General features: G+C 38.8%; 2 protein-coding genes across 2 annotated transcripts; one reads left to right on the top strand and one right to left on the bottom strand.

Moving 5' to 3' along the window:
• Positions 1 to 41607: 41607 nt before the first annotated feature.
• ARHGEF37 (Rho guanine nucleotide exchange factor 37) lies at positions 41608 to 89351 on the bottom strand. The gene is given in 14 exon segments (XM_026696358.2): positions 41608 to 45626; positions 50479 to 50565; positions 50567 to 50652; positions 54859 to 55054; positions 56274 to 56402; positions 57275 to 57604; positions 58013 to 58123; positions 65430 to 65534; positions 69141 to 69271; positions 71880 to 72079; positions 74533 to 74680; positions 76165 to 76288; positions 76912 to 77135; positions 89263 to 89351. Coding segments are annotated over 13 exon segments (2088 nt in total). The 5' UTR covers positions 77128 to 77135; positions 89263 to 89351; the 3' UTR covers positions 41608 to 45401.
• Positions 89352 to 105172: 15821 nt separating this feature from the next.
• Positions 105173 to 109626, top strand: LOC113433487 (uncharacterized). The gene has a single exon (XM_087924543.1). It carries the CDS (start codon positions 105199 to 105201, stop codon positions 108061 to 108063), a length of 2865 nt encoding a protein of 954 aa, XP_087780669.1. The 5' UTR covers positions 105173 to 105198; the 3' UTR covers positions 108064 to 109626.
• The last annotated feature ends 9329 nt before the right edge of the window (positions 109627 to 118955 follow it).

The following is a 118955-nucleotide window of genomic DNA, read 5'->3' as shown; positions in this document are numbered from 1 at the left end:
AAAAGGGGATCACGTGCCCCTGGGATCCTGCAGCTATCATAAATATAAGCCATTTGCTAAGCATCTGAATTTTGATCATGTGGCCATGTGGATACTACAATAGTCGTAAGTGTGAAAAACATTATACATCACTTTTTTCAATATTGTTGTAACTTTGAACGGTCACTAAATGAATTGTTGAAGGTCGAGAACTACCTGTACCATGTCATCTCCATAATATTTAACTGTGTATTGTTCTCCAGGGACTTTGAAGGCAGTTATTTGTTGGTCACCATACACTTTTTTTTGCCAGTATTTCTGTGGCCAAACTAATACAGGTGAGAATGAGTACCTTTGCTGAGAAAATCTGCAAAAAAAGTGCCCCATTGGCCATAATTCTAGCCAATTCGTAACAGAAGCTTGACCAAATTTAACCCTATTTGCAGAATTTTAAGAGAAGGGATATGCAAACAATTATCTTCCTCTAGAAATATTTCTTCTTCTGCCCCTTTTCTTTCCACAAAAAGCAATCCTATGCAGAAGAGAGAGAAAATAGGGTAGTTATATAACGTTTTTGGCTCAGTGTCTTGTCCACTTGGGATACTTCTAGGATAGGCAAGAAATGGGAGCAAGCAGACTAGGTCACAAAGTTGGATGTCCAGGGATTGGCTTTCATTTTACGGTAGATTTTAGAGATCCAGCTGACAACTCCTAGTCCAATTTGCACACTCCTAAGGAAACAATGGGGTAGCATCCTCCCAGTTCTGTAGATTATAGATGCGGATGGGGAATCGTGTTCCATAGTACCTTTTTAAAATTTTCTATAAAGAACTTTTCAACAGAAAGTTAAAGTCAACAATGCTACCTAATCTTCTCACTGTGATGTACCAGACACTTAAATGAAAAAGTAGAAATCTTCACGTATTTGGCATGTTTAACTGGGGTCAACTGATGCTTGTACAAAGAACAGTAACAGATTCAAGATCTTGAGCCTGGGAATATCCAGTGCTGTAGCTTTTTTAGATGATACAAAAATACCTAGTACACTGCGCAAGTACTTTTAAAATATTTATTTACAGCTGATGTCTTTTTTAAACCAACTCTGAGCTGCTATTTTTTTTAAAAAAAAATATGGGGTACATGTTTTAAAAGGAGGAAATGTCTAAATATTCAAACATGTTCCATCATGGGGACTCCTATAATTATAGGTGCACTCAACTGTAAAAGACAATCAGATTATTAGGAAAAAGGCAGATGTTTCTTTTAAATATACATTAACCATTCCTCATCAATAATGTATTATAAAGTCATTCTAGGTATGTGTATTAGAATCATAGAACTGGAAAGGATCTTTGCAGTCCTCTAAGCTAGGGGTGGGGCACAATGGTCCCTATATGACTTGTGGACTTCAACTCCCAGAATTCCTGAGCCAACCGGCTCAGAATACTGGGAGTTGAAGTCCACAAGTCATAAGGGGACTGTCGTTTCCCACCTCTTCAGTACAGGATCTCCAACAGATTATCTAACATGTGACCATCCAGTCTCTGCTTGAAAACCTCTATCAACAGAAAAATTGGTATTTCTTGTGTCACGTTATTTGGGAATGAAAGAAGATGATGGGCTCTTGCAAAAGCATACTGTAATGGAAGCTAAGTGCTTAGATTTATCTCTGGTGAGCCAGTCTATCTAGAAATTTTCTTACATAGTTCCCAAATAAGAGACATAAGTTATGATTTACAATACAAAGTAATATAACTATCTGTACTGTTCTTCCCACTGTCCTCCTCTCTCATTTATATGTTTCTTTGCTTACTTGAAGAAGCAAAGTATACAACTGTGACTACCTTCGAATAAGGACATCATGTTCCCTTCCAGAGTAACACTTTGAAGGACTTCTTGCAGAGAAGTGTTTAAGTGGGAAAATTTGCCTCATTAATGAGCCCTCAGCTGGAGCTCATGCTATCCTGCTCATAGATCCTTCCTTAAAAGGCCACATCATTTTTTTTTCATTCAGGTAGAGCCCTGCCCCCCGCCACTACTTAGAGAACCAGAATGGGTAGGAGTGTCTGCCCATTTTATAGCAGGTGATAGAGGTGGACCTTGAGGCAGAAAGCATCAACATTCAAGAATAAAAGAAAAGAGTAGTGGTGGCACAGTGGTTAGAATGCAATATTGCAGGCTAACTCTGCTCACAGCCAGGAGTTCGATCCTGATGGACTCAAGGTTGATTCAGCCTTCCAGCCTTCTGAGGTTGGTAAAATAAGGACCCAGATTATTGGAGGGCAATATCCTAACTCTGTAAACAGTATATAAGTTTAAGTTATTGATTTTGGTATAAAAACAGGTATTATTGCTATTGATATAAAAAGAGTGAGAAAAGAAATTTGGGTAGATTTGGAAAGTGTACTCTTCCATTGCAGATGGATGAATGGATGGATAAACAGACAACTGTGATAGATTGAAAAAATGCAGGCTCCCTTCCATTAAGTTTCTGGAAGATATCTGTTTATCTGTGTAAAAAAATCACAATTGTTCTAGAAAAAACTAGAACATCTCTTCTTCGTCTCTCTGCCACCTCTTAACTCAGGGGTCCCCAACTTTAAGACTTGTGGACTTCAACTCCCAGAATTCGCCAGCCGGCATACAAGCTACAAGTCTGAAAGTTGCCAAGTTTGGGGACTTCTGTCTTAACTGATAAATAGAGCTCAGACAAAGGCCAGGTTGGTTTGCTGATGGCCAGATTACTAAATGGCCGATGGTGCTGAAGTCTATAGTGTGCTGGAGAAGGAGCTCGCATATTTGAGACTAGAGTTTAGAAAACCTTAATCAGTTTTCTAAACAACACAAAATACAGTACATAAATTTGGGAAGAGAACAACGTGAGACAGACAGACAATGTGAGAGTAGAATTGTTGGGGAACTGACAAAAGAAAAGCAGAGTTAAAGATGGAGTTTACTTCCAGTGACTCAACCATCTGGAATCTTCAAGAGAGAACACAAGGGATCGTAGACAGATTGATCAAGAAGGCTAAGAAAAGATTGCATCAAGAGACCATGAAAGTGAAAGCAGTTTAGAGAGAAGTTTTTAAAAATATCTACAGCACTTTAAGGAGCAGAGGCAGAAATGAAAGTGAAGGCTACATGTTATTTGGACAGTGTCTACCAAGATAAAAGAAAACCTGCAAACTCTATAAATAAATGCAGGCATATAAGGAAACTAAGGGATAGATCATTAAGTATAAAAGTGGCATTAAGACTTAACGACTACTTACATTATACAACCATTATAACTACTTATAAAGAAACCATTATAACTCTACAAGAGTGATATTACTACTTGCCTCTTGCCCCGGTTGAACCCAGAAAAATCCTGCCCTTTATGTGAGAGAGGAAAGCAACACACCCAGAAGGAAAAAGGGCTTTAAAACAGCATTCTCTCTATTATAGTAGCATCTGTATGTGGTGAATTTGCTACCACTTCAGTGCTGCTGCTATTAAACATAATCCACACCAGCATTTGTCACGGGAAATGTCACAATCAAGAAACAGGCTTTGAAGCTTCATCTCTTGGTTGTGGGAACTCAAAAAAGGGACACTTTTTATCATAAAAATCAGCTGTGGGGGCCTTGACGCTGAAACATGGGAAGTGTAGTTATTTAACTCATTATTCCCCAGGTCTGTAGAGATTCTTAGTCATCCAGGTCATGGTTGTCCCAAAGGTGCTTTTCCAGGAGGCAACTGGACTTTCTTGAATTTTCTTTTAAAGATGTTTTGCTTCTCACCCAAGAAGCTTCTTCAGCTCTGACATTATTCCCCAGGGTTTTTTGTTCGTTTTGTTTTGTTTTGTCTACTGATCATCAGTTTCTGTCACTACAGCAAAGATACTGGTTTCCTTTTTTATCTCACAGAGAAAAGCAGTTATGTGTGATTGGAAGCAGGCTAAAATAGCTGAGAAGATAGCACTGGACAGGTTCTTACCATTCAGTTTTTACTACAATCTTTGCTTTCTTTCTTGTGAGAAAGAAAGGCATGAGGAAGAAAAAGGTAGGGAACAATCTGAAAGATATAATTTTATTCTAATCCAGGGATGGGGTGAGAAGATGGCTAAAGCAATAGTTTCATCAAATGGACTAGGCTGGAAAGAAACTTATGATCTTAGGGTTTGGGGCAGAGGTTGGCAAACTTACATACTCAAAGAGCCATAAAGGTCCTAACCAGAAGCCCCCATTCAATTCTGGAGCCAACCAGACTCTATGGCAATTCCCCCGCCATAGAGTCTCCTCCTAGCGTGGCATCCTTTTTTCCTCTACCTGTCCTAATCAAAAGCCTTTTCAATTGTGGAGCCGACTGGCTACAGGGAGCCGCAGCAGAGGGATGAAAGAGCCACATGTGGCTCCAGAGCCGCAGGTTGCTGACCCTTGGTTTGGGGGATTGTCCCATCCAGATTTAAATACACATTTTCAGTCCCTATCCATTGATCAGCTGCAGTCATCCTACTTGTTTCTCAACACAACTGAGCAGTGTGACCTGAGGACTCCGAAGTTCACAGCATGAGAGCTGAAGTCTGCAAGTTTTGCTTAGCCCTGCCCTTTGCTTTGAATCTTTATGCTGCCAAGAGGTGGTGGAGATAAGAACAGATTTTTATGTTCCTTCAAGTGTTGTATAGTTACAAGAATGCTAAACTAGGGCCAGGACTACTACTTACAGGAGAGTGCTGAGGAAGAGTCCAAATGGGACAGATACTCAGAGTAGCAGGGAGAATAGTGCTAAAGCCCTGACTTTAGTCATTCTGATACCTGCTTGCTTCCCCTTGTATCCTTAGACCTGTCCCTGGGAGAAGACCTGGCAATTGCCCCAAAGAATTTCTATCTGGGACCCTCTGATCTGATGGAAATGGAGGCTTCCCATCTTCTGTGTCTTTCTAGAGAGAGCATGATCAAGAGGTAGTATTAGCCAGCATCTCCTGCCTACGCAAACGTGCTCAGTGATGCAGCACTAACAGCTTTGTCATTCTAACCCCTCTAAAGCTTGGTGAACTTTTTTTCTTTTAATATTAACTGTGTGTTGGTATGCAGCCTGATATATAATCTCTCGGGGCACAATGACAATAACAAAAGGGGAGCTCTTCCTTCCTAAGCATTTGGGCAAATGGGAGAGGATTTAATGTCGATTTTTAGCCTTTAACCGGATCAAAGGTTTAATGTGCTGAAGAGCTGGAAAAACATAAAGCCACTCCTTGAGAGCAAAGGGTATTTAATAAGCCATTTTGATTCTTCCAATGCCTTACAAAGCCAAATCAGCACTAGCCATGCCACAGACCAAGTCACAAGAGCATGTATGTATGTATGTATGTATGTATGTATGTATGTATGTATATGTGCATGCATGTGTGTTTGTGTGTGTGCGCATGCACACACACACACACACACACACACACAGAGTGTTGAGGAACAGGAAGGAACACTGTATTAAATAAGAATTCACTATTTTGTTGCTCACCAACTTGTGTATGATGTCTTCCCACTCTAATTTACCTCTATCTCACCACCTACTACTAAGCATTTTGTTGCAGTCCTCTATTTTCCTCTCCCCATGCAGTGTGGACATCTGAAATAGTATATTTTTTTGGCAAAAATAATCTTTTCCCAGTTAAAGACTTTGAAGCTCAACATTTAATGCTAAGTCACCTCAAGGAAGAAGTCTTTTAAAATCTCTGGGATAAGATGGTTAAGAAAAATGTATGTTTCAAAATGTTTGTTGGAGTGGCAAGGCCCTCTGGGAAGCTTCGGGATGAATGAAACAAGCACAGTAGACAGCTTGCCAGGACCATGAAGCTTGACTATCCCATGGCTCAAAATTTGAGATGCCCAACCAGGTGGTACTTGAAATAACTGCCATCAGAGCTATGTTCCAAAAGTTCATTGAACTGACTTCACGGAGGCAACTGGAAAACACTTGCTTTGTTTTCTGGTCCCCTTGAGAAGCATTGAGCTACCAGTCCAATTCATACATTAGCTGAGGATTATCGTTGCACAGAAACAGGATTGAGCCAATCCATGCTCTTTATAGGAATGAGTGGTTTTATATGAATGAGCTTGAGCCATGTAGGTCAGTTACTGGACAGCTGCATCAGCCTTACAAGAGATGCTTAGCAGCTAGCTTGCTTATAGCACTGCATGTTTCAGTTTTAACTTCTAATCTCTGCCATAACTTGGATCTCACAACCAGCTAATCACTTTCCTTTTTTTTTTCATCCTGTTTGTGACTGAAGTTGCCCTGGAATGAAAACATTGCCTGATCTTTGCCCAAGATATAGCAGTGAAGCCAGGCAAGGAATGGAAGATCCTCAAATGGCCTGTCTGCTCGAAGTTACTTTTGGCTACCTTTCAACACTGTGATTTGGCTTCAAATAAATGTTGTTATCATGAAGTCCATTGCACTAGGCTACACTCTGGAAAATCAAAACAACCAAATTGATTCAGGAGCATTTGTTTCCGATCCAAAGTTCAAAATACATGGTTTGAACTAACCTAAAAAAAAAAAAAAACCACCCAGCCATTGGGGAATTCTAGTAGAATTGAATTTGCTGATTGAGGCTTCTTACTGTGAAGACTGCAAAATAGTGGCATGAAATTGGCCACCTAAGCTACTCACGTAGTTTAAAGAATAAAGTGACAGGCTAAGAACCAAGCTAAGAGAGTGGTGCTTTCGGTTTTGTTGCTGTCTCAATGTAAACCTTGGGATGAGTTGCCTCCCTCTTATTATAGGTCTCTGCTGATTTCCTGATATGATTTAAGACTGTTTCCAAATATAGGGTTTGGAGATGGGGGTCATCAATGCTAGTGCTGTGGGGCCCTGGGGCATTATAACCCTTATGTGCCATCTATAGTGTCTTCCCCTGTCTTCTCTCTTTGGCTTCTATCTGCCCTACAATCATCTATTTCATCTATTCATAGGTGCTTAGAAAGGACAGATGAAGAAAGAAGTGAGGGAGGAAGAGGGTATGGTTATGAGCTTCCCAATGGGATATGGACCTCAGCAAGTATTTTGTTCTAGCAAATTCTGATCCTGTTTCTTGAGATCATCTTTAGAAGATCATTTCCAGGCCTACTTTGACATGGCTGAAGATTAGAAAAAGATTTAGGGAACATTTCTGGGGGTTTTGGTACCAGGGTGGAAAAAAATGTACTTTTTCAGGCTGTTGTATTGTTTTCTATTGTATCTTGAGTTTTGTATTTTACCCTTGCTTATCCCTGAAATATTCTAATGAGCAAAATGAAAGCTGCAACATCAACTGAGCTGCCACATATTAAAAATCAGCTATGGGTGCCTCTTCCTTGAGAAATTATATATTATAAATTATACTCTAATACTAATTCCAACTATGGAAGAAATTGTCACAGAAGAATATCCAGAGCAGGCATGTCTGACCCCTGACCTCTGGGCCACATACTGTCCCGGACAACTAATTTTGTTTGTTATTTATATACATTAACTTTATATATTTTATATGTGGCCCAAGATAATTCTTCTTCATTCAATGTGGCCCGGGCAAGCCAAAATTTTGGACAACCATAATCTAGATCAGTGTTTCTCAACCTTGGCAACTTTTAGATGTGTGGACTTCAACTCCCAGAATTCCACAGCCAGCATAAGGAGTTGAAGTCTACACATCTTAAAGTTGGCAAGGTTGAGAAACACTGACCTAGAGCCTTGCTGCTAAACACCCTCTTTAGGGGACTTTTGAAGCCTTTTGAAAACAGGAGATAATTGAACTGTACTATTGCTGCTAATCATCATTGTGTTAACTATCATGTTAAAATGGCCGCCTCATTTTTAAGGATTTTTATTTTCTCATTTGGTTACTATCACTGGGAATCCTGCACATGGAGTTTAATCTCCTAAAGTTCAAGAAGGATCTTAAAATGCTTCTTTCTGCAGAATTGTTATGAAAGCAAAAGGAATATTTTATATATTTTATATTTTAACATATATATATATATGTTCTGTCTCACTTGTAGCCACAAGTGAGAGTCCAAATGTCCCAAAGAAATAAACATGAACAAATAATACCAGAAACCACAGAGTTAACTTTTCTCTGTAATCGTCGTTGGCAGCTTTCCCAGAAACTGTCTTCAAGCTGAGATGACGAGCCACAAGATAAATCAGGAACAGAGGGCTTCTTCAAAGCTGCACAGTAACTAACAAAGTTTGATCCGGACAAGGATCGTTAACTAACACGCCTTCTTATATTCCTTGAAGGGGCATGTCAGCCTCTCTAATTAATCTCTAACTTGACGTTTCTTTTCAAATTGTGCTTGACGTTTCAACCTGCATCTAGTCCTTGCATCAACCCAACATTCATCATCACTCAAGGACTCTGGTATGTTCTGTGGATCAGCTGCTGACACCTGAGGCATGATTGAAGTGGAAGGTTCTGGAGAGGATGGTGTCTCCGACACTCCCTCATCCTTCTGGCTCACGTCTGCATCTCTCATTAGAGCAGGCTCCAATTCCAATGCCAAACCTTCCTCATCACTCGAACCTGTGTCTTCTGATACATCAGACTCAAAGCTCACAGCAGGCTCAAACCTTCCAGTCACAACATATCTATCTATCTATCTATCTATCTATAAAATGGTTCACTCATATTAAGAAATGTCTTATAATGGTTGTTTTATGCTTTTATTGCTAGTATTAGTTTACAATGTGTTCCTTTTTATTGCTTTGCCTGTAGTGCATTTATGTATCAACTGACACTAAATAAAAATTATGATTATGATTACTACAGTTAACAATAAATAACTAGGGAGAATGGGCAGTCTCTCAGATTGTTCTTTGATCAGACTAGGTTCTCCTAAGATTGAAGAAGGAAGTGATAAGAATAAAATATAGTTTTGATTAAGAATTCTAATAGAAGTCCATGATAATTTCCTGATTAAAGTACTGCCATGCCCTATCCTCAGCCCCATGGAGCCTGGTAACTGATTAATATATCTCGTGTGTTGAAAATTATTGTCCTGGGATCATCTGTGCATGAAATGCTCCTTAGAATCTTCTTCCAACAGGAGGGAAGGTTTTGAAAACCTTGCTAGAAGTGAGTCTGGATGCGATATGTACCCACCGTAGAAATGTGCAAAGCTCCCATCTATCTCTTCAAAATGAATAGAGGACCATAGGGGTGAAAAGACCTCTTCTGAACAAGGTCCCACTTGGTCCATGTCTCCAAACAGAATTCTGCTCTGAATTACATGGCATTGGCCTTCTGCACATTGCAACCGCTACATGGAGTTCTAAGCCAAAGAGTGGCAATATATATGCAGGAAACTGGTGCTGCATTCTGGATGGTTGAGCGTCTGGGTATGTCTCCCTCCCTCCCTCCCCCTCTCCCTCTCTCCCTCTCTCTCTCTCTCTCTCTCACACACACACACACACACACATTCTACTATTGCCAATGTGATTTTCTGAACCACTGTGGAACCAAGGGTTGAACAAGTTCAATATATGGACTACTGTTAAAGGTAGGGAACATGTAATTGTTCTTAAAATTCTTTTCCATGCTGAGGTCTGATCTCTATTTCTGTTTGGAAATGCAACCAGGTAGTTTTAGGCCTTTTATTTGTTTATCGTTTGGCTTGATTTGGTTTGATTTGATTTGATTTGGTTTGATTTGGTTTGTATAACCCATCTTCTTGAATGGCAAAGTGCCTAGCCAAGCTTTCTCTCCTCTCTCACAATCCCTTCTATATGCTTCTATATTCCAGAGGCATTGCAGAAAACAAAAACTATTTGCCAATCCTAATGAAGTCCCAATAATTGAAAACTATTCTGAGCATGTGCCATTTTATCTTTTAAAACTCTCATAAATCACGGAAGCATCTAGATTGTAAGAATAAAAAAAGAGTTTGCTTCTACAGCCTTGCGGCTAAACATGTCTACTTTTGTTGTAGAAAAAGATTTCCTACTTTGAAAGCAAAGCTAATAACACAAGCAAGCTGGGACTGTGGGAATTGAGGCCAATCTATCTGAAAGGCACCACTTGGGGAAGGCTGATTTGTCAAATATGCCTGGGAACTCCAGCCTGCATCAGACAAGAAATAGTAATGATGTATAATTTTGTTGGGGAAACTATTTGTAAGGTGGAGATATAAATCTCTTAATAAAAAAAAAATCAGGAAATATGCATATCTTGGATCAGTGCCAGATGAAAAGGTACACATAAAAATGAAACAATATGAGGAAAAGAAATAAGCTATGAACCTGAAAAAGAATTGTAATCACAAATAAGGACTTCTCTTGCCTTTTGTGAATTGGATATGCTGTCTGCCTCCAGTTTAATGGATGTGAACATAAAACTTCCTTTAAGAAGCTGCATACTGGGTCTTTCCAAAGGGGGGAGTCATTCTGTTGACTCTTTTAACCTAATTGCAAAAAACTTCAAATTTTGAATTAAATTGCTGGAAAAGAACTCATTTTCCCACTTACATGTTTCCTTGATCTTCCTTGAAAAGTTCAGAGATTTCGGAGCCCAAGAGATAAATTGCACCATGGGGAATTAGTCTTTATTAAAAGCAAAGGACTTAAGGAAGAGTCCCATGCAGCTTGTATCCACTATGTCTAAAAATTGAATGTTTCTCATTTCGACCATATTTTAAGAAGATCAATGTTGTTGTTTTAATTAATTGCCGCTGTATTTCTAACATTATCTCCACTTGTATCACATCCATTCACCCAGGAAATCAATACTCTTCACAGATTCAATATATGGAAATACACTGCTTAAAGACAGCCCCTGTCACATAGTTGACGTGACGTGATTACTACTTGACCCCCAAGCTCACATATAAAGGCATTAGGGGAAAAATCCCAGCTGTTGACTTATCTGTTTCTCTGTATGTATCTCTATGAAAACCTCTGCTGAAAGAATACTCCCATGTGACATCACTGAGGTCAGGATTTCCGCTCTTACTCAAACAGCAACTAGTGAGCAGGCATGGCAAGACTGAAGGGGTGATAAAAAAGGTTTATTTTTTCCCACTATTATTGTGTAGTGATATAATAAGGCTTAAGTCTACAAGTAGTCCTGAACTTACGATCACAACTGGAATCAGAATTCCTATTGCGAAGCAAGCAAGGCGGCATTTAATGAGCCACGGCCACTTTTACGAACTTTTTGCCATGGTTGTTGAACAAGCCACTGCAATTAAGTTAAATGAGTCACACAGCCATTAAGTGAACCCAGCTTTGCCCACTGGCTTTGCTTGTCAGAAGTCAACTGGGAAGGTCCCAAATGGTTATCGCGCAACCACAAGATGCTACAACCAGTGTAAAATATTGGTTATACAATACAACATAAACAGATACGCAGTTGCCAAGTGCCCAAATTTTGATTACATGACACCATGGAGATCAGCAGTGGGATCCTACCTGTTCCACTACTGGTTTGGTGATTGCACGTGTGTGCACGTGCACCTAACCACACTCACCTAATGCGCATGCTCAGCTTTCCCCACACCAGCTGAGAGGATAAAGAAGAGAGCCAATCAGCTGAGAGGATAAAGAAGAGAAAAGTGAAGGGGCAGATGGGAGGGCCAATCCTGAGCTTTTCTCTTCTTTCTCTTCTCAGCTGATGGTCAGAGGCCTTTTTTTTAAACTACTGGTTCAGTTGAACTGGTCCAAACTGGTAGCATACCACCACTGATGGAGATGCTAAAACACTTGTAAGTGTGAGGTCTGGTTGTGAGTCATTTTTTTCCAATGCCATTGTAACTTCGAGGTGTCACTAAATAAATGGTTGTAAGTTGGGGACTCCCTGCATGGGGTCATATATTTACATAAGATAGACAACTAGATTGGCTTCCCCTGATTCAGTAATCTTAGGCATCTATGATAATAACAAAACGATAAAACGTGCAACATGACACAAGCCCCTCCTTTTTTCATATCTGCACTGCAATATTGCACACAAGCACGTAAGGGGAAGAGCTGCAACCCTGCAGCACTCATATTGTCACTTGTCCATCGCTGTCATCCCCCTCCTGGTGATACCACTACTTTAGGCAGAAATGATATCTGGTGGTTTCATATAACCTATGAACCCAAAAGAAAATGTGATTCATTTGGTTTAGCCTTGCAAAATATATGAACCAAGGACTGATGCTTTCCACAGCATGATTTAGGATTTGACATGATGTATGAGCCCAGCTATTCCCTTAATCAGTCAACTATGGTTTATTTACAGTAATCATGATGTGTGACTCCAATCAGTACAGGTAGTCCTTGACTTACAACAATTCATTTAATGACTGTTCAACTTTACAATGGCACTAAACAAAAGTGATTTGTGACCATTTTTCACACTTACAACCGTAGCAGCATCCCCATGAGATCAAAATTCAGATGCTTGGCAAATGACTCATATTTATGATGTTTGCAGTGTCCTGTGGTCATGTGACCACTTTTTGTAACCATCAGGCAAGCAAAGTCAACAGGGAAGCCTAACTTAACTTAAGAGACGGTGGCACAGTGGTTAGAGTGCAGTACTGCAGGCTACTTCTGTTGACTGCCTGCAATTTGGCTGTTTGATTCTCATCTCAAGGTTGACTCAGCCTTCCATCCTTCTGAGGGAGGTAAAATGAGGGCCCAGATTGTTTGGGGCAATAGGCTGACTCTGTAAACTGCTCGGACAGGGCTGTAAAGCACTGTGAAGCACTGTGATATATAAATCTAAGTGGTATTGCTATTGCTATTAACTTAAGAGCTGTGTTGGTGCAGTGGTTAGAATGCTGCAGGCTACTTCTGTTGCCAGCTGCCTGCAATTCGGCAGTTTGATTCTCACCAGGTTCAAGTTTGACTCAGCCTTCCATCCTTCTGAGGTGGGTAAAATGAGGACCCAGATTGTTGGGGGAAATACACTGACTCTCCACTTAGAGAGGGTTGTAAAGCACTGTAAAGCAGATATATAGGTCTAAGTGCTATTGCAAGTGATTCACTTTAACAACTGTGGCAAGAAAGGTTGCAAAATTGGGCAAAACTCACTTAATAAATGTCTCACTTGACAGAAACTTTGGGCTCAGTTGCGGTAGTAAGTCGAGGACTACTTATATAATTTTTTATTTGCTTCTAGAGAGGTCTTCTTTACCTATTGTTGTTTTCTGAATTAATTCGATTAAAGCAATAACATTGGTATGAGCAGCAAAACTGACATATGTTGGAAAGAGAGAGTCACTAGAAGTAACGGTTTGTTCTCTTTTGCCCGGCCAGCTACCAGCTGCCTCATTCAGTATGAGGTGTAGCCATCCATACAGTTTTCAGGGAGAGTTTAAAATATGCAAAGTCTTGTTCAAATGACGAATGTCCTGCTCTAGCAGTTGGAGTCTGGGAAGACACTGAAGGTCATTCCAATGCCTTAAAAGAACTACCTGTCTTTTCATGTGCTTTCACTCTGACTCAGACACCATCTGCTGCTCTGCTTCAGGGCACACAATGTCTTGGGGCAGCTCTGCCTTCCAAAGCAAGCAGAAAAAGCACCATCTTGAGTCCAGTAGAAATAAAGGGAAAGTTGAAAATTATTGCCAAAAAAATAAAATAAATAAAACTCCTTCCTTTACGAGAGAATAATTAGGATGGAGTACAAGCAATAACATGCAGACTACTGTAATCTCTACCTCATTTCTTTTTTTCTATTTCCTTTCTTTTCTTTTTTTTAACAAAACCCCTGATTATATTTTCAAATGGCTGCAGAATAACAAAGTCATTTTACATTCTAATATTGTATCTTCCCTTCATGGATCAGATGACACTCTTTTTTCTGGTAAATTAACACTCCAAACATATGTTTAATATGTTGCCTATTTCCTTTTATCATCAACACAGTGATTTTTCTTAAAAGGAAAAGAAAAATGGAGACAGTTATAACCTGACTGCTTGTTCTGCCATCCAAAATATGGATGGGCTACAACGTGCCAGCTTTTGCCCTCATTCTTCAGAAGCTAAACCTATATATTTCTGTGGATATGTCAGCATTAACACTTCCTGATAATAATAATCCACAATCATCACCTCAAGCTCAACATCTGCTTGAAGAGAGAGACCCCCTGCTGCTAATAGCTAATATGTGTAGAAATGAATAAAAAAATGTGGAATAGGCCTTTCTACGATTATTTTTGATATACCATCACATTCTTTGCCTTGTTTGCAGTGAAAACATTCATTGGATTGGATACAATGTTGTGTTATTTTGCCCAAGTTGGGGTGCTCCAGATGGGGTGGACCTCCACAACAGGAATTCTTAACAGTAGTCAGTACTGTACTCTAAAACCCTGAGGGTTGATGTCCACTCATCTGAACAACACAGCTTAACGGGAAAAAAAGGTTCTAATTATGTTGCTCTAAATGTATAATAGCAATAACAATGGCACTCAGGCTTATATGCCTCTTTACAGTGCTTTTACAGCCCTCTCTAAGTGGTTTTGCAGAGTCAGCATATTGCCCCCAACAATTTGGGTCCACCTTTTACCAACCTTGGAATACTGAGTCAATCCTGATGAAATTTGAACTGCCAAATTGCAGTCAGCTGGCAGTCAGCAGAAGTAGTATGCAGTATTGCATTCTTACCACTGTGCCACAGTGGCTCATAAAAGCACGTTGTAGGGTGTGCCAACATTTCCTGTAGGATCCATGCCTCTCAATCTTTTGCCTTTGCTATAGGAGTATTCTGTTTGACAGCTGATATAATCCACAGTTGAATGCAGTATGTTGCCAGGAGCAATCTCCTTTTGGAGATCTGCAAACAAACCTCAGCAATCACATGAGTTCTGGAAAATGCCACAGCATGGTGACCTCCCATGCCCAGAATTCTTCTCTTATCTATCCTGTAATAAGGCCAGCTTGATAAATGAGGGTTAAAAAAAACTCCCTCTACTTTTCCTTCAGTCTGGACCTTGAAACTCTTTTAATATTGTATTTTAATGCTTGGTTGATTATTGTCTTCAAAATAATCCTTTTTGCACAAAATGTTTTTCCAATGGTTTATTTTCCCTGTTTCCTAGAAAAATCAAGCATATCTATTTGGAAACGAATGAATGACTGCTGGGGGAGATCCTATTCACCTCCTGGCATGTTTTTTTTTTTTTTAAGACAAAAGCAACTGACCTATTCATCTGGCAAGATTTAATAGTAGGAAAGATCTGGGAAGCATCTGGAGAGATGGGGGAGCATTATTATGGCAGCATGTCTCCAGGAGGGTAGCAGAGCATAAAACCAATTTCACACTTTATTAACCAATTCAGGTGCCAATTGCTCAAATCCTGAAAACAGTAATATCTTCCTTCCATCCCACATCTCTCCTCATTGTGGTCAGCTTTTAAAAGAACCTTTCTCTGAGCAAGATCACTATGCACACATTCTCAGATCATCACCCAAACTTGGTCACAAGGATTCCGCTCACCAACTGGCAGCCCGATATAGTCCTCATATCTCATCCAACTTTCAAGAGATAAAATTGGCAGATGAGGGAAAGGAACATTATCTTGTCTTTTTTCCCCCTCTTACCTATATATAGCTTAGGTCAGGGGTGTCAGACTCAAAGCCCGGGGGCCGGGTGCTTAGATCTGGCCCTTGGGGCCACCCTGGAAACAGTGAAGGACCATCCCATGGTGCCTCTGTCAGCAAAAATGGAGCTCCGTTTTTGCTAGCAAAGGGCTGAAGGAGGCCATTGTGGTCACAAACAGGGCCTGAAGGGCACATGTGCTCCGTTTTCACTGGCAGAGCGCTCGGGCCTCCATAAGCACCCCCGACATGAGTGACATCAAACTGGCCATGCCCACTCTGGCCACACCAACCCTAGCCCCCAAGGTCAAACACAACCCTCATCTGCCCTCAATGAAATTGAGTTTGACACCCCTGGCTTAGGTGATCAAAATACTGTCCTGACTCCAATTCCCATTTTTAAAGAAAGTACCCAGAATTCAGTTTTTAGTGGAATGAGATGCTGAAATTTGTTTATCTCCCAGTACAAAAGTTGTTTTTTTTAAGTATTCTTAAGAGAATTTGGAGGCCACAGAATTTGTTTTCTGAAAGAAATGTCTTAATGCGGAAGAAATTACTACCTTCAAATCTGCTTTACATCCTTTCTTGTCAGTCACAAAGTATCAGTATATATGTTAAGTTATAGTACAGAAAATTTATTCAAACCTATACCTAATCAACTAATGATCAACACTAAATTGATACTAGATAAAGGAATTCAAGGGGGCGGGGGGCTGGACTCGGATCGTTTGTGACAAGAAAAGATTCTAAACTGATGACATGTTTAACTCCACACACACAAACACACAGAGAGCTCTGTCTGCTCTTCTCCTGCGTCCTTAGTGATATTGTCTCCAATCTAAACAAAGACATCCTTAGGTTCACTATGGTTCAGAAACTATTCCTTGGGCCTTTGACAACCTTCCACTGGCATTTCTAGAGAAGCAATGCCTGAAGCTGAAGCAGCTCAGTGATGTAGCTTGATGCTTTGCACGTAGTCTCTGAGACAACACTCTTCATTCGTTGGAATTAAGGTGCTTCTTTGAATCAGTCGCCCCTTTTACCTGATTCAAGGGAGTTCTCTGAAACTAAGAGGTGCTGTTTGTGCAGGGCTACGATTGGCCATTTCATGTGTCATGCAAAAATAACCGATATTAGTAAAAAAAAAAGCCACCGTTTTATTCTCCATCAAATGTCACGGTGAGAAGTAGAGCAAGGGAGTAACAGTGGGTTTGAGACAAACGGTTCACCTGGGGTTCCACAGCTATGGAAAACGTTTTTGGGAAGAGGTGTTACATTATCCTTATTCTTTTCCTTTTGCAAGACCATGAAAACATGGTTTTGACAATGAAGTTGGGGACTTGCCAGAAGCCAGTGCAGTGGCTATGCTCAGTCTTTTGATGAATTATTTCATCTGTGAGAGTTTATTTATTTGTTTATTTTTGTACTTTATGATGGCTTTTTTTATGTGTGTTGCATTGGTTCTTCCTTGTTTTTAAATTGTTGTACTGGATTTTTTCCCTTGTTTTTATATGCATTTTAACTGTTTATAAGATGTTTAGAATCATATTTGTATAATAAATAAATGTGAAAAAGTGGTCTTATTTTGTCCAAACATATTCATCATCATCATCATCATCATCATCATCATCATCATCATCATCAAATAGGTAATTCCTTTAAAAATCAGCAAGTTCATATCTTCAACATCTTGGACCACAATGCTGAGACTGGACAAGCTACTTACCAGTGATAGTTCTATAGCATCTATAATTTGCATAACATTGTCTACTTTCCCTAAGCATTGGACCAGGATGTTTAGCAAGGCTGTTTTCAGGAGATTGTAGGTGTCAATATTTCTGTTTCCCTCTCCTATGGAACGTTATTTGGGGGGGATATGTCAATGTTTTTAGTCTTAATTTGTACTTGTTTCTCATCAAGAGTCATACATTGAATGGATGGCTATCTAATTCAAAATAAATAAATACGACACCATGGAATAGATAAAATGAATGTACAATTTTCTACCACCTCCAAAGCCTGTAAAGGCTTTCTATATCACAAATCTCTCAAATATACCTTTTTTATGTTGTATAGATTTGATCCTAGCAGAAAGAACAATTGTGCCTGAGATTCCCACCTACTCCTGTGCCTGAACAAACACTTCATACTATTCCTTCCTACACAATGAATTATTGGAAAGAAATTGTAATGGCTGTCCATCAGCATAACTACAGTAACTGTTAACGCAACAAAATGGAGCCAAAATTGCTATGGTTCCGAAGTCAGTCAATGAAAGATAATAGTTAGAAAAGAGGATGAATCTGACAAGGAACTAGGGACAAGAAAAATTATAATCTCCCATGTCCTAAAGGGAGAAATAGTGGGCCGCTGCTTGTAATGCCTCAGACTAAGTTAACATTTCTCAACCTTGGCAGTTTTCAGCTCCTGCTGACTGGGGAATTCTGGGAATTGAAGTTCACACATTTGAAAGCACCAAGATTGACAAATGTGATCTAAGCCTTCCTCTTGTCTTCTTCCTAGTCTTGTGACTCAGACAGATGTATATACAGCCTGCCTGTGCTTCCCAGTACACAGATGTGCAAAACTATAGAGCAGTGCCCCCCCCCAACCTTTTGGGCATCAGGGACCAGTTCTGTGGAGACAGGTTTTTCTGCAGACCAGAGGGGGTGTAGTTTTGCATGCTGACTGCATCCTGTGGGTGGGGCTTCACCTGTTTGTGCTGCTCAGTTTCTGGCATGCCGCAGACCGGTGCCAATCCACGGACCAGTGGTTGGGCACCTCTGCTATAGAGAGTTGCAACAGAATCAACAGAAGCACAGACAGCACTCATATGCCTCTGCCCTATTGGCCCTGCACTTCCCTCTCACCCACACCCACAAACATAGAGGCAACATACACAGCACAGGTATGCAAATATCCAGATTAGTCCCTCAAAAGAAACAGGAACATACCCAAACCAGAAGGCAGATTAAAGGCAAGCCATGAAGGCCCCGTGTGCTGCCTAGGAGGTCAGGAGTGACTGGGCGGGGCGAGCATTGGGTGGGCGGGACAAGCAAGTGAGCGATGACTGGGTGACCGGGTTGGGGTCGTGGCCAGCCAGAAATCACTACCGGTTTGGTGACCCATGTCAAATTGTCACTACCGGTTTGCCCAAACCAGTGTGAACTGGCTGAACACCACCACTTGTCATAATGCATTATTCTGCTACTTAGAAGAGGGATACCTGCTATGATCACAACAGCTGGCAAGAGGTTAGGAAGCCATCCATGCCCTGCATGCTTTTCCGACTTCATTTTGAAACCACAATTCAGAGTTCTCTCACAATGGGAAGGCTTCATCTACTCAGCCAGTAGCCAGACTGCCTCCCAGCTATTAGCTGTGTTTTATTCTGATTACCTCAGCTCTGTTTTCCAATGCTATAAATCATGGAAAACAGATGTGAAAACCTAGTGTATACATCAGCAATGCCTAGAAATACTCAGAGTCTGGAGAATAGACCACTTTTTATTTGGAAAAAAAATAAAATAAGGAAGAGCCCGGTGGCATTTTTTTGCCTAACAAATTTTATTCAAAGGCTTAAGTTTTTATGACCTGCAGCAACCCAAATCCTTCTGAAGTTTTGCTATCTTAGACTAACATAGCTTGCCTCCTACCAGGTCTATTCAAAAGATCCCTTGACTTAGATCAAAGCTTCAGTGATGTTTCCCTTTAATGTGGTTCTATAAAATAGCTGCCTGCTTCTAGGTGTTCGGTAAAGAAGATACAGATGGCAAAAGGCATTTCCATCAAGCAAAGTGTCTGGCCAAAGACAGTGACTTAGCTTGACACTGAGGCCAAATATGTTTCTTTTTCATATCAAGACGTTGCTTTGAAGCACAGAATGTTCATGTGGCTCCATGAAGCTACGGACTAGCCAAGCTTAATGCAGAGGACAGAAACCTTCCTTGTGGGATGGACTGCTTTCTCGTCTCCCCTTAGTTCAAATCCCCCCAAATCTCATTAAATTAACAATGCTCACAGGATTTTATGCTTTCATTCCTAAATCATCTGAGTGAAAATACCCCGTGTGTTATTTTATGAAATACCCAATGTGTTATTTTATTGAATTGGGAATATAGAAAAAGTACAGAGGTATCACTCTATGATCTACAAAGTTAGAAAATTCATTGATCAACCTTCTTCCTGTGGATTGTGTGTGTGTGTGTGTGTGTATGTGTGTCTATATCTATCATCTATCAGAAGAAGGGGAATGGGGAGGGGAAGAACAGTGGCAATATGGGCAACTCATAGTAGCCCTGTTTATATATTGTAAAAGAATATTTTGGACTGAGTCCTACCTGAGACCATCCTTATACTTAGCATGGAAATTAAGGAGCTTTCTTCAGGCCTGAGAAAACAAAACAGTATTTATCACCTTGGAAAAAAGATGCGGTCCAATAGGTACTAGCAATGGTTTCTGCTTCCTTGAATGTACTTGAGATTTCTACTTGTTGACTGAATTGCATAGGACAATATTCTTTCTCCTCCCTCCAGTGATTCTGCAAACGGAGCCTTCTTCCAATCTAGCTGCTGTGTAAATAGGCACAAACAATTCAATGGAAAAAGAGAGAGAGAAGTTTGCTCAGTGTGGTGATATTTAGTCACATCTGTGTACATACGTTTATAGAAGAATTCGTATTTGCTGTGGCTCTTGAAAAAGATAACGTTTCACACTTCTGAGTCCCCTCTCATTACTTCCTTACTTTTTGTCAGCATGGAAATATGTCCTCACCATGCATTCCATTGATGGATGTCCTGTCACCCAACTAAGCCGGACCTGATTACTTATTCATCAGATGGCTTACAGCCCACTTGAGAACCTGTTTGTTCACTTTTCTGATGATCACCCTAGACTAGAGTTAGACAGTTAATCCAAATGGTGTTCATTTACCTTTTCTTACTTCTCTTCTAAAGGTTACATTTATCTATACTTTCAAGCTTTCTACATAATTTAGAAAAAGTTCCTCATTTTGCTTGGATCATACATTCAACTATTTGAATTTTCCCAGCAGTGCTTTTGTATTCTATTCACCACCAAGAGGAATCCATTACTTTTACACATCCTAGTCCCATGATGTCGAACCTATAGCACATGTGCCACAAGTGGCATGCAGAGCCATTTGTGCCAGCACGCAAGCCATAGGAAAATGTACCTCATTGCACATGTGCGTGCCTCACAGCTGATTTTTTTGGCTGGCTTGAGGCCTTTTTTGGCGTCCCAGAGGCTTGAAAAAAGCCTCTGCAAGACTTTTCAGGATGAATAATAGGCCCATTTTGTCAAAACGGGCCTATTATTCATCCTCAAAAGCCTTGCAGAGACTTTTTTTAAGCCTCTGGGAAGCCGAAAAAGGCCTCAAGCCAGCCAAAAAATCAGCTGTGAGGTGCAGTGCAGGTAAGGGGGTGGGGGTGGGGAATTGTGCACGCATGCAAAGGGGGCATGGGGGTGCACATTACTTTCTGGGTGCTGGCATGTGAATGCATGCATGTGTGCACATGCACAATTTTTGGCACAGGAGCCCAAAAAGTTTAGCCACCACTGCCCTAGTCCTTTTCTTAGTCTATAATATCATGAGCCTGGAGAAAAATTCACATGTGTAGATGTAAATGTGTGACCTTTTTCCGGACCAGAGCAAAGAAGTTCTTGAGCAGTATAGAGCAAAGAAGCTAGCACAGGTATGTGAATGTGTCCAGCCTCAATATATCATTGGCACAAAGTATTGCTACTGTTAAAATTCTGCATTAAATGCTACTTGAGTATTTATCTCTAGGGAGTAATTCCCAAATAGAATACAAGATAAATTGGCTACGGCATATAAAGTGATTGGAAGCAGAGGAGAAAAAGTTCTTCGTAAATGTATCAGCCTACTTAGAAGGTTCATCAAAAATAAATTGGACTACATTCTTTCTAAAGGGCCTTCTTCAGTGCCAGATTAGTCTTCCTTACTTCTGTTGATTTCAATAGCTGCAAGTACTTCTGTGGTGCCAATGCATCTCCATGTTACATGGGTTGATGGGTCTCCAAAGGTTCGTGTGAAAGGGAAAAAAACATACCTCCCTTTATAGGGGTAACTTTAAAAAAAAAAAACTTTATTGATTACAAAACCAAAATATCAAACAAACACAACACACAGAAGAAGAAAGAAAAGAAATAGAAAAAAAAAGAAAATGATTAAAAAACTAACAATTTTGCTATCGACAGTCTATGGTTCCTTGTTTGTTATCAATATTGGTGATACATTTACAAATACATCTTATTGCGAATATATAATTATGATTTACATTTTACGTTATTTATTAATATATTTTCTATTTTTGTTCTATCCAGTCATACCAGCATTCCCAGCTTCTATAATATTCTGATGTTTCTTTTTCCTTAAGTGCTAAGGTTAACTTGTCCATCTCTGCACAGGCTGTTATCTTCTGTATAACCATCTCCTCTGTTGGAATATCTGCTTGTTTCCAACACTGTGCAAAGGTTATTCTGGCTGCAGTAAGAATATGCAGTATTATATATTTGACATTTTTAAGAATTTGTCTATTAAATATCCCCAATAGGAAGAATTCTGGTTTTAATTCAATTTGCTCCGCCGTTATTTCCTCTAACCATTTTTTTTATTCTATGCCAGTATCTTTGGGCTTCAGTGCAGGACCACCACATATGAAAAAATGTTCCCTGTTTCTTTTTACATTTCCAGCAATTCGGATTCATGTTAGGAGACATTTTCGCTATTCTCAAGGGTGAGAGATGCCATCCATAAAACATTTTATAGGCATTTTCTTTATATGCTGCTGATCTTGTAATTTTATTATTCCTTATCCAAACCTTTTCCCATTCTAACAATGTAATGCTACGTCCTATGTTTCTGCTCCAAGCTATCATGTTGCCTTTGACTACTTCCTCTTCTAATTCTGTCTCTAGTAAATAATTATAAAATTTAGTTATATATTTTTTTATCTGGACCTAATAAAATTTTATCTATTTGTTGTGCCTTAGTATAAATTCCAAAATTTTTCTTGTCCTGGCTATATCTATTTTGAATTTGCAAGTAAGCCCACCGGTCTACTTGTAGCCCCTGTTCTTGGAGATCTTGCCATGATTTTAAAGTTCCTTGCGCATCAAGAAGGTCTTTGTATTTTATCATTTTATTAAGACCTAGATTATTTGGATGTATCATCGCCTCCATCGTTGAGATCCAAATTGGGATTTTTAAATAATGTTTTTATTTTTATTTTGTACAATTAGCCAATAAGGAATCTCTAATTATATTTCTGTGGAAATGCTTCTGCTTATTTTTCCCAATGTCCCATAAAAAATGCATTGCCATCCGCTCTGTAAATCATGACCTTCTAAAAATAAGATCCTTTTATTCGACAGATTTACCCACTCTTTCAACCAGAGTAAGGAGGCTGCACTATAGTATAATTCCCAATTTGGAAGTGCCATACCTCCCCTGCTCTTCATATCTTGCATTGCCTTTAGGTTTATCCTCAGATTTTTCCCTTGCCAGATAAATTTGGTAATTATCTTGTTAAGTTCCACGAAGTAATTTTTATGTATTTTTATTGGTATTGTTTGGAATAAGTAAATAAATCTGGGCAGAATATTTGTTTTTATAGTGACAATCCTCCCTAATAAGGAGATTTGCAATTTAACCCATATCTCTAAATCTTTTTTTAACTTGCTGTAATAATTTATTATAATTATTTTCCATTAGAGTTTTGCATTGAGCCATCAACCAAATTCCTAGGTATTTAACTTTTTTTACTATTTGTAATCCCATTATCCTTTCCAATTTTAGTTTTTGTTTTTCCATTAAATTTTTAGTCATTAATTTCATTTTTTCCCTATTAATTTTAAGTCCTGCAACTTCCCCAAATTGATCTAACTCTTTCAGTAATTCTTGACCTGTTTCAATTGGTTCCTCTATGAAAAATACCATATCATCCGCAAATGACTGGAGTTTATATTCTTCTTTTTTGATTTTTAGTCCTTTTATTCCTAGGTTCTGTCTAATTCGTGTAAGCAATGTTTCCAAAGATAATATGAAGAGCAGGGGGGGATAATGGACATCCCTGCCTGACTCCTTTCTCTAATTTTATTGAGCGTGTGTACTCTCCATTAATTATAATATTTGCCTTTTGTGAATCATAAATTGTAGTCACGATGTTTTCAGACTTAGTGCCTAGATTCATATTGTAAATTTGTTGAATTAGGAATTGCCAATTTAAATTGTCAAAGGCCTTCTGTGCATCCAAGAATACAAGGGCTATTTGTTTTTCCGGGTGGGCTTTGTAGTATTCCAAAACATTTAATACTATCTTTAAATTATTCCTGATTTGTCTATTAGGAAGAAATCTGTTTTGATCTTTATGTATATATTCATTCAATATTTTTTCAACCTATTTGCTATAATTGTAGTAAATATTTTATAATCAGTATTTAACAGGGAAATTGGTCGATAGTTTTGTATATGTTGTGAATCTGAATCTTCTTTCGGAATCAACGGTATCAATGTCTCTTTCCATGAATCCAGCATTCTTGCTGCTAGTAGGACCTCATTATATACTTCCACCATGAGAGGTCCTATTTGTTCTGCTATTTTCTTATAAAGTTCCCCTGGTATCCCGTCGGGTCCTGAGGTTTTGTTGTTCTTTTGGTTTTCTATTGCTGCTTTTAACTCGGGCCACGTAATATCTCTAATTAACATTTCCTTCATCTCCTCCTTAATTATTTTATCTTTAGTAATATCCAAATAGTTTCTTATAATATCCTCATTTACCTCCTTCTTTTTATAAAGATCTTCAAAAAATTTACATGCAATTTCTTTTTTCTGTTCTATCCCTTGTTGGGCATTCCTGTTCTCATCTATTAATTCATAGATCAATCTTTTTTGTTTTTCTTTTTTAAGTTTATAGGCCAACCACCTTCCTGGTTTATTGGCCTGTTCAAAAAATATCTGTCTGGCTGTATTTAACTTTGAGACCATTCCTTCTTGTTCGATTAAATTTAATTTATGTTTAGTTATTATCATCTGTTTTTTCAATTTGCAATCTTTTGGGGTGTTTTGCAGCTGAATTTCTAATTATTTGATTCTTTGTTCTAATTTATTTTGTTGGGCATATTTTTCTTTATTTCTTTAAGCAGTGTATGATATCGTTATGCCTCTTATTATTGCCTTCATTGCATCCCAAATATTCTGCTTTGTAGTTGCCTCATTATTATTTTCTTTTAAAAAATATTCTAATTCCTCATCAAGTTTATTCATAAATTCTTTCTCTTTAATAAACTGTGTATTTAAGGTCCACCTTTTCCTTGGTTTCTTCCTGCCTTTCCACAGTATCTGAATCAGGTTGTGATCTGCCCATTTGTTTGGTCAGATTTCAATCTCTTTTAATTCATTTACTAATTCACCATTCATCCACACCATATCAATTCATGTCCATGATTGGTGAGGGTTGGAGTAAAATGTAAATTGCTTTTTCTCAGGGTTTAATTTCCTCCACATGTCTATCAAATTTAGTTCAATCATCATTTCTTCACATGTTTTTGGTAGTTCTCTTTTTTTCTTCTCCCCCCCCTCACCCACCACTACTATGATCTTTCTGGTGGTCCACAATAGCATTGAAATCTTATAAGGGTAACTTTTTAAATGCCTATGAGGGTGGCAAAACAATTTGTGCACGGTACATCATCCATCCATCCATCCACCCATTCATTCATTTATTCAAATTTATTCCTTGAGGACAATTTCCTTTATATCAGATAGCATCTCACCCATACACAGATATATGCACAAATACATTTTGTGACATTCATTTTTTTTTTTCTCCCCAAGGACTTGGAACAACATGGAAGGGGCGTTATCAATTTTTAATTTACAATAACCCTTCAGGACTGGTTATAGAAGAGATAACCCATATTCTCCTGATACTGTTGGACTACAAATCCTGTTGCTCCATCCAGCACAGCAATAATCAGGAATGATAAAAGCTGGAGTCCAACAACCTAAAAGCCTCTGATAAGATGATTGATCTGAAGTCACTACAAAGATACATCTTGAACAATGATCGTTCTTGGATGGATACATAAAAAAAATGTAAGGTTGACTTATAAGAATAGAATATGTGCTTCCATGATTAACCTTTCATGTAGTGAATTTCCCTGCCAAGACTTAACCCAGTTTCCGCTCTCAGTTCCGCAACCAAAATACTGCACCAGACTGACTCTGCTACTTGCTGTTCTGAAGTTCAGGAAAGATGACTGTGACTGGACAAGAATATACACCCAATCACAAGCAGAGGAAGGAGGTTGAAAAGGGAAGTGGTTTACAAACCAGTGAGCAATGCTGAGTTAATGTGTTGCCTGGCCAAGGGCCAGAACATCAGTATTTGTTGACTGTACTCAGTGTGCAGGGCTTCTCGTGCACCCCAAATGTCATTTTTAGGGCAGCCTACATGAAACAGAAAGCACTCCATTGCAGTATTTTCTATGACCTGATCTAGCATGGGACTGGGGTTGCCAGGTCATCAGATCATCCCACCATCCCTATGTTGGAGTGCCCTGACCATCGTAGGAAGCCCATCTGCCTTCAGCCTTTCTCTTCACTGCTCTCAGCTTGACGTCTTGCTTGCCAGAGAGAAGGAGGTAAAGGATGGATTAACTGGGAGGGGAGAGGAAAAGGAGCAAAGGCCTTGGGATAAAGTAATAGATCTAGACAATTCTCCCTTTATGGACAATCTGAAGGGCTGACTGGGGTCTCCAAGATAAATCCTCGCTTGGTACATAATTATCATGATTACCTTAATTTTCAGTTACATATCCTGTTTAATCGGTCATTTATCCCATCCATCCCAAATGTTTATGTCTGTCTTCGGATTTAAACTAAGTTTTTAAAGAAAGCTTTTGTCCCTGATCATACAGCCCTTCTCATTGATGTGGGACCATTTTGAAAAGGCACCAACAGTGTTCTTTCTGCTTTTTTAAAATCTTGTGTGTGCCACCCAGAAGCTTGAAATACAGCGATCTGGGATTTCCCAGGCCTCTATCATCAAATAAAGCAACAGCATTTCCCCCAGCCAGTCTCTTGACCTTTTCTCTCTCTTGAAGGACAAATCTATTGCTCCCCATAGCCTACTCCACAGCCTCCAATCGAGTCTACTCTTTACAAATGAGATGGATATCCACGTTGCCACCAGAGTCACTCAATTATCCCTACAAAGCATTCTGAAGCCCAGCAGCTATCATCTTTGCATTTGTTAGCTTTGAAACTCTGGAAGGGCTGAGAACATTGAACCATTCCCTCTGAAATGGTATGTGGGAATAACCTTGAGGGAGGAGGGGGAAAGGTGCTGCCCGGGGAATGATCAGATAAAAGAGAGAAAATGCCACGAGAGAGAGAGAGAGAGAGAGAGAGAGAGAGAGAGAGAGAGAGAGAGAGAGAGAACTATAAAAGGATCTGCCTTATAATAGACTGTTAAATGTGAGAGTGACAGATTTGTATTTTCAGACTGAGGCAAAGTTCTATTAATGTAGCCTTACAATAAAGTAGACTTAACTCATCTAACGGTTGCACTTCCTGTCAAGTTTCCCTGGAAGAGTTGACATGCTTTAAATTAGCAATACATTTTACAAAGGCAATTGATTTCTGGCCTGCCTTGAATGATCATCCAACCCCTCCCCCCACTTGTTTCTCTTCACAAAACAGGACAGATAGTGCAAGAAGGGCCATCAAAGTTGCCAGAGCGTGATCCTTCTTTTGCACCTTAAAAAAAAAAAAAGTAACATTTCAGGAAGATACCTCAGCAGTTGAACCTCTCTAAGGATAAGGGAAGAGGCTGGCTTGAGATCAGGAATAGGGAGTGAACATTAATCAAAGGTACCCACCAAAGAGAAAAGGGACCTCCCACAAAAGAATGAGCCATAGCATTGCAAAGTAAACACCAGCTTTGCTTCTGTTTCAGATAAACTGCAGCAAGAACTGAAGGAGGAAATAATCCTCATCCTTTAAAACCAGCTAGCATCAGTGCTGATGTAAACTTCTCAGTTTGTATCTATGGAATGGAAAAAATACTGCTTTATCTTTTTCTATCCTATAACAAAATCTTTTGCTCAGACCTAAAGTTTTAGTGTATCTTCCTATTTTACATTATAGGGCCAGTCAGTCTCAGTTCATACTGTCAGAGTGATTGCTTTTCCTTCTCTGTGCAATTTCTTCCAGCCATCGGTAAAAGTCAAAAGATGAATACCGTGTAGACATAAGAGTCACTAGTAGGACACTCAGTTCCAACTCATTTCTCAGCTTCAGCAGGTGTGGGATTTAGTGCTGCCCTCTGCTGGTAGACTTTGAGTATGGCATAGTTCATAATGGGAAGGAAAGCAGAAGAAATAATTGCAATATCAAGTATAACTTAGATGGGGAATCAGAGTTAGAATACAGCTTAAAGGGACCTTAGAGGTCTTCTAGTCAAGCCCCCTGATCAATCAGGAGATCCTATACCATTTCAGACAAGTGACTTTTCAGTCTTTTCTTAAAAACCTCCAGTGATAAAGCCCTGAAGGCAAGCTGTTCTACTGGTTAATTGTCCTTGCTGTTTGGAAGTTTCTCCTTCGTTCCAGGTTGTTTCTCATCTTGATTAGTTTCCATCCATTGTTTCTTGTCCTGCCCTCCAGTGCTTTGGAAAATAAGTCGACCCCCTCTTCTTATAGCGGCCATTCAAAATACTGGAATACTGATATGTCTCCCCCTAGTCCTTCTTGAAAACAGTTTCAAGAGCAGACATACAGTTGGAATTACTGCTATTTCTGTTTCTTGGGAAGGGCTTTGATTGTAGATGGTCAGAAGGAATCTGATAGCACTTTTTCCAACAACACATTTTATTAAAAAGCAGTTTTTGTGAGCTGCGCTTCACTCCATCAGAGGCATCCACAGTACTATGCGTGGCTCTCCTGCTACAACGATTTGTAGATGATATAAAACGTGGAAGGTGATTCTTTGGTGTGAAATGAGCATAGAGTGGACCCAGCACGAGAATTACATCCAGCTTATTATTGATAGCAAAACTTTGTAAATATTTATAACACCTCTTTGTTGGCAGACGTGAACTTTCACATAATTGTTTTAAACTAAAAAATAGCTCAGAGCCCATCACATTAACAATAGAATTAAAACTATTCGACTGATCCCTAAAATAGAGTTTAATAAAAAACAGTTTAATGGACCTTGAAGCCATCTTTTGCAAAAGCTGCTGATGGTTTTGAAAATTTCAATAGGCATCCTGTCCAAAACATTCCAACTTCTTATAACTTTGGGGAAGGACTGGAAGAGCTGAACATGGAAAGTGCCAAATGTCTCATCTCCATGAGCATCACATAGTTCTTCCTTGCAGAGTTAACTCAAATGTATAAGAAGAGAGAGAAAAAAGGAAGAGATGCAGCACAATATGGCCTGGATGTGGGTTGAACGGCCCCCCTATGGCCTATGAATAAAACATTGAATGGAGAAAAGAAGACTTGGTTTTATCCTGATCCTGATTACGCCTTTTCAAGTTTCCAGAGAGAAAGTGCTGCATTATAACAGTCATGACAAGCTGGTTCAGTTTGCATACCCTGGAGAAGCAGTGGAATTAACATCTGAATTAATCTCTCTTTTGTCTCATTAACTTTAACTAAACATGGCCACCCCAGTTTAGTAAAGAAAATCCACCAGGGAAAACAGGCATTCTGCTGAAACTAGTGTATGCGGTAGGATGTAAACATACAGGCACTCTGGAAGATGTTCACATTTTGAATTCTGAATACATACAGGATTCTGATTATGGACTACAAGAGAACATGCACACCAGTCCTATTCAACCCACCCGGCCTCCTGCCTCTATAGTATTGCTCCAGCAGGCATGGATTGAGCTCAGCTGTGTGTAGGAGAAAAACATTTGTACTGTATGCATGCTGGCTTTCATGTGAGCTGGGCCCTAATAGTACAGGAGAAAAACCTTGTTGAACAATGTTGGAAGAAGTGAGGCATATCCAGAGATGCCGTGGGGTTAGTACACTTGATATTATAATGCCAGAATACGACATAATGAGCATCGGTAGGATGCAAAGATGAATCCTTATAGTATAACAACCAGCCAGAGCAAATTATTCCTTTACGGACTGCACTATCTACATATATTTAGCAGCATTGATTTGAGCTCACTATACCTGAGGTTATTACCTATTACCTGGCTTGACTCCTGATAATTGGATAGACAAACACTATCTCGACCGATCTCTGGCAGGAACCAATAGGCCTAACATGGCCAGTTTGTAATTTCTTTGTCTAACCCCCACTTCTCATCTGCTTCTATCACCCACTGAAAATATGTAAATTTCTACTTGGTGAATGTTTCCTGTAATCATTATTTATTTGGGCCAGGATTAATAGCTTGGATCTTGCAGCCTATAATACACTTGGTCACTTTCTCCAGACCTACTTTGCAAAGTTATTTGTTTTCTTTCTTCATTCTTTTTTCAGCTTTTAGTTCTCACATTGGAAGACCAGGATGGTCAAGGAAGGCAAGGTCAAGAAATAGAAATAGTTGGCATTTCAGAATTTGTTCAAGGTATAATAATATAATCTTGAAAGCCTGTTTCTGTTTACCACACTTATACCAAATGAAATCAGAATGGGTGAGGTAATTTAAATTTATTTCTCATGTTTTCTTCATTTCTAGGGCTGAGTAACCTTTCCTGAAATTGCTTCTGAACAATTCATTCATCCATTCCCCCTTTCCAGGGCCAGGATTAAACCACATCACCATGGTTTCAGCTTCTGTGATGATGTTATTGCTTTTGAAATATCATAGCCTTCATCATTTTGTCTAAATCTGATTTAAAATTATGATTGCTCCTCTCCTCGGAGTTAATTAATTGATTTTATTAACTATTTGTTATCAGATTTATACCCTGCCTTGATGGTTCAGCAGTTAAAGATGCTGAGCTTGTCTGCTGGAAAGCTGATAGACCTGAGCACTGTGTCACGGGATAAGCTCCCATTCCTTGCCAACCTAGCAATTCAAAAGTATGCAAATGCAAGTAGATAAATAGGTACCATTTTAGTTGGAAGGTAACAGTGTTCTATGCTCCTTGGTGTATAAACATAATGGCCGCATGACTACAGAAAGCGTCTTCAGACAATGCTGGCTGCCTTGGCTAAGAAATGGAGATGAGCACTTCCCTCTAGAGTTGGAAACCTTTACCGTTATCTTTACCTTTTTGTATCCATCAAGGATTCCCATTTCTTTAGCATATTTCCTATCTTTATCTAGTCTATTGTTTTTACCTATTTCATGTTATCTGAAAGCTCATTGAGGATTGTTTCCTGACAGTACCTTTGACTTCATAATTCACAATATTAACCAGAGTGTGCACTTTCCATTTTTATTTTCATAATATGTTTTTTTTTAACTTTTCTGATTTTGACTAGTGAAATGGCACTGTCTCCATATCTCAAACTGTTAATATTTTAGCCTTCTATTTTGATTCCAACTGTGTCTGCCATTTTGATAATATAGTCATGGTATAAGTTAACAATATGACAATACGTTAACAGTAATTATCTTGGTTTCACTGTGGGTTCTGAATCAATCTGTTTCTCCCGATTCAGTTCGTGCTTACAATACCTTCTTATCATTGTAAAGGATCCTCCATAGAATAATCAAATGTTTTGAAACATCCATTAGCTTAACAAATTCCACATTCTGCCTTTGCTATAATCCATAAATGATATTCTCTTGCTCTTTCCATTTTATGTTAGCTATCTGCTCTTATGTTCCTTTGCCTCTGTCTGCTCATTTGGCACTCCTTTCTCCATCCATAGCTCTGTTTTTGTTTGTAAGATCCTAAGCAACATTTGCTTGTATGAAGAATTAGTGGCATGGGCTAAATTTTGTAAACACTAAATTTTGTGTTCTCTCTTCTTTAGTAGCTTATTCTATAGAGAATTTTTTCCTCAGTTAATCTTGTTCCTTATTTGTTCAATTAGAACTGTTATCCATTTTGCTGCCTCTTTCCCCCCAACTTCCAGTGAATATTTCATCTATACAAAGTACTTTAGTTTTTGAAAGTTGATCTATTGCCTTTTATATCTTACTTCCTAATGGAATCATTTTTAGAACATATTCTGTCTCAGCAAATGCTTCTGTTTTCTCAAATTTTCTTTGCAAAAGATTTCAGTATATTCAGCAGAGTTTTCTTGTAATCTTATTTGCCTTATTAGACTGTTAGAATTAAGTACTTCTACCTTAACTGGAAAATTTCCCATGATATTTCTGATCTTCTACAAATACCTTTCATTTTCCCTTCTATTTTCAATTATTGTTTCCACGTCTGAAATCAGGAATCTGTATTCAGTCTTCTTCATGTCCAAGGATTTCAACTTCTGACCATCAAAATTTCTGAGCTTACTACATGAGCCTGACAAAAAAGATGTTACTGATGTAAGAGTCAAATTACAAACTCACTGCTTTAATTATTCAACATCTTTTTTTCCATGACAAAAGACAGAAGCCTGAAAAAAGGGTATGTGCTATGAAGAACTAAAGAGGTTTGGCTCATTCAAGGTCTTAAAAACTTATTCTGGATCATTTTCATTGTATTTGCAGTTCTAATAATTGCTCCTGACCTCTGGTTTATGTTTTTGTTTTAAGGTGCTTTTCCTTTCTACATTTTCCAATTCTCATTGATTCCATCCCTGACCTGAAATAGAATACTTTTAGAGGCAGTCCACTGAGAAGGGCATCTAAGCACATTCGTCAAAATAGATAAAAGCAAAAATGAACCAAAGGCCAGGACATATATTGTTATTTGCTATAGGACAGGTGAAGAAAATGGCTTCCCTGTAATTTCCCTTCATTCTGTAGTGTAACTCAGGTTGAACTAAGAAGCATTTCCCAGCAATTTGCCCACCATGAAGGTTGCCTTTATTATTGAAAACATTCAGGAGGGGCAACATATTATTGGTAGGAAGAGAACTGGAACAGCGATTACTGTGCTCTTCCCCGCAAAACCCTATTACAAAATTCTTCAATGTAGGAAAACGCAGAATGGTTGCCACTGTTACAGTCACTATGGGACAAAAATGGCCTTGCCTCTGGAGAAGTCTTCTAATGCAGCAAGAGAAGTGTCAGAAGACTTCCTTAGGATCAAAGTGTTCTTTCAGAACCACATTTTAAGGGAAAAGCAGATAAAACATTCAAAAAGCATCTTCTACAGTCTTATTTGGGGTGGAATCAGGCTTTACGCTACATCCCTATACATGTCTAGTCATGTGAATTGTGGGTGATTGAGCAATGGGATTTACTTCCAAGAACCAAGCTGAAGAAATCACAGCATGAGTCAGAGCAGCAGCAGCAGCAGCACAGAAGGAAGGAGCAGTGCAGCCATTTTATGAAACCGTTTCTATTCAAACTGCATGAACCTTCCTGGCTCTTCGGAGTTACTATTGTATGTCTTGCTAGCTTGTGTCCATCTCCGCACTCAGCTACAGAGCCTGAGTTCCGGCAATCGGAGAAGAACAATATGTAGGCCAGCATTTTTGTCGTATCTGTAGCAGCAGTTTCCTTGTCCATCGCTTGCAGTGTAATGAAGGATCTGTTGCCGAAGGGCCCATTCAACCATGAAATGCTGCTTGCCTTCCCCTAAGAGGCTGAAAAGGCCTGGCTGCCAAGCCGTGAGGGAAGACTGAGAATCTGTCTTGGAGGGCATGTTGTTTTGACCCCTCAGCCTTTTTTCTCTTGCAAAAGTGACAGCTTTACTCCTGATTTCATGTTTCTCAAAAAAATATTCCACCATGAAACACCTCCGCTGGATTGTATGTGAAGGCTTTTGGCTCGGGGCTATTTTCTGCTCCTACCTGATCAAGGCAGCAATTTGATTTCCCTTTAATGCACCACATTCCATTTCAGTCCAGTGATCTAGCTTAGATTTAGGGAATCTGCTTAAAAGCCCAGTTGGATGGAGCTTATTGGTAGAACCACCAGAACAACTCTCTGGTTGTTTATTTCATATTGTTTTAACCAGCAGAAATTAAAAAAAAAACCCTAAAGTATGTATCAGAAACTAATCCCTTCCCACATCCTTGTCTCTAATGAACCTTGTGGCTGTATTGTTGTGCGTTGCTCTGAGCAACAGTTCAGCTCATCAGGAAGCCCTTACCCTCCTCTGCTTCCAAGAGGTGCTATTGCTCACAAACCCTCTGTCTTATTTTCCTTACTAAATTCACAAGTGTCCCTAAACATGTGCAGGAAAAGTCAAGAAATAAAAGCTGCCTCTTAAGATAGCTAGCAGCCCAGTGAAGGCTGTGAGAAGCAGTTAAATTGGTTGTTCTTGCAGTTGTCAGTTTCCATATGCACAAACCACCACTCTGTTGTCTTTGCTACAATAAACTAATTAACTTCAAAGGTGCTGTCCTCTTAAAGCTCACACTGAACGTGAATTCTTGACAACTAAATCTTGGTGTTTGAGTTGGAAAAGAAACAGCTAGGGGTGATCAAAGCTGACCAAAGCAGCTTTGAAAAGCAAAGCAGCTCGTTCGCTTCCTCTAGGTATTTCCTTATTTTATCCTCACTAACTTCTTCCTTTTTATATAATTTCCCAAAGTATTTATGGGTGATCTCTTTTTTCTTCTCTATCTCATCTTGCAAATTGCCCCTCTCGTCCATTAATTGGTGTATCAGTTTTTTTTCCTTCGTTTTTTTGAGTTTGTGGGCTAACCATCTCCCTGGCTTGTTTGCATGCTCAAAGTAGATTTGCTTGGTCATTTTCAGACTTATCTCCAATTTTTCTTGTTCCAGTAAATTCAGTTTGTGTTTAGTTGTCATTAACTGATTTTGTATTTTTTGGTTTTGGGGGTTCTTTTGTAGTTGGGTTTCTAATTCTTTAATTTCTTGTTGTGGGTTACTTTGTTGGACATACTTTCTTTTATTTCTCATAGCATTGTAAGAAATTGTTGTTCCTCTTATAATTGCCTTCATTGTGTCCCATATATTTTGTTTCGAAGTTAACTCATTATTGTTTCCCTTTAAAAAAAAGTTGAGTTCTTCTTTCAATTTGTTAGTATATTCTTCTTCTTTTATTAAGTGGGTGTTAAGTGTTCATCTTTTCTTTGGTTTTCTTCTACCTCTCCAAGTTATTTGAATTGGGTTGTGGTCAGCCCAGTCATTTGGTAAGATTTCGCTATCTTTGACTTCGTTTACTAGTTCACCATTTATCCAAGCCATATCTATTCTTGTCCAGATTTTATGTGGGTTAGAATAATAAGTAAACTGTTCTTTTGGGGGGGGGGGGGTTAGTTTTTTCCAGATATCTACCAGATTCAGTTCATTCATCATATCCTTACATGGCTTCGAAAATTCTCTTTTTCCTTTTTTAATCTTACTCGTGTTACTACGATCTTTCTGATAGTCAGCAATAGAGTTAAAATCGCCAATCAGACAAATATTGCCTTTTTCGAAGCCTATTATTTTTTGGAGGAGATGTTTGAAAAATTTACTTTGATCATCATTTGGGGCGTAGAATCTTCCATTTCTCTGTTTATGTTTTTAAAGTCTTCCTCAGTCCTTTCTAGGTTCTTCTCCGCTCGTTCCGTCCTCTTCTCTATTTCTTTTATTTTTATTTTAGTTCTTTCCATGGCCAATTGCATTGTCCCAATCTTTTCTTCAACTTTCTGTATGTCTGCTCTCATCTCTGCTTTTAGTTTACCCATTTCTTCCTTCAGTTCACTAATATCGGCTCTAGTCTCACTGTGGTTCTTGATCATAATCTCCTGCATTCTGGACATTGATTCTTGCAGGGATAATAATGTTGCTTGTAAGTTAGCATTGGTAACGGTCGGTTGTTTTTCTCCTGTCAGGGTCTCTTCTATAGTTTTCTGTGTTGTTGGGGAGGCTGATGCCAAAGTTGTCGTCAAGGTCTGGGTGTTCTTCCTTCCCGTTTTCAGGGCCATGGTTGTTGTGGAAGTCACCTCTAATAAGATTTGTTTTTGCAATTGGACTATGTTAAGTATATTGTCCCAGATCACCATTCGGTGTTATAGCCCCTTGAATGTGATTACAGGTCTGTTTACTAAAATTACACCACTACGTTGTTTTAATCTCTTTCTACAGCCCAATTTGTCATTTGGGCAGTTTAAATTCCAATATTATAAAATGTCATCAAATACTATATATTATTCTCTATAATAAGTTTATATACCAAAGTCAATTATACTTTACAACTACTAAATCAATACCATGTCAGGTCAAACTTATTTAAAGCTTACAAACAACTCTAAGATATCTCACTCTATATATACCTTTATCCTATATTGTGTATTGATGTTGAGAGTTCCAGTTAATCTAAATCAACCATATTTAACAGTCCTTAGAATTATTATATATTCAAGACACTCTAATCAGTTAATACTTATATCTATAAAAAGCAATTTACCTTTATACCTAAATTTATAAATATTGTAGAGAGAAAGGAAAGACTAAGAGAGAAAGGGAGAAAGAGGGTGCGGAAGGAAAAGGGTATTTTAGATTTCGAGAGGTTGCTAGACACGTGTCTGTGGAATTGGTACCAAAGGAAAACAAATCTGAGTTGAGGCTGGTGTTTCTGCCTTATAGTCTTTCTTCCTGGGCAAGCCAGAGGAGCTAAGGGAGGAAGTGCTGACTAATTTCTGTCAGCGCTCCGCGATCAGTCTTTACCAGGCTTCCATCTGTCCCTTTCGTTCTTCTTCTTTCCTCTTCTTCTTCCCTTCTGCCAGCAATTATCAGTCCACTGTCACTTAGAGTGTCCGCTCCAAATCAGTCACGTTAGAAATCAGTTTTGTAAGCAACGTTGCTAACAGGCAGAGAACCTTTCACATAAGAGTCAGCGGATTGCTATCCCACTCTCTGCGCCCCGGTCTTCCCTCCTTCGCAGCTATAATCCTTTTCTAATCTTCTGGTCTTCTCAGGAACCGGTCTCAGATGGCAGCCCCCTCACAAGCCTCTTGAATTCCCCGCAGCCTTCTTCTCTCCCCAGCAATCTCCTTCCGAACGCTCCAATCCGCACTTTCACTTTAAGTTATGAGCCTCTCCGCCCGCTTTTGTCCCCCCTTTCACTTTTCAGACCGCTTTTCTAGCCACTTGTCTCTAGCTTCCGACAACTGTTACTCACATCAAAACAGGGAGGATCAGACACCGATCTCTGTCATGGCTTTTATAGTCCTTCCTCCCTTTTTTGCTTGGATCTTTCAGGCTATCACTTTTCTCTTCGTCAGTTCAGTGACAGGCCAGACTTTGGAGCCACCATTTGCTGGCTCGTTCGCGCTGGTCTCAGAGGCTCTTCCTTCATTGCTGGGGGATTGCCTTTCCCCAAACAGCAACCTGGGAGTCCTCTATGCTGACACGAAGCTCTACGGGTTTCGTGTATCCACGAGGGATCACTCCAAATGCGAAAAGAGGTGTTTGAAAGCCACAGCTGGGCTTCTCCACCTCTGGACGTCCCTGTCCTGTCACCAGAAGTCCCTCCTGTCACCGGAAGTCCTCCTGTCACCGGAAGTGACCAGTTCCAGAGAACCAGATTCTGACCAGTTCTGGAGAACCAGTAGCAGAAATTTTGAATAGTTCCAAGAACTGGCAAATACCACCTCTGACTGGAGATTTTGCAATGTCCTTCACCTGCCAGGCCCACCAAGCCACGCCCATAGAACCGGTAGTAAAAAAAAAAAAGAATTCCACCACTGATGTGCAGAAGCCTTTTCTGGTTCCCAGCTTGGCAGAGAAAGCTCCAGAAGCAATACAATCACCTCAACACAGAGACCGGCAAGAGAGTGCAGAGCATTTTATTACAGAACATGGCCGCACTCCAAAATACCCCAGTTCTGACAAGGGATTCTTGAAGCAAAAAGGAAAGCTGTAGAAGCTGTAGAAGTTTGTGTAATTTTTATGTTGTGGATTCTTCCTGTTAAGAAAAGGGATGCTAGTAGCATAAAGGAAAAGACGTTATTCAGATGGAAAAGACAAATTCTGAGAAACATGGTATAATTACTTTCCAAGTTTTTTTAAAAAAATTATCCATCAACCATTGTTTAGTCATGATCTAATTTGAGTATTTCTATATTTAAAGGAACCCCGCCTCCTCCTTTTTTAATATACAGTATTAGTAAAAACTAATGTAAACTAAACCAGAAGAAATAATAATAATAAACAGTTCAGAAGGTGCAGAAAAATGTACAAGGGATAATAAAAAGGCAATAATGACAATAATAAATGGCTTCCAACTTTCATCACAGTGAACATATCTAATATAATTATACAATAATATAATACATTGTCCAACTCTTCTCCCTATAGCCTAACTTTTATCCATATACAAGCCATCTTTTCAATCCTAGGTCAACGGAAAGTCCATTAGGAGTCACAAAAATGTCAACCAAATAATTTATATTCCTTCTTTTTATAGTATTACATCTTCATTTATTTTTTCTCTTTCCCATAAAACTCACATTTAAAAAAATATTTTGCCAGAAAAGGTATATTTCTGTATAGAATTCATTCTAAAATGTGATTCTTTGTTGATTTTTTAAAGGTGAGAACAGCATCACAATTTACAGATACACACATGCGAGGAATAGCTTGATCTGATCAGAATTTTAGTTCAGAAAAAGAGAAATTTGAATCAACTTAACCATTTGAATCTTCTTAACAATGTTGCTTGGGCAAAAATGTTCCCTATCTTTTGCATCTCTTTAGCTGACTCTCTTGTTTTTCTCTAGGCCTATGGAAACATCTCTCAATTAGTATCAAGTTCAAGTAAATTCCCTGGCTGTTTCTTTGGAGGAAATAGAGCTTCCCAGCTGACTAACAGAGAGAGCGGCTGACAACTGCAAATATCCATGGAGCATTTCTAGCCTGAAATAAGTCTAGAGTGCTGGAAACAGAGCAATGAGAGGTTACCTATCTTAGCTCTGACCTTGGGCCTAGTAGGAGGGAATGGGACACAAGGAAGGTTCCCTGTAATGAAAGCCACATCAGATGCTAAGTGTGAAGCCAGAGATTTTCATCCGTGTCCTAACATCCATGACTTACAGAAACCAGCTGGGTCAGGCTCTATCCAAGCACTGTTCATTGGCTCCAAAATACAAACGCAACACGTTCCATTAAGACCGCCAGAGCATTCCTGACTGAAGGGTATGTCCTTGCCATGCTATTTAAAGGCATGCATGCTACCCTTTATTTGTCCATATATGTTGGTTGAAAGAGACTTGATCTTTGTACTTCACTCAGAGAAGACAAGAATTGGCTACTCAGAGGGGAAGCTTCTATCCTTGACCATATCTTTATCTTCCCTCCTATTGCCATTTTCAAACTGCTGAGAAATATACAGCATTGCACAGCTGAATTAGCATCATACTCATAGATTAAGCCACTAAAATGTACGGACTGCCATACTTTGAGTCCTAGTGCCATGCCACTTAAAATACTGTGAATTCTACTGCTGCCCTCCTAAATTATCTTCAGTCCATTCCCAACTCCCACTGTGTCTTCTCTCGGTCTTCCAGGTTGGAGTCAAGACAGCTGCTAGCTGATGAAGTAGCTTGAACTTTTCCAGATGGCTTTCCCTCTCTTTCAGCAGCCTTCTTCCAGTTGGTGCTTCAACCTACTGCTCAATACTGAAGAAGGGAAATCAAACCTAATCTGGCTGAGGAGTGACATTTTTCAAAGTCAAGATTGGCGGTTCCCTGCCTGAGAAAATAGTTCTGAAAGAGTGGGTTAGATTAGATGATTGCTAGTTTGTTCCCTGGCTTCTCATCAAAAGGTTTCCCGTCAGTCCCACTATCAGTATGATTTGTTCTTTCAAAAGCATCCGTATTTTTCCTAGCATGTAGCTTCTGATTGATCTGGTTTCCCATAACTATCTTGAGACTTGGTGGTTTAGTGAGATAATAAACCGGTGCTTGGTCTATACCACCTCAGTCCAGAGGATGGTATTTACATGGCTGCACAATTCTCACACCAAAATGAATAATCTTGTGGTAGAAAAATGCAACCAGCGGGAAGAAAATCAGACTATGCAACCACTTTCTTCCTAACATGCTGGCTTTCTGGTGTAACTGCTTTGTTTTTTTAGGGTGGAATATTCTGCCACACGCTTTCCCACTTGCAATTTATAAAATGGTATGGCCCAGACACAAATGAGCTACTCCCCCAATGTGAGCATATTCATGGCTTACACCAGGGGTTCCTAACCTGGGGTGCTCGCACCCCCTGGGGGTGCGAGACGATATTCCAGGGGGTGCGAGAAAAGTCCAGGTAAATAATAGGATATTGGCTCTATGTTGGCATTTTTATTTATTATTTATTTCAGGGGGTGCGAGGTTTGAGTGAAATGTCTTTAGGGGTGCGGGGCGAAAAAAATGTTGGGAACCACTGGCTTACACGGATGCAATTCATGGATATTTATCATTTGATCATTCTATTTACTTTGTACTTAATATTGGTACTCAAAAAGTATTAAATCCCCAAAGTGTTGACTAGACATTCTTGAATCTGTGGTTCAAAGCTTCGGAAGGGCACTAGCTTGGGGATGACTGCTTATGTAGCCCTAGGTAGAGACCAAGCCAACTTCAACTGAAACATGTAATGTGGTGTGACAGTAGAAAAAGCAGGTGTGTGTGTGTGCGCGCGCGCATGTGCAAACAGATGCATGCAAGAAATCTGAATGCAAATGGTCCGTAATGACAAATGGACACAATAACTTAAACCCTTTCTTAGCTGCCCTTGTACTGAAACAAATATGAGATTCTGGTGTCACTTACACTTTGGCAGATCTGCCGTTGCCTGCTGCAGGCCTCAGAATTGCACATGCCTATCAAACCATGGCCCAAGTATCTTTTTGACATTGGAAGCAGTAGACTTATCCTTGAAACTGGCATATAATATCAAGTATGTCACAAATGGCAACTCATCATTCAGGTTGACAGTTGATATGGTCAGACTGTCCTCCTAGATTGGCATTTGCATCTCAAAAGGGAACTCGACCCTTCCTTATTATGATACTGTCTAAAGGCAGCTCAGGACAATCCATTTCTGATATGTAGATCCAGCATGGTCTATGCAGTGAAACACAATTTTGGCAGATACAGTATATGGCCTTTGGTGATGAAATTCCCTACAGGTGGAAGAGAATGGGGTATGCAACCAACTCTACACTCACCTGTGCCTAATCATCTTTATGTGAAAATACCCACATATGCACTTTCTGTGCTTCCCAACCCTCCCACCTCACCCGTCCCAAAATACTAGTTTCTCTGCCACTATCCTGAAACTTGGTACCACAACTCCAAGAGCCATGCTATCTGAGGATGATGGGAACTAGATAAGATGATATGAGAAAATGAAAAAAGAGAAGATGAGATGAAGGGAAGGGAAGAGGGGAGAAAAGAAGAGAAGAGTTATTGTCACTTTTCTCTGTACATCATGGCACACATTAAAATAAAATTCTGATGCCCACTCTCAAAGGAATACACATACACACACATCCATTACATGTGCATACACACATACATACACTGTAGAAGTACAGAGAGAGAGAGAGAGAGAGAGAGAGAGAAACACACACAGTGTCTGTCTGTCTGTCTGTCTGTCTGTCTGTCTGTCTCTCTCTCTGTGTGTGTGAATGAACTGTAGTCCAATTCATGTAGAGGGCATGAAATCGTGAAAGGTATGATTGTATCTTCAGTCTTCCAGTGTAAACAAGTAAGATACCATTGCCAACTGTTCAAACTATTCTGAAAACAATGTACTAGAACGATTCGTCATAAAGTCCAGCATTGGGAAACAAGACAGTAAATATTAACTGTTGCTTAAGGTAAAGGGATAGATTGCCACTTCCAATCTTGCCTGGTATGCTTAAGAGACAAATGGGGGAAGTAAGCCACCTGGTGGTAAATGAGCTGCATAACAACGAAAAGTAAGAAGACACATATTCAGACAAGAAACATGCATTGACATCTGAACAGTTTGAAAAGCATATTTAAGCCGAGAATCAATACTGTTTGTTTATTTCTTTCACAGTCAATGGAATGCAAATACACCATGGTTATAAATATAACGAGCCTGAAATAGGAATTTCTGGTCTCATTCTTTTTGATGTTCAATTTTTGGACCCTAAGACAAGTTCACAGCAGTTCAGACAATTGGTTTTGGTAGTAAATGAATCTAGCAATACCGTAGGAAGTTTCCACCAATTATAAGATGTGTGCAAGGCCATTTCTCACCCGTGTAAGCACATCAACTCTAATGTACAAGTTATATTGCCACAATAATTCAGGTTATTAACTCTAAAGTTGAGAATTGGCCCAAACAACCTTACTTGTTGCATAGTTGACAAACAAAGCAGCAGCTATTTAGAAAATTTAAATACTACAGTTTTTAAAAAAAAAAAAAAACAAGGAAAGGGGATTTGGGGTTACAAGATCTTTTCTTGGCCTTTATACTACAAACCTCTCACATTACGAAGCGTCTACTGCATCTGCATTGGGATGTACAACGACAAAATCCAGCGATGTGTTAAGTCAGTTAAAACATAATGTTACCCATTCATTTTATTCTCCATCTCACATAAAACGTATGTCAAAGAGCAAACCCATGCATTTTTCAGGAGCTACACTTGAAGAGATCTAGTTACATTTTGAAACACTGCAAGCTGTCTTATCCGTCGCACCCAGAAGCATTAAAACTTGAATATTTCACATCATCCTGAGCCTTCAGATCAGTTTATGAGCTGATTCCAAAAGTAGTTTGATGTGATTACAGGTACATGGATATGGGAGGATAAGCATAGTCTCTGATGGAGGGCAGTGAAAAATTGCACTATGCCTCAAGTTAATCTCACAGACGCAACTCCCCTTTATTGTACATTCTGATTTCACTGGAGATCAATCCCTGGAGCTGCAATTCTTCCCCTTATTTTTAGTGTATAGTTTTTGAAGGGGGGGGAATATTTTAATCAGAAAGTATTCATTGATAATAAGTTTGTATATATTAATTAGGGCATGTCCAATTTTTCAACTTTCAATTTCCAAACATTAGGAGTGCTCAATGGTTGTGACGTGCCTTGGGGATTTTAAAGATATTTTCATTACTTTAATATAATTTAGATGCGCTCGGTAAATAACCACATCAATATCATCACTTTTCAGGCCAGCAATTCCCCAGCAAACAATTCAGACCAGCAATTCCCCAGTACCATCAAAGAAGAACATTAGTCTGTGTGCATTGAGCCAGGTGGAAGATATCTTTATCATTTCACTCCAGAGAAAGGCTCAAAAACAGGAAAACCTGCTCAAGCGATTGCAGATAATCTGGTGTATGTCATGAAGAAGAAAGGCGTTGACAAAAGCTTGAAGGCCATTGGAGGAGATTCTACAAATGTTCATACTGGCTGTGAAGGTGGTGCCATGCACTGGGTCAGAGGTCAAGCCAGAGCATCCACTCTGCTGGAGCTGATTGACTGGTCTGAAGGGGTACATGAGCCACCTTTGATGGGCAAACTGTCTACAGTGGAAATAAATAAGTCCATTGACAAATGCATGCAAGTATCACAGTGGCCCTTTCATGCTCAATCAGTAGAGAGAGATGTGAAAAAGGTCACAGAGGCAGCAAGCGGATCGTATAAACATGAGGAAATGAGGGTTATATCAGAGGCCAAGAAGCAGGTTGGTGGCTGATGTTGAAGAACAAATCAACACAGGACTTGATGAAACTCGCTTAAGCATTTTTGTAACTCAGACAATTGCTTTCTGATGTTATGATTGCATAGATTATTTTTTGCTTAGCAAGATAAGATTCAAGCAGAATTTTTTTTTTATTTTTGTAGCAAAAGGTATAATTTTGAGAAAATAAAGGTAACAGTATTTGTGGGGTATATGATCAGATATGGATTTAGCATATCAAGCTAAACATTGTGCAATTGCAAAAATAACCGCAGATTTGAACTCTTGGTGTAAAAACACATAGTTTTTGAATCTCTCACTGAAAAAAAATTGCAAAAATTAATTTTCACCCCATAAAATGATATGCCCTACAGTGTATACCATCTTTTTCATTATCTTTAGAAGGGCCTCAGATTATTTTTGATATGCAAATTTTCTTCCTTTTTTTTGGAGAAAAGACAAACCATATTGTTTATGCATACAAATGTAGTTTTCTGTGTACTTATCAATTTAATTTTTTCACAATTGTAGCAATATTTTGCCACTCCATATTTCTAACTGAAAGTTGGTAACAACCACTTCATGCCAAAACATAATCTTTCCATTTTTCTTTGCTCTCCAATATTATTTTAGTTGAACATGCTTCCAAATTTTTCATAATACATGTTAGAGCAATGCTGAATATTTCACATGCTAGAATCTCCACTAATCAGATATACTGTCTTCTAGTGTTTGCTATCCATTACTAGACTGATACAGCAATAGCTTATATTACCCCATAATTTACGGTACTCTTTGGGCAGTTTACAAGGTAGAAACATTATTTGCATATTGCCCCCAACAATCTGAGTCCTCATTTTACTGACCTTGCAAGGCTGAGTCAACCTTTAGCCCCATCAGGATCGAACTCCAGGCTGTGGACAGAGTTTGCCTGCAATATTGCACTTTAAGCACTATGGCACTAGGACTCATTCTCTTCAATAATGAGAATAGGCATTGCATCACCTCAATGAAGGCCACTTAAAGCAAATATTTATTTTATATTTTTGTACTACCATTTTTGTAGGAACTAAATATGGCTTACATAGCACTGTCCTTATTTTTCCCGATAGTGTAAATCCTGTGAGCTGGATACAAGAGAGTAACTGGCTGAAAATCAGCCACTGAATTTCCATGGTTGAGAGTAGATTCAAAACCAGTTTCTCCTTGTTCTCAGTCCAACACTTTAGCCACCTCAGCCATTTTGTTCAGATTATTAATATATTACTGAAGAGAACAACTGGGTTTACTGTAGTAATCTGGTAGCTGTACCATAGACCATTGGAAAATGCTGAGCTGGTTCTTTTAACTGTTTCTTCATCAAAAGGACATTATATCAGTGAAAGAAGAATGGGGTTTCAACTAGCCTCTGGCTCAGAAGTTCTTTGTCGTGATGAGTTGCTAACTGATTGAGATGAGTATTCTGGAATGAGTTAGGAAAAGCCGCATTCCCCTTTTAAACCCTTATTGCACTAAGCACAGTTACACTTAGGTGTCCTACAGAAATCTTTGGTTTGAGACCATGCATTGATCAAATACAGATAGTCCTCATTTAGTGACTGTCTCATTTAGCAACAATTCATAATTACGACGGCAATATAAAAGTAGCTTTGCAACATTTACAGGTTTGTAAAGCAAAAGAAAGCTGAAATAAGGTTGTAAGCACAGTTGTGGGTTCCCTTAGCAACCACTTCGCTTAATGACTGAGTTGTGGGTCCCAAATGAGATCACTGAATGAGGACTATTTGTAATGCCAATGGTGCAGAAATTATTCTAGATTACTACAAGAACCCTTATTTTCCAATATTTGGAAAATCCCTTGTTAGCCTTAGATCAAGAAATACTATCACAATTATAAGTAGCTTATGAATCTAGGTTCCTTCATATATTTTTTTCAATAAATATGGCACAAATTCATTCTGAATTTCTGAAACTGAAACTCACAATATCCCAGAGGCCTCCTGGCCTCATTATCAGCCTCTTTGTCCATTGAATGTCATGAAAGAAAGGGGAAAGAGAGAGGCAATGAAAATAGAGCTGCGTTCTAGACCAAGCATCTCTTAACAGTGGCATTTACTGAGCCGGAAAGGGCCAAATGGGCGAAACCCATCCAGGTGGTTGTGGGGGTAACACAACCAGGTAGTTGGAAGGCACGTAGCCCTTCTGTCCATTCACTTCCACTAAGAACCATTCCTTGCTTCCCTTTTTATCATGGGGTTCCAGCACAGTCACTGATTGGCCTGCTTGCAGACTGACTTCCTGGTTACTCCTGGCTGTGAAGGGATAAGCAGCTCTTACCTAAGAAAAACGGAAATGCAGTTATAATACCGGATATGATTTTGATCATTACAATACAGGATAAGATACTGCAGAAAGTTAACAATGATCCCCTCCTAGAAGAATCAAATATTTTGAGGAATATTTTTAAAAAGCAGGATAAAATATTTTCCCTAAAAGAGAAATAAAAAAATCTTAAGGAAGACAGAAACTCAGAACCCCAGCTCCCTGCCCTCAAGCAGTTACTAAGTTGAGGCCATCTTTTAGAAATGCAGATTTGGTAATCCATTACTCCCTGCAGTAAGGTCTGAACAAAGGTAGGGTTAGCCCTCAGCCACAATAGGAATTGCCCAACAAGGCCCTTCATTGCATCAGCCCAAACTTCAACCAAACTTAGCTCAGGCAAACTCCTAGGATTTGTACATGGCCCCATGGGAGTCTGACAACAGCCAATAGAATACATATTCTGGAACAGGAAGCTCAAGTACAAAGCCCAAGAGAGGGTTTAAATACCCACTCTCAACTCCATGTGGTCAGCTGTACCAGAGCTACACACACGTGGTTCTGCTTCATCAATAAATTGACCCTCTTTCCAATCAGCCTCCAGCCTCCATTTTGTCTCCAGTGCCTTTCTCCCAGCTTGGAACTGGACCTGGATATTTCTTCTAACAATATCAAAAAATTAAATAAACATGTCCAGCTCAGTCCTATCCAGATGGGCAAATCAACTTTCTGGGGTGCCTTTCTGCAAATATCTTGAAGAAGTAGAAATTAATTCTGAAATTTATGGCAAGTAGCTATGCCCAGAGACAGAGCAGGTGTCTAAATTTATGGAGTTATACAGGATACAGATGAGCTCCCGGACCAAAGAAATGAGAATGTTTGATTGTCAATTGCCAGCCTGCAGAAAGTGGTAAGTTTGAAGCTGGTAAGGCAGAAATCTCTCATTTTTACACCAGAGAAAGCCATATTATAAACAAGAGAGAAGAAGCAGAATCTTTAAGCCAAGAGAAAAATAGTGAAACAAAAAGGGGAGAGAAAGAGCCAGGATTTAAACCTTGAGGCTAACATATATAAAGAGCCCAGTTCCTCCTGGGTGTTCGATGAATTTTCTTGCCTGTATGGCTTCCTAATGCTCTGCAGTATGTGGACTTATGTAACCTTGTTGAATTTGCGTGGTGAATGCTAAGCAGAAAGAGGCATGAATGAAAATAAAATAAATGGAAATAGTGACAGGCATATAGAACTGTGAATTATTCAGCTCAGTTCTGGGCACAAGGCAAGCTCACAGCAAACCTAAAGTAAATGTCCAGAGTGTTTTGAGCCTTGAAATGCAGTTTGCAGTGGTCTTCTCGCACCATCCCAGGAGAAAGGGCAACACAAATCTCTCGTCCCCGCTAAAGAAGTCTTTCCAGATCCAGACAATACAAAGAAAGATCTTCAGGGTGGAAGATCTAGCTTGGTTCTGCCCACATTCCCTTTGGGAACTTTCAGATTGGGCGTGGCCCATATTGGAAGGCACAAGTCTGGGAGGCTGGTGGGAAAAAGGGAAGGGAAATCTGGGACTCTGAGATTTTTCCTAGGACTGCACCCAAAATGTGTTTTGCTAATGAGGGACACTTTCTATGTCGCATGGCATTGAATAAGAAGAAAGAGGAAATTGGCATTCCCCCAGGCTAGCAGAAATACTACGGAACAAGGTGCAGATTCAGGAGATAATCCGGCTTTGGTTATACTTCGTCTGTTTCAGGAAACTATGGAATTTGGTTTCAGACAAAGAATTGGGAACCGAGTGAACTGTTATTTTGAGTTCTTTTGCTTAACAATGCATCTCTGGTAACTGCACTTTTCCTCCTTGTCTTCCTGATGTTGTCTTCATCTTATCCTCAGCTGGGCTGCAGGGAAGAGCCAAGATCTGCCTTCAGCAGAGTCCTTTGTCTGTGCTACTCCTGACTGGTACTTTCCGGGCCTTATCCAGATTCCTTATTAGCATGGCTTTATTGCTCTTCTAAAGAATATTTCACCTGCTGTTCTTGAGGAAAAGCCCTCGGTCTGTGCTGTGAAGATCGATTTAAATGGGGAAGGAAAGCCAGATACTACATATTATTCAGTGTTGTGGGTTCTGTCCCCATTGGGTGCCTTACAGGTTTTCTGTTGCTTTTACCAGTAAAGAGTTTCATATTGCTGCATCATTTACTATTATCACTTTGGGAAGTGGGTGAAAAACAATTTTGTTCACTCTTTTGAATTCAGCGGCGTTAGAGGACGATATTATGCACAGACCAATCTCACTTTCATGCTTAGGGCTGCCTACTAACTTCATCTTGGTGCTGCTAATCACAACATTAGAAGCTGGATTTCTTGCTCATGCGTGGCCCCTTTGGCTGCTCATTCTCCTGCTCTACCCTGTGTTCCACTTCTGGGCTTCTTGCCTGTTAAATGGTCTATTTGTAATGATGGACTTAGTACTTTATCGGAAGACCCCTAGACTAAAATTCAAAAGCAGCTGATCTGAGGAGGGACATTCATAAGGTGGGAGTGAGCTTCTCCCAATACAATAGGTTTAACTTTTAGGAAAAGAACCTTATTCTGATGACTCATTACTGTTACAAAATTGTAAAATCGTCTCCTTCACTGCTCAATGTTCCCAGAACCGGTGTCCTGAAGATGCAGTTCCTACAGCAGTTTCTGCAATGCACTATCATTATTTATGATGTCTGAGGGAGTGCCAATTTGCCTACAAATACTCTAGCTTTAATAGCACTAGCTGCCAGGATGACTACTATTGCTCTAGGCTCATATGCATGGACCAATTATAGTAGTATAATGGCAGAAGTCCACTGCAGTAAGTGTGTTCTCCATGGAGGTTGCTAGTGCACAGATTGCTGAGCTGTTCTGAAAGTTCTTGGATCTCATCTTGGCATCTTGTGGCTGGTACTGGAATTCTTGATAGTCTTGGATGACTTTGATCTTCATACATTGGAAAAGGTGTAGCTCTTTTTCTCATGGTCTTAATGGCTAACATCGACTACATCACATGTAGTTGCATCCCTAACTTTTGTGAGAGGACACAAGCTAGATCTGCTCTTTATTTTGGAGCAGATGAGATGTGATCTGAAGATGGAAAGTATAAGTATCTGTTCTTTGGGACGCTTGGATCTCAAATATGGAGGGTTGGTTAAAGCCATCCATCCCATCCCACAAGGCAAGAGGGCATTTAGGGCTGTACCCCACAATTTGGCAGACTGTTACATCTCAGTGTAGCCAATCCTTAAAACACAGAGGTGGCAAGAGATGATGGGATTACTCCCATGAGGCTTTCCCACAATTATTGATTCAAGGAGTTTCTTAATTTACTAGAGAACTAATATAAGTGGAGTGATGGAAAAAGCAATAAAGGTATAAAACCAGAAGCAGATAACACCAAACATTAATGAAAGTTCATGTTTCAGCCTACACAATGATGATAAAAATTGCAATGTGGCAGTTCTCTGCACTTATTTCATCTGCAGATTCATGTTTGTGCTAAATTATAATATTTTAGGAAACAATGAACAGGACAAAGTGACTGCACATATACTGGATGAATCTGCAGATTTCTGGAAAATAATTTCACTTGATAAGACTTTCTGTAATTTGAATTTTGCCAACTGTGATTTGAATTCAGGTCCTTCTTTGCTCTTTCAAATAGCTAGGCAGGACATAGATAGCTGGATCCAGGAAGTGTTCAATGTTTCTCCAAGGAAGAAAGTACTGCCACCTTATTTTGAAAGAAGCAGTTGACATTCCTGGGTCTGGCTATATTTAATCAATTTTGCCTGGGGTTCAATGTCCTTGTTTTAAAGAATATAGTTGAAAGATATTAGGGAATCAGAGGAACATCATACAAAAGAGGAAAGAAGTTTTCTAAATCTTTTCCAGTTCCAGATTCTAGTTATGAGACAGAAATGGTATTAGTCATGGTGGTGAATAGTTTTCATTCGGAGTTCACACAGACTAAACTTTTCAGGGTCCTATTAGAGCTTTGACTTTTAGCTCCTATACAAGCAGCAAATGAATGCCCAATTCTAGCTGAGGTGCCTCTTGTGATCTTATGTATTGTTAGACGTAATCATATAAACTAATCCTTCATGTGGCCGCTACTTCTTATCTATCTTGAGGGGCTGCCTTGAGGGGCTGCCACAGGGAGGAAGGGGTCAAGCTATTTTCTAAAGCATCTGTAGGCCAGAGAAGGAATAATAGATGGAAACTGAACAAGGAGAGATTTAACCTGGAAATAAGGAGAAACTTTCTGACAGTGAGAACAATCAACCAGTGGAACAGCTTGCCCTCGGAAGTTGTGGGAGCGTCATCACTTGAAACTTTCAAGAAGAGAATGGACTGCCATTTGTCAGAAATGGTGTAGGGTCTCCTGCTTGGGTGGGGGGTTGGGCTACATGACCTAGAACTCCTAGAACCTTCCAACTCTGATTATCTGTTATCTGTTACCTTTGTTTTGATTTTCATTGCTCGTTACATGTATATTTTTTATTTGACCAACACCTTGCCAGTTCTCAAATTTTACCCACTCTCATGTTTCACTTTATAAATGTCTCAAGGGTGAGTCAACGTCCGGGCTATTCCATATTTAAATCCATCTGAGATCCTGTTTCTAACAAACTACCTGGAGAAAAAAATATCACTTGAGAGGTATGCCCAATTTTGAAATGGCCCTGTTAAAATATAAATCAGCATAGCAGGACAGGGAATGCCATCATCTGCCAGTCTCCAGTCATAAATTCACTGCATGTACACAACCCGTACTATTGTCCTTGAAAATCAAAGCAAAAAGACAGACAGATAGGAGTGGCTGAAAAACTGCCACTTTACTCACCTGTAAAACTGGAGTGTTGAAGTATGCTGGGGGATTGGGAGTTTGAGGAAAGTTACAAGTAGGATATGTTTTCCCAGTAGTATCATCCCTGGGGCAACGTTGTTGTCCTGGGCCTTGAGTTAGGGACGTAATGGTACTGTTGGAGCTTTCCAGGTGAAACGTAGCCTCTTGGACCTGCAAGATACACAAGACAGGTAGGGTCAGCTAGCAGATGGCCCTACTGCAACTCCAATGAAAGCGGCATGAACTTGACATAGTTGGAAAATAATGGTGTAGAAAGTAACAATTGATATAAAAAGGAATGGGCAAAAAGGCAGCATTTACTGTAGGAAAGAAGAGAGGATGTGTGGGATGTACTAATGAAAGGATGTGATTTTTACAAGAGTTTTTGGCAGGATGTAATCTGTCCTATTTTAAAATCAAGGCCAGGAGGAGCTATTTCTGAATACATTAAAATTTTATATTCATATAAAAATCCTAACGTTACAGCAACAAATGGCTAAACTTTTAACTATGGCTATAAAATAAAGTTTTTTACTGATTTATTAATGTATGTGTTTTAAAATGCTTAGTATAATATTTATCAACTTATTTATCTCAAAGCGTTTTATTTTATACTAACCCTTTTTATTATACTGTATCTGTACTTTCTAGGCGCCACAGTGGCGCAATGATTAGAATGCAGTACTGCAGGCTACTTCTGCTGACTGCCGGCTGCCTGCAATTCGGCAGATCGAATCTCACCAGGCTAGAGGTTGACTCAGCCTTCCATCCTCCTGAGGTCAGTAAAGTGAGGACCCAGATTGTTGGGGGCCATATGCTGACTCTGTAAACCATTAGAGAGGGTGGGAAAGCACTGTGAAGTGGTATACAAGTTTAAGTGCTATTGCTTTCTTTATGTCTTTCAACTTAATAATAGCCCTTAGCAATAGCAGTAGCACTTAGTCTTGTATACCACTTCACAGTGCTTTACAGACCTCTCTAAGCAATTCACAAAGTGAGCATATTGCTTCCAACAACCTGAGTCCTCATTTTACCAACCTCTGAATGATGGAAGGCTGAGTCAACCTTGAGCTACTCAGAATCGAACTGCTGGCAGTTGGCAGAAGTAGCCCGCAATACTGCATTCTAACCACTGCACCACCATGGCTTTTGAACTATAATATTTTGGTTACGTTATGCTATGTTACATTATGTTATTATTACACTGTGTTATTGTTACTTTATGTTATTTTTACATTATGTTATGTGATAGAAAGGGAACAAGATGAGTGGGAAAGATGACCAAAATTAGCACAAATATGATGAATGGAGACAAGAAGGGGAGATATGAAGCTATAAAATTAGAATAAGGCCTGGAAAAAAAATACACTGCAGGGAAAATATAAAGGAAGGGGTGTTTAATACAGGGAAAGAAAGGACAAGAAAAAGAGAGGAAAGGAACGGGTTGCAATATGAAAGCAGAGAGAGGTAGAAAAGTCAGTATAAAAGAAAGGGAGAGAGGAAAGAAAGGACAATTTGGACTCGTGCTCCTACTTTAGGCAAAGTTCAGTCATGCGACAGGCAACTTTATAGTTCAGTTACTGATCTTATGGCTGCTGAAAAGAATTCTCTTCATTCACTCTTCTCTGTAGCTACTCCCCACCTCCTGCTGTTTGGACAATGGCCATTTCTCATTTCTGCCTAATAGGACTACAATACAATTGTTGCAGTGAGGCACCTCTCCTAGGCAATGAAGCAATTATCTAATCCATGCAAAATCTGGTAGGGGAATTTAAAACTCCTGGGATACTTGAGTCTAACTATTGGGCAATGGCTCTAGTTTTTCACCTGACATTTGATTTTCACTGTTCAGAGAGCAAGTAATTCTCTCTTTCATTACAATCATTTAGCAAATATACAAAGATATATATATATATATATATATATATATATATATATATATTTCCTACCACCCACTTGCTCAGACAAATCAGAGAAAACTGTCCCAAGGGGTGGGGGGAATCTACTTCTCATTAATAAAATGCAACTGGCTAGGAATTATATTCTCAATGGGAATAAATAAAATGTGACTGGCTAAAATAATCTATCTGAATCAAATTAAAAGTCCATTTAACCCAATATCCTGGTTTCCACAGTGGTCAATTCTTGATTGCTAAGAAGCTCAGTGACTAGTATTTCAATTCACTCAAATATTGAAAGGCATATAAAATGAACAGCTCAGTGGTAAGCACTCTCCATTAAACTAGAATGACAAAACACTGGATGTGTCTTAATCTCTTTTTTAAATATGAATAGTTTTACAACACAAATAAAAACTATACTGAAAAGTTTAAAAAATCTGCCAAAGGAAGGATTTCAAATTCCATTTTTCCTTCCACATTAGCTAATCAGATTATCAGATCACATGTTACAGAAATAATAGCACTCTATAATAATCTTCCTCAAATTGCTGAACTCCAGATCTGATGGACTATAATTCCCCTGATAACCAGCCAGAGATTTGGGAGTTGTAATCCAACACATCTGGAGCCCACCAGATTAGGCTCAATGAAATCTTCTGTGGTTATGGTTTAAGCTTCTTATCTGATGCAGTAGGGATGCAAGAGATATCAGACACAGATTTATTTTACATCAAAAGGCTGCACTTCATCAAAGGCCGTTCTGTAGCCAGATCAATTTACCTACCCCTTTTTTCCTGCTAAAAAAGTTCTCAGCGCCAGTGTTTATTTTGTGAAATAGTCCTTTTCTGATCATTTGAATTTATAGGTGCACCCTTCCTCGATACCAGTCTCCATAGCTTAAGGATTTGTTGCAATTAAAACGTATATAATTCAAAAAATATAAACCAGGTAGGTAGACTAGATTGTATATGAAAAGCATATATCACAATACAGCTGTATTGTACAGCCATCATGGGATTTTGATGCATAAGCCGAATACAAAAATATTCAGACTATAAACAAATTCCTTCAACTTGAGTTTTACTTTTACTGATTTCAGGGGCATAGCCACATACATACAGTCATGTGAAAAAGAAAATGCATCCTCTTTGTGCTCTATGGTTTTACGTATCAGGACATAGTAAAAACCATCTGATCCTTAGCAGTTTTTAAAAGTAGGTAAATCCAGATGAACAACAACACATGACATATACCATGATATCATTTATTGTATAAGCCCTGAGGATTCCTGATAATCTCCCATCTAAATATTACAGATCCTACTTAGGTTTTTGAGATAAATATTTCAAAGAACCATGTTTTTTTTTTAAAGGCAAGTAAGAAGGAAAAAAAAACATTTCTTTTCAAATTTCACAAAACAAAACAATGTACGACATTCATACAGACCGGGTTTAGATGGATCAGACCATCCCAATTTACCACTCTTAGTAACAAAGAAAAGGGGTCCTTGGTGCTCCCTGAGCTGGCTTGTTTTCTTGTAGAGGCTTAATTATGCAAACTAGCTAACATAATCAGCACTGATGATGATCACCTAGTTTAGGTAATGAAACATCTGCAAAGAAACCACCAAGCTCAGGAAGCACCAAGGATCCAGGGATGGGATTAAAAAAATATTTACTACCAATTCTGTGGGCGTGGCTTGGTGTGCGTAGTGTGACTTGGTGGGTGTGGCTTGGTGGACATGGGAGGGGAAGGATACTGTAAAATTTCCATTCCCACCAGTGATGGTATGCTACCGGTTCGGCCCGGTTCAGCCAAGCAGCAGCGATGAGCAGAGAATACCAAACCAGTTCTCTCTGCCGCTTTCCTGTTGGGCCCACCCACTTGCCCAGGCTCCCATACTCACATTTATCTTCTGCTTTTGAAGCGCAGCTGCTTTGTGCGGCACAGAATAGTGCTGCGCGGCAGCTGCTAAAGCAACCGGGAGAGTTCAAGCTTGTAGGAGGTGAGTTGAAACGCCTCTGCACCTGCACAAAGTGCCTGTTTGGCATGTGCGTGCATGCACGCAAAGCACGCCCACCAAGCCACGCCCACCAAACCGGTGCTAAAAGTTTTTGAATCCCACCACTGATTCCCAGCCCACTCAAGGGGAAGGTTACTGTAAAATCTCCATTCCTCCCCCCAACCCCACTAACCTGCTTTCCAGCTACGTTCTCCTATGCAGGGCAAGAAAAGAAAACCCAGCCGATCATCTGGGACTTGGGAGGCAGAGAATAGATGGGGGTGGGGCCAGTCAGAGGTGGTATTTGCCGATTCTCCGAACTACTCAAAATTTCAGCTATCAGTTCTCCAGAACTGGTCAGAACCTGCTGAATACCACCTCTGCAAGGATCCCTCATATCAGCCCTGAACTACAAATATTCTCCTTTATCGATACGAAGAAAAGGGTTTGGGGTGGTTGCAACATTAACAGTACCTCCTGAATCAACCAGCCATCGGTTTGTGTTGCCCTTGGTGTCCATGCCATGCAAAAAAGCCACTATCTGCCCTCTCTGCAGAGTCAAGTCCATGTCTTTGCAGCCCCCGGTATCCCTTGTCACCTGGTACAACTTATCTGGGCCATGTTTGTTCAGAAGCAAAAGGACCTTCTTCTCCTCTGCAGAGGTAAGAGGCTATTGAAAAGGTAGAAGGAGAAATGAGTCAGAAAAATATCCCCGTTGAAGAAATATGCTGCTGTGTTTTATGCACTTATGCATGAATCATAATGAAACAAAGTGCTAATGCAGCTAACCAAAAATATCCTAGAACAAGGTGTGACAAATCCTGAAAGTCAAACATATTTTGCACGCTCAGTTTCAGAAAACAAGGAAAAGGGGCAATTCGGCAAAGGAGGCAGAGTAGGACTGCAAGAAATTGGGCACTGGGAAAAGGAGAGGGAAAATTATTTTCATCTGCTTCTAATACTACCAGTTCTATTTCTTCTACAGGGCCAAGAGCAATACATTTGCTCGAGACCGCTACTGCTGAATCTCCCTGCTACAGCCTTTCAAACAATCATACTCAACTACTCTGAAAATTGTCAGTAGGCTAAATAAAACATGCCTAAATTAAATTTTAAAAAATGCAAAGCATAATAATAGTCTACTTGTTACCCTTCCATTGCTGGGAATGCAAATATCTAGAATCCATCCAGATGTTTTATGTGTACAATTTTCAAATTATAAAGTTTAAGCAACATGGCCAGTAATTTCTTTAATGGCAAGTCAATTAATGGTACTGCAAAATCAACTGACTAAGATTATCTGCTTTATCCTTCCTAATGCTTCTACTGGCCCTGAGATTGTTTTGGGATGGCTAGTAACTAAATTTGTTTAGTCAGAAGTCATTACAAAACCATCCATTGGCCTACTACAATTTATACTAAAACCATCATCCGCTGCAGAAATAAACATCTATATACACTACGGCATGTATGGGTCAGTGACTCAAGATCTTAAAAGGGTTCATACACTTTTCTCCTAAAATGCATACAATGCACAAATAGGTTGCTTAGTAAAGATATCCAAGTGCCTTAATGAAAAATGTGACATCACAAACTAAAACTTGTCCTGAGTACTTCACAAAAGGGTAAAGCAAACTCTCCAAAGACAAGCAAGCCAGCCTTTGAATTATTCACTCCCCTCGCACTCAAATTCCAAGTTTATACACAAGACAATCCAAGCATCCAAGTATCACAGAATATCCCTGGATAAGGCCTAGAATTCACCTGGAATTAGCATCTGCTTCTTCCATGCCCCTGCCAGATATTTATGAGTTAACTAGCCATCGGTCAACCAAGGAAATTGTGCACCAGTAAATGCATACCCTCTTGCTTTTCCAGTAGCATCATACCTGCACAACGGGGCTTGGCAAAACAGTATCAAACTTCTTCTGGAAAAAGTACAGCTGATCTTCAGCCTGTTTTAAAGTATCCATTACCATTTTCCAAAATTCAGTTGCAGAGAGATGTCTATGGGGCAGCTGTAAGAGCAAGCCTAGAATTAAATGACTGAAAAAGAGTATGTGTAAAACAATTACTGTCCTAATTTTTTGAGGACCTGTTTACTGCATAAGTCAAAAAGAGGGCAGCTGTGAAAATGTTTCCAACCCCTCGCATCCTGGACATAAACTGGTTCAACTCCTACCTTCAAAATGATGCTATAGGGCAGTGGTGGCTAACCTTTTGGGGCTCCTGTGCCAAAAATTGTGCACGTGTTAGCACGTGCACACTCATGTGCCAGCACCCAGAATGCAATGTGCCCCCTGTGCATGTGCACGCAATCCCCCCATGCCACCCCCACTACCCCCTTACCTGCACTGCACCTCACAGCTGATTTTTCGGCAACATTGTCCAACTATTTACTAAGTCTGCATTACTATTACTATTAATCTTCTCATCGTTCCTGTCACCCATCTCCTCCCACTTATGACTGTATGACTGTATCTTTGTTGCATGTATCCTTATGATTTATATTGATTGGCTCCTAGTATGATTTGGTTGCTTGTTTGTACCCTATGACTCTCATTAAGTATTGTACCTTATGATTCTTGATGAATGTATCTTTTCTTTTTATGTACACTGAGAGCATATGCACCAAAGACAAATTCCTTGTGTGTCCAATCATCGTTGGCCAATAAAGAATTCTATATTTATATATTTTCTCTTTCTTAAACTTGGTATTGGGTCTCCTGCTATTTATACCATCCATAACAGGCTGCACAGCAGCACAAAAATATTTTAGGCTATGGACTGCAATTTCTGTGTTTTCAGGGAAATGCTACAGTTTCTTCTTCAAGTATATGCCTATTGGTTGCATGCAGGGGGAAACAATCAAATAGAAATCGCCTCTTACCTGGACAATCTCCCCTTCTGCCTCGTGCAGGATTTGCTTGGCCAGATCCCTCTGAAGAGTCATGAAAGAACAGAGGATGCAGGCCAGCCACTTCAGGGCCACCTGATTGAATGTAGGAAGTTCAGACACAAGCAAGGAGTTAATGCCAAGATAGGCATTCATGATAGCCTCCTCCTCATAGGTCACGCTGCCCGTCTCATTCCTCTTCTCCTCATATTCCTCATAGTCAAGCAGCTTATCTGATCGCTTCTTGATCAGTTTCTGGGGGCCTCTAAGAGTCTCTGATAAGTTGCACAGTGGCTTATATACCAGGTGCTCCAGCCTCTGCTTCTGTAAAGGAAGAGATGCAGACTTTTTCTCAAATCTTGACCTCCTTTGCTCTGTGGAAGATCAAAGCCTTTGGACTGAGGGTCTCTGGTCCTTCTCCTTGCTACGTGCCTAATAGTTAGAGAAATCTTAGATAATCTAGAAAAATCTCAAAGAACTTGCTTTGAAATTTTGGAATGTATATATCACATTATGCTCCACTTCTCAGACATTGGCTCGTTAGGTAAGATGAAGATTTTTCCTTGGAAAAAAACCCTGTTATCTCACAATGGTTTATCATCATTATCATCTTCAGATATGCCGAGACTACAACTCCCAAAATTCCAGTTTGCCTGCAAATGTGAGAAGGCAAGGCTATAATGAATCAATCCGATCCTTCCCTCCTCCCAAATTTGGCAAACTGATACTTACATAGACAGGAAAGATGGTGCTGTGAAGCTTTTTTGCAAGGGAACAATACGGTTGGGTAATGTACGTTTCCATATCCAGTTCATCCTCATGTGGTTTGAAACTAAGGAACATCTAAAAGATAAGGAAAGCAACTTTCATTATTAGGCAGGATTGCAATGATTAAAATGTCTATTCTTCCAAAATTTCTTTATATATTTCAGACGATACCAATTAAAGTACACAAAAAGTATTTTGAAGAACTTAATAAAATAATCGCAAAATTCATTTGGCAAAGGAAAAAAATGAGGCAATGCAAGATATGAAGAGCAGGGGAGGGATGGCCCTTCCAAATTGGGAGTTGTACTATAGTGCGGCCTTCTTAGTATGGTTGAAGGAATGGGTGAACTTAACAAACAAGAGAATATTAGTTTTAAAAGGTCACGACCTACAGAGGGGGTGGCATGCTTTTCTATGGGATATCGGGAAAACCTCCCAGAAATACTTTCACAGACACTTTATTAGAGATGCATTATTGACTAACTGGAAGAAAATAAGGAGAAAACATTATTTAAAAATACCAATCTGGATTTCAACAATGGAAGCGATGATCCACCCAAATAATTTGGATATTACTAAGATGATTAAATACAAGGACTTATTGGATGTGCAAGGAAATTTGAAATTGTGGCGAGATCTTCAGGACCAGGGAGTACAAATCGATAGATGGGCATATCTTCAAGTCCAGAGTAGATACAAACAGGATAAGAAAGAATTTAGAATCAATAATAAACTTCAGCAACTAGAAAAAATTCTATTAGGCCCAGATAAAAAAAATATAACAAAATTTTATAATTACCTTCTAGAGGCAGAATTAGAGGAAGAAATTGTCAAAGGGAATATGATAGCCTAGAGTAGGAATATAGGACGTGGTATCACTTTAATAGAGTGGGAGAAGGTCTGGAGTAGAAATAATAAAATCACAAAATCGGCAGCCTACAAGGAAAATGCCTATAAGATGTTTTACAGATGGCACCTTCCCCTCTTGAGATTAGTGAAAATGCACCCCAACATGAGTCTGAATTGCTGGAAATGTAAAAAAAAAGGAGGGAACTTTCTTCCATATGAGGTGGTCTTATACAGAGGCACAAAAATATTGGCAGAATATTAGAAAATTGTTGGAGGAAATGACAATAGAACAGATCGAATTTAAACCAGAACTCTTTCTATTAGGGATCTTTAATAATCAAATCTCAAAAATATAATAGTAATAGTAGTGCAGACTTTGTAATAGTTGGTCAGTGTTGAGGGAATTATTTGTTTAGCAGAGTGATGGTGTTTGGGAAAAAACTGTCCTTGTGTCTGTTCTGGTGTACAATGCTCTACAGCATCGTTTTGAGGGTAGGAGTTGAAACAGTTTATGTCCGGGATGTGAGGGGTCCGTAAATATTTTCACAGCCCTCTTTTTGACTTGTGCAGTATACAGGTCCTTGATTGAAGGCAGGTGGGTAGCAATTGTTTTTTCTGCAGTTTTTAATTACTCTCTGAAGTCTGTGTCTGTCTTGTTGGGTTGCAGAACCAAACTAGACAGTTATAGAGGTGCAGATGATAGATTCAATAAGTGGTGAATTGTGACCACAGGTTAACATTTAGCACTGTCCAGCTTTTATTATAGAAATAATAAAGGAAAGACACAAATCAAATAAATAAAGATACAGTCCAGGTGTGGTTTGGATTTCTACTTCAAAATTGCAGCTTACACAAAGAGTCAGTGAAAATGCAACACACAAGTATCATTAATAGGTGGTGGCAATTATGCTATGGATATTGCTGTGAAGTCTCATTCTGGGAGGGTCCTGGTATCTGTGTACTGAGGTCAGAGTAAAAGTTTTGGTTTGGTGTGACCAAAAATCAATGCACATGTTTCATGATACTTCTCCAAAACTTTGCTTTAGTGAATCATTTTCCGAATTCATAAGCACATTTACATAGATGTTTCCATTGATCAGAGTCTACTTCCAATTAAACATTCATAAACATGTTAGTTTTCTATTGAGGAATGTAGTTCACAAGAGAACACCTTGAGAAGCGGGTGGGAAATGATTACTCAGCCTTGGAAAAGTAAAAAGCATGAGAATCAGAATGAGATAACCTCTCCCCTGACCTTGCATGGGTGGGATGCTACCGCTTCTTCCCAGCTCTATAGAACCAATAGCTCTGAAGAGCAGCAGACACCGAACCAGTTCTGTGTCTGCTGCTGTTTGGCCCACCTGCCCACCTGACCTGACCTTTATTTCCTGCTTTTTCAACCTCAACTGCTTTGCGCGGCATGTAATCACCAAACCGGTAGTAACACCGGTTGAATCCCACCCCTGCGACTTTGTCCTTAAAAAGGGAGGAGGTTCTCTACAGGCTTTCAAGATTCTGTGAATGAATAAGGAATTCTAGCAAGTAGCATTTCTAGAATTCCTGCAGTGTCGGTTTCTTGGCCTGACCTCCCTTGGAAATCTAACACCTCCCCATCATCTCCCACCCACCCACCCAAACAAATTCACTTTAGGTGTCTTTTAAGCTCTATTTAAACTATTTAAAATTTAAATGTTTAAAATGTGCCTTGTGGTTACACATTTTGAAACAGGGTCTAAGAGGAATTGTTGCATCAGATTTGAAATCTCTTGTAGGTTCCTGATGAAGAAAGGCTTTCTCTGGGAAAACATGCTTACCAATTGAGTCTGACATCCTATTCTGAGGAGCATCTGTAGCTGGTGAACATATATTTTCTTTACTTTGGTGGATGCTTTGATTTCAAAGAAGACATCATGTGTGCTGCAACCACCCCTTCCTTTTCCTCTTTCCCCTCCTCATATTTTTTTTAATATTCCTCCTGGGTCCTCACATTTAATGGCCTATGGTAGAAGTTTACTCACTGCAAATTCAGTGACCAAATTCCAATTCAGAACCAAGGGGATATTTATATTATATTCCCAATATCCTACCTGCCATATGGTATGCCAGAAATTTTGGATTTTTTTCTTCCTTTTGTCTTCTTACATAATTCCATTGCTAGAATTATGATTGTTCCTGGACATTTAATTTAAATGTTCCCCAAATACTAAACTGAAGCACGTTCACCATTAATTATTTCAACCAAAAATGCTATTAACAATTTTGAACGTATTATTTCCAGTTTTAGTTCTGGAGAGTCAGACAACACATAATCTATTCTTCTGGTGCTGCTTGGTTGGTTCCACTGTTTTTGTGATGACCCGGGGCATGGCACAAAGGCAATACAGTCAAATAATAAGTAGCAGTTCCTTTATTAGCTACAACTTTGCCCCCAATGTCCTGGTTACCTTCTGGTCTAGAAAAAAAGTCTTCCAGGAACAGCTTTTGGCTGCAGAGATTCAAGTCCAAAATGTTGTCAACAAAAACATTAACTATTAGTCTGATCAAGGCAAGGTGAGGTAATTAATCCAGCAGGGCAAGAGAAGGAATTCCAGACGTGAGGGAAATCAACCCAGTTGGAAGGATTCCAACCACGGTCAACACAAAATAAACTCACATTTGTTCCCAGAAAATACCACTCTCAGCTTGCATCTTGTTTAAACTCTCTTCCCAGGTGTGCCTAATGAAGGGAATCAGGGCCCTTTCCTCCCCACTAAGCCATGCAAGCATTCCTCCCAAGGTGTTCTAGGATGAAGAGGGTTTGGGTCTGGATTTTCTTCTGAACTCCCTTTCCCTTTTTCTCCCTCTCCTGCTCTGCCCAGCCGGTCTTTGCCCTTCCCCAGTTTCCTCCACAGCTAATGGAGCCACACTCCCACTTCCTGTCTTCCTCCTCGGATTCAAACTCTGACAGGGGCATGATAGTTTGTGACATAAAAAGGAAGCAATAGACAGTCTGGTGTTCAGCCAAGCTTGAATATCTGCTATGTCCCCTTTCTAAGATTTGCTTCCACATTAAAACTCTTAATGGATAGGGCTTGCTTAATTCTTACAAAAATATATCCCTTTTCTCTCTGTCTATGGCAATTCTCAATCAACCAGGTCATGGTTTCTCAAAGATGCTTTTTTCAAAAGCAACTGGACTTTCTTTGAGGGTTTTTTTTTTTGTCTTTGAAAAGGTTTCGCTTCTCATCCAAGAAGCTTCTTGGAAGAGAAGCAAAATGTTTTGAAGGAAGAAAAAAATTCCCCCTTTTGGGGGGAAATTTGGATTACTTCTCCCTCACAAGAATATTTCTCTATTCTGAAGCCTTTAAAATTTAGATGAGCAGCCCATGAACAGATGTAAATTTAATATTTGGAAATGGCAAGCAAGATTAAAATCTTGGGTAAACATCTCCCAGGCTCTTCTTTCATATCTGTGGTACTATAAAGATCTGCCTCTGCTGCCATTCTCTATGCCATTTCACTACTGTGTACTTATAACAGTGAGCATCAAACAGGAATCAGATCTAAAGTTAATCCACACATGTGCTGCTACTACTAAAACCCACTATTTGTGCTCATGGCATAGATTACCATCCATTAAAGTCCACTCCAGTCCACTTCATAATTTGAAGAATTATTTGAACTTACTGCCTCATAATATTAGAGGCACAGCAATTATGTCCAAGAGTTAACTTTTCCCTGCATTGCCCTTTTATATCTTAAGGTTAAGATAGTTTTGTGATTATTCAGAATGAATTCTGAATAATTCTTCCCTCTGTTTTAGGGAAGTAGTTCACATTTTACCAACCAGTTGGTAATATCTCTTTCTCTAAATTCACTATAAGTTTTGTTTGTTTTTTCAAAATTTCCTACAATGAAATGGTTTTGGCAGGAGATTAGCTCTGACAGAGAGAAGTATTTATTCAGCAAATGGCTCCTGATGGACATTGCAGTTGACAACAGATTCTCCCATTTTGAAAGGGAAATCCTCGAATTCATAGCAGAAATGTGCATCAGTGGTTCTTAAAGTATCTCCCTGAACTACCGTAGAGAAAGAGCAGGAAAAGGCTAGTGTTGTAATGTCTTACTTGTGGTCTCTACTGAGAAGGTTGTCTGGACTCTTTGGGAATCAAAACTGAACTAGACAGGAATTGGTCTTTTTATAATTGCACTGTAGGGCAGAGGAGAATGACAAGATACATTAAGACTGCATGCGTTGCTGAAAATCTTGTGGCTGATGTTGGTATTAAATTGCAATACTAAACAGGTTTCTAAATAGAGAAATTTAATGGACTCTGTGGAAAAAGGGTGTCTGTTATTCACAAACGTCCAGTAAATTGGAGGGTACATCATCAGATTGATTAAGGCAACTTGCGGGTGATCAGACAAACAGAATAAAAGATCACATTTTGTGGATGTATTATGCAATAACTTCATTATGTCAATAGACTAAATCGCAGCAGAATTTGGTCCTTTGCATCAGGTAAATTGAAATTTCACAGTAATGCCAGGCCAGTCATTTGTGGAAATCATTATTTCATGTGAAAGAAGAAGGTGAATTAGGAGTCACATTAACATGGTTTGTAAATGACCGATGCTGCTTTTCTTTAAAAATGCTCACACCTAAAGCATACACTGGGACTCTGTGGACTCTCTTTCTATCTTCTTTTTGAGAGCGATTAGTTGACCACAGCATTGCCAAAATAGTGAAACACAGAAAGAAGGGCTATTAAAGGCTTTAAAAAGAAAGAGAGAAAAAGAAGGGGAAAATTGTACCAACCAAGTCAAGCAACATCTCCCCTTATCCCAGTGCTATTTGCTCCGCTTCTATAACCCCTTCACAAAAACGGTACATATTTGGCATAGCACTAACTTTTAATATGACAGATGGAAGCAATAATTAAATACATCATTGGAAAATAATCATATTACTTATATTTAATTACATGTAAGTGACATCAAATTTAGCTTTTGATCTGGCACCACTCAGTATTTTGGGGGAATGCAGTTTTTGGCTGACCATGGCTCTCAGCCCAGAAAATGTTTTGCATCCCTTTTGGAAGGATCTGTTGGGTTTCCTCCACCCCTCCTCTTTCATTTGCTTTTCTTATTATGCTCCATAAAAGAGGAGTGGGGTTTCTTTTAGTGTGGAGCCTCTTGTCTTTTTTAGCTAACTTTTGATGCACATCTAATCTCATAATTCTGTGGACATTATTGAAGTTCTCTGGTTTATTTTTAAGCATTTTTTTTTCAAACTTCCTACCAGCATATCTTGACATGCTTCCAAGGTTCTGTTCAAATATTTATAAAAACTGGTATTTTCCTTCTGAATGTTCACTGGAATCCTTAGAAGCCCAACTTAGCTACTCTTCTTTCTTTTTTGCCTATTGCCTATTGCCCTCTTTCCAAGTTCTCTAAGGTCAATTCCCTGAAGAAAGAGGAATGATAGTAACAGGTGACCGAAGGCTAAGGTTACTCGGTTTTCTGAACGTCATATTATTTGCAGCTGGGAATCACAAAATCTTGGTTGTGAGCCCATTTAAAGTCCATTAACTTTAAAGAAAGGTTCAGACTAGGGTTCCCTCATTAGGAATGGGAAAGTTTTCATTTTGAGCTGTTCCTTTGTGAATACATATCCCCTCCCACATATTCAGAGTGTATTGATAGAAAAAGAATGCATGTATACAGATGGAAAATCATATCGATTACTTCCAAGACAACAGTTAAATGACATAAAGGCAAAGGTAAAGATTCCCCTCGCACATATGTGCTAGTCGTTTCTGGCTCTAGGGGGCGGTGCTCATCTCCATTACAAAGCCAAAGAGCCAGCACTGTCCAAAGAGCCAGCACTGTGGTCATGTGGACAGCATGACTAAACACCGAAGGTGCAGGGAGCACCTTCCTACCAAAGGGGTCCCTATTTTTCTACTTGCATTTTTACATGCTTTTGAACTGCAGAAGCTGAGATAAGTAATGGGAGCTCATTCCGTTATGGGGTGCTAGGGATTCCAACTGCTGAACTGCTGACCTTTCTGATCAACAAGCTCAGGGTCTTAGCCATTGAGCCACCATGTCCCTAAAAATGACATATACGTTACTGTAATTACTGCCTGAAGTTCAAGCAGGAGTGAAAATTAGCAGATACATACTGGTTGGGCAGTCACTTGTTTTACCACATCTTTTGCGCAGACTTTCTTAAACAGACTCAGTAGCTTCCCATCTTGCAAAAATAGACATATTGCATCAAGGTAACTATATTCTTACTAACAGCTTTACAACCCAATTGACGGGCCACATTTGATGGAGCAGCGGATAAGGGTGGCAGTTTAAGGTGTCCCTACAGAGTTCCATCACTAATACTGTGGACTTCTCTTCAGTCATGATTCAAAGAAATCTCAGAAACATTAATAGAGACAATGCTGAATTGTCAACCACAAAAAGACACCTCTAGTCAACTTTCAAAGTGTGCTCTAATTCCATGAGTTTGGTTGAACATTAGATACAAAAATGTTACCTCTGTGTTGTCCAGAAAGCAGGCCACATTCTCTTTCAGATCAATTATAGCGGATGCCAATGACTGAAACTTTTCTTCCAGTTGATCAAACTCTTTATCCTCTGTCTAAAGATGAAAGAAAAGAAATTATATTTTGTCAGAAGACAACTTACAGGTGGTAAAAGATCAGTATTGAGCAGTGATACCAAAGGAAATAGAATGCCACAAGTGACTACAGACTTCTTCTGTGAATGTCAATCATATTGTTGGGAGAATTTCTCGGTTCCTTTCTTCTGAGCTGGGAAAGGAGACCATTAGCAAGGGAAGGGCAAGCATCCCTAAAATCAAGACACTGAGGCTATCAGTGTTCCAACAGAGGAACCCCCAACCAAAGCAAGCACGGCGATTGAGACGATTCAATCTCTTCATGCAAAACTTTAGTGAATACTTCACTTTGACAAAGATGAGAGCAAAACCAGATCTAACTACTTCTTGTGCAAACCCATATAGTTAAAGTTTAGATTCTCCCTCTCCTCCCCCGCCCCAAGACAGGTAACATTGTTCAATTGGGTCTCCTGGTATTGTGATACAAAAGTCTTTTGGCTCTGGCAAACACCTGCTGAAGTGTCCTTGGTTCTCACATATGTCTTCTTGATGTCTGTATTCCATCTCCCCCTTCCCCGCACCCCCAGTTCATTGGCAAGCTGAGAAGAGATAAGAGCTGCAACAGCAAAAGTGCCTTTTTGAAGCTTGACAGAAGCTGATTTCTTGAAAAAGATCTCTCTCTATCGTCCCAAAACAATAAAAGATTTGACCACAGACTGATCCATCAGTAAGATTTTTACATAATTTTGAGTCCTTTGTGAAAGACACACAAGTGAGATATATGGTTTTATGACTGGAACAGGAAACATGGTGGCACAGGGGTGAGAGTGCAATACTGAAGACTACTCCTACTGACTGTCGGCTGCCTGAAATTTGGCAATTCAAATCTCACCAGGCTGAAGGTTGACTCAGACTTCCGAGGTTGGTAAAATGAGGAACCAAAATTGTTCAGGGCAATATGCTGACTCTGTAAATCACTTAGAGAGGGCTGTTAAAGCACTGTGAAGCAATATATAAGTCTAAGTGTTATTGCTATTGCTACATGGCTTTTACAGTTAGAGGAAGTATTTTGCTTGTTCTCTCCCTATCAGAAAAATTCCTGACTAGGCACATGGTATAAAGAACATGGGCATAAATGTTAAAATCCCCATGCCTTTTATAAACATTGATTTCCAGCTGCCTGTCAGCATTCTATTGCATTTAAAGAAACACCATATTTTATAAACGGAGACAGCATTTCTTTGACTCCAAATCAGAAGGCTGTTTAAAAAGGAGGTGGGAAGAGATCACAGACTTTTTAACTTCTATCAATACTTATAAATTTATGTTGTGAATGAATAGGCAAGTATGGTATGCAAAGTAAATATCTGCCATCTCTGGAGTTCCCAGAAATTATATTATTTCTGATAAATGCACACCCTGGATCGACAGAAAAGTCTAATGCAAGCATAGACTCTTCTACTGGATCTTGGAAGAGGCAAGAGACAAACCATTGGAAAATTACTTTGCAAAGAGAAGAGAGATGATAGAAAGAAATTTATTTCAGTAGGAAAAGCTGATTTCACTAAATTTGCTTCAGTTCTGGAATTTTTTTCACTGCCCAAAGTTGAGAGTTAAAGAATATTACTCCAAGATATATTTCCATGCAGGCTTCCCAATGCCATCAGAGATAAGCTAATTTTAACCAGGGTCATCATACTTTATCTTCTACAAACAGGAACTAATGCTAAGTCCAATATCTCAATTAGGGGTGTAATGAGGAGTGGAAAATGCTTGGCATGCTTGCAGCACTACATAAATTACTACTCCTGTCATTACATGTGAAGGAATCATCCTCAGCCAGGTCAAAAGCAGAAGTTGTTATGTGATCTCTTCCCAAAATGTGTCATGATCCATAAATGAAGCACATGAACTCTTAAAGACTGCAATGTGATCATCAACTGCTATCCACGAAGCAACTTGAGGGCATCTTGAGGACATTGGTGTGAATGAGTTTCAGAAAAAAATACCCTATAATCTGCAACTCTTACACTGCAAAAACATATAGACTACGCAACTCGATCAGGGCAAAGCAATAGACACAATCTACATAGACTTCTGTAAAGCCTTTGATTCAGTGGTACACGACAAACTACTCCTAAAACTAAAATTTTATGGTATCTCTGGACAACTGCATAACTGGATAGAAGCAAACAGATAACACATGGTCAAAATTGGGAGCGTCATATCAAATTCTGTACCTGTCAACAGTGGTGTCCCCCAAACAGTGTTCTAGGACCAACTCTCTTCATACTCTACATAAATGACCTCTGTGATCATATTAAGAGCAACTGCGTTCTCTTCGCTGACAATGTTAAGCTATTCAACACCACAGACAATACTGCTACCCTTCAAAAAGACCTCGACTATGTATCAGAATGGTCAAGCAAATGGTAACTGCAAATCTCAACAAATAAATGCTCTGTCTTACATATTGGCAAAAAAAATCCAAAAATAAAATACAGGCTGAATAGTCAAGACCTTGTTGATGATCCAAACTCTGTAAAGGACCTTGGAATACTCATCTCTAATGATCCAAGTGCTAGAGTCCTCTGTAACTACATAGCCAAAAAGGCATTAAGAGTTGTTAATCTAATCTTACGTAGCTTTTTCTCTGATAATATTACACTACTAACTACAGCATACAAAACATTTGCTAGAACAATATTCGAATCCAGCTCATCAGTCTGGAACCCACATTACATATCTGATATTAACACAATTGAGAAAGTCCAGAAATATTTCACAAGAAGAGTTTTCCACTCCTCTACTTGTTGCAGAATACTGTATGCCACCAGACTTGAAATTCTAGACCTAGAAAACCTAGAACTACACCGCCTTCAGTCCGATCTAAGTATAGTATATAAAATCATACACTGCAATGTACTACCTGTCAATGAATACTTCAGCTTCAACCATAACAACACAAGAGCAAACAACAGATGCAAACTCAAGGTTAATCGCACCAAACTTTATTGCAGGAAATATGACTTCAGCAACAGAGTGGTCAATGTCTGGAATACTCTACCTGACTCTGTGGTTTCTTCCCCAAACTCCAAAAACTTTAACCTTAGACTTTCTACTATTGACCTCACCCCTTTCCTAAGAGGTCTGTAGGGAGCGTGCATAAGCACACCAACATGCCTACCGTCCCTGTCCTATTGTTTCTTTTAGTTTTCTTATATGTATCCATGTATTCATAACTATGTTTTTACTTATACCTATTATCTTGTAAGCAATTGACAAACCAAATTAAATAAATAAAATTCAGTTGAATGGAATGGAAACTGTGGATGAGTTGAGGGGTCCTGGAGTCTACGTTTCCTAGAATTCTCAATCTCTATAACAGTACCGTTTATAGCAACAGCATTTAGACTTAAATACTGCTTCACAGTGCTTTACCGCCCTCTCTAAGTGGTTTACAGAGTCAGCGTATTGCCCCCAACAATCTGGGTCCTCATTTTACTGACCTGGGAAGGATGGAAGACTCAATCAACCATTATAAATCTCTCTTCATTATTCTTTGTCATTCCAGACCACTATAGGGCATTCAGTTCCAAGACATACAGCAAAATGACATATACTTACCTTGGTCACAATCCCAGCTTCATGCATGAAGAGGCGGCTCAACCGTGCAGTCTTCTTGGCAATGGAGTGGGTATTTAGGCGGGCCAGACGTTCTCGCAGAGTCAGATACCCAGCCTTGTTATATTTATCTGCTGCTCTCAGTCCAAAAGAGGAGAGAAGGTGAGAAATGTAACAGAACAAGTTATAGAAGGCAGGAGGAAAAATTTCTGGGTATTTAATGATTCTTCAGTAGACGTAAGAAAAAAAATGCCATGGGAAAACATAACTCTGACATCCCAAAGGTGCTTTTTCAAGAGGCAACTGGACTTTCTGGTTTTTCTCTGAAGATGTTTCACTTCTCATCCAAGAAGCTTCTTCAGCTCGGACTGAATGGTGGGGGATGGAAGGATTTGTACTCCTAGGCACTGATAGTTTGCTGCATTAATGGATGTTTGTTTGAGATGAGACCATCCAATGGAGAAGGACTGGGTTTGTAAGCAAATGAACCTCAAAACGACAAACACCCAAAATGCAACTGCATCTGAAAATAAAAGCGGCGGAATACTTTCAGGCATTTGGGGGATTTGTCGTTTTGGAGTTCATTTGCTTGAGAACCCAGTCCATCTCATTGGATGGTCTCATCTCAACCAAATGTCCATTAATGCATAAACTATATAAATCCTTCCATTCCCCACCATCCAGTCAGAGCTGAAGAAGCTTCTCGGATGAGAAGCAAAACATCTTCAAAGAAAAAACAGAAAGTCCAGTTGCCTCTTGAAAAAGTACCTTTCAGACAACCATGACATGGATGACTGAGAATCTCCAGAGATACTTAACTTGGATACATTTGGATACACTGATTAACAACAAGCTAAAAAAGCAATCAAATATAGGATCAAGAGGCTGCCTTGTAGCCATTGTCTCTTCAGCTAAAGAAGAGTATATAACAGATTTTCCTTTCCTGGGAATCCCCAAATTTAGTGAACCATAACTTTGGGGTACTTGGTGCTCTGACCTTGGGTTATTTTCTTGCAGACATTTCATTACCCAACTAAGTAACATCATCAGTGCTAGACTGATGCTAGCATTGATGCCTAGCACAGATGGTGTTACCTATCAGATAATGAAATGTCTGCAAGAAAACAATCAAGGTCAGAGAGCATCAAGGGCCTCAAAGTTTAACCGTGAGCTACAAATATTCTCTTCTGTCAGAACCATAACTTCTATCATTTCTAGGACAGCATTCTGATTGAGAATGATGGGAACTGTTGTCCAACACATCCACCGTACTGGGGAGGCACTGCTATAGTTATGCAAACAATTCTGACAAGACGGACCTAAAGATTGCTACATTATGACCATCTTGAAAGCTGACCTGTTTCCTATCCCTTAGTTTTAGTTCAGCTTTGAAGCCAAGTTCATTCTACAGAGGAATTATTGAGTCTGTCATCTGCACCTTTATAACTGTTTGGTTTGGTTCTGCAACCCAACAGGACAGACACAGACTTCAGAGGGTAATTAGGACTGCAGAAAAAACAATTACTACCCACCTGCCTTCAATCGAGGACCTGTATACTGCATGAGTCAGAAAGAGGGCTGTGAAAATATTTACAGACCTCTCACATCAACTCCTACCTTCAAAACGATGCTATAGAGCATTGCACACCAGAACAGACACAAGGAGAGTTTTTTCCCGAAAGCCATCACTCTGCTAAGCAAATAATTCCCTCAACACTGTCCAGCTATTTACAAAGTCTGCACTACTATTACTATTAATCTTCTCATCACTACTTATCACCCATCCCCTCCCACTTGTGACTGTATGATTGTAACTTTGTCGCTTGTATCCTTACGATTTATATTGACTGTTTCCTAGTATGATTTGATTGCTTATTGTACCCTATGACTATCATTAAGTGCCGTACCTTATGATTCTTGACTTTTGACAAATGTATCTTTTCTTTTATGTACACTGAGAGCATTTGCACTAAGATAAATTCTTTCTGCGTCCAATCATATTTGGCCAATAAAAAAGTCTATATTCTACATTCTATAATGGCTGGTTCCAATTCAATAATGTGTATTCTTCAGTGGTGGGATTCAAATTTTTTTACTCCTGGTTCTGTGGGCACGGCTTGGTGGGCGTGACAGGGGAAGGATACTCTAAAATCTCCAGTCAGAGATGGGAGTTGCTGGTTCTCTGAACTACTCAAAATTTCCACTACCGGTTCTCCAGAACTGGTGAGAACCTGCTGAATACCACCCCTGGTATTCCTCAGGCATGACTGGTCAACTCTCCCAAAGCAGACTATGCCTCCAAATGTATATTTCCTTTCCAAAGTGACTTCTCCATTGTTTGCATGTTTGGAAGTGCAGCAGGAAACATTTGTGTATGAATAATGTGGCCCATTGTGCTTTAAATCCAGAGCTATAAGTGGGTTGTAGCTGATTAATTTCCTACATTGCAAATGCTGACTCAGGAAACCGCTTGCTGTGCCAAATCACATTTTTAAAAGTACTTTCCCTTTATTTTTGTTTGCCATTATTAAACTTTCAATATCCCTAGCTAAACTCAAGGAAATAAGATCACAAAATCCTGCAAAAATACATCAAACATTCCATATAGCCAGCTTCAATTGACCCAGATATACCAGATTTCAATTTTCTGACTAATTATTGTAGGGGAGTGAGTGCTATTAGAAGTTGAAGGTTCCTGGCATTCTGCAGTAGACATAGCCAGAGAAGATCAATCTTTCTTACCTATTTCCTTCCGCCTTTTATATTCATTGATATTGGCATTGACATCTGTCATAGCGGTGGCTGCAGCCTGCAGGGCTCCATAGGCACTGTCAGTGTCTGAAGTGTTTTCCACAATCTTCTGCAGCATCAGTGGGTATTTTGTGATTCGTTGCACTGGCATCACCAGGAAGAAGCTCAGGTTTGAAGCACCAGTGTGAGGCCTGACCAAGAAATGCAAAAGGATACCAGTCAGAAAATGTTGGGTCCCCTCAAGCAAACAGCGCCATCTATTAGGACCCAGAAAGCATATTTTCTCTGTCACGGAGCTTGTTTTCTAGTCTGGAATAAGATCCTTCCCCCTCCTGCCCAGAGATCCATATCAACTCCCTGTCCTGGCAATGTTTTAGAAAGCCTTCAAAATCTGGATTTTTTTTCCCCCAGCTTTGTGATGAGGTGCTTATGGAGCAGAGTAGGTGACGTTTTTGTTAGAAGCGGTGGGTTTGTGGAGATGCAGGGATTTTCCTACTGGTTTTCCTTGTTTTACTTCTTGTTTTTTATTTTATGTAAGCTACCCAGAGTCATTTCACAATGGGTGTCCTCTAACGCTCCTAAATAAACATCAGGATTTAAAGCGGCTTTAAATTGTTTCAGTCTTTCCAAATGGGAAACTGAATATTTCATATGTATTTAACAGAGAGGCAGGATTTGCATTTTACATGCCTATTTATTTATTTGATTTACATCTCCTTTTTCTTTGGCACACCTCAAGACAGTGTGCCTAATAATTCTTTCCCCCAACCCGATGAGGTGGATTGGGGTGGGAAAGCGTGCCCAATCCAGTCATTCAATTGGCTCCCTTGCCTAAAAGAAGACTAGAAATCCCATCTCCCAATTTCTAGTCCAATACTTTACCCATTACGTCAGATTGGTTATTTTTTTATTTGAGCCTGCAAAAAAAACAAACAAACCCCAAAACAAAACAAAATCCATGAATCAAATACAATAGCCGTCTTCCCTTTATAATATTCTAAAGTATCTTCTATATCTACTTGATAATCCACCTCCAATTGTTATGCTTGATTTCCAACAAAGTTAAGGTGTTTAACCTTTAAAGCCCAATGGTACGTTATGAGCATGCCATTGCCTGGAATATGGGCAATTCACCATCATGTGTGAAGATTACACATTAGCCTTGATTAACAATGCAGGCCTGATGGACAGATTCTTGCGATTGCTGCTGCTCTATTAAGTTTGAAGGATTTTTCTGCAGCTGGGCTCTAGTTGGTAGTAGTGGCAGAAAGAAATGTGTAAGATGAGCTCCTTCGTATGAGCATCCTGTTTCAAAGAAGGTCAACAAGGTTTCTAAAAAGTTTATCAACAGATGAGACCTCAGCAAATGGTGCTCTATTGTTGTTGTTGTTGTTATTATCATATCACATTGTTACATTAGTCAAGAGACCACAATGCTATTGCAAAGTAGTAGTTTGGTTGCCAATTTACCAGCTCTGTTCTAGGAGAGGCTCACATACTTCCCAGGGTGGGCCAAAGGAGGCGAGGTGGCTTTGCACCAGAAAGAAGGACAAGTAATTCTTCCTACAGCATCATCCAAGGCCCCTTCCCTTCCCTGGAGCCACCTTGCAAATGGGCACCACAACTGGGAAGGTTAAGAGCCAGCAGGAATCTGACTGTCTGTATGGAATACCAATTCATTTCCCCACCAAAGTGGTATCTATTTATCTACTTGCATAGAACATCTGTTAGGTGGATAGAAGTTGAGGCAGCTGACAGGAGCTCACCCCTCCCTGCAGTGCTAGGACTCAAACCACTAGAGCAGAGACCATCTCCAGCGTTATTAAGCAACTGAGCTTAATAACCGTGCCTCTGCTACTCTGTGACACTCCCTCTGGACATAATTGATTCAGTGTCTATGCAAAATTGTCTTTAATAGCTTTTGGAGATTGGCTTTTAATATTCAATCGCTTTGAATATTAAAACTCACAGAGCATTACCATTTTTTTCATGGCACTTTCCATGAAAAATAATATCCACTAAAAAAGGAAATATGTTGTAGTTTGCACAATGCCTTCTTATTCGTACCCCAATCAAGCATGCTAAACAGTGTGGCTTTATTTAATCCCTTTAAAAACTTGTTTGGCCCAATGACCACCTTATCTGATGGCATTGAATTCTGTAAAGGACAAGATGCCTTGAATCTTGCTATGAATTCATGGAACATCACAATTGCAGGAAATTAATACAATCCAATAGAAATCCAGTGGATAGATGATGTATAGCTCATACTGCATTTGCAATTGTACTTGTTTCTCTGCTTTTAAACATGATATTTAGCAAAAGGCGTCTATGTTCAAAATTAAATACAAATGGCATGAGTAGAGTTGCTTCACATCCTACTGAGATTTGAACCCTCTGGTTTCGATATGTATGTGATTCATTTGGAAAAAGAGCTGTTATCTCTCTCAGCTATGCTACCCCTACTAAAGTATCTGTTTTAGCAAGGTGAAGGGATGAAGTGACCCAAAGTGCACAGATGCTGTCTACCACTGACTGATATAACTGCCTCATTAAACCCAGGGTTGTGTTTCTTGAAAAGTAAAAATATTAGCATACTAAAAATCTGGGTTATATGATTGCCACAATCATAGAATATACTTACACAGTGGTAGTCAAGGTTTCCATGATTTCTTTTTGCAATCTTGGCTCCTTACTATAAATATCCAACAGTAAAAGAGCTTGGTCATAGTCTCCACAATAAATTTTATAGACATTTTCCATTTCTGCTTTGAGCTCTTGGAATAAAGTGCCTACCACAACAAAATTACCAAACCATCAGAATGAAGACTCCCAAGACATATAAAAGCCTTAATGCATCATATTGTTCTTAAATCTCATTAATTAGTCTCACTTTCATGCAAGTATGAATATATGTATGCACAGACATGTAAGTATATAGACACAGGAATAATTTTTCAGGCTGATAAAGAGTATACACATTTGAAGTACAATGGTATCTCAGTACCTCAGGTACTCAAGAAGAGATTGGACTGCCATTTGTCAGAAATGGTGTAGGGTCTCCTACGTGGGTGGGGGATTGGACTAGATGACCTCTAAGGTCCCTTCCAACTCTGATTGTCTGTTATCAGTACTCGTTGTTAACTGATTCTGGGAGGTATTATGAGGAGCAAAAACAATGAGTACCAAATAATTTTTTCCCATAAGGAATAATGTAATGAATCACAAGGTAGCCAGTATGGACAAGTTCTAGCTTGTGCATTGAGTACCAAACAAACAATGAGTACCGTTTCACAACAGCACACATTAAATACCAAATTTGATGAGTTTCAAAGCAGTTGAGTACCAAGGTACCATTGTATAGCTGGCTAATTATGAAATTAAGAAGCTAACCCTTCACTTTCGCCCCCAGGTCCTTGAATATGCCACACCTCTCAAGGATATTAGCTCACATTTCAAAAGTGACAATTGAATACAACAGGCAGAATTTCCAAAGAATGGGATTGCAACTCTATTCTCCCTTGGATTCCTTCTTTGCCTGCTTCTTACTTACCCATCACAGTGCAAAACTCTTCTTATCATTAGGTCTCATATGACAGATTATATTAGCCTCACTTTACATATCTCCTCCTTTATCTACTGTCTGTCACTACCCATTGTTCTTTAAATTTTAAGATCCTCTGCTTATTTTACCCCTTAGCCATCCTATCTTTTCATCAAGTTTTCCAGCATTCTTCTTCTTCTTTCTCCACAGTATTCCCTGGAGTGCTTTGAAGATGCTTCACAGATGGCTTCCTAAATGTCCCCTTTTATGACTCATACCGGGCTGTCCCCAGAATCTGAACTCAAAAAATTAAAAATATCTAAGAAAAAAAACATATTGGCTTCCATTTATTTAGCAAACACATTTTACTATTTTGGAAGTTAAACCATTTCTCTTTACTCCATAATCTGATGTACAATCTTGAAATAAGTATGCTTTTGGACAATATTAAAAGAACTATTTTCTTCTGCTACAAATAATAAAAGTAATTCTGGAATGACGGAAACAGCTGATTAATATCAAGCTGATTAACATTAACACTTCTATCTTTCAACTTTTGAAAAGATAATATTGAATCCAGGTTTTAAGACATTAGGCAATCTGATACTGCCTTGTAGTACTTGTGTCAAAGTTATCAAAGTACTCCTGTTATTATAATAGAATCTACACGATTGCTTTAATAATAGTATTCAAAAACTATGCAGTAGATATATCATTGTAGGTACTACCTACTGATATGAAAAAGTTGTCCTTGCCCCTCGTTCACAGAAGCTTCAAGTCCTTTCAACAAACGTTTGGAAACCTCCAGGATATCATCTATATTAGAGAACAATCCTTCCAAGTCAATTTCAGGGAGCTGAAATAAGAGTAGTGCAATGTTTCAGTTTCTCCTCTTAACCAGCATATGCTCCTATTCTACAAGACAAAGATAGTTACTACCTTGTTATCAGTGATATTTCTATTCCAACATTGCTATAACTGTATCCATTAAATATCTGTAGGTTGTGCATTCTGACAAATCCCTTTGTATTTTTGTAAGCAGCTGTATCATGCTGCTTTATTGATCTATGGATTCTTCAAGGGCAGAAGTTGCGAGCACGTTGTTGAAGAATGAATCCACAGAATACAACAGCTAGACAACCGGAAGAAACTTTCTCACAATAGGATCCAGTCATTTCAAACCATACCCTCAATCAGTCAAGGGTTCACCACCCTTACTTGATAAAGTATACATTAACAATTAATATACTCTCTTTCTCTTGCCTTAAACTTAATTTTCAAAGTATCCCCAGCTGAAGAATTTTCTCCCTATACTCTTATTTCTTACTATTCATTGAATGCTTAGTCAATTTGGGGACAAGCCACTGATGGTTACCATCCTTAATGCCGTAGTGTATTTCTATTTATACAGAACAGGATTCCCTGTTGTTTATCATAACTCAAGTGCTGATGATTAGAGACCATCTCTCTTATTCTCACCTGTTTTTTCTGGAGGTGATGACGGATATCAAAAATGCAGAGCTGAAGGTTGTGCACATAGTTAGCTTCTGTAGTGATGAGCTCATCCACGGCCATTTGGTGATTCAGCTCTGGTTTGTCAGAAGTTACCAGAGTTTCATAAATATGTTCATAGATATGTTCCTCATCCTCTGAAGTCACCTTGGATGGAGGTTCTTCAGTGCTGTCATATGCCATATTAAGAGCTACAAAGGCAGAATGAGAAGTTTCAATCATTGAACATATGAGCAATAGTCACGTCAATTCTTAGGCTGTATTTTAATGGGAATTCTCCCTTTTGTTTACTATTACATTTTGAAAATATAAGAGAGAGCTAACATACACTGGCAACAACTTATCAGTTGTAACCATTATTTATCATTCAAAAGGGATTTTCCCATAGCAAGAATTATATTGGCTAGTATTTATAATCTGTTGATAGTAAGCCACTTTGTAGGAAAGAATGAACATATATATTGAGAACTGATTAATAAAATATAATAAATTGTTACATTACAATAATACAAACTTTTAACTACATCAGTCCCCACTTAATCCAAATTCTTCACTGATTAATAGATTTCCAATTTTTGTTATACACTTCGACATTTTGTTATAGCTACACATTGTATCTGGGTGATAACCTATGGTATAATTTGAAAAACCTTACTTGTTCTTAACTAGTTACTATGAAACTTTGAATTTAATTCTAAACAACTGTTTGGAATTCCCAGCAACTCCCCTGATTTATTAATAGGGGTTGGGGCAAGGAATGTAATATAGAAGTGAAACTATTTCTTTCTTCAATAGATTCCTCACTAAAAAGAGTCTCTTCCTGGCAGAGTTTTGACCATGTTGTGGAGCAAAATGAGATCACCCTTCCCCAAGAGATCCTTGCATTAATAAAGTTGTTCTCATGGCCTGCCTGACACTTTCACCCACGTTAAATTTATCATTGCACCAATGAGAGAACAGATACCGTTAAGCAAAAACATGATTCGATGAGAAAAGACCAAGCCACTCCTTGTAAGTTTCTTTCACGTAAGCTTCATTCAAAGTGAAGTCATTTCCCAGATTGATGTAAAAAGGGCTTTTAAATTTTGAGGAGTGTTCATTGACTCTTCCTGACATGATGACATCATACATAATTCTACATAGTGGCTGTCATCATCCACATAAAAGTTAAGTCTGGAATTAAAAGTGATCATACCCTGAATTAAAATATGGGAAAGCTGACCATGGTTGAGGGCACATAACATTTCTCAGTGATGTTTCTAAAGCATCTTGAACCATGCAAATCGCAGTTCTGTGACCTTGGATGAAATCATCATTTTAAAATCAATACAGAGGAAAAGATATTGCTGCTTGCCTGGAATAGTGAGATAACCTTTCAAATTATTTTAACTGATGGATTATTTTTTTTAATCTCAGCATTATTCAATTGAATGGTAAAATGCTTTATTTTCAGGGTATAATTCCATACAGTGCTTATCATTTTATATAGCATTATCAAATTATCACTACCTAATTTTTTTAATGTAGCTGTTAATTTCCTTAGTATATTTAAATCAAAAAGGTGGGGTAAACTATCGAATGATATACACACAGGCTAAGCGAACAGAAGTCACTTGCTTGACATAGTTTTATAGTCTCAGAAATGATAATGTGCAAAACTTAATAAATTCAGTTCTTTGTACTTTCATCATCTACAATTATATTCTAACCCTTAATTTATTATTAATTACTGCATCAATGAGTGACCAAAATTCTCATCCCAATTGCCATCATAAAACAAAGACATCCTGTAGCATACCTACATTTTTAAAAAAAATTAAAAGTGGACTAATAGAAAATACAAAATAAAATAAAAACACAAGCATTTCTCAACAATCACAAATATAAATTTTAAAATGCTAATTATGTAATGTTTGTTTTAAATGGCATCCATTTAAGAGGCTAAATAATAGAAAAACTTGGGTCCTTGTCTAACTGTACAGACCTTCATTGCATAAGCAACAAAAAATGGGGGTAAAGACATCGATCAGTTTCTTTTTACAAGTTAAACAAAAAAAAAAGTTTTGACTTACTTTTCAGGACTGATTTATGGTGGCATTTATTTTCATGGACACAAATCTACTTTAGCAAATAAATACATGGCCTGTTACTGTCAGATGACAAGCAGAGAAGGAGGAAGAAGTGATATATGTTCACTTATATAGAGTCTTTACAGCAAGGTTGAATGCAGAATACTTTTTTACATTAATAATAGAAGTAAAACACAAGATTGCTCCACACCCCTCTCTGCTGTCCTTCAGATTGTTCTCTCTCCCACTTCAGTTTCAAGGCAAGTGGGCATCTTGCCAAAGCATTGATTGAGCTGTGGTTATCCAATATTTTTTTTAAGCGGAATATTTCAAGGCTTTGTCTCCGATTCCCCGAAGTGTGATCTGCAACCCAGTAGTTGTCCCACATGGTTAAGTCAGCTATTTGAAAGACGAAGTAGCACTATTACAGAAAAGGCTCTTGAGTTCAAGTGATGAGAAAGGGCCTTAAGTACAAGATGTAACTTGTATGAAAGAATTGTTTTGATACATTTTCAAGATTGTGTGACATTATGTTACTAAGACGAAAGAAATCTAGAAAAATCACCAGAATCTCAATGTGTCTTGCCAACCTCACAGGACTTGACAGTTCTGGAAAGGATTGTACTGACCCAGATGGAACTATTGCACAACTTGGGCTCCTCCTAAGGTCTTAGCTCAAGCTTAAAGGATAACCAGGGTTAGAAGGGCATTTGCACAATTACATTTTGTGTACCAATTGTGCACATTTCTGGATCAGAAGGTTTTGCTCCCAGTTACTTCCCTTCCGAATTACTGCCTATATGTTCTACATCACATAGAAATTGCAGCTAGCCCAGCTAGTTCAAAATGTGATAGTATGCGTAGTTATGGGTATGCCTTAGCAATAAGAATTTCTTTTAGCCTTATATACTGTTCCACAGGGCTTTGCAGCCCTCTCTGAGTGGTTTTCAGAGTCAGCATATTGCCCCCAACAATCTGGGTTGTTGGAAAGATAGAAAGATGAACCAACCTTGAACCAGTCAGGATTGAACTCCTGGTAGCGGGTAGAGTTTGCCTGAAATACTATATTCTAACCACCGTGCGCTATCATGGCTCCTTGCAATAATGAGCAGCTTATGAACTACTCTGGCTCTCAGTAGGTTTCTGAGTAAATTCAAGATGCTGGTTACTTTATATAATGCTTTTCATGGCACAGAATTGGGTTAGCCATCTGTCTCTGCTTCTGGTCCCCTTAATTAAGCAATATTACCTGATGGAACCAAAGAAACATACCTTTTCTATTGCCATGCCTGCTCTGGGACCCTGACTCTGATGACTTTCCGTAAGGCATTAAAAACTTGATCCTTTCCATGGGCATTGGGCCAGGATGTTTATGAATCCATTTTTTAGGAGTTGTGGATATGTGCAGTGCCTCTGGGATGATGTTTCTTTGAGAGAGGTCTGTTGATGTTTTTATTCTTATTTTAACTGTCATTTGCTAGTCAGAGTCATATTTCAAGTTGGAGGGCATAAAAATCAAATTAAATAAATCAATAAAGCCACTGTAATGACTCTTTAAAAAATAAAATCACAACCAAGGGAGCAATATTCCTTTAGAGACTTTCCATGACTAAAAGGTGCCTCTATTTGCTTCTGTATTTCCTCCTGGGTCTCCAGCAGAAGCTACTAATGTCTGAGAATGTCTGTTGCAAATAGCACTGAATTCCACCCACATGCTGTCAACCCATTTGTGCCTAAAGAGGGAAGGAAGGCTTGAACAGCTAAGGCAGGATATGGACAACACAAGCATCAGATACCTAATTAGGTTATTATGGAAAAAGAGTTGGTATTTCAATTACTTTTTGCCTTTTTAAACTACTATGGCTCTATTTATTCATTGCTCCTTTTCAAATGTCTTTTAGCTGAATACCCAACTCAATACATGTGAAAGCACTACAATATAAAACGATGCCTCATATTTGAAGGTCATCTGTAGAGCCAGCAGAACACTATGGTAAAATGCCATTGCATTTCCACATTTCCTGAGCATTTATTGAGGAATGGAAGAAGTGTAATCCCCATTTCTGAAGTAACTCCTATCCTAGATTAGGATTGAGTTTCAGCAGCACTGTGAGAAGGTAAGATGCCTATGTTATCCTTGTCAGCCAGACCCCTCACCAATCATGACCCATCATTGAATCCCATGCAATAGAACCATGATGGTGAACCTATGGTACGGGTGCCGGAAGTGGCACGCAGAGCCACTTCTGCCAGCATGCAAGAGGTCTCCCAGAAAAGCCCCACTGTGAAGGCACACGTGCCTCCCAGGCTACAGCTGATTGTTGGTATCTGGAGTGCATGCGCGGGGCGTGGGGGTGTGGGAAACACACATGCATATGCAGAGACGTGCGGTGGGCGAAGGGGCTCACACACATGCACAGGGGTCATGGGGGGGCTGCGTGCATAGCCTCTAGGTGCTGGCATGCGAGCACACACGTGCAAGTGAGCATGCAATTTTCAGCACAGGAGCTCAAAAAGGTTAGCCACCACTGCAATAGAACAAAAGATCACTTACTTTTCTGCCCATATTGACACTTGGGCTAAAACTGGCTGGGGTTTCCCTTTAGGAAATTGGCAAATATCCACAACTCAGTCAAAACTATAGACAATTCCCTCAAAATATGGAAACACAGTGTCAGTACCAGCTGCGCTTTAACTGCAACGTGCGAGATTTAATGCAAGCATGTGATATGTCAATAACAAAGAACAAGAACAAAAGAGGGAATTACAAAAGAAAAACCGATTGCAATTCAGTCACAGGCAGTTCCTACAATGACGCTTACAAAGGCCAAACTGGTATAGTTGTTTAGGGTGCTGGCCTAGAAACCAGGAAACTGAGCTCTAGTCTAAGCATGAAAAAACAGCCAGGTGATTGTGAATCAATCAGTCTCTCTTAGCCCAATTCACTTCACAGAGTTGATGTTGTGAGGAAAATTGAAGGAATAAGGAGTATCAAGTATGGTTGCTGCCTTAAGTTACTTATAAAACTAACAAAGAAGGCAGGATTGAAAACATCTACCCCCAATCCCCACCCAAATCCATATAGCAACCACAGAATAATTATTAAGAGCTATGAGAAAGATAAATGCCTCACCAACACAGATTCCCCTCTTCTATAAGTTCTCAGTAGTATTGCAATACCAGTGAACAGTATCAGCCTGTACAATGAAAGCTAATGAAATAAGGCTGCAAATTCCTCCCGTGTCCTGTTTCCTGTTTTCTCCTTCTCCCATCTTCTGTTGCAAACTCTTTCCCCCTGTTCTCCTCTGCCGTTTCCTGCTCCCCCCACATGTAAAGAAAGCCCTCACTTGTCCTCAAAAAGGATCATCTGAGCATGGAGTAGAGTCCCTCATAATCAAACATGGGTGTCCGATTCTCTTATCATTCCACTTTGTCACAGAGGTGTGGCTCTCGTTTTACAATAGGAAAAAGATTGCTCCTGTTTAACATATACCTCACTTCCTGAAAGAAAGCTTCCCCAGGAATCAGATCCCTCAGATTTCCTGCCTCTCAGTCCCACAGTTTAAATGAATCTCTGCCTTGTTATTGTTTGGGATCCCTCTTTCTTGGAAAGCAGCAGGTGATCGTTGTAAAAATATGGTCTTTGGGCTCCTTTCTTCCACAGGCAAACAGTCCCTGACAAATCACAAACTTCTGGCTCAAGGCTTGAAAACAGTCAAGAACACTATATCTGTTTTAAAATGGAAACCTTTTAATTTTCTTTTTCATCTGTCACCCCTGAAGGAGACTCACTGGGAGATTATTGTGAAGCACATACATGTTGTTTGCGACAGAAAGTAGTGAATAATGCTCATTGAAAAAGTATATTTATCCTTCTATTGTTCTATTTCCTTCCAGATGGCAGAAAATTAGAGGAACTTGAGTCAGATAAAGAAAATTGTTATTGAATTCTGTTTAATTGTTTCAAATGAAAAGAAAGCACTCTAAAATCAGAATCATACCATCAAGATCAGGCTTTTGAAACAAGAAAATCAAGAGTTTTCAATTTGGGATAAAACAGATGAGTTGTTTATTTAAATGTTAAATATGTGACAAATAATGTTATTGATCGTTAAAAATGTAGGTGTTTGAAGTTTTAGAGTATGATACAAGGTTTTTTTTTAATATTAATGGGTAGACTAACATCGAATAGTTTTTCCAAGAAAACTATTCATGGCACATATATTTCTGCTGTCATCAGATATTTTTCTCATTAGTCTCAAATGTGCTGTTGTTTCTTCTAAATCACGGTTTTGTTACAGATAAACTAGCAAGCTCAATACAGAACAGTTTACTTGTTCAATGAAAGTATGTGGAAAGAAGTTCACACTAAAGACTTTAGAAAAAGCAGACTTTTCCTTCAAATGTAAAGTACAGCTTTAACAGATTGAAAACATGCAAGGTTTTTTGGACAGAAGCCAAACTTCTGAATGATACAATTCTACTCTGTATAATAGGAAAGCGTTCTAGAGAAAACAGGAATTTTCATCTATTTGCCAGTTGCTAACAAAAGGCAGGGTGCATTGCTGTGTTTGGGCTATGATAAAGGAGGAGTGGGCATATTTGAGCCTAGAACATATCAGTTCATCAAAAGATAGAAGATGCCACTCCAGGAAGAGAACAATGTGTAACAGCCGGGAGATGGAATATTTGTGGGAGGAACAGAAAGAAACACAGGAGCTAAGAGCTATGCGCAAGCGAAGGAAAGACAGTCTATAGTCTGAGATAAAGGGGAAAATTTACTTCCAAGTGATTCACCAATTTGGAATTTTCAAGAAAGAGAGACAGTGAGAGAAACAAATCTACAACATGAGTCAACAGGCTAAAAAAAAAAACTCTGTCCACAGATTGGGAAAAGAAAATTGAAAGTGAAACCAGTTTAAGAAAAGGGGGAAAGTATCAACAGCACTTAAATGCAGTGTCAAAAATAAAAGTAAAGATTTTAACTCATTTATTTATGAAAGAAACTTATATGCATCTTTATGTATCTGGTATTGTCACAATGACAATAAAAATGTAAAAGAAACGATTTTAAAAATAACATCCACACACCCTCCCAAAAACAACAGCATAACAAGATCATTTGACCTCGGGCCACAAAGCTAAGAGGAATTATGGGGAAAAAAACTTTATAAGTAAACAGGCTTATATGAAACTATCTCGACTGCAGGAAATTACCGTGTTTCTCACAAAATAAGGCCGGGCCTTATTTATTTTTGACCCCCCCCCCAAATGGCTAGGACGTCTTTTGGGGGGTGAATTAATTTCTCTCCCCCCCCCGCCCCGTGCACCAGCACCGTCTCCAACAACAGCATCTGAGTTGCTCCCGCTTTTCCCCTATCCCCGTAACAACAGGAAAAAAACATTTTGAGGCACCTGGGAGCATCACGTGCTGCGTTTTGGTTTAATCCCAAGTGGGCGTGGGCGTGGGCGTGAGAAGAGCCGAGCAAGCATCTCTGCTCCTGCTACCCTTGGTGCTCCAGCCTTGGGCTCTGCAAATTAGCAAAAGTCCCAGTGCGCAGCCCATTCCTGCATTCCAAGTGCCCAGGCCGAGCCGCAGCTGTCCCTCTCTTACCAGCGCCATCTCCAATAACAGCAGCAGCAGTGGGAAGCCGCTTCTCGGGTGGGGGAGCTGCCTCCTTAACTTCCACGGTTCCTGCCGCTGCTGCCGCTGTTATTGGAGACAGTGCTGGTAAGAGAGGGACAGCTGCAGCTCGGCCTGGCGCTTGGAATACAGGAACGGGCTGCACACTGGGACTTTTGCAAACTGGCAGAGCCCGAGGCTGGAGCACCAAGGGTAGCAGCAGCAGAGATGTTCGCTCGGCTCTTCTCACGCCGACCCAGCCGCTTGGGATTAAACCAAAACGCAGCACATGGCATTCCCAGTTACCTCAAAATGTTTTATTTTCCTATTGTTACGGGGACGGGGGAAAAGAGGGAGCAACTCAGACACTGTTGTTGGAGACGGCACTGGCAAAAGAGGTGCCAGCACCGGTGGGAACCATGGAAGCTACGGAGGCCTGAGAAGCGGCTGAAACGCTGCCAGACATCCACACCAACGCCGCCTGCCTGCTGACCTGAGCACTCTGTGCTCCATGATTGGCTGTTAGGAGCGGCTGATGATGAGGCGTAGCTACCCATGGGGCAGTCCTAATGGCAAGTCCCCCCCCCCTTCCCTCCCCAATTTTGCATGTTTTAAACTAGGCCTAAATTTAGGGGGAGGGGATTAATTTCATTTTATGCCTAGAAAAGATGCTGGGTCTTCCTATGGGGGGGGCGTATTGTTGGAGAAACATGGTAGTATAAGATAGGGTTGTTTATGTTAGTAAAATTGACATAGTACCTGTGCATCTTTGAAGCAACACATAGGATACTTCAAGGGGGAAATCTGTACCAACATGCCTGTCGTTCCTTTCCAGATATCTGAACAGGATATGCTAACTTTTTAATATTTGTATATACATTTATTGGAGAGGAAAGGATCAGAAGTCAGTAAACACACACCAAGAAATTGGGAGGTATGTGCTAGCACCAACTGTTTGCCTACAGTGCTTGCTGTGGAAAGCAGTTAGGAGGCAAAAGACTTCAGGATATAATTGATTAATGTCTTGCCAATTGTTAACTTGCTGTTAGCACTGTTGCTGTTAGGACACTGTTTCTCAACCTCAGCAACTTTTAACGTGTGTGGACTTCAGCTTCCAGAATTCCCCAGCCAAATGCTGAAAGAGTCTGAAAGTTGAGGTCCACCCATCTTAAAGTTGCTGAAGTTGAGAAATATCGTATTAGGAAAGTACTGCACAGAAAAAGGGCTCAGTTAGATACTCAAAAAGCCAGACAATATTTGATTTTTAAGGCTATGCCTTCTGGGTGGAGGACATGGGAGCAAAAAAGAGGATGTGTCCTCCATCCCAAACTGAACCCACAATAAAGCAATTATTAGAGCTCTTGTGAGCTCAGTATAACTGTATACTGGTCCCTATATTGCCATGCTTTGTTAAAGTGTTGGAAAAATTATCCTTCTGGGTTCAGTTCCAAGTGGGGAAAAAGACACTGGAAACATGGAGGTTGCTTGGAAAAAAAGTTTAATGGTGGACAGGCTGGGTGAAGGAAAAAGGCGATCGCATGCTTCCAGATGTTGGGTGAAGAAAAATAAAAGGGGCAAGATGCTGAGAGTGCCCTAGTCTTATACCCTCTGTTGGGCCTCACCTTAGTGCTTCCTGTTCCGGTGTAAGAAATATATCCCATTGACTGTCAGACTCCCAGGGGGTGGGGGTCTTAGCTAACTTTGTAGGCTTTGTGTCCCATGCTTGTTTGTGCTGGCTGGTGTAATTTTCCTACTTTTGTTATGATCATGGCTTAGTGGAATTGCAAATGAAGGCAAATACATGTGTCCTGGGATAATGTTGCAGGATCCAAACTCAGTCACCTGGACCAGAGGTTTATTCCTCCAGGCTGTCAGACTCATATAGATCACTTCACAATGCTTTTACAGCCCTCTCTAAGCAGTTTAATAGAGTCAGCATATTGCCCCCAACAACCTGGCTCCTCATTTTACTGACCTCGGAAGGATGGAAGGCTGAGTCAATCTTAAGCTGGTGAGTTTTGAACAGCCAAGTTACAGGCAGTCAGCAGAAGTAGCCTGCAGAAGTAGCCTGCAGTACTGCATTCTAACCACTGCACCACCGCAGCTCAGAAGTGCTCAAAAATGTATGCATTGGGCTGTTCTATGTGTAGTATTTATATGATATTTGACTGTGTGTGACTTATAGTTGGTAACTGGGATGTTAATGGCCAGCTATTAAGACATGGCATTCCTGAAAGTTGGGAGATGGAGTTTCAGACTTTGATTCATCAAAGATACTCTAGTGATAGTATCTGGGGAAACTATTCACTAAGTGCAAGGATATAATTGTAGTAAGAGCAGATTTCTGTAACATTTTCAGTTAATAGAGTAGCCTTTCTGAATGCTTGCCTGCATTCAGCAATGGGCTAAAAGAGGGATTTAAAAAAGGAGTCTGAATCCAGGAAAGATTAAGGTGCTTAGCAGAATATCAAAGTTGCAGAAAAGTAATTCTGAATGGAATTATGCTATCCTACAAGAAGCTGAAACACAGCTGAGGATGCATCTGGATCTGAAGCTTGTTCGCTTTTTCATTTTTCAAATTGAAAGAATGTCAAGGATCATTTTTTGATTAGCTGTGGCTGATATGCCACTTTCATCCTTAAAATGATTTTGGAACTATGGCATAGCACACACCAGTGAAGTATGCAACCTCCAAGATTAGACTATTACGATATTTTCTTCTTGGGACTGTGCTTGTATCTAATCTGAAAATTTCAGATGTTATAGAACTCATCAGTTAGAGTGGTTTCTGGAAGAGCTCAAAGATACATTATAGTTATTCTACAAGCAGTAGTGCCAATTTCTTTGGTGTAAAATGCTACATATTGGAGTCAGGTTACAAGTGTAAAATGCTACATCTTAGAGCCAGATTACTAGAGAAGATTTCACTTGCCCTATAATTCTTCGCCTTCTTTTCTTTGAGGTTATCTGAAGTGGTTTGTCTAAAATTACTATGGTCAATTTTTACAGAAAGTCATGATTAAGTTATCTCTAAAGCCAATCTAGTTCTTTGAAATGCAGTTCTTAGTTGAGAGAGTAACTTTTTTGAGTTTAATTGAAACAACCAAGAGTCATTAAAACAGAATTTTATAACACATCTATAATTCAGTCTCTGAATTTATTTATTAGTACTTTTTTCTTTCTTTATTGATTAGCCTTTGGGCCAGACCAAAGTGCAAAGTTCCAGAAATAAATTATTACGAAAAAATGATACAAGCAATTTAAAATGGAATTGGAATAGCTAATCAATAAAGAAAGAAAGAAGTTATTTATTAGTAATAACTTGCCAAAAAACAAATAAAAATTCATAAAAGAAACACACTAATTTGGATTGCTAATAATAATCATAATATAAAATAAGAAAAAATACTTTCTTTTGTAGAGATACAAAAAAAAGGATGTGGATTTTTTAAAAAAACTGTGATTTGAGGATTAGGAAAAAAGAGATATAAAGCTATTAAGTCTACATTACAATTCAAAGTGATAGTTTTGCTGTAACTTTCTTATATCAGAGGAATTCTGCAACTTGTACTTTTTTCAGTGCTGTTGTAACTTTGGTCACAAAATGAACTGTTGTAAATTGAGGATTACCACACAAGTATACACATATATAAAAGTGTGTGCATATTTATATACAACTGAAAAATTAATTCTGGGCCTATCACTGGCTATGTAGCTACAAACCAACTTTCTACAGTATATCTAGCATACATGTTTTTAAAACTCTAAATCCTGTTGCAAGCACAACAGTAAATAATGAAAGAAAGCTGGGTATTTTACCAGGAATGATATGGAAGTACAGTAGAGATTAGCATATAGAAAAAAAAATGTAGCACAACTTCAGTAGGATTGTAACACTTCAAAGTGTCCATGAGAACTTACTGACATTAACAAGGCCAAAATCTCTGCCTGCAAATATTTATGACCTGTAAGAATAACAAAAACCTCCTCCACATAGACACTTCTCCCTTCCCCCACCCCAAATATCTATATTCTGACTGTTCTTAATAATGAGGAGCCATGAAAATAGGCCTTCACTAATGAATTGTCAAATCCAGCAGCAGAACTCCAACACATAGTCCTTCTAAACATGTAAACACCATAGATGCACTGCCCAGGAAAAATTGCATCCAGACATGTTTGGTTTCCTTTATTTCCATGCCTCCCTCTTGTGCCTTATGTTATTAATAGTGGCAGGAAAACAAACAAACTTTACCCAATGCCAGTGGGCACAATGTCATGTCTTAACTTGCACTTGCTTAATTTCTACTTCTTCAATGCAATTGTCAGAACGTTAACGGTGGAAAAACTGAGTAGATTGATGAAAATCATGGAAAGAGCAGCTTCCTTTCCCCCTCAATTCTTCCTGACCTTGTTATCTCCCAAAGATGGTGGAATGAGAAGAATTTACAATGTGTTTATGTAACCTTTCCATTCACCTAGGCAAGAATAGAAACCCACTGGGTGTTGATAAATGGCTATCCTGTAGATTTTGCTAAGTATACATCTGATTGACCTGCTGAGTTGGAAAATATTTTCATACTACCAGCAAAACACTTTTTTCTCTTCTGGCTTATTAATTCTTACCTGCGAATTAGCCCAGAGCTTCAAGCTTGTTCAAGCTGCTGTGCTGCTCTTTAAAGGAGTTAATGATAAACCCCCGTGCTCTAGTTGTGACGTAGGCTGAAGGCCCAGCCCCCTCAGCTAAGTGCATGTGGGCTGTTTACTGCAGAAGTACGCTGTGTCAGCTGAGAGTTTCTGTTCTGTACGGTACACTCCCTATGCAGCTAAACGCAGCCAAGGCAACCAATTCTGTGGCAGCTGGCCAGCTCTGGAGCTTGCTGGATGAAAATGGAAGGTGGCCTGCCAGGGAATCAATAACCAGGGATAATTGGAGACAGGGGGAACAGGGTAAGGTCAAAGAACTTTCGACGCTGAAAGAACTTTCACTTCAACGCCCAAAGAACTTCCACTGCCTCTTCGCTAACAAGCAGCCCTCAGCTTGCTCCAGGCACAACATCCCTGGACAGCTTTCTTTGCTTTTATGGACAAAAGTGGGTTTCTGACAGCTGCCAGCAAGCAAACCGTGTGGCATAAATCTCCTTACAAATATAAATGGGTTGTATTATTTCTGCCAGGGCTAACTGGGGGTGGGATGGGGGGAACACATAAGCTCTCTCCTAGAACTGCTTCCCGAGCATTTAGTGATTACTCCTTTTTTTGTCTGTACCATAATAGCCCTAAATCAAAAGAGTTTTGATTGAGAAGGTATACAAATTATTCCAGTAGAAGTGGTAAGGTTTATGCTTATTACATTTTCATATCTTTATAATCTTGCTCCAAGGCAGAGGAGCTGAAAAAAGAAGCAAACAGACCAGTTTCTCAGCTTGATGATACATCTCTCTCTCTCTCTCTCTCTCTCTCTCTCTGTGTGTGTGTGTGTGTGTGAGTGAGTGCACGAGCTAAAGCCCTGCAATCCCTACCATATCATATCCTCAAAATCACCCTGGAGGATTGAGAAACTTCCAGATATTATCAACAATAGCTTATTGTACATGCCAGGATCTTAGCAGCATTTCAGTTTAAATGGATCTCAGAACATTGCTCTACTCCTATAGTTGGTGAACAGTCCCTCCTCCCCGTTCTGTCTCTTTTATGTTATCACTAACCACTTCCCTGACTAAATCCCTCTGGATCTCCTGGGACTTCACCTCCAGGAATTCTTAGACAGTTGCGTCTACATTCCTTATTTGCCTAAATCAGAATTTCCAGTCCGATACTGCTGGGTTTCATTGGAATAAATGGTGTGGGAATGACAGAAACTATAACCTAATCCAATACATTTGGGATGCTGGTTGTTATTAGTATACCAGCTGCCAGCTAAATGATTTTCAGCTAATTAAGCCTTAAATTAAGTAATTGATTATAACATGTTTAAATTTATAATATTTAAATTGAGCACAATTGCCCAAATTAATTAGCATTAGTCTACACAACAGTTTTCTTGCAGTTCAGTAAAATAGTTACCTAGGTAACATTCTATAGTTTTATAGGGCTAAGTTATTTTATTCCCATCCATATAGGAGCATCATATTGTCATCCCAACTCTCTTGATTGTATGGCCATTTTCATTGTGTGAATGGTGAGAAAGAAAAAGGGGAAATCCATAACTATAAGGGCAAGAGAACTCCGCTATTAAATATCAATGTTTTAACTTCAAGGTATCTATTTATAGTTGACAAGGGAGAAATAGGTTCTGTTGTTGTGATGACTACACATTTCAGACCAGATAAATATGGTCTGGCCTGCATTCAGCAGAACATTATCTTTCAGGATTTAAATCTAATTTCACCACCAACCAAGATCACCTAAATGTTTGCTGAGGGTTGCTTACTTCAGATCAATTTCTTCTCTGTGTTTCCATTAGTTCCTCCTGCCAATCCAATGCCTTCCTTTTCCTTTATTCTGTCATTTTTCAATTGCTTCAGCCTGCAATTTCTTGAAGTTCATTATAGAAATAGCACAGCAAGAAGGATGGTGGGAGGGATGCATGGCACTGAGAAATGCTGCCATTCTGGCCACTGTAGTTGGGAATGCCAACATTCTTAAGCGTTAGAACAGCAAAATGTCATTCTAATGCTAGCAACAAAGAGAAAATCAGTGTTAAAATAAGAAAACTGTTCACCATTTGACAAATTCCCAGTTATGACAATGTAAAGAAGACAGGATCAATAAACAGGATCTTATATGGGGGGGGGGGGAGGAAAAATGAACCCAACCTTAATTTTTTACGGAAGGCTGCAGGTATGTTGGAATAGAAATGGATAAGGAAGAAAGTGATATTTAAATAATAAGAAATCCATTCTATAAATCAGTAGTTAGATCTGCATGTTAACTGAATCCAGTTAATTTGCATCACAGAGAATGGCCCTTGTTCCTGGAATGAAAGAGTCCCACAGTGATTTTTTTTTTTAAAAAAAAATGCACTGCACAGTTGTCTCTGTGTCAGAAAACACATTTTGCAAGAGAAAATGGGGACACAACATTTTAAGACAATCCCTATTTAGGAATCTTCTTATCCTTATTGAGATTATTATTAAATAATAATCAAAAATAGTATTACAATTAAAAATAAAGACCCAAGTGAGATGGCGGCACAAGACGTTGCATGTATGTAAGCTCCATGTGATAATTTTAAATGTTTTGCTATAACTATTGGGTAGGAACTTTTTTTTATTTGAAGCACACAGCTCAGTAGCAGCTGTGCTTTGACTGCAATAAACTAAGTTTACTGCAGATGTATGGTATGCCAATAAAAGAATATAAAATAAAAATGACATTCTATGCATTTTATTTTACAATTATTTAGTTTTCCCAGCTACATTACAGACATAGTAAAGCTCAGACTACTTACTGCAGAAAGATGGAGGAATGTTTGAGAACATAATAAGTAGGAGAGCTGTTACTATCGTTATTATTTAAATACCTAAAATAGTCCTCACAAGAGATAGCTATTGTGAACCATGATTAGACCCAGAGATTGGTGTAGTATTTTTTAGAGGAAGGAAACCAAACTGAGATCACAGATTTTTTCCCCCTCCAACAAGACCTATATGTAACTCTTCTTAGACAATGCCTTCAGTTCAGTGAAGCCATCTCATGACTGATCAGCAGGGCTTTACTCTATGTTTCTTGGTAACCCTGACCAAAGAATTTGTCCTCATGTATCAACAAACTTATATATGGACAACAAATAATACTTAATTTGAGAGAAACTGGTTTATGTTGGGAGATGAAAAGACAGGATATCAATGACTTCCAACTCCAGGCTAAAAAGACTGGTGAAAGAGAAACTTTAGGCCAATACATGCTTGGCTATTATTTAAATTACTCATTAGCATAATAGAAAATAATAGCCAAATTTATTTGGAAAAAATAACATCCTTCGAATAAAAAGAAAGGAAATTAAAGGAAAAGCAAAGGTATAAAAGATCAACTTTTGAATAGTTATTACAAAAGCCAAAAGAACAATTTACATATAGTCAGAATTTATTATAAAAAGGCATTTGGAATTGATTCTTTATTCCATAGCTGGATTATCAAACACTGGAAACACATGGTGTTGGTACAAACATTGTATAGAAAAAATAATGAATCAATGGAAGACAGAATTGGACAAGATTTGGTGGTTGGAAAAGAAAAATATAGCTTGTCAAATTAGGAGAGGCATCTTGCAGGATGGCTCATTATCACCCTTATTATTTGCCATTGCCATGTTCCACATTAGAAGTAAAAAAAAATAACTATCAAAATGCAAAAAAAATGCCAAAAAATCTCTCATTTGTTTTATATTAATGATCTGAAGCTTTATGGAAAACCAGAAATTGAAATCCATTCACTGACAAATACTGTACAAATTTTAGCACAAATATAGCAGTAGGCCATCAGAAGCAATCAAGATGAAGCCTACAAATATCTGGGCATTTTACAGTTGGATGACATCAAACATCAACAAGTTAAAAATGTGTTTAATAAAGAATACATCCAAAGAGTAAGAAAACTGAATTGTGGTAAACAGCATCACAGCTATTAATGCCTGGGCCATACAATACAATACACTGTGATGGCAATACACAGCTGGAACTTAACTGTGGCAAAAGAAAGCAAAGATAGCACTAATAGTAATAGGCACCTTGGGTGCAGTCCCCAAACCACCGGAGCACCATTTGAATACCATTAGTGTTGACAAAATCACCAGTCAATTGCAAAAGGTAGCTTTATTTGGAACAGCTTACATCTTGCCTTGTTACATCTTGAGCCTCCAGCTTATTTCTTCTTGCCCCTTCCTAGGTTCCAGATTACAATGATGTAATAATTTTAGAAGGTAAACTAGCACAAGGTTTTTCAGTGCAAGAAAGCTGTAGAAATGTTGCCATTCTGGATTCCAATCTAGACATAACAACCACTTGAACTACTACTTTGGCTATACTTGATTATTTTGGATACTTCTTTCTATTCTACTGTTAGACATCCCTTGATATCACAGACAACATTCAAGATGCAATTGCACCAATACACTATTTAGCATAGTGATTATTATCTATTAGATTGACTAGACAGTTGAGAGTTGCAATTTAAAAAATGACAAGAAATTTTGATTTAAAGTTGGAAATGCAACTTTCTACATAATCTAGATTTTAGTGAAAACCTTACTAGAAGTAATACAGGTTTTTTCCCGTTATCTAATTATAATAACAACCACAATAACCTAAGGAACTTAATTACATTTTTGCATTTAATCAGCAGTAAGATAGCATGGCTAACTAAAATAACATTAAGCTCAGTTTAATGTAGAAGGAAACAAAGAAGTATTTGTGGATCCAAAGCAAATACATGATTTCCCACTTCTTCTTTGAGTTGATGTATTTCTGGTTCATTCTGCTGTTTTAAAGAAAAGTTCTACTTTTTAGAAACTTCAGCCAAGTTTCAGCATCTGCTTAGTTGTGTTTTTAGGAACTCCTAAATAATGGCGTTTTTTTAAACCTTCCTCTTAAGATGCAGGTGTCTGCTTTTGTTGTTGAAGAGGATTCTTCTCATTAGTGTTTCATTTCTTCATATGTTATTATTATAAATTGCAGACACAAAACCAAAATGCCAGCTTTGGGTCCTGCTGTTCAAAGCACTGATCATGGAAATGTTCTTCAACTACACAATTTTAAATTGAAAACATGCTCAATGGAAGACATTGCTTTTGAAGTTACTTCTTATTCAATGCAAAATGGAATTGATATCAGCTGAGAATCATCTTATCTTTGCCTTCAAAGATTTAGGCACCATGTGCATTTGGTTTTTACATGTTCAGTAATATGGCAGAATTTACCCAGACCTGCTATCTTCATTCTCTTCTTCTCTGCCATTTCCTTTTATCTTTTTGTCACATTTCTCTTTCCTGCTTTCTGTTTCTTTAAACAGCGATTTTTCATCTAAGTTACATACATTGTTATTTCAAAGAATTGTTAATAGGAGATAGCTTAGGTGTCTGCTACTAACTACAGTGATAAAAAAGGAGAAGTATTTTGTGATATGACAGAAATTCTGCTTGCTTGTTGTGCTTGTGGCTGAACTTTGGATGCAAATATACAAATTGCAGGGCTTGCATTGCATGTCACACTATGCATTTCATCACTTGGTTTCTCTATCCAATATCTATGGATGATGGAATACCTCTGTTCAACATCTCTACCTGCATCTGAGAGCAAAAACTGCTACATAAAAGGAGAGGTAGAACTGGCTCTAGGCAGGGGTGGGATTCAAATTTTTAACAACCGTTTTTGTGGGCTTGGCTTAGGTGGTGGACATGGCTTGGTGGTCATGTTACTGGCTGGGTATGGCCAACTCAATATCACTCACATCGAGGCACGCATCTCCTCACCTGGCCTCTCATGACTGTGGGGATGCTGCAATAGTCGTAAGTGTGAAAAATGGTCGTAAGTCACTTTTTTCAGTGCCATTGTAACTTTGAATGGTCACTCCACACAAGCAAAGTACCAGCAAAAACTCCAGAGAAGTTCCTGAGAAAGGAAGTCTAGTCCTGCCAAGAATGTAATAAGAGGCAGTTTCTGTAAGCAACACCAGAATGTTTCCTTCCTGCCTTCCTTACAGGATTAGGCGAACTGGTAGAATCCCACCCCTGACACTAGATCCAGTGAAGTAGTATAGCAGTGCTGAAATCTACAATACAAATTTTCAAAACAATAGCAGCAAGGCATTATTCTGCTTTCTTTCTTTCTTTCTTTCTTTCTTTCTTTCTTTCTTTCTTTCTTTCTTTCTTTCTTTATTTATTTATTTATTTATTTATTTAAAATTAGGGTCATAAAAGTACTAGTAAGAAATAAAAGCAATGAAGATTTGGAACAAAATATGCAATATTTTATAAACTTTCTATGGCATTTCCATATAATTTACTTAAGGCATAATTTCAAAATGGTTATTTTCTACTAAGTTCAATGTTCTATAAATAATGAAAACTTGAAAGTGTACATTCTTTGATTCTATAGATATGGGACAAACAACAATTATTCTATATATAATAGTATGCTGTCCTTGCACTGATGTGGCTTGATGATGTAATCCCTCTATCCCCATGATGGCGAACCTATGGCACACATGCCACAGGTGGCACTCAGAGCCATTTGTGCTGGCATGCGAGCCGCAGGCAAACTTACCTCACTGCACATACCTGCACCTCACAGCTGATTTTTGGCTGGTTTGAGGCCTTTGTTGATCTCCCAGAGGCTTGAAAAAAGCCTCCACAGGTTTTGCAGGACAAATAATAGGCCCGTTTTGTCACTTCCTGTAAACACCGGAAGTGATGAAACAGGCCTATTATTTGTCCTGCAAAGCCTGCAGAGGCTTTTTTCAAATGTCTGGGAAGCCAAAAAAGGCCTCAAACTGGCCAAAAATCAGCTGTGAGGTGCAGTACAGGTAAGGGGGGATTGCGTGCATATGCGCTGGGGGAGTGGGGGCACACATTGCCTTCTGGGTGCTGGCACGCAAATGCACGAGTGCAAGCATGTGCTCAATTTTTGGCACAGGAGCCCAAAAAGATTAGCCATCACTGCTCTATCCTGTAAAATAAGTAACAGACATATAGAAAAAAGCTATTTTTTTTCCTTAACTCTAGTTATATTCTGTGACCACTTAATTAAATCAGGCAAGAATTATCAATAAATTAATGCACTTATTGTAAAATTGTATTCATTTGCTTCAAAAGCCTGTCAAATATTAATGTAATTGTTATTAATTAAAACCCTTGGTGCCATCTTCTCCAAAGTAGTTCTGCCTATCTAATGCAGAGAAAAGATGATCAGATCCCATCCAAGAGAAAAATAGGGGGAAAAATGAGCCCAGACACTGTCCTGTGTGATGGACCCAAAGTTGTTGAATAACTTTTATTCTGAGTTTTGGCCAGAATATTATCTATTAGTAGGGACAAGAAGCAATGGATCGAATCTAATCAAGGACAGAACCAACCTAGAAATAAAGAGAAATTTCCTAACGGTGAGAACAATAAACCAGTGAGACAGCTTGCCTTCAGAAGTTGTAGGTGCTCCATCACTGGAGGCTTTTAAGAAGAGACTGGACAGTCACTTGTCTGGAATCATACATGATCTCCTGCTTGAGCAGAGGTTGGACTAGAAGACTTCCAAGGTCTCTTTCAACTCTGTTATTCTGTTCTGTTCTGAATTACATCATGCATCATGTGCCATCACATTCCCAAGACCAGAGGGCATCAAATTGTAAAACTGGGGCACAGAAGCAAAACTGAAAGATGGAGTTCCTCATTCCTTCTCAGTGTGGAAATGGGAGCCTTTGTTGACTGCTGACACTAACCTAGGCTCTGCATAGGATCTAAATACCAGAATTCTTTTTCAACAGCTTTTGCACTCTTCACAATAGCTCCTGGAAAAATTCCAAGCTGCTTCTAAGCACTGCCTAAAGTGATCCAATGAGGACCAGGGTGTTCACCTTCTCCCTTTTCCAACAATCACTCTTCCTGGAACCTTTTCTGGGGAGTTTTACATTGGATTCCGGTGCACCCAATCCTGGAAGATGCAACATCTCTAAGAAAACTTAGGAAGCCATAATTAAAATTCCTTTAACTTCTTTAACATCAAAAGATCCACTATTGACCTCACCCCACTCCTAAGAGGTCTGTAAGGGGCCTGCATAAGTGCACCATCGTGCCTACTGTCCCTGTCCTATTGTCCCCATTTATTTGTACCTATTTCCTGTATTCTTACTCATGTTTATACTTATACCTATTATCTTGTAAGCGATTGACAAATCAAATAAATAAATAAATAAAATAACTAAAATATTTTAGTTAATGCTGTGTTTCAAGAGCAAGCCCTTTGTAGAGAAACAATATTCAAACTCTTTTGTGCCTCTTAATCCTGCTGTATGAAAAGATTCCTCACTCCCTCAGGATGGGATTCTACTGGTATAACAACTGCTTCGTTGATTGTGCACTTCGTGCGCATGCTCCGCGTTTAAAAATCCTCTAATACTTGCCTTCTACTGCTGTCCCTATGAAGAAAACAGCTGAGGCGCGGCAAACCGCTCTGCCACACAAATCAGCTGTGCTCTAAACAAAGGAAATAAAGCACAGGGAAGAGTAGGTGAGGGCGGGTGGGCAGGCCCACATGCTCATCGCAGCGAATCTGTTCGCTGCCAGCTGATCTTCGGAGCAAGGAGTTCACCCGAACCAGGCCAAATCAGTGCAATCCCACCCCTGTACTCCCTCCTTTGTGCAAAAGGGCCATTCAGCATCTGTTCTTTACTGTATTTAGCATAGACTCTTTCACAGGTAGGATCCAATTAGTTTGGGTTTCTTAAGGTAGACTTGTAGCATGCTCAGCATCAGAAACTCAGGATGACCTTCCCCACTGGGAGAAGCCTTGAAAGGCAAGGAAGGTGAGACAGACAAGAGTGTCTTGGCCCTGCCTGCGTAGCTCTGAGGTGTGTCAAATGTGCACTGCAGGAGTTGTGACTGTGAGCACAAAGGTTACAGAAGGAAAGCCCAGGTGTTACTGTGAGCACAAAGGTTACAGAAGGAAAGCCCACTTTGGGAAACGATCCTTTTGCATATGTGAAACAGGCTCTGAACAAAGTATAATAAAATGGGGGGAGGAGGTCACGTAAACTCATTATTTTAAGGGATCCTGATACCACAAAGGTTGAGAAACCCTGCTCTAGATTACTTCTGACTTAAAGTTCACCTTACCGAAGAAAACATTGCTTCGTTTCATAGATTTTTTTTTTGTTTGCATTCTCCAGTGCAGCATTTGCTCTTGGCCTCCTTTCTCTGCTCACATCCATCAGCACCGAAAGGAATGTAGTTGGTTTTCAGCGTAATATACCTTTGCTTTTTATGAAAACGAAGATAAATGAAACATTCTCCCCTGCCTCAGACACAACAATAATAATTTCCACAAGCGGTACTTACAAATGGTAGGCTGCAAATGCAGGAGTTTAAAGAACTTTCTCTAACCATAGTGCAAGGTATAAAAAACTCATATATATATATATAAAATAAAGCTTTAAGGTAATTTATCCAAAAGCAAGGAACAGCAAAAACAGACAGGAAATGGATCTTACAGATATTGGTTAACCATTACTAGACCACCTGGATGTGTAATGAATACGGGTTCCTTTCTTATCCATTGTAGAAACCTAGTTATCTGAAACACTAACAATAGCTATGTCATGAAGTTGGAACTTCTACTGCAGATTATATTTATCTATTCCTGCATTAAAATCTTCCAACTGGTAAATTGCTGTATTTTTCTCTTCTCACATAATCAATACATAAACTGGGCCAGAGCTTGAAACACAAAATGGGCTAAGTTAATACACTTAACACTGGTTTGATAATACGTGTGACCACATACAGATAGCCTTACGAAAGTCATAAATCAAGGCAATCACATGACCAGACACAATTTTATGACTTTTTTACAGTGGTTGTTAAGTGAATGCTTTGGTCATTAAATGAACATAGCAGTTATTTAGTGAATGCAATTGTTGTTAAGCAAATCAGTGTTGCTGGAAACCAGCCCCAAAGGTAGGAAACTGGCTAAAAAAAAAACATTACAAATTGCAGTAGTGTGACTTGGAAAACTGCAATTAGCACTAAACATGACCTGAGTGCCAAGCAACTGAAATGCAGTCATATAACCACAAGGAATGAGGTCAGAATTCTGCAAGCAGGAGGTCCATTGTAACTTTGATCAGTTGCTAAAGACAGGTCATTAAATGAAGATGAGCAGTGCCCTTCCCAGAGGGAAATGATCAATTGTTGGATAATTACTAAATGATAATGCAAAGTTTTAATAAAGCTGCTTTTGACAAATCTGACCAAGGGCTGCCAAATCTGGAAAAATCTGCAAGATGAACCCCCAAATGGCCAGATTTATGAGTACATAGATGATTTCTAGGGGTATAAAAGAACATGCATTGAGATGATCTTACTGTGGTTCATCATTCTTCTTCTGGATGAGGAAGAAGAATAAAAGATGGAATGAATTCTGAATTTTCAATGCAAGCTAGGACAATTAGAAAATCTTACTGACTGGAAGGACTCCTGAGGTGCTCAGCACTTCCATCTAAAATGTTCACATCCTGTTGAATTGCTACCAATACTAATAAGATGGTCCCCAGTGCCTCTTTGCTTCTTTCCATGTTGGACCCTCCAGTCACAGTTGCTGTGTGACAGGAAGGGAGGGAAAAATTTCCAAGTCCATCGAGCTCTTCCCTTTCACACTTGTCCATTAACTGTGGTGAGATGCTGGGTCCTCTGTAACTGAGGGAGGGGAGTGATTCTGATGGCTTAGGTGGTATAAAGGAATCAGGGGTGGGATTCTACCAGTTCACACCTATTCACTAGAACCGGTTTTAACTTTCTAAGCAGTTCGGAGAACCGGTTGTTAGAAGAAATTACTGGCCTAATCCTGTAAGGAAGGCAGGAAGGAAACATTCTGGTGTTGCTTACAGAAACTGCCTCTTATTACATTCTTGGCAGGACTATCTCAGGAACTTCTCTGGAGTTTTTTTTTCCCCTCCATTGCTGGTACTTTGCTTGTGTGGAGTGACCATTCAAAGTTACAATGGCACTGAAAAAGTGATTTATGACCATTTTTCACTCTTACGACTGTTGCAGCATCCCCACAGTCATGAGAGGCCGGGCGAGGAGATGCGTGCCTCGATGTGAGTGATATTGAGTTGGCCACACCCAGCCAATAACATGACCACCAAGCTATGTCCACCCAGTCACATGACCACCAAGCCACACCCATCACCTAAACCACACCCACAGAAACGGTTGTTAAAATTTTTGAATCCCACCCCTGGAAGGAATGTAGATCAGACCTTGAGAAAGAATGAATGATTTGGAGATTGGGGGGGGTGCAGAAAAGGTTAGTAATTCCTAAGAAAGAGGAAAGCAAAAGAAAAAACACACCTTAAGACCACCTTAATTTAGCTTGATGTAAAATGGAACAGACAATAATCCTGACAGGTTTTTAAGATTCTGTTATTTTACCCTACCACAATATTTCTCAGCCTTTTCTTTATCATGGGCCTCCTTTAAATATTTTTTGCACTGTTTTGTGTGACCAGGGCCACAGACTCCCAAGACTTCACTCAAAATTTCAATCATAACATATCTTCAAGCCTTCACAGACCCCTGTGACAACATTACAGTTCCACTGGGGTGTGCAGACCACAGGTTGAAAACCACTGTTCTAAGACACACAGCCATGCCTCCTCCTTGATCTTGCTTCCCTCAAAGTCTGATGAAGACAGCTTGTTTGAAAGAGATGTTTTAAACAGTCTTTGAATGCAATAAACTTCAATGTTGCATCATCTAGGAGTGCAAATCCCCACATAATCTATTAAAACCATTAAACACGCTGTCATATGTTTTATTTATAAGGTTGCCAATGGCAGAAAGGCTACATGCTTCTCTTTCAACTATGTCAGTTTTGTGAATGTTCTTTTTTAGGCAATATTTGAGAAGCTCTCCAAGTGTTTCATGATACCATCTAGTGCTCAAACAAGTAAGTTCTCTACCGTTGTTCTTATCTCTTAGTTTCAAAACTGAAACACATATCTGCACTTGTAGAAATATACAAAGCAATACGTTATTCCTTTGTAACAAAAAAAAAACCATCTCCCAGCTATTACATTTGCATGATAAACTTTAGATATATGGAATGAACTCTTCTACAGTAATTCCACAGTGTAAATTATGGTTGGGCAAGGATCAGCTATGACAATATGATTTTCTAAAATTCAGATTAATCATCCCCATTCTCAGTTTATGCCAGGGATTCCATACAGCCTTCATTTGTCACTAATACATGTCAAAGATTTGAATTATTTATGGCCAAATATTTGAAAAACATAAGCATATGCTTACCCTAGTACGTGCCTTCTTTCTGGTATCTTTAGGAAACTCAGGTATATCCTGATGGTATGTTGGCTTGCTAACCATGCAGATTTTGTATCAGATTTGCTAAAGAGGCCAGCCTCCTGAGGTGCTCACAATATGTAGTCTCATCTCTGCTTGTCTTGATTGGTTAAAATGCCTGGAATGGAAAGATTGCAAAGTAAACATTCAAAGAAAGAAACAAATGTTGTTGAGCCTGTTTGGTTACAAGTGACACAACATAGAAATTATTGGTTCTTATTGAGAAATGTGTTCATTATGTTTCTTGCACAAACTAGTTTACTTTGGCTGCAAAGCTACAGTATACTTGTTTATCTTGAAGTATCACTTCTGACATTTGGAAGATGGTATCACATAAGTCTAAAAGCATCCCAGCAACAAAGTACAATACAAAACACATGAGATTACTTAATTTGGGAGGGAATATTACAGCATGCTGTATCTAGATATAGCCAGAATATGGCAATCATTCCCACAAACATTTAAAGACTGTGCAAATTTACACTGACAGAGAAATAAATTGAATTCTTGTTAGCAAGCATTGATCAAATGCATCTCTAAATTCCAGTACATCTATGCATATCTATAGTTTGTCTTTTTGTTTAATAACAAAATAACAAGAAAAAAATAGAAAAGGAGCTTTCCAATCCAACTGCACAAATTAAAAATTTCTAAGATAGCAAATCCTAAATGGCTGAAATGGCACTTCCCTGAGCTGACATGGCATTGCCTGCATCTGTCCTGAATGAAGCCCGGAAGACAACAGTGAGCAACTTCCATTGGATTCAGTACATTGGAAATTATCATAATTCTCAGCTTTGGCTAATTTTGTGTCAACATTTTGGACTGTATCTCCCTAGTCTGTTATAACACAGAACTGTGCATCCTCTTTGCTCTACTCATTATCTGCCTTTTTTATGCCTTTGGAGACAGCTTGGAATGATTTTAACTTTTAGAATGTTAGTTCATGCTGCAGGATTAAACAATGGAAAGGATACACATTGTGACTTACTATTTGCAATGGTTGTTTAGAATTTACGTTTGAGACAAGAGAGTCACTATGGACTTATTAAAGAAGAAAGAAAAGGCCTTGATAGATGGATAAACAGATAAAAATAGGACTGATTGGTCCATCCATCCAAAGTATCAGTACTTTTAGATACCATGCGTAAGATGTGTTTTAACATCTACAAAACATTTTCTAGTTAGCAATATAGCCAAATCGTCATAGGATGGATCAGGCTTCCCCAAGCTGGTACTTTCAGATACATGGCATCTTCAGCTTCAAGAATTCTTTACCCTCGTGGGCAATTCTGGACAGTCTCTATTTCTCATTATTATTGAGAAATCACTGTTTTTTCTCAATATTCTGCCTCATTTCCTGTTGCCTTGCAAAATGAACCACTAAGACAGAACTCTCCAAATACTTAGAGTAAAATAATATTCTTTTACTGGAGTAGTTTCCACTTTCTGACAGAGCATGAGGGGATATATTCACACTGTTCTCGTTATTCCCAGTTTTCCAGTGATTTTCTATGTGTCAGTTCTGCTAGAATCTTTATGCAAAACAAGAAGTGTTCTGCACCTTTCAGGACTAAGTTGACTGTATCCCTGGTTCTTTTACCAGAATAATGTTTTCTTAAATCCTTCCTACTGTTGGAATGTTGGCCTTAAATGCTTCAATGGGATCTGAGGAGTCTGCTACCCTAATAAAAATGCCTTCTAGCAGTTTAAAATATAAATTAAAAGCATATAATAAATATTCAAAAAAGTAACAATAAGCAAAATATATGTGCCTAATCACAATCTCAAGAGTAGCAAGTAAGTAATACTCAAAACATATATAAAAAAACCACCTTTTCCACAGCTTTATGAAAAGCAACATGGTAGATGCCGAGGAGAGGGCTGTTCCATAAGAGGGAGAGAGAGAACTTAATCTCCAGGTTCCATTCCCCCCTCATCAAACAGATGTAGAAGATTTGAGCTTCCCCACCTGAGATGAGAATTGTTCCAGATGGAAAAGGCAGGCCCAAAAATACTTTGGAGCCCAGCCATGTATGATAATGAGAATAATGACTACCACTCACTTCACTTCAGGCAGCTTACAAAATCCCTATGCAGTACGTACAATTAAAAATGTACAATACAGTCTAAAACAGCAATAACCATAAACCACAATAGGCCTCCCAAAAGGCCTAGGGCCAAAGTCCAAGCTTAAGAATCCCAAAGAGAGTAGGTGTCATCCATTGGGGATAACCTTTCAAATGTCAATGACTGTGACAGAGAAGGCATGCTTCTTCAGATTTCATAGGGAGGAGGATCTGTAGTTCACATACTCTACCAAAGCATACCAGATGGATGAAACAATTGGAGCTAGGCTATAAAGATATGCCATAAAGAGCTTTATGGGTAACAACCAGCACCTTGAATTGCACCTGGAAGCCAACCCATGCAGTTTGCATAGCAGCAGTAACACATGACCAGACTGAAACCTGCTGCAGCATTTTAAACCCGCTGTAGCTTCTGGAGGGCCTTCACAAGCAGACCCGCGCAGAGCACATTGCAACAATCCAGTTGTGAGGTGAACCATAGCATCAATAAATGTCTGAAGGACTTTCCAATTCAAGAAAAGGTGCAAAAGGTGCACAAGGCAAACCTGCACAAAGTTCCTCCTGACCTCAGCTGCCATTTGCTTTTTGAGTCACAGCTGAGAGTACAGAAGTAACAAGTGTCTCCCACTCCCAATTCCACAGCTAGTCAGAAGGATTCTGTGGACAATGCTATCAAAAGCCACTGAGAGATCAAAGAGCACAAGCATTGATGCGCTGCATTATCTCAGCTCCACCCAACATCATACACAAAAGCAATAAATGCTGTCTCCATATTATACCCCAATCTGAAACATGACTGAAACATGTACGAGTTAGAGCTTAGATCAATCCCAGCACTTTGAAATTGCTTAGAAACACATCAGAACTAACACAGTGTCTGCAATGTTGGTGTTACATGCCTCCAGTGATAGTACCAAATGTATTTTCAAGGTAGCTTTTTCAAAACCTGGCTGTATTGCATGACTATAGTCTAATGTCCAACAGGGCCATTAACTGGTACAAGAAAAAGAAAGAAAGAAAGAAAGAGAGAGAGAGAGAGAGAGAGAGAGAGAGAGAGAGAAAGAAAGAAAGAAAGAAAGAAAGAAGACTTTTTTTACAGATAGTTACAGTGAATTTCCAATCAAAACCACTCTAAATATCTACGTACTTGTTAAACCAAATCCAGAACATATAGAAATTAAATTGCAAATTCATATCCACCAGTTTTGCTTCCTTTTTCTCTAAGAAATACAAGGAAGGCAAAATAAGAAAGTGTCATGCTCAAAAAAAGAAGTTCACATTCTATTTTTGATATTTCTCATCCAGGACCTTCCTCTTGTTACACAATCAATATACAAATATTTCACAGCCGTAACAACCATTTCAGACTCTCAAAATCACAGTGCTGTAAAAATTGTCTAGATGATGTTTTTTCAGATAGTTCTATCAATGTGGCTTTTTGTGTTTAATCAAGATCAAACAGTAACTTCTTACACATTTAACAAGTGTGAGATCCATAACACCTTTGGGAACAAAACAAAAGTTCTATGCTACAATCAGAATTTGTTAGAAGTCCCAACCTATCTACCAACTAAACTTGTGTTTTTGGATTTATCTCAGAACAGTATCCAAAGTCTGGAGAAGAATGACTTCAAGAACTTCAGCTGTTTGCAAGCTCTCAACATTTCCCAGAATAACATAAATAAAATTGAAGACGGTGCTTTCATTCATACAAGCCACTTGGAATTTTTGAATCTTAGTGTAAATCAGCTGCAGTTTCTCTCCAGTTCTATGTTTGATGGACTCATGAACCTTACCACCTTACTACTTGCCAGAAATAAAATATCCAAGATCAATCCTTCTGCCTTTGCCAACTTGGAGAATTTAAAGGTAATTGATTTATCTTCAAACAAACTGTATACCTTGAATGCTATGCATGCTGTCTTTAATATGGGATCTTTAAGAGAGTTGCACATCAAAGATAATGGCTTGGCAAACTTCTCAACCAAAGAAATTACTAGTGCACCTCCATTGCTTGAACTAGATATATCCAATAATCCAATTTCCCTCATTAATATTACAACTCCAGTTCTGCAAAGACTTTTTTCACTTGATTTATCTTTTGCCATTGCCAAGACTATTTTATGGGAAATAGAAGATCCTTGCTTTCTGGAAGGCTTAAAAGCATTGTATTTAGGAGGAATAGCAATGAAGCCATCTGAAATCTCAAAAGTGATTCAAATGCTGAATTGTTCTCAGTTAGAGATTATCCACCTAAACCAGTTAAACATAACCGAATCAGATAATCTTCTAGAAAACATATGCCAATGGCACCAGCAAGTGCAAAGTCTTAACTTTCAAGGCAATATGTTCACAAATATTAAGGCAGAAGCTTTTGAAAACTGTACACATTTAAAGTTTTTGAATATGTCATTTAATAAGTTGAAAAGGCTACCAATGGCATCTTTTCAATCACTAAATTTGTTGCATTCCATTTCTTGGACAAACAACATACCAACTCTTGTACCAAATATTACTCCTAATGTATCATTATTAGAAAGCCTGGATCTTAGCTTTAATGACATCAAGAAAATTGCTTCTGATGATTTCAGATATTTAAATAATATAAAGGCCTTCTACATCAATGGAAACCAGATTGGTTTTGTCTCTTCACATTACTTTGATAATCTAAACAATTTGCAAGAACTAAATCTAGGGCAAACTGCTTTAGAAACAATCACACAACCTTTCTCAGGAAGCCTAAATAAACTGGAAGTGTTGGTGCTCAGACAAAATAATCTGAAAACCATAGAGAAGGGCATTTTTAAGAATCTTTCTTCTCTTCAGGTTCTTAATCTGGCAGACAATAGGATTGACACAATAGCACCAGGAGCCTTTGAAGGTCTGAGCAATTTACAGATTCTTATCCTTGGACATAACAGGATTGGTAAAAAAACTTTTCGGGCAGACTTTTTTCAAGGGGCAAGCTCTTTAGCAGACCTTGATCTTTTTAATAATTACATCAGCTATGAATCCTCAAAAAGGCTTGCCAACCCACCCTTTAAACTTTTAAGGTATTTAAAGAAACTAGCGATAAACAGCCAGGGTGGTAATGGACTTAAATATTTTCCAGCGAATTTTTTAGATGGTTTGGAGTCCATTGTGCAGCTCCACGCAGGCAATTTGGCCATCTCTTCTTTAGAGCCGGAGACATTCACCTTTACTCCTACTCTTCAAGAGCTTGATTTGAGCAACAATAAACTTAGTTCACTAAGCAGTTCTTTATTCCACCCCATATCAAAGCTGAAACAATTGCACCTGAATAGAAATGGGCTGAAGTCTCTCAATTTTTTTCTCAGTGCCAACCTTTCAAGACTGACTCTCTTCAGAGCTACTGAAAATGACATAGACGTTATCACTGAAGAGCAATTAAGCACTTTACCTTCCCTTTTTTTCCTGGATCTCAGGCAAAACAATTTCATCTGTACATGTAGCAACCAAATGTTCATCCAGTGGTCACTGCAGAATCCTAAAACTCAGGTGCTCCATTTCTATCAGTACACTTGCGCTTTCCCTCAAACATATAAGGGAAAGCCGCTCTGGACTTTTAACACATCTTCTTGCTTTATTGATTATGAATTTATCCTGTTTATTGCAAATGCAACAGCAGTTCTTTCACTCATGCTTATCTGTTTCTTTTATCAATGGAAATTTCACATGGTCTATATGTTTCATCTATTGCTTGCTTATTATATTGACAAGAAGCAAAAAAGGAAGGGGCAAGGTGCGGGATACGAGTATGATGCATTTCTTTCCTACAACACCCATGATGAAAAATGGGTAGAGGACAACCTACTTCCAGTGCTGGAAAAGCAATATAACTGGAAAGTTTGCTTGCATCACCGGGACTTCGAGCCAGGACGGTCCATCATTGAAAACATTGTGGATAATATCTACTCAAGCAGGAAGACTATTTGTATAATAAGTCGCCACTACCTGGAAAGCGAGTGGTGCTCCAAGGAGATACAAGTAGCAAGTTTTCGCATCTTTGATGACCATAAGGACGTCCTGGTTCTTATCTTCCTGGAAGACATTCCTGCTGAATACCTTTCCCCCTATCACAGAATGAGGAAATTGCTAAAGACGAAAACTTACCTCAAATGGCCGGAAGATGAGCGGGAAATTCCATTGTTTTGTCACAGGCTCAATATGGCTATGAAAACAGGAGACGGAAAAGAAAATGAAAATCCTGTTTTGGCTGGATTTGTTCCTGATGAAATTCCATAAAGACACACACACACACACACACCAATTCCTTGTAAAGAATAGCTACAGGATGCTTCATCAGCACATCTCTTTACAAATGATCATTAAAGGTAGTCCTTGGCGTATGGCCACAATTGAGGCTAAAATTTCTGTTGTTAAGCGGAACATTTGTTAAGTGCCCTGGTTTATGACCCTTCTTGGTCAGTTGTTAAGTGAATCACTGCAGTTCTTAAGTAAGTCCACATGGTTATTAAGCGAATCTGGCTTCCCCATTGGCTTTGCTTGTCAGAAGGTCACTAAAGGGGATCACATGACCCCAGGACACTGCAACCGTCATAAATCTGAGTCAATTGCCAAGCGTATGGATTTTGATCATGTGACCGTGGGGATGCTACAATGGTCATAAATGTGAAAAATGGTCACAAGCCACTTTTTTCAGTGGTGTCGTAACTTCAAACGGTCACTAAATGAACTGTTATAAGTTGAGGACTACCTGTACAAATGTTCCTATCTGTTATTTGCCATTGCTTCTTATGCAGGTTTCTTTTTCCTTTCATTGAGAAATAGTAAAAAAAAAAAAAAACCAGAATTTTAAGAAACACTTATTTTCTTCATGTTTTCAGGTAGAGCTTTTCATGCTGATCTGTGTTGCTTTACTATTTATATTTGTGAGCAGGAAATGTTATACCTAAAAACTAAACTTATAATACATTTCTAGCATTTTTATCCAGAAGTGAGGGCAACTACTGTATATTCAATGGGTTTTATTCTCATGAAACATTAAACAGACTTGGACTTCTCCAGTTTTCAGCAAACTTACTGGGCATACATTTTATTAAAGTCAGCGGTGTTTACTTCTATATCAAATGATTTTACTGAACATCTCCAAGAAAAACAGAAAAGAAAGGATGCCTGTATTTCACTGATCATATGATCATTTATGGCAATGAGATTTCTGACTTGATGGTAATATAATTCTATAGCTAAAGTCAATATAATTCTATATTCATCAGAATTGGATGGGATTGCAACCAGAGAGATGCCCAACAGCAAATAGCAGAGCTAAAATGGGAATAACTAGGATGTCTAATTAGATACAATAATGAGAATTCAAGTTTAAAATTGTAATTCGTTCTGTCCCAAAATATATTAAGGTTAATAGACAATACAGATTTAAGCTTGTAAACAGTGTAAGTTGCATTTGTGTTTAAATGTATATTGAAAAATCATTAATGTAGTTGAATTAGAGAAATTATTCAGTTTTGAATCTAATGATAATTATTGAGACCTATTTCTAATTTGAATTTATTAAATCAATAGAAAATATTTTCAGATGATTTAATATCCACAATGCATATCTGCCATCTCTATTTAGGATTCCTTTCTGGAGAACAAAGCTGTCTGTAATGATTAGAAAGCTGTTGAATTTTGGTAAAAGCATAAAGCATACCTTTTAAAACAAAAATGTGATTAAAAATTATATTTGTGAAGTAAACTTCTCCAGCATCTTCTTACTTATTCATATATTTTGTATTTCTATAAACTTTGTAATATGTGTTGTTTTGAAATGATAGAAAAGTAGCCAAGTGGAATCTTATGTAAATCTTATGTAAATTATATTGAGTATGCTTTTTGGATGATTCTAGAGCAATGTGAATCTGTACTTGTTCTACTGCTATACATAAAAGTGTTGTGTTGTTTCCTTTTGCATGTTTGATTTTGTTTTCTTGCTTTTCTCTAGTCATACATATGTTTAATAGAAATATTCCTATAGTTCAGGACTATAATTTGGATATTCATTCTGAAACTCTCAAGAACAATTTAGCTCTCCCCATGATTAACTTTCTTGTAAACATGTACACACCTAGTCTGAGTTGCATCGAAGGAAAGATGGTTGGAAGCAATGTGATTGTTTCTTACTTAGGATAATTAAGTATCTTTTAGCTCCTACTACAAGGAACAGATAATAGAGAAGGGCAACAGATAACCAATTATTGATTTCCATGCCAGGAAGCTGGAGAACAGATGAAAACCATTCTTCTATTGAATGGAGTGCTGTATTAAAAATATGCCTACCACTCCAGAAAGTTAAGGTAGAGTGGTAAATAGCATTGGAGGGAGATTCAGGATGGCATTACATGGGATGATGAGGGACAAGCTTGCCAGTTTGATCTGTGGCCGATTCCACCTTCCATAATAGTCATTTTATGACCATTCTAATCTTTTCCACATGCATAAAAGCCATTTTGTAAGAGTTCTCATTCCCTGTACCCAAATTCAAATGTGTCCCTCATCCCAAAATGTTTGCCTACTGAAGCGCAGAAAAAGAGAGGTAGGTGGGCTGTAGGCAATGAAGGAACACCTTTAGCACTGCAATTTATCTAACCAATTCTGTCATAGCTCATCTGCCTCCAATTCTTCCCTCTACTTTAGCAGATTCTCAACAATTCAAAACCTTTGTTTTAACTACAGATACATAAGCAGTACAGAACCTTGATATTACTTTAGAGAAAGGGGTAGATTTATAATTATAAATGAAAAGCCACATCATTGCATCTTTTTTATTTTTCCAGTTTTATTTTTTCTTTCCCATGCTCAAAGAAAAAACGTTTTTTAACAAATTTTGGTTAATTCACACAAATTTGGGAAACACTGTTGAACTACAGGTAACAAACCAAACTGTCTAGATCTAAAAAATGCTCTAAACCAAGGTCTACTAAAACTGGTTCGTGAGATGCATAAATCGAAATATACCATCTAAACCAGTCCATGAAAGTTATGTAACTAAAGCAAAACAGCTGTAAATGAAAAGCAGGGAAAAGAAAAATATATTCCACATTTTCTAAGATCTTATGGTAGTCATCAAACTTTCCCCACATAACTCCACATACATAGTTGCAGCCCATCTAAAATTTATATTTCTATTATATTAAATATTTAATTCCTCAGAAATTACTATAGTTCAAAGTTTCACCTTATGATTTGTACTGTTATTAATGCTGTTCATATTCAGACATTAGATTTTAACATTTGTAGTTTTAAAAACAATATAGTATATTCAGTTACTTAAAAAAATCAATGAAAGATTGAACATTTTAGCCTAATTTTATGTTTGTAAATTCCTTATTTCTACTCCATTTCCCCTTTTTCCCCTCTTGTTCCTGTATTTTCCCTTTTCCTTAAAAAATTAATAAAAATATTATGAAAAACCAATAACTCTTGAGATGAATATGACCTGCAAGTCAAAGCCTCAATATATATAAAGGTTGGGGATTTTTTTAGCTTATTTAGAAATGATACCTCATTTTGAATTAATACGCAGTTCCAATTCTGAAATAATATTGCCTCAAGAAATAAGCAAAAGCTATGCAATTTTTGAGGTTTCAGCAGCTTTCTAACACTGGAGGCTTTTAAGAAAGGACTGGGCAGCCATTTGTCTGCAATGGTATATAGTGTCTCCTCCTGCTTTGCAAGGGGTGGGGTTGGACTAGAAGACCTGCAAGGTCCCTTATTATCCGTTTTGATTTGTTTTTATTTGAAATAGCACCAACTACCAACATTAAGATTTAAACAATAATGCAGGTATCCATTAGGTGGCAGTATTATTATATAACATTGTAAATTTAAAGCCAGCATGTGGGCCTTTGCTCTTCCACGCCATATATGGTCTACCTGCAACCCAAGAGATGGAGACCAGTTTTTCCTGATTCTGCAAGCAGATATGAGTCAAGTTAAAACAGCTCCCAAACAGCCCAAATCTCATAAAGAGCATTCATAAGGAGAGATAGGAAGTGCTTTGTTTGCTTTTTTAGTTATTGAAGACCTGTACATAATGATCCAAGGAATAACCAAACTAACACGAAATATCTTTTGACTTAATCACGCCTCTTTCTTTTTTAATTAGAAACATCAACTATCCCTGGAACCTTTTTCAGATAGCTCTTCACAGATATAATTGATTCTGGTGTCAGCAGTATTTTGCAACTTAGTAGAGGTGTGAAACAAAAGGAGGCTCAAACATACAAGGGAAGAAAAAGAACTAAAAAGCAGGCAATTTTCTGAATGCTGCAAGAAAACAGCTTTGGAAAAAATAACAGAAAACTTTTCAAAAAGAAAATAAGCAACATGGTGTGAATGCATCAGGCTCACAAAGCACTGCTAAATTAGAGCACCTTACAGTTGTTCAATAGGAAGCATGAAAAAAATATCTCTGGGAAAAAATATGCCTTATACATATTGCAAGGGAAATTTTTAAAACAGCCAGGAGTTGTTTGGGAAGAGGAGGGGCATTTAATTACACTGGCCTGGATGGGCCCAAATGTATAATGTTATTTTAATACTAAGTGCTAAGAAAACCAAGAGGGGAAAATATCACTCAGAAGAGTTCAAAAATAGTAGTGAATTAGAGGTGCTAAACATAGCTTGATGTGGGTGTGTTTTAAAAGCAATTACAGATAGGCCTTGACTTACAACAATGCATTTAATGATTGATCAAAGTTACATCACTGAAAAAGTGACTTATGACTGTTTTTCACACTTACAACCATTGCAGCATCCCCATGGTCACGTGATCAGAATTCAGCCACCTGGCAACTGGTTCATATCTATGATGGTTGCAGCGTCCCAAGGCCATGTGATCACCTTTTGCAACCTTCTGAGGAGTAATGGGGAAGCCAGATTCACTGAACAACTACCCGTGTTTCTCCGAAAATAAGACTTTGTCTTATAATTTTTTGCCACCAAAAAAGACACCAGGTCTTATTTTGCGGGGAGGGTGTTGTCCACTGACCTCATTTGTGTGCATTGCCCCCGGCCTCCTTTTCGCTGTCAGGGGCCTTGAGGAACTTTTTCATCTGGAAAGGCTTTTCTGAAGGCCTCTGCAGCCGATACCATCTGTATTGGCTACAGAGGCCTTCAGGAAAGCCTTGCTGGCTGCAGAAGAAATGGGCCGGCAAGGCAGGTGTTGGGGTGTGCGAGGCCTGGCTGCAATTGTCCAAAGGTAAGTAGTAGGGCAGCTCCACCCCCAATTCCCACCCTAGCTTAATTTTTACCAGTGCACCCTGGAGTGGATGGGGGCTTAATCAGGGCTTTTGGGGGGGAGGGCTTATATTGGGTGCATGGGTAAAAATCAAGCTAGGGTTTACTTTTGGAGTAGGTCATATTTTGGGGGGGGAACAGTATGTTACTAACTTAAACAACTGCAGTGATTCATTGAACTGTAGCAAGAAAAGATGGGGCAAAATTCATAAAAGAAATGTCTTGCTTAGCAACAGAAATGTTGGGCTTAATTGTGATCATAACTCAAGGACTATCTGTAAAGAAAGATAATTCATTTTCTAATGAATTATCTATACAATCCTATGCACCTTTTTTAACGAGCAGGCTCTGAATTCGAAGGGTAATGCTTCCAGATAAATGTGCAGACAATGCCAGCCTGAGCTTCTTGATTAGGCAGTTGACTTAATCAACTGCTGACAACAAATAAAAACAAAAGTAGCCCCTTCCACAAACAGATGTGCTTCGTTACATACACATTTATCTCTCTGAATTATGCCCTGCATGTCAATATTGGTAAACAGAATTCTGGAAAAAAATATTAAAAAGATCGTGCTTAAATTACTGTTATAAGCCATGATTCAGGGTCTAGCACTGATCTGGAATCTGACAATGTGTGTGCACTTCAGCAACCTTGAAACACAACAATTACTGGCAAAAAGATATGGCAAATTAAAATATCTACCGGATTGTTTCATTTTGGGGTTTTATGGTACCTAGTGCTTAATTTAAATGATTTTTTTTAACAGTTGCTTTTCACTTGCAGGTTTATTCAAAAAAAATTTTTTTTTTAAATTCAAAGTTGTTTCTACTTCACAGTTAGATGGTTAAGAAATGTAATTGACTTTGGCAAACATAACTGATTAGCAACTCTCTATTAGGAAAACTTTATTCATCTGAATGGGGATGGGCACAATAGTGAGCATGGGGAAGTAACATTGAGCAACATGCCTAGAAGAATTCTTCTCTATTTTGCATTTGCTGCTGAGAGTAGTTTGCTTACATCCTCATCTTTTCGATGACAAAAAAAAACAAAAATTTCACTCAAAATAAAGAACTTCCAAGTAAATGTGATCCTATTTGTTTGATAAATTCCTCATTGATTTCCTGCTATGTCTTAACAAATGGTTTAATTGAATAGGACAAACTTAGTTTCTAAGTTTCCCAAAACTTAGATTTCTTGTGTGCTGCTGCCTCGAACAACAGCAGGAAAAAATAAGGACAAGAGCAGGAAATCTTTCCTGAATAATGCTGAATCCATATAAACACCATCGTTTCTGCTTTACTATTATTTTAAAAAGATATTATTTTGAAAACATTTTCATGAGCTATTCTCTTGGAAGTATAAAATGGGATGAGATGTCAATCCAAATATCTGCATACATACCCATCTTTCCAAGAAGCTTGTAGAGAGCTCGAAGTTTTAGTAAATATCCATTAAGTACAGAGAGTTATATCTGGATGTTTTTGGGAAGATCTTAGGGAAGGTCATCAAATTTTGGTTTAGTGGAAAAATATAGACTTGGCACCACAAATCATATACATCATTTTTAAAGTCCTGCAATGTTAGCATGTATATTTTTTCACCCAAAACATCAAAGGAAAAAACAGGAAATTTCAGATAATGAATTTCTTCTTCTTTTTCCTAGTGTTAATCCTGTGCTATGGCAGGATCCACTTGTCGACAAAGACATCTCCATTTGGGTCGCTCCAGGACATTTTCAGGGCAACGCCCATGTATTTTATGTCCTCTTTGATGCAATCCATCCACCTTCTTTGGGGTCTGCCACGGGGTCACTGGCCATCAGGTCCAGATACATGGCTGTCCTTGTCTTGTCTTCAGATAATGACCTTCAGATCAAAAACTTCAGATAATGACCACTACTATAACAAAATAAAAAACTTCAGAAGAAAAGGTTAAATAGATTCCTTGTTTTACCATTTCTCAGATCAAATTTACAATGCCTAGTACCTACCTTTTGTCTTCTAAATGTCAGGAGATTTTAATTTTACTTAAAACTGAGTAGGGCATTTTTGATACAAGTGAAAAACTAGACTGAAGCCAATCACTTTTAAAAACATGCATTGATGCAAATTGCTTTTGTATGTATATTGTTCAATTATGGACTGCTTTGTTAACTAGATGCTTCCTGTTTCTTGTGTTATGAGAGACAGAGAAAAGCAGAAGGACAAGAAAACAAAACCAGGAGCTCTTTTTTAGTCTAGAAATATAATAAATGTGAGAAAAAATAGAGCACCACAATGAATTGAATATAATTTTCATTACTTACAATATACACAAAAAAGCCGAGAGTATAAATAGATAAAACATGAGTTACTAAAGTAAAACAAAATACACAGCATATTTTGCTGAGGTTACTACAAAATATGTGAACTCAAAAAAATGCTTCACTCAGCCCCATAAACTTGTATTATTACATTGATTTCATGTTGTTTACTTGCTTAAAGAAGGTTGTTAAAAACAACTGCAGATGTTTAATTTATCTAGGTTGTTGGTATAAATGTCAGCATGGACATAAAGAAATAAAGATGTCATATATTTCAAAGTTTATGAGTGTATATTTCCCACCTCTATTTCTGTTAAGGAAGTCTGTTTGACTCCACAGATTTATATTTCTGTAAGTCAATGTATTTAAATGTGGTTATTTTTCAGTACCCATTTGGAAGAAAGAAGCTAGGAGAATGTTTTCAGGATTAGATTTCTAAATTTACACGGTTGCAAAAGTTGCATCACCCTTTTCTCTGAGATAAAACAATTGCCGCTTTGGGTTAGTAGGATCAATTCCTATGTAAGATATTTGTCCCTTTGAGAGATGTTATCCCAATAAATATTAGTTAATCTTTTTTCTGTCTGCTGAGATAGTCTGTGCCACAGCAAGTCAAGCTTGGTAAGCTGTGGTTTATAGGAATTCCATCTGACTGGCCAGAAGCTTTGTCCAAAAACTGCCAAAGCAGAGTGCTTCTTGCTGTATTTTGGTGGCCAGAATATATCTGGATTCTCTCTTAGTGTACTGCCACCTTACTCAACAACACTTTTCCTTAGCTAGTCATAATCCCTCACAATGCTAGAGCTGTAATGTCTCCCAGTTCTAGAGCTTTTCCATACCACAGTTGCCGAATCAGGAGTGTTCAGAAGCTCATCTGCCATGACAGATGTAGAGCTACAGTAATCTGTACTTGGCTCCATGTATGCAATAAGACATCTGCTGAATTTGGTATTCTAGCTGCTGATGGTGTTTTAGATAGCAAAGCTCCATGTTGTCATCACTAGGTTGCTTTCTGGCCAGTTTTAGACTGCAATTGCAATTAACCCCTGCAGAAATGATGAGTTAGTTAACCTAGGTAGCTGATGGATCTGGACATTTTTTAATGCATTTGGAGAGCTTCAGCAGTTGATACCGCTGAAGTTCTGGTTAATCTGTAGAATGCTGAAATGGACTGATCACTTGGCACTATCATTTCTAAGTACCCTTTTTTTTCCAGTAGAGCTGAATCCTTAAAATGATTGAAGAATCAACCAGCTTCTTGGTTTACCAAGCAAACAAGAGCAATGAAGTGCATGAGTAGGTTGGAATGCAAATGGAGGAACTTTCACAATGAATTGGTTTGAACATGCAATAAGTTCCTTCTTCAGGCTGGCTTGAGAAACATGTTTTGTGGTAGTAAGAGTAGCCAAGAGGGCATCATTTCTTCTTCCTCTGCAGCTATACACAATAGGCCAGCTATGCCACATTAGTCTATTTTCTATCAAGAGATTGAGAGAAGGAACTGATGGTAACTATGAGAATTTTCTATCATTCTTTGTGTACAAAGTTGATCTGATTCACCTTAATTTGGACTCTTGTATGGAGGAAATCTTTAGAGAAGTAAGCTTGGTAAGGTGCTTGTCAAATTCAAGTGGTTTCCTTTCAACTTGCAGAGCTTGAAGTAGACAGAATGTAGACAGGTGGAGAAATAAGAGCAACTGCTAATTTCTTTGATCCTTGCCTTATTGGATGATTAAATCAGTCCAGCTTAGACTGCTCCATAGTTAAGGAAGCACAGGATGTATTCCTATAACCCACTAGTCATAAAAAACCCAACATCCTTTCTTTTAAAAGCCATTTTTGACCCAGAAAACTGAATTATTGTTCAATCTCAAATATTCTATTCTGAAGCAAGGTGATTGAGAATGCAGTGGCCTCCCAGCTATAGACTGTAATTGGATTAAACTGATTTTTCCGGAGCATCTGGGATATACTGAGGCTGATTTGGTCTGCCATATGCTGGAAATTGGAAGATGGAATGCAATCCCGCCAATTCTCCTGGACCAGTATCTTTCAATACCATCAACCATGGTATCCTTGAAGGCACTGTTTTAATATGGTTCTAATCCTTCATGTGATGTCATATTCAAAAAGTCGTGCTCCAGTTTTTAACATATAAATGAAAATGCGTGGGAGAGGCCATCTGGAGCTTAGGAGTTAGGTGCCATTAGTAAACTGGTGGCATTCAGTACTACTGATCCTTACCCTCTAACTCCAAGGAAGTAATCAGTACAGTACAAAGCTGTCTAATGATTAATCTCAATAATGGGCTGGATCAGAGAGAACAAGCTGAAATTAAATCAAGATAAAATGGAAGTGATTTTAATAAGGAAAAGCCTGAGAGGCTGAGATGAAAATTTGCAGTTTGATGAGTTTTCTGATATCTAACTTGCACTTGCAAATGCCACTGTGACAAGGAGCACATTTGTACAACCATGACTCAGCAATAGTTACCTATACTTTGGTTACAACCCACCTGAACTATTGTAATCTGCTTATACGGGGACATAATTGAAAGTGGCCATAACTTGAAAACAATACAATTTGCAGCAACTAGGCTGTTGATGCAGGATACAGGTATTGAATCATTCCTTTCCTAAAATATTTGGACTGGTTATCAATTGCCTATTCAATTGGCTGTTCAAAATGTTATTATTGATCTAGAAAGTCCTAAACAAGGTAGTGTCTACTACTTGTAAAGTGCTTTTCCCCACTATGAACCAGCTCAACTACTCATATCAGCAGGAGCAACCTTCGAAAGATAAAAAGACCTCCTATGTGGTATCCATAGTATGGAGACCCAATATATCTTTCTGTCAAGCTTTTAATTTTTAATAATTAGGATTTTAATTGTTTTATTCCCATTCTGTACTTTCTTAACAGTCGTTGCCCTAGTTGTTAGTTTTATTAAATTATATGCTTCCCACCTCAAGAAATTAACAATAAAAAATAAAATTCTATAGAAAGCAATGCTGCATATTATTTTTTCTTAATATCCTACATGACTATCATCCTTCTATTTTGTATCACCATTTCTTGTCTCCATTATTCCCATGTATCCTTGAAAATCCAATCTGAAAATTAAATTGGATTGATACAAGTAGCTCTAAGTTATGTTGTGGTACATGAACATATTGATAGCAACTCTTTATACAAAGTATTTCTTCAACTCTAGTTTGATTATGAAAGTGATTTCATTCCCTAATCCCCAAAAGGCACTTCACTGTTACTATTAAGCAACTAAAATCAGTGTCCTGCTCCAAGTTGTCACAGGTATGGCAGCAGCAACAACGAAAACACATCCATTCCTTGCTAAAAGAAAGAAAAGCAAATTAATTACACTCCAGTCCAGGGCTGTCAAACCCATGGCCGGTGGCCCGGATACATCATGCGCTGGCCATGCCCATGCCCAGTTTAGTGAAGGGGGGAAAAGTTCCAATACATCATGTGATGACACCACAACACGGAGAGTTTGACAACCCTACTCTAGTCCGTACAGGCCCTTTCTTTATATTGCCTACCTCTATGCAC

Source organism: Pseudonaja textilis, chromosome 2 (genome assembly GCF_049901715.1).
Source record: "Pseudonaja textilis isolate UNSWEBS1 chromosome 2, rPseTex1.2, whole genome shotgun sequence".
NCBI lineage: Eukaryota > Metazoa > Chordata > Lepidosauria > Squamata > Elapidae > Pseudonaja > Pseudonaja textilis.
The sequence above is the reverse complement of the archived record's forward strand: the minus strand, read 5'-3'. Positions and strand labels throughout refer to the sequence as shown.

Coding starts and splice junctions, on each gene's coding strand:
- LOC113433487 (XM_087924543.1), top strand. CDS start 105,199: ATGATGTTTTTTCAGATAGTTCTATCAATGTGGCTTTTTGTGTTTAAT.